At 34.8% G+C, this 144,179-nt stretch overlaps 6 protein-coding genes across 6 annotated transcripts in view; all 6 read left to right on the top strand.

Moving 5' to 3' along the window:
* The window catches only part of LOC111505871 (glyceraldehyde-3-phosphate dehydrogenase 2), a 31,547-nt gene extending 2,054 nt beyond the window's left edge, over positions 1-29,493 (top strand). The window contains exons 2-3 of the mRNA XM_023160760.2: positions 2,682-2,934; positions 29,001-29,493. Coding sequence (XP_023016528.2) covers positions 2,682-2,934; positions 29,001-29,407 — 660 coding nt within the window. The 3' untranslated portion in view covers positions 29,408-29,493. The remainder of the gene's footprint in view (positions 1-2,681; positions 2,935-29,000) is intronic.
* Positions 12,256-13,716, top strand: LOC141485965 (uncharacterized). Its single transcript, XM_074183728.1, has 2 exons — positions 12,256-12,777; positions 12,832-13,716. The coding sequence occupies exon 2, from the start codon at positions 12,833-12,835 to the stop codon at positions 13,637-13,639; it is 807 nt and encodes a 268-aa protein (XP_074039829.1). The 5' UTR covers positions 12,256-12,777; position 12,832; the 3' UTR covers positions 13,640-13,716.
* Positions 29,494-48,821: 19,328 nt separating the features above from the next.
* LOC111505870 (fatty acyl-CoA reductase wat) lies at positions 48,822-113,207 on the top strand. Its single transcript, XM_023160758.2, has 8 exons — positions 48,822-49,003; positions 78,555-78,934; positions 101,712-101,983; positions 103,758-103,867; positions 106,004-106,266; positions 106,665-106,858; positions 109,815-110,072; positions 112,957-113,207. The coding sequence occupies exons 2-8, from the start codon at positions 78,566-78,568 to the stop codon at positions 113,048-113,050; spliced, it is 1,560 nt and encodes a 519-aa protein (XP_023016526.2). The 5' UTR covers positions 48,822-49,003; positions 78,555-78,565; the 3' UTR covers positions 113,051-113,207.
* On the top strand, positions 96,342-98,146 carry LOC141485966 (uncharacterized). The gene is made up of 2 exons (XM_074183729.1): positions 96,342-96,482; positions 97,511-98,146. The coding sequence occupies exon 2, from the start codon at positions 97,544-97,546 to the stop codon at positions 98,054-98,056; it is 513 nt and encodes a 170-aa protein (XP_074039830.1). The 5' UTR covers positions 96,342-96,482; positions 97,511-97,543; the 3' UTR covers positions 98,057-98,146.
* Positions 113,208-117,025: 3,818 nt separating the features above from the next.
* LOC111505869 (uncharacterized) lies at positions 117,026-140,595 on the top strand. The gene is made up of 4 exons (XM_074183573.1): positions 117,026-117,230; positions 120,598-120,800; positions 126,290-126,406; positions 140,423-140,595. The coding sequence occupies exons 1-4, from the start codon at positions 117,117-117,119 to the stop codon at positions 140,589-140,591; spliced, it is 603 nt and encodes a 200-aa protein (XP_074039674.1). The 5' UTR covers positions 117,026-117,116; the 3' UTR covers positions 140,592-140,595.
* Positions 140,596-141,761: 1,166 nt separating this feature from the next.
* Positions 141,762-144,179, top strand: part of LOC111505868 (uncharacterized) — a 2,625-nt gene continuing 207 nt past the window's right edge. Inside the window, exons 1-3 of the mRNA XM_023160756.2 lie at positions 141,762-143,386; positions 143,446-143,670; positions 143,727-144,179. The exon at positions 143,727-144,179 is cut by the window's right edge and continues 207 nt beyond it. Coding sequence (XP_023016524.2) covers positions 143,216-143,386; positions 143,446-143,670; positions 143,727-144,179 — 849 coding nt within the window. The 5' untranslated portion in view covers positions 141,762-143,215. The remainder of the gene's footprint in view (positions 143,387-143,445; positions 143,671-143,726) is intronic.

Below are 144,179 nucleotides of genomic sequence, written 5' to 3'. Positions count from 1 at the left end.
GACTGCGTAATACATAAACAACTACTTGATAAACTTTATCAAATTGGAATTAGAGGAAAATCCCACGATTGGTTCAGTTCTTTTCTTGAAGGAAGAACCCAGAGAGTAAAAATTAGCCACACTAGTGCAAATAAAAAACTCACATATTTCTCATCTCCACAAGAAAATAATATTGGTGTACCTCAAGGCTCTGTCTTGGCTCCTATACTTTTTATCATCTATATAAATGAACTCCCAATAGTTTTACGGGAAGCGTTCACTTGCTTATATGCTGACGACGCTACTCTACTCCTCTCAGATAAATCAAAATTAGAACTCCAAAATAAAATATCTAACACCACTGATGTCCTACACGGTTGGTTAAGTAAAAACTCGCTATATCTCAATCCTTCCAAAACAAACTACATGACATTCCATACCAGTCAAAACCTCAATTTGCCTGCCTTGAACCTGAACCTATGCGGTATCTCTATCGAACCCTGTACCACTATTAAATTCTTGGGCATTTCTCTTGACAACGACCTTACTTTTAAAACACACTGCAAAAGTCTCACCGGCTCACTGAATTCTAGATGCTATCAAATCAGAATGTTAAAAAATGTATTGAACACTGAAGGTCTACTATTATTTTATTATGCTCAAATTCAATCCAGAATTAGTTATGCAATCAGTATCTGGGGTACATCTCCAGCCGCTAAAGATATATTTATTGCACAAAAACGAATAATTCGTTGCATAACAAATGCACCGAAGCTGCAGTCATGTCGAAATCTCTTCAAAAAATTCGGTATTCTTTCTTTTTACGGTCTCTATATTTTGGAAGTCTTAACATATATTCATAAAAAGAAAAACACGTTTCTCACAAGTACTGACTTTCATAGTTACAACACCAGGAGAAGAAACGAGCTCCGCCTACCAAAGTCACGTCTAAACCTCTGTCACAATCTACTTGATATAATGGGATTGAGACTATATAACGTCCTCCCCAATGAATTGAAGTTAATAAATCAGGCACACATTTTTAGGAAAAAAACTAAAGACTTCTTACTTCATATTACACCGTACGATCTGAATGAGTATTTTGAATATTGTCGCAATTGCTAGTGCTAACTTTTGTCATGTCTTTAAATATACTGTGCGGTCCGCTAGCATTTACATATTTTATTCACTTGTATACATATATTTATTTTATGCTAGTATTTAGTTTTCTTATGTCTTCAAATGTACTGTGCTGTCCGCTAGCATTTATTTATTTTATTTTATTCACTTATATGTGTATGTGTATGTATGTGTATATATGTGTGTGTATGTATGTATATATCTATATATATGTATGTATGTGTGTGTATATATGTATATATATATATATATATATATATATATATATATATATATATATATATATACCTATAATACTATATTTTACTACAATTTTGTATACCTTGACTTGCCCTATAGCTTCTTGTATGCTTATATTAAGGACCAATAAACGTATTATTATTATTATTATTGACGATAACTCCAGTCATTCGCATAGGACATGCCTGACAGTTTTATCTTTCTGTTCACACATCATGCAAAGAGGTGTGTACACTAGCCCCACATTATGGAGATATCTTCTTAGTTGACAATGACCAGTCAGAAATCCTACTGTTTAGCGTAGATTTTTCCTTCTAGTCATCGCCAGATATTCCTTTGGCGCCATCTTCCCAGGGTCGCCCAGGATGACCCTGGCAAGATTGCCTCCATTAATTTCATCCCATCTCTTCAGGGATTGGGCATGGGTGTAACGTCTGGTTTGTTTCGCAATTGTTGAAGTCATCAGACCATAGGTGCCACTCTTGTCGTGTCCTTCAATCCACCTCAGGATAATGTTATTATCTACCGAGTTTTCTGACATTAGACATGTTTCTGGATCGAAAAATATTGTGCTGACGCCTCATCAAGAATTTCGGACAGAACTCTACACAATTTCATATACCTTAGAACAGATCTGAAAGCGACAATAAGATCTTTTCCTTTCATCTGGATTTTGAAACTTGGTTTTCATTATCGAAAAAAAAACAGAGAAAGTTATGATTTTAAATGTTTTTGATATTCCAGCATACACTTCATCACCTATTAATTTGACTTGAATGTAAATACTTGGAAAATGATCTAGTTGATTCATGAAATTTTGAGTTGCCATCGATGATATCAATATTTCTATGTTGGTAATAATCTTCAAACAAAACGTTTGAAAAATAGTGGTAATTTCAATTATTAACCTACATGAATATTACTGAGGTTTTTTCGTAAAACCAAACCGTTATTTTAACACTTCGACACGTGTTTCGATCACCAAGTGATCATCTTTAAGAGGAAGATCAAACGCAATGTTTGAAGTTTGATCTTCCTCTTGAAGAAAATCACTTGGTGATCGAAACACGTGTCGAGGTGGTAAAAAACCGGTTTGGTGATGGGAAAAAAACTCCAGTAATATTCATTACTATACCAAAGGTTCCAAACAGTGCATCACAAGTACTAACTTACATGTGTAAATAAATCATGATTACGTTTTTCAAACATGGACTACAAATATTCCAAAACATAGTACTTGAGTGAGTTGAAGTTGGGTGATCTTACAGGCCGCTGAATGAAAAATATGTAATTTCCATCATTGATTCATTTCTGTTTTGAAGATTATCTCCATGGCGTCGTGCACAACCAATTGCTTGGCACCTTTAGCCAAAGTGGTTCATGAAAACTTTGGCATTTCCGAGGGTTTGATGACAACAGTGCATGCAGTTACTCTTAGCCAGAAACTTATTGACGGAACTGCCAAAAAAGCATGGAGAGATGGTAGGGGCGGTTTTCAGAACATTATACCATCATCGACCGGTGCCGCAAAAGCAGTAACCAAAGTAATTCCAGAATTACAAGGAAGACTCACAGGTATGTATTCTTAAGGTTCATTCAGGAGAGTAATACATATTCAGAGAAATGCATTCATGTTATCATCAAAACTATTATGAAATAAAGTAGGTATCTGCAGAGCTTGATGAATCTAAAGCAAGATACTTCAATTTGAAAACACTTCATATGTTCTCGAACAATTACGCATTTTTTATATTGAGCAAAGTGCATAGCAAAATACGTTGAAACTTGCACATAGTTGGATAATTCTCTGACATTTGACAGTATCAATTTGTTGAGATAGAACTTCAATACCCATTGAAGTCACTTCAAAGTGGAAAAAAAAAAGTTTTTACATCAAATTAGACCACATTCAGAGATATCTTCGAAATTATTTTTTTGAAGGAGATGCACAAGAACTATAGGAAAATTCTCAAAACGCTTCGATAATGGTACCTAACTCTACATTGTATTTTAAATTGTATTTGAAATGTGATAATGTAAATAATATTAATTCGCGAAAACTGTCTAGATTTCATCGCGAAAACGCCGTTCTTCAAATGAAAGATTTCTTGAAACGTGTAGTTCGAGTTCTGTTGAGTGGGATTTCGAACATATTTTGGGGCGTACTTCTGAATGAACTTAGGCGGGTTAAGCCGAACACTTTCTGACTATTTCTGGCTATCGAGGTTGCTCGCAGTGTTTGGGTCTTCAATTAGGCAGATGTCCCCTATATTTCATCACTATGTTTCTCCAAATATTTTTCAGCTTTAAATTTCAAGTTTCCAACTCGCAGCACTTTCCAAACATGCTCTTACCTCCTTGCATTTAAGGTCATTCAGTTCCAGACAATTGAATTACCCCATTATAACATCATAATGGTATTGAAACGACTTTCAGGGGGTCGCCTGGTGAATACATTCTATATTTTGAAAAACATTGTTTTTGTTTTGATCTTGAAAAATATTGGAGGTTATGTGTCTGAAGGGCGAGCCTAAGATAATATTGTATACATGAAATAAATTATGAGAAAAAAATACCTTCAAACTTGGGATTCAAACTTGGGAACATAAATATTCATGTACCATTGACCATGAGTACGAAATATTCATATACACAAATATATACGAGTGAAACCTCTATCGACAACTTCTTCAACTATGAAGCATGACGGCTCCGATTTGAGTACACCGCACACCTTGCTATCAAAGTGACGAAAGCAGCACATCTTTGCATCATTGACTCCTCGTTCTGACTAATCGGCTCCGTTAAGAAGCTGGGTTTGTTTGGTCGAGTATGAATAGGTGTGAGCCACAATAAACCCTTGCGGGTTGCGATGGAGTGTCGACCCACTCACTTCGGACCTAACCTAATCGCGTTCTGACTGAACGAATCTCGCTAATTATGGTAACCATAGCAGAATCTCTTGATTTCAAAATGACCTTCAGAGGATCATTGTGCATCATCTCACCGCTAGGTCTCACTTCGAGCTGAATGCTTTGATGAACTGAAACAATTACACACAATTCCTAATAAAAATCATATCCCCCTATACTGACTCGATGTCGAAGGCGAAGTCCAATTTCAAGGTCATTTGAAGTTCTCATAGGTCAAGGTCGTTCGGGGTCTTTAAGGTCATATGACGTACACATAGCTCAAAAGTAGTTGTTTACAGCTGATTCTCGGCCTCCCCCCACCACTATGACGTATTAATTGCTTTTTTTATTGGTTGTTGTTTGGTGAAGTTTTTTTGTTGTGCAGTGAAGTCAAGGCGTTGTGACCTTGAAGTGTCTGGTGCATGGATCGTTCAGATTTTTTTTTCATATGAGATTTTGTGTGTTTATGTGTGTGTGTGTGTGTGTGTGTGTGTAGGAGAATGCACGGTACAGGGTTTCATCATGTGCTTGTTTGTCTATGTACAAACATACGTCTGCATACTTCGAAGATCCTCCAAGTAATAAATGCTCCATCGGTGTTAGGGCACCAAGTTAGTAGTGGAGTGACGTCACAGCAATAACCGTTCAACGGCTAGAGAGCGACATGTTCACTCCACGACGTGTGGCAGAGTAATGCGTATTCATCGGTCTGCCCTCACCTCTCCCGAAGCGATGAAGGTTCGCTCTAGCCCGCTATCGATGGTGACACAACGGCAGCCGAGGACCGTTTGCCTAGCGTCTACCCTCTCCGAGACCGCAACGACCACTGCTTGCTCGTATATCGACATCTGTTATCGCATTCAGTTGGGAGGTAATCTTGGCGCATGTAGTTGAGAAGTGGGGTTGGCTATGACGTCTTGACGGGTCCTATCAGAGTGTATTTAAGAAGCGTACGAGTGTTGGCTATGTCAGTTTACATCAAGTGAGTTAGTGAGAACTATTATATAAAATGTATTCCTGTGACTGTGGTAAATCTTTCACTCATAGTGATAATCTTCGTCGGCATCAGCTCCAGAGTTGCCAAGGAGGGCCTGCAGTGAAACGGGTGAGAGTGGATAATGCAACACCTATGTATACGTGCAATTGTTGTAATGTGACAATTCCTATGACCCAAGTGAATTCTCACCGAAGAACCATGAGTCATAAAAATAATGCATGTGTTCAATTGTCTGACGGTGTTCAAATTATAACGAATGCATTCAATTGCCGCATTGCTACATACAGGGTGGAGAGTTCGATTGTAACCAGTGACTACATGTCATTTTTCAATGAGATTAGGCAGAAGGTCATTGAATTACTGGAATCAGCCATCAGGATCCATAAAAGCATCAAGGTGAATATGGAAGTTTTTGGGAATTATATTCTTCAGACTGATGATTCGAGGGACACGAAGTCATTTAATTCCCAAAATAAAATAGTGGACCAATCTTCAGATTTGAATGCTGTTTTTGATGGATTCCGTGATGTAATTGTGGCTCAAACGACTGAGTTCCAGGATCGTGACTCAGGTATTTATTTTTTAAAAATTTCAATAAGATTGAATAGTAATTTTTTTTTTAATAATTCAGGTTGGACTTGTGAAAAAATATTGTTTCTCGAGGTCAACATTAATAAATACAGTCCACTGGAAGGACGTTCATATGTGAAGCTGCCTCAATGTATTCAATGGAAGAAAGCTGTTGTGAATGTTCGTAATGAAGATCAATATTGTTTTGCTTGGGCTATAACATCAGCATTATATCCTGCAGATAGTCGAGTGTCCGAACTTACGTCATATCCACATTTTTCCACTGTTTTAGATGTCACAGGTATGGATTTTCCGGTTAAAGTTAATAATAAGAGTATCGAAATATTCGAAGATAGGAATGATATTTCAATTAATGTTTACGGTTTAGAGAGTACATTTGAGAAGGGTAAAATGAAGTATGAAGTGATTGGTCCATTGCGATACTCACAGAGAAGACTCCGGAGACATGTCAATTTGTTGTTTATAACTGATGACTCCGGTAATGGTCACTATTGTTGGATCAAAGATCTTTCAAGATTAGTTTCTAATCAACTATCAGCTCATAGACAGAAAAAATATTTTTGTGACGGATGTTTGATATATTTTTCTGATGAGAGATTGCTTTTACGTCATAATATGTATGATTGTAATCACATTAGTACCACAACACCAACTACTAATTTAAAGATCAATAAATATGGTAGAATGGTTGCGGAAAATAAACTAATGTTTGAAAACTTTGAGAGGCAAATGAGGGTGCCATTTGTAGTGTATGCTGATTTTGAATCAGTGCTTAAACCGATTCATGTGAATGAGCCAAATCCTGAAAGTTCATACACGATTAAAACATTCAAACATGCCCCATATTCATTTGCTTATTTGATAAAGTGTTCATATAATGATGATTTGTCAAAATTTGTTACATATAGGGGTGTAGATGCAGCTCAGAAATTTGTGAGTAGCATTGAAGATGATTTGAAAGAGATACATGAAAATCATCTCAGAAACCCTAAACCGATGGATACACAAACTGACGAAGAAGAAGAACAGTTTGCTGCAGCCAGAACTTGTGGTATATGTAATAAAGCATTTACTGATGGTGAAGTCAAAGTAAGAGATCATTGTCATGTCACAGGAAAGAAAAGATCACATGCCGCTCACTCGAAATGTAATTTAAATTTCAAAATACCAAACTTCATACCTATCATTTTTCATAATTTAAGTGGTTATGATTGTCATTTATTCATAAAAGAATTGTATAGGAATAAAGAGAAAATTGATGTTATCCCACAAACTAAAGAGAAATATATATCTTTCACGAAGCATCTCTTCACACACAGCTATACCGATAAAGATGGTGTGGTTAGGAAGAATTATCTCAAAATGAGATTTATCGATAGTTATAAATTTATGACTAATTCGTTGGAGAAGTTGGGTGCAAACTTGACCTCCGATCAATGTTTGGAGATGCACAAACATTTCCCACAAATTGAGAAATTCAATTTGATGAGACAGAAAGGTGTATTTCCATATAGTTTCGTTGATGACATTGACAAATTGAATTATCCATTACTTCCGACAAAAAATCAGTTTTATGACACACTCAATTGTGAACATATATCGGAAACTGATTATGATAGGGCTAGAAATGTTTGGAATTTATTCGAGTGTCAGAATTTGGGGGAATACTCTGATTTGTATTTGAAGTCGGATGTATTGCTACTATGTGATATTTTTGAAAACTTCCGCACCACAAGTTTAGAGATATATAACTTAGATCCGGCACAATATTATACTGCACCTGGATTATCATGGGATGCCATGTTGAAGTTCACTAATGTTGAATTGGAATTACTAACTGACATTGATATGATTCACTTTTTTCAAAAAGGTATACGAGGTGGAATTAGTCAATGTAGCGAGAGGAAACATATAGCAAATAATAGATTTTTACCCAATTATAATCCCAATGAACCTTCCACATTCATTACATATTTAGATGCAACAAATCTATACGGTCACAGTATGTCACAACCTCTACCAACAAGTGAATTTACATGGTTGACACCAAATGAAATTCTTAATCTTGATGTGATGGATGTGAGTACTGATAGTCCGTATGGGTATGTATTTGAAGTGGACATTCATTATCCACAAGAGTTGCATGATAAACATTCTGACCTTCCATTTTTAGTCGAAAAAATAATACCACCTCGTACACAATCGAAAATTCCCAAATTAATTCCAAATTTGAATGATAAAAGAAAATATATTGTTCATTATAGGAATCTACAGCAAGCTGTCAAAAATGGATTGATTGTAATGAATACACATAGAGTATTGAAATTCAAACAATCATGCTGGATGAAACCCTATATAGATCTTAATACTGAAATGCGTAATAGGTCTAACAACAAATCTGTTAAAGATTTCTATAAACTAATGAATAATGCGGTGTATGGAAAGACAATGGAAAATGTAGATAATCGAATTGATGTTAGACTCGTTACACATTGGGAAAATATAAAGAAAAATATAGGTGCCAGCACTCTCATAGCCAAACCAAATTTCAAAAATTGTTCAATTTTCACTGATAATTTCGTTGCCATTCAATTGGGTAGAGTGAAGGTTCATTACGATAAACCATTATATTTGGGATTTTCCATATTAGAATTATCTAAAACAGTCATGTATGACTTTTTCTATGGATGCATCAAACAACACTTTGATGAAAATGTCTCTTTACTTTACACAGATACCGACTCGCTCATTCTTAAAGTAAACACAGAAAATTTTTATGAATTCATAAAAACTAACATAAGTAGATTTGATACATCCAATTACAGTATAGTTAACCAATTCAATATTCCAGTAACAAGTTCAGTCTTGGGTAACTTCAAAGATGAATTTCCAAATGATCCAATCATGAGTTTTTATGGTACAGGTGCTAAAGCATATTATGTGAAATCTGTTGATGGTGAATTTAAGAAAGCCAAAGGGGTTAAACGATCGGTAATAAAGAATGAATTGACATGCGAAGATTATCAAAAAATCGTCGAACAAGGTGGTATGATATTCAGAAAGATGAATTCATTTAGAAGCGTGTTGCATGATATGTATACTGAATTGAAAAATAAAGTTGCATTATCATACCACGACGATAAACGATTTATCATTCCGAATACTACCCACACTCTTCCTTGGGGTCATAATGATATTGAATTTTATGAAAACGATCCAAATGAGAACATTCGTTGGATAAGTAATATTATTCAACAATCACAATCTCAGGAGACTCCATTGGATCAATTGATTAATTTATTATCTGCCGAGATCAATGATTGAAGTATCATTCAATATCTTCAAAACCGGAAAATTCAATATGACAGAAGTATTGTGATATTAATGTATTATGTATGTATGTATATGTATTACTGTAATGAATATAAAATGATTGAAATTTTATTTGTATTATTTCTATTTCCCTAATCGATTACTGCAATATATAGTATAATGTAAAAGAAAGGAATATCAGTTTGAAAAGAATCATCGTGGGTGCACAATGTCTAAAACAATCGATAAATTTGGCAGAAAAAAAAAATGGGGTGGTAATGTCATCCGAGGTCCACCCGGCAATGGATTTAAATTAACAAAAGATGGTCATTATGACATGCAAAGAAAAATATTGAAAAATACAAGCGAACCAATTGACAAGAGTGATTGTGTAACTGTATCATACCTTGAGGGGGAAATTAACGGAACAAAGGAGGTTATACTTTTAGCCCTACAAGCTGCAATACAATCCACAATAGGCAATATTGCTCGCGATGCCCGTCAAGCATTTGACGATAAAATTGCAGAGGCTCGGATAACTTTCACTCGTAAATTTGACAAACTTACAAATGATGTAGACATAAAAATGTCTGACATAACAGCGTCTACAAATAAAAAATTTGATGCTATGTCAAACATAACAGCGACTACAATGAAAAAGTATGATGTACTGGAAGAGAGAGTTGAAGTTTTGGAGAAAAGCAATAAAGTCAGGCCATCAGGTGGAGTGGGATATCCAGGACTGAACATTGATCCAAATATTAGAATAATAGAACCAAAACCAAAAGCAACAGATGACGTATTAATTGAACCAACATGGTGAATAGTGAAGTGGAATAGCCTGCCTGGGCAGGGCCTGATTAAGTTAGGTTAGGAAAAAAAATGTGTATTTGAAAAATTAATAATGAAAGTTATCAACAAGTATTATTATATATATTTCAATGTCCCTGAAGTGGCATTAGTGATGTACTCGAATTCTGACTTGACATGTTCCCAACTGTTAAAATTTGAAAAAAAAAAGCAAATTTGAAAAAAATTTTTTGAAATTTGAAAATAAATTTTAAAATTAAAACAAAAATATTTTTTCACAAACCTATACCCTCTTGCCTCCCCCCCCCCCCGCCTCCTTCTCATTATTTTTTCTAGTTTTTTTCTAGTTTTGTCATTGCCAAGTTTCGAACTTGAACTTGGATAGTCTGTGCGGTAGGATGATACCTTAACATCTACGCTGCCACAGGCCCACTTATACTAACAGTTTCAATTCTATTTAAATCACAAGGAATAATGGTGAGAAATAAAAAAAAAAATTTTTGGTCACACGGGGATTTGAACTCATGTCATACGTCTGCATAGGCTAGGGTCTTAACCATTACGCCACAGGCTTACATATTGGTGTTAATAACATTTATTATTCTATATAAGATATGAAAGCTTCATTTATATAAAAATTATTGATTTTTTTTATGGGTAATCCGGGATTTGAACCACTAATATCAATATTTTACTTTTTTATGAATTAATAAAGGTTAAAAAAAAAAAAAAAAATTGATCGTCGAGATTCGGAATCTTTCTCAAGATTACAACCCGTTCTTTTCTCGAAAAATATCGATCCTGCGAAAAAACCGGGATTTGAACCACTAATATCAATATTTTACTTTTTTTTATGAATTATTAAAGGTTTATAATTAAAAAAAAAATTTTGATCGTCAAGATTCGGAATCTTTCTCAAGATTACAACCCGTTCTTTTCTCGAAAAATATCGATCCTGCGAAAAAACCGGGATTTGAACCACTAATATCAATATTTTACTTTTTCTATGAATTATTAAAGGTTTATAATTAAAAAAAAATTTTGATCGTCAAGATTCGGAATTTTTCTCAAGATTACAACCCATTCTTTTCTCGAAAAATATCGATCCTGCGAAAAAATTAATGGAGACCAAATTTGTTGGAAATTGAATTCTCTACAACTTTTGTCATTACTATTTTTCGTGTAAAATTGAAAATAAGTGTAATAAATTCAATATTACATAATGAGATTACAACCCGTTCTTTTCTTGAAAAATATCAATCCTGCGAAAAAATTAATGAAGACCAAATTTGTTGGAAATTGAATTCTCTACAACTTTTGTCATTACTATTTTTCGTGTAAAATTGAAAATAAGTGTAATAAATTCAATATTACATAATGAGATTACAACCCGTTCTTTTCTTGAAAAATATCAATCCTGCGAAAAAATTAATAAAGACCAAATTTGTTGGAAATTGAATTCTCTACAACTTTTGTCATTACCATTTTTCGTGTAAAATTGAAAATAAGTGTAATAAATTTAATATTACATAATGAGATTACAACCCGTTCTTTTCTCGAAAAATATCAATCCTGCGAAAAAATTAATAGAGACCAAATTTGTTGGAAATTAAATTCTCTACAACTTTTGTCATTACTATTTTTCGTGTTAAATTGAAAATAAGTGTAATAAATTCAATATTACATAATGAGATTACAACCCGTTCTTTTCTTGAAAAATATCAATCCTGCGAAAAAATTAATGAAGACCAAATTTGTTGGAAATTGAATTCTCTACAACTTTTGTCATTACTATTTCTCGTGTTAAATTGAAAATAAGTGTAATAAATTCAATATTACATAATGAGATTACAACCCGTTCTTTTCTTGAAAAATATCAATCCTGCGAAAAAATTAATAAAGACCAAATTTGTTGGAAATTGAATTCTCTACAACTTTTGTCATTACCATTTTTCGTGTAAAACTGAAAATAAGTGTAATAAATTTAATATTACATAATGAGATTACAACCCGTTCTTTTCTCGAAAAATATCAATCCTGCGAAAAAATTAATGGAGACCAAATTTGTTGGAAATTAAATTCTCTACAACTTTTGTCATTACTATTTTTCGTGTTAAATTGAAAATAAGTGTAATAAATTCAATATTACATAATGAGATTACAACCCGTTCTTTTCTCGAAAAATATCAATCCTGCGAAAAAAATAATAGAGACCAAATTTGTTGGAAATTAAATTCTCTACAACTTTTGTCATTACTATTTTTCGTGTAAAATTGAAAATAAGTGTAATAAATTCAATATTATAATAATGAGATTCCACCACTCATTTCTCAAAAAATATCGATTCTACATACACACTGAACATTAAATACCCCCATTATTGATTTTAATAATATAGATTTACAAAAAATAAAGATTTTTTTCTCCAGTCACAATTCAAGTAGATGATCAATGCCGGTTCTATGACTGAGGATGACCAATGCCGGTTCTATGACTAAAAATTTTTAATTTTATGTTTCATTAAAAAAAAATTTAACAACACACTGTAGTCCCCGCCCACTCTCCTCCACTTTTAGCCCCGCCCCCTTCCCACCATTGCTCGCCTCACCCCACAATTGCGCATGCGCGCCCCCACCTCACTCCCACCACTCCCACTTCTGCCTACACCCTGAGGAGCACACTTCTCGGCATTCAGTACGACAAGTCTTCTCATCGAGTGCAGTCCAGCTACAGCAATCTACTACAACACCAGTCTAATACAGCAGTCTTCTACAGTCTACAACAAGCGAATTTTGAGTAAGTTATCAATGTTACTTTTTCATAACAACTAACTTTGTATTACATTTTCAGAATGGAAAACTACACGCAGGAAATCGACAACGCTGTGGCATCGATCATACCTGTGGATGTTGAGGTGGAGCGACCAGGCAGCCCTGACATGTTCGAGGGAGACGAGGTGGCGATGGTCCAAGAGGTGAAGGCTTCAACTTCGGGTGGTGTGCAGCGGCCACGCAGCCCTGTCTCATTTCAGGAAGACAGGGTTGTTAACAAAGCCAAGCGGCAATCTGCAGCTAAGGTTGGTCCTATTCAAAGGTATAGGAGTAAATGCAATAGGACTAACCCTTATGCAGGTAGTTGGTCGACCGCCAAAAGGAATCCTCCGAGACGTCCCACACCGCTCGCATTGACAGTGGAAAGACGGAGGGCATATAAGCCGGTGCCGAGGGTGCCATCTCCAGGTGAAATCCTCACCCAATTTGCATTATCAGCGATGTTGACACCCATGGAACTCACACCGGTGCCTGATCCTGCCATGGAGGTCGTGCCACCAGTGTCGAAGCCTGCCGGGGAGATCGCGCCACAAGTGCCACCAGTGCCGGAGCCTTTCGGAGAGGTTAACCCCCAGGAGATGGAAACTTTCCTACAGAGGTGTAGGGATGTTGCACTTGCTTCACGAAATAGTGAGGCCGCGTTGGCTAGCATTTCCCGGGAGGAGAATGAAATTGCTAGCCAACGGCGCGAGTTGTTAATGAGGATGGCCGAGCTAGATCGAAGGACTGCAGCTCTGAAGGAAAGGCGGAAGGCAGAGACCTCTTCGATAGAGCTCAATAATGAACTAAAAATATTTATAAAGAAATTTTTGAATAAAGGGAAATAGTTTTTAGGTCAACTAGGATAGTTTTAGGATAATTAGGTAGCATGGTAGTTTTAGGTTTGTAATTATAATTTTAGGAATAAAAAACAAAAAAAAAATGAAAAAAGAAGTGAAATAAAGGGTGTACATTGTTTTGGTTTGGTACACATTGAACAATGCGACGGTTGGAGCATTTTTCTTCACTTCGTCTTTTCATTATTTTTCTTTTTTTCCATTTTCAATTCCAAGTTCTTTCATCCCCACTCCTCCCCACTCCCTTTCAAAAGTATAAAAGTAGGAATTATCTGTTGGAATATTCAGTTGATCAGCCACCTTCAACATGGAACCTGATTCAACTACTGAGCCGTACAGTGACCCAGCGCATCAACATCCTTACTGGGCTTCTATCCATGAAGGATTCGTGGACTCCACAACGGCACCTCATGACATTCCCTTCGAATTCATGAATAATGACTACAGGGTGCAGGTTCAGCATGTCACTGGGAGTGATGAAGCTGACTTATCGGACGGGGATTATCCGGATCCCTACCAATGGGATGACGAATGGGGTGACCCACCGCCTGTAGACATCACAGATGAGGATGACGACGACGACGACGATGACGCTGGCGACATCAGACTTCCACCATCCCCAATCCTTATCGAGGACAGTCCTCCGCCATCTCCTATCCTAATTGATGACGATGATGTCCTAAATTCCGACGACGATATGTAATCGTTTCCCTGTTTCTCCCACCCTTTCCTTTCCTTTCCTTTCCTTTCCTTTCCTTCCACGAAGTACACACTTTTTTGGTTGGTGTACACGAGGCACTGCGAGGCTGGGGCAGTGTCTTCCTCCCTCTCTCTTATTAGTTTTTCATAATAATCACTTAGAATTTCTCATAATAATCGCTCAGAGTTTCATGAAGATCGTCATTTTTAATGTTTTCGAATCTCAAACACTGTTCTACATTTACACTTCACCCCCTCCGTTTTATTTCTTCCAATATAAATATAGTATCAATCCCAGTTCTACATCATTCTTCCACAATGTCGATTGCTGATTCCACCACCGAACCGATGAGTGTACCAGAGTCTTCTATGATGAGTACAGGACCCATCCAGGTACATGAAATAGATTCTACGTTTGATCATTTCAGTACAACCTTCGCAGAAATGCTGCAACGCATCTACGATCTTCCTGATGATTTCCCGGAACGTATGCAAGAGGAAGTAGATGAGTTAGACGATCTACAGGATAACGAGCTAGATGATCATGCGGACGACATAATTAGTATATCATCTGATTCAGATGAATCTGATGAATATGAGGACGACATCATCAGTATATCATCAGATACAGATGATTCAGATGATGACACCATCATGATTGTTTCTGATGATGAAGAGCGTTAGTCCATACCATTGTATGGATTAATAGGAAAAACAGCCCTTTTAAGGGCTACAATTAAAGACAATAAACAACTATTTTCAGAGCTATCATTATACTTTCAATCAGAAATAGGTTAACACTATAGTCAAAACTTATGTGAAAGTATCATCATCCAACTCTGTAGTACTCATCATTATATTCAATGATTGAGAAAATATCAACTTCGACTTTTCAGTCAAAGTAGTACTCATCATATACACAGATATTCGATGATAAACCAAATCCTAACTTCGACTTTTTAGTCAAAGTAGTCATTTATCACATAATCTGTGAATTCTACTACTACCGTTTGTGTGAATAATGTAGCCCTGAAAAGGGCTGTTGTTTTTTTTTTGACCAGTAGGTCCACGGTTATTGTGCCACAGGTTGGACATTATTACATATAATACATGTAGATACTCGGGTGAAGTTTGTTAGTGGCCTCTCGCAAGCTTCACACCAATTTTGTCCCATTTCCATAATTGAGACAGTGTTGTGGGTGTTGACATGGGCATACCACCCTCCATTATTGTTTCTATGCGAATAAAACCGAAAGCAGCACCAGCATAGTTTTTTGTTCTCTCCATCTATTGTGCTGATCAATACGTATGCATCCATTGCACAATACAAATCCAAGGGATCTTCCAATGTCTCACTGACATTGAGCGTTCGCATACCGATCCTCAAAGCACCATCGCCTTCAGTTGTGTCAGCTTCTATCCCTTCATCATCTCCTTCTTCATCCATGACCCTCTCAAACTCCATCACGTCATCATCTTCGTCGCTTTGGTTGGCCTCGTTTTCAACTTCGTCTATCTCATCTTCATCGACTCCAACATCTTCTGCTTCAACTATCACTTCCTCTAGCGGAACATTGACATCATCATCATCTGATTCGTCTATCCAATTGTTTTCATCAACAGCAGATATTCTATTTAATGCAGCATTTATTTTTGCAGAATTCATCTTGTTGTTGTTTGCTCACAGTTGTAGAGAGTGAATGAATGAACTTCAGGATCGCAAGTCGACTTATACGATTGAATAGGAAACGGAAGTGGTACGACTCCCACCTATCACTTGACTCGTTTTAAGTGGGAGAGAAGGATATGGCATCTCTAGTCGATGAAAGAGTGGGCTAGTTGACGAAAGAGCGCATGCGCTAGTTTATTTTCTTCTATAAAAGGTGAAGTATCAGTAACATCATCACCTTTCCTAACCACATTCTATTGCTATCACATATCATTCCTCCAAACCTAAATAATCATTATCATGAGCTCCATGCCACTATTGATTGCTGAAGATGGTTCACCACTTGTTGATATCGATCACACTAATTTTGAAAATATTCCAGTATTACATTTACAGTCTCAAGACTCGATAAGTGATTTTGATATTAGCGACTTCGTTAACTTCGCAGATGTGCCGGAACCAATTCAACAAATTATCGTTGAAACTCCAATCATTTCACAATCATCATCATCCAAACACCCTTCATCTACCCCCCCTCTTGGTGTTGATAAAAAATCCAGAACTATCAAAAGGAAGGTTAATAATGCATCTTCATCGATTGTCACTGAGTTGAAAGAAAAAAAACAATCGAAAAGTGGTTTGCAGGAGAAAAAGCCCACAACGAAAAGTGACAGATCGAAGAGGAAGACAAAATGTGAACCCAAAGAAATGAAGGGTGATTTGATGACTGAATCGCTATCTTCTTTCACTCCATTACTTCGGTTTGGAGATATGAAAAAGAAAGCGAAATGCCGTCTTGTAAAGGCGCAAAAGGCTATTGCTGAACATGAAAAGAGTGAGCAAGCTATTAGTGTCAATAAGGACACTCTTCAAGCATTAGATGCTAAGATTGCATTAGCGAAAATTGAATTGGCTAACATGAGCAAAGAAGCAGATGAACTACGTTCAAAAATCATGAAAGATGACAAATTCAATCAACGTTCGAGAATGCAAGCACAGGCAGAGCTTGAGGAGTCGACTCGACTTTATGAGACGGCATTATCAGTGAGAGATAATTGGCGAAAAGAGTTGGAGAAAGCATTTCAAAGTGACAGCGATTAGTTTTGGGAATGGTATTGTGTTCTCAATATTGTGAGTTGAAAAAAATTTTAAGCGGGAATGGAGTATACAATTAATTTGGTTTGGTATACACAGAACATTGCGAATGGTTGGGGCAATGTTTACCGCTGCAATATTTTTTCAATTCACTTACATATAATTGAAATGAAAACAATAATGAACTTTAACATTACTTTATTCATAAATACATTATTAGATACATTTAAAGCATATTTGATTCATCAATCCAAGAATCCTGTTCCCTAGGAAGTCCTAACCACTTTACATATACTTTATTTTTCCTTTTCTTCAGCACTTTCTCGATCAGATATACATCAGGATTTTCGGTTCGCAATAACTCTTCTTCGTAAAAACATCCTCTAATAGGTTGTTCATTCATATCTTCAAGATTATAGGTTGTGGGAAAAGTTTTATTGATTTTAACAATCTTGAAGAGTTCCGTGGTAAAGTTCGCAGTGTAAGACTTTTCAAAAATATTTTTGTATTTGCTTATTCGTACAATATCATTCAATCGGAATTTGGGTTTACTTTGTTTTTTTCCAACTCCATTGATACCTTTGAATATCAATCTTGTTGATGGATCAACATTAATGGGTGCCATACCTATTGTACGATGAACTTTATTGTTATATCTACTAGTTATAGTTGGAAGAATATCAAGCCATTTGTGGTGACCTCTCATCGAAAATTCCTTATAGAGCCACCCCTTTATTGTACGAATCACTCTTTCTGCTATAGCTGCCTTCTTTGTGCTAAATGTTGAATAATGATTGATATTATTTTCCCGCATGAGAGATGAGAAGCTTTTATTGAAAAATTCTTTCCCTTGATCGCTTTGTATGTGTTTGGGGGAGTATTTGGCTTCTTTCAGTACATGTTTCATTGCATTAGTTACTGTACTACCTGTTTTATCTTTAACTGCTACAGTCCACAGATATTTGGAGTAACAATCTATCACTACAAGTATATATCGGTATCCTTCATTACTTTTTGCATAAGTTTGCAGTTCAGCTAAATCTATTTGCCATAGATCTGCAAAACCTTTGATGGTGGTTATTCTTCTACGAAAATTACGTCTTGCAAATTTATGTAATTCATTAACAACTTGTCGTTTGACATCACTTATTTCATTAGTCATTCTATTTCAATATGATTAAAGAGAAAATGTGATAATGTTACTGCATTGAATGATGATGTGACAGTGATCATTACATGTGAATATGTTAATATATTATACCTTCTTCACGTAATTCTTCAATTATTGAAATTATTTCATTGTCATGTCCTGTATGACCAGCTGACTTTGAAGCTACCAATAATCGTAGGCGAGCAACTAACTCTTTCGGTGAATTCCAGTACACATAATTCACAGGTTTAGAATTATATATTTTCTCCATTTTCACTCGTTTGAGTGCTCCACCAATTTTACTTCTACTTCTTATTGGATATTGTCGTGAGTCTAATAGAGGTTTGATAACTTCACGAAATTTTTTAGAATTTGTATTTTTAAAACCATTCTTCTGATGATATTGTTTATATGGAGCATTCGTTATTTTCAATATTTTGGAATATACTTGACGAGTTTCTTTATTATCAACATCTCGTGGATTCTTCAAAAAGATCATATCATACAATTCTGGACTACCTGCGCATTCATATTTTTTCACTTTATTAGCATCCCAAAATGAAATGTTTCCATCTTTGAAATACACCACTAGACTTCCCATTTTCAGCTTTTGTGTAATAGGATCCATACGTACGCCAAATGTTCCATCATATGCTGGATTTCTAGATTTTACATTATTCAAATGTTTCATCAAAACATCTTCACCACTTTCATTCATATCAGGTGAGGTGTCAGGATCCGAGGAATCGATGTGGGACGATGATGGTGTTTCGAATAGAGTTGTTCTCATATCGTCTTGAAGTGTGCTCGTGTCACTATTCACAGATGATACACTAGCAAAAGATTGTTTTCTTCCTATTGGAGTACTCATGGGATAATTTGAAGTAGATTGAACAGTTCCATGATTTGGTGATAACACTGGTGATTTAGAAGTAGCGTTTGATGATAAAACATTCAATGGTTTCATTATGGGCTCATACAATCTTTCAAGTGTCGTACGATTTTCAATATTATCATTCTTGATAGAGTTGAATTTCTGCCTGACAGCTTCTGTTGTCTCTACTAGTTGACGTTTCAAATTCATTTCATTGTTTTTATTTTCAGAATCTTTTTTTGTATTCATAATGCCCTTTTTTAAATTATAGCCTAATTCGCTGATGAAGTGACCTCTACAATATTCAGTGATCGAATAAGTGTAAAAAACAAGATCATGGGTATATAAAACTATCGAATCCTTTGCGATATCTACCTTCATCTATTTTTCTATCCTTATCAATGACTAGAAATCCATATTGGTCCTCCCAGCATTTAACACACATCAATTGGAATTGTTTGAATGTTACATCGGGTGAAACATGATCTGAATAAATGTGATGTAAATTCGTCTCATCTTGTTTGAACATTAAAATGAAATTGGTATTGTCACGCACTAACTGTTTGGGTACCCGTGAATATGTCTGTGCTAGATAAAAACAATCAACATCCTTATGACGTCCCATACAGAAATATGATCTAATAATATCTTGCTTTTCACATATCACATCATCGAAAATGAAAACAGAATTAGGCTTAGCGTCGGAGGGTTCCACTATTTCTGCATTATTGCTGAATGTATAGAAACCTAATCCTTTTATAGGTTCCAAAACACTTCGCAAGTACTGATATTTAGGTTGATTGAGTGATTTCGAATAGAGATACACATTTCTAAATCTCAGTCCTTGTGGGTGTGTTAATAGTGATATCATTGCATTCGTCTTTCCACAATTTGAAGGTCCTATAATGAGTCCTCGAACTGATGATGGAAGTAGTGGACCATGTCTGAATACCTTTTGTCCATTCAATCCACACCCAAATTTCTCATCTAGATTATCTACAGCAAACTTTTCTTTTTGTTTTACAATGCGCATCGTGCCGTGGTTGGAGACTATATAAATGTTATTAGCTTATTCATTTCAATGTGTACCATCAAACGATACGGACGTATTGAAAGTGATCGTAAAATTAAAAGAGGTTGTGGTTTTGTTAATGATTTAATAAACAAACTTCCTTTCGAATTACATCTACCCGGAGGTTATCAATACTGTGGACCAGGTACAAAATTGAAACAACGTTTAGCTCGTAACGATCCTGGAATCAATAAATTAGATATTGAATGCAAAAAACACAATATTCAATATTCTAAGCATCCATCCGATCTTGCAGCAAGACATTTAGCCGACAAAGAACTTGAATACAGCGCTTGGGATAGGGTTAAATCGAAGGACGCGAGTATTGGGGAAAGAGCAGCTGCATTACTTGTCACCAACATTATGAAAGCGAAAAGACATATGGGCATGGGTTGTAGTACCAATAAGAAAAAATGTAAGAGGAAACAAACGAAGAAAAATAAAATTAAAAAAGCTGCATTTGGTGCTGGGATAGTCCATAAAGTGCGAAATGTATTGAAGAAAGCTGGTGGGAATCAATTTGTGACGAATAATAGCAAAAAAGCTATTACTGTGGCATTGCAGGCGGCACGTAAATACCTTAAAGCTGCCGGTGGAAAGAAGAAAATCCGCACACCACGCATAATTCCTGTTCCCAAGATCGGTGGACTTTTACCATTGATACCAATTTTTGCTGGACTATCCGCACTAGGAAGTTTGGCGGGAGCCGCTGCTGGTATTACCAAGGCCGTGAATTCGGCAAAAGCCAGCAGAGCGGCTTTAATGGAAGCCAATCGTCACAATAAAACCATGGAGGCTGTAGCATTAGGCAAACGCGGAAGTGGAATATATCTCAAACCATACCGTAAAGGTTTAGGACTATATTTAAAACCATACAAAGCCACAAACAAAACAAAAAACTAATTGAACCCCTACCTCAGAGGCCTCTTACTGATCACGATCTCAGTTATTATGCACAAAAAATGAAAATTCCACATTTTCGTGGTGTTTTTATGCGTGATAGATTACCATCTTCAGGTCCAAAACAAAACGAGACAGCTATTGTTAATTTAGATGGAATAAGTGGACCAGGAACACATTGGGTGGCATATAAAAAATGTGGGAAAGAAGTCACATATTTCGATAGTTTTGGAGATCTACCCCCACCATTGGAATTGACTGATTCTTTCGAAAATGTTCGAATGTAAAAATCAAATATAACTATGATCGACAACAGAAATTTAATACAGTTCTCTGTGGTCACTTGTGCTTGCAGTTTCTCTCTAAATAATTTTCCAAATAAAAATGGATTCAACACCAAAACTGGATCGGGAGGCTATCAAGGGAATGGGGTTTTCACTTAGAATGTTTTCAAAATATGGTACCTTGAAAAAAATGGATAAAGTGATGCTTGCAAATATGCCTAAGGAAGTGATACTTGCATGTGTTGCACATGAGATTGCATATGTTTGGGAAAAGTTGCCTAAGCATCTGCAAGATGACATCGATATAATGAAACATAGATATTGTTATGAGCACCACCACCACGATCAAAATTCAGAATCGGATGTTAATGACGGTCCTATACCTCGGAAATCTATGTGTTGTATTTGTAATATAGAGGATGTGAATATTGGTATCAATAAAAATGATACTTATTACAATACAACACCTTCCAAAAAGTGTAAATTGTCTCAAATGTGCTGTTGCTGTGTACAATAATAAATTGAAATGTGTTTCAAAATATTCATCAGTCATGTCACGAAAGTTCGAGCTACAAGCTGTCGGGACAAGTGTCTTGAGTGCGGATTTTTTTCCACCAATTGAATTGGATAGGAACAGTCGTTATGGATTAGGACTTTTGGGATTCTATGGGTGCAATACAATCAATAATATAACTGAAGCTAATAACTTAGTTAGTTTTAGAATCAGTAATGACAACTCATCGATACCCCAAAAGTTGACAATTGAAATTCCATGTGGTGCTTATGAAATAGAAGAGATCAATGCCGTCATACAGAAACATATCATGTTCAGATTGTTTCATGATAAAAAACCAAATGATGTCGTTGCAGATGATATTTTCTATCTACACGCCAATAATAATACATTCAAATGTGAAATGCGATCCAAATATGAAATTGATCTGACACATCCAAATTCAATAGCAGAAATGATGGGGTTCGCTCATGAAATATTTCCACCAAATCAGATACATGAATCATCATTACCAATAAACATTACAACTGTGAGACTTATCCGCTTAGATTGCAATATAATATCTGGTTCATATATAAATGGTGAAGAATCCCACATTCTTTTCTCATTCGATATTGATGTTGAACCTGGCTACAATCTTACTAAAGAACCACACAGTATTATATATATGCCTGTCAGTCCAGAAGGTCGTCAATTGATTCACAACATTACAGTGCGTATTTTGGATGAAAAAAATAACCTTATCGATTTTGGAAGTGAAGAAGAGATTTTCATTATTTTGGAATTGAAGAAAATCGAATAACTGTTGTTATGGGTTTCATTTATAATAGACAAAATCGCATTGAACAATCCCAAACGAGTTGCACTATCAAAAAGAAAGGTGTGCATAAAAAGAAGCTCATTCCACAAGTGTATGCTAAACAGTTAGCACATAACGCTCTGTCTGTGAGTGATCTTAAATTTTTGAAATCGATTGGATTGAAAGTGAGAAAATAACAATGGTGCTCGAAACAAACAATGAAAAGTTGAATATATTCAATGAACCAGTGCTCGATCATTCTCTCATAAGTTTACATGAGCACACATATAAGCCCTATGGATCACCGCTATTCAGGAATTCGGATGAAATCAGAATTGCAATCAATAATCAAGATGTTATACTAGATATTGCCGAGAGCTTCATTTACATAGAAGGTAAATTCACCCCAAAGATGTAGCGAAAACATGCTATCTCTCGAATAATGCAATTGCATTTCTCTTTGACGAAATTCGTTATGAAATGGGTGGTGAACAAGTGGCTGTTGTTAGAAAACCTGGGATAACATCTACAATGAAAACCATGATATCATTTGGACAATCTCATGCTAACACATTATTGACATCTGGTTGGGGACTTTCACAATTGAAGCAAGATATCTTGGATACAAACAGTCATGTTTTTCGTGGAAAACTACCACTGAAATATTTGATGGGTTTTGCTGAAGATTACAACAAAAGTATCTTGAATGCCAAACAGGAATCGATTTTGATTATCGCTCGATCATTCAAAAACTCATATATAGGTGAGGTTGATGCTGATTTGGAAATAAATAAAATCGAATGGAAAATAAGACATATTGTACCAGATGATAAACACAAGCTCAAACTTTTGAGTAGAATAAACAAAAGCGGTCTGAATGCCAAAATCAAGTTGGCGTATCGTATGTGGGACCTCTATGAACTACCATCATTACGTGGGACTTCTTCAGACATATGGGCCATCAAAACAACTAACGCATTGGAAACTCCTCGTTTTGTCATCATCGCATTCCAAAGTACTACCACATCTGAAGATAGAACACAGGATATTACAAAATTCACAACTGCTGATATCAATAGTATTCGAGTATACTTGAATTCTGAAGTTTATCCATATGAGCGTTGGAATTTGAATTTCGATAAAAAACTTGATGCTCCTGCTTATTATGCTTTTGAGAGTTTCCAGCGAAGTTATTATGATAAAGATATGAGTGAACCTCTGATGGACATTGGACAATTTAGAGAGAATCCACTATTCGTCATCGATTGTTCTCATCAACCGAATGCAACAAAATCATCAACTATTGATATAAAGATTGAGTTTGAGACGAGGAAGACCAAGTTTCCAGACAACACTAAAGTATATGCATTGATTTTGCATGATACAGTTTTAACATACAATGCATTGGATGGTTCAGTTCATAGCAGATATTGACACTTTTTTTTTTCACTCTATCATGTACTGTTTCATGATCTTTTTTTTTGATTTGTAACTGACTTATATCATGTATTGTATTTTATATCATATTTATTGTTTTGTAATCATTTTCTATTGTATTTCATGAGATTTAAATAAATAAAACATGAAAATAATACAAAGTTTTTTATTTGACATTATTTATGATTTACAGGAACATACAGACTATCTAAAATAACTTCTTCCTCATAATCATCATTTTCGCGACCATCTTCAATTTCCTCTCGATTTTCATCATTCAATTCAAAGTGATGAATAATCCATTCTGGCAAGTATGGTTGGAGGCTATACAGGAATCTTCTTAGGTTCAGTTCAATCATAACATCACAAAGTTGCCACAATTCCAATTCATTATCCAAAAATTTGTTACAAACTTCTGCACCACTCCAATAGTTCTCAGCATCACGAAGGCATAATTCGATTTGTTTTTCATCATAGCATACACTCATATCATAATTGCTTGCATGTTCGGCTCCATCACCCAACACCTTCAATTTAGACGACAAATGTTGAACCGATGATTTGAGATCTACAACATCGACCCAATCTTGACTTGCGTACTGCATCCACATCTTTAAATGGTGGAACTGAAATTGAATAAAAAAAACAATAAGCAACCTCCAATTTTTCAGTGATATAATACTCACATTCCCATTTTACTTGTAGTTACAAAGTGAGTGTATTCAACTAAGTTAGTAATGTTTATATTTCCATATAATTATTATCATCTAATATATGAATATTATAAAACAATAAGAAATTCATTATAATTACTATTATTATTCAATCATATTGAATTTGACTAGAGTTAGCGTTTTCACACCAAAAAAACTTCGTAAGCTATGACCTAAAGAAATTCACTATAAATTATTACTATTATTATTCAATTATATTGAATTTGACTAGAGATCGCGTTTTCATGCCAGCAAAACTTTGTTGGCTCTGTCCTAAATACATCATCGTATATTTACCACCTGATGAGTTGATACAAGATATATCGTCATCACTGAATTGCAACGAAATACGTTTTGGTAGCCATGTTTTAAATAATTTATCATTGCTCACATCTTGCAAAGTTAATAAAATTGATTTACCAAATCGTGTAGAATAAGTTGACATATTTTTAATTATGAACACTTCATCAATTGGCAATGATGATAAGGCCTTTTGCTCTACTATTTCAACCTCCTGTACAATCAAATTATTAATTTTATTCAAGTCTACTTTTGAAACGGACATGATGAAAATATATACGAAAATATAAACAATTTCCAACAGACAAATACACTCACCGTCTTCCTTCTATTACGAACTGAATAACACTCTACCAATTGCTAACTGCTGCAGATATATTCGTCTACTGATTTCATAGTGTGCCAGGCATTTCTTTTATATTAAACAGTGTGAGTCACCCCCACCATGAAACCGTGAAAGATTCACATTGCTAGTTGCTATCCACTAGAGATGCCTGACGTCACAGCCAAGCCCATCTCCCAACTTGATGCGATAACAGTTGCCGGTACGAGCAAGCAGTGGTCGTTGCGGTCTCGGAGAGGGTAGACGCTAGGCAAACGGTCCTCGGCTGCCGTTGTGTCACCATCGATAGCGGGGCTAGAGCGAACCTTCATCGCTTCGGGAGAGGTGAGGGCAGACCGATGAATACACATTACTCTGCCACACGTCGTGGAGTGAACATGTCGCTCTCTAGCCGTTGAACGGTTATTGCTGTGACGTCACTCCACTACTAACTTGGTGCCCTAACACCGATGGAGCATTTATTACTTGGAGGATCTTCGAAGTATGCAGACGTATGTTTGTACATAGACAAACAAGCACATGATGAAACCCTGTACCGTGCATTCTCCTACACACACACACACACACACACACACACACACACACACATAAACACACAAAATCTCATATGAAAAAAAATCTGAACGATCCATGCACCAGACACTTCAAAGTCACAACGCCTTGACTTCACTGCACAACAAAAAAACTTCACCAAACAACAACCAATAAAAAAAGCAATTAATACGTCATAGTGGTGGGGGGAGGCCGAGAATCAGCTGTAAACAACTACTCTCAAAGTCGTGTGACGTCATTCAAGGTCAAGGTCGAATGGTAAGAGGAGGTTCAGAAATGTCATTATCACCCTACGATTGCTACTTCACCCTATATACTATTTTTTGAATAGGCTGCAATTTCTCTCAGACGATTCAGTTCCATCATTCTTATAATCACCAATATCAATTTGAAAAATGGTGCAATAGTTATCACGTAAATATCTAAGATACTATTGTTTTTTTAATGATTTGTTTAGAACATTTCGAGAAAAAACAGATCTGAATTTCTTATATGAATATCATAGATATCAAAATGTTTCTGATTTCGAACACCCACATAAATTTCACAAACTACACCTAATGAGTTGATCTTCACAAACTTTATTTTCGAAAATACCACGACATGTTTCGCTATTATAGTAGTTTTTTTAGTGAATAATAATATGCTGAAAGTTCAGTAATGAATCCAGTTGGTCATTCAGTAAAATGTTTGAATTTTTAAGTTCAGTAATTTCCATTGATTCCAAAAAATTCAGCTTCAAACCTATGGAATTTTGAAATACCCGTTAGAGATATGATTTTCTTCTGAAAGATGATTTGAAAATGTTTATGCATAGCTCATATGATGTTCCTGAAAGCAATTCCTAAATATTCTGCCGGTTTGCCGCTTTCGCGTTGACTTTTTTGGAGAGTATTTTGTCTATTAATTCAGCATTGAATCCGTTTATGAGAATTATCTATTGATAGAGAAACATTGACCAATTTATGAATCATGCTATAATAAGATGCTATTTTGTGTTGATACGTTTAGGTAGAATCGTGATGAATAGTTATATCCATATGGGATGATTTGTGATAAATTGAAAAATCATGTTTGTTGTTCATTTTACTAATTGTCAGGTTCAAGAAATTGACTGAGTTTTTATTGTTGCTTCTACTTCAATAATGAATTTGATATTTTCATGAATTTTGTAAATATCACTATGAAAAATATCTAATGATCACTTAGTGTCTGTGAAACTTATCAAAATGTCATCTATACATCTATGTCAATACAAGAAATATTTAATCAAAGGATGCTTAAAAGTTGACTTCTCTAGGTTATCCATGAAAACTTCCGCAAGTAAGGGGTTCAACGGGTTTCCTATAAATAAATCTTGTGAAGAGGGATAAATATTGCTGTTGAATTGAAAATAATTCTGTTTCATAACATAATGACAGAAGGATCAATGTGGTGTAAATGCCGAAATGTTCTTTCGGAAAAATTCATATTTCTGTTTAGTATACAGTAATATTCTCTCAGTAATATCACCTGAATATCTTTAAGTCACAACTAAAATTTACTTGTACACACGATATTCACTTCATCGATTTCTTCACACTGAACTTGTCCCTACTCTCTGACCTTTCCTGATTTTTGCTCTTCATGACTGCAAGTATACTTGAAAGGAATCATTGTCCGCTTGTCGATCCAGACTTGCAAACCATCATGAATTATATAGTACATATAGCTACACAGAAGCAATGTCCATATTGGTAGAATGAACTAACTGAACTATTTTGGATGTTTTATGTTAAAAATAAGAACACCATTTCAATAGACTGTCTTTATTTCAGTTTCCAGTCGAAATACATAAAAACAACGAATAAATGTAATCATAAATGCATTCCAACAATAATGGTGCGATTACTTCGTCTATATCTGCCATATAAAACGATTGGAAATATAACATATACGTGACATACGTAACAGAGCTTTCGAGCTCGTACTTGTTACAGTACTCAAAAATGAACCGACGGACTTCTTATTGATTCAATTTAATTTCAGTAATAACTATGAACTAATATTTTGCCAATAATGTTATTGAGAATAAAATGAAGAACTGTAAGGCAACACTTCCAGGCCTATCTAGAATGCTTCAGAATTTGAAGCGATCATCAGTATTGTTACTGAAAGCAAAACAGGCGACCATCTTTCATATGTCACCCATCTTTGAAGAATATGCACCAGAGAAAATGGAAATGTACCAGATTGTCGATGGTTCTTTCTTGAATATCTGCTGCCAATGTTGATATTTTCAGTCACCCATCGATCTATTGAAAAATATCATAAATTCGATATATTGTTGCTCTCAGAAGTATACTTCTATTTTTATTTCCATTTTGTTGGGTGAACTTTGTTGGTGTCAAAATGGGTATCAATACATCTTCATACAATCTCGTTAAGGGAATAACAAAGGCAACCCCTCAAAAATTTGAAACACTATTTTGAACCAGAACATTGTACATGCCTCAGCAACTTCTAATGGCAATACAGCCAAATGAGACTTTCACAAAAAGCAGTCTGCCTGACATCGAAGGAAAAAAGGGTTTCGTCTTTTCAGTATAGATTCACTCACGATAATTTTCTGGGTTCAACACAATAAGCTTCGAACTATACTTTTTGAAGAACCTTCCATTTAGAGAACGGTGTTTTTGTAGAATTAATTTTCCGAGAGGTTCTCACAAATAAATATAATTAATACACATCGAGCTGAATCAGGTTAATCGCCATATTCACCTAGACAGATTCTCGAGGAGTTTCAAGGATTTTCCTATAATTCTTGGGCCTCCCAATAAAAAATAGATATAATGCAGCAGATATGCCATTGCTACTTAGATGATTCAGTATTTTGATGAGCATATTTACAATTGATGCTGTGATTCTTGTAAACTTTATGCGCATTAAATATTAAAATTTGTTTTGTACAGGCATGGCATTTCGTGTCCCGGTGGCATGTGGCTCTGTGGTAGACCTGACCGCCCGCATATGTAAATCTGCAGATATGGACACAATTAATCTAGCTATTCGAGAAGCCTCTGAAGGGTCACTCAGAGGAATCTTGGGATACACCGAAGAAGAAATAGTTTCATCTGATATTATAGGTACTCATTGTACCTCAGTCTACGATGCTAAAGCCGGAATAGCCCTGAATGACAATTTCGTTAAGTTAATTTCTTGGTACGACAATGAAACTGGTTACGCAACCAAATTGGTGGAGTTGCTCAAATACGTTCAGCGGAAAGACTGTGAAGCAGCTGAAAAAGAAAAACAGTTGAAGGAAAAGAAAAGTAAGGAAAAGGATTGCCAAAAGGGGGACAAACAAGAGAAAAAGTGAGATCAAGAAAATGATGTAATAAAAATAAGAAATTATACAATCTGTAAACATTTATTTAATAAAAGTGAAAATTCATTTTTTTTCTATTTAGGAGTCCCCATTCTTTTTCATGACATCCATTGCAGCAGTCTTGATCCCTGACCTAAGTTGTATAGATCGTATTCTTATAGACATTGCCAGGGATGTTCATGAACTGTTCACTTTTCATAAATTATGGCGAGCTATCCCTGTCTTTTTGTTGCATTGCCTGCAGCAAAGTTCTCCGTTTCACAGTTCTATTTTGTCCAAGTGTTCTTCCAATGGAAAGTGACCAGTGAGTAGCCCAATAAGTGTTCTGTGCAAGTTGAGGTGTATTTCAACTCAACTGTCAACACTTTTCAAGATGATTCTTCTAATCACCTCTATTTAGTTATTCTGAAACTCAACGATCCATAATTCCAATCGGTCTTTTCCTGTTTGGTATTCACGAAATATGATCGGTAAACAATTATATTACGTGAAAACCAAATGTAATCGTCACCAGAACAATTGAGGAAATTGGCAATAATGCATGGTAATTCTGCTCTATCTCAAATCAAACAGTATCTACGTTAGAAAGTGTGTTTGAACAATTATATGGCTAACTCCACATAAATGAGTTGATTTGGGCCCCAGATCAATTTGTTTCCCTACCAAATACCCAATATAAGTGCAATTTACCAAAAATGCTGATTACTAAAAGATTTGATGACACAATAGTACCGCTTAATAGAATTCAATAAAAAAAACATACTTGATATGAATGCAAGCACAATAAATAGGGGATGAATGCCCAAGAGTTACTACGGAAATTGAGGGATTTAATTAAACCAAGGTAAATCACAAAGAGGTGTTTTCTGATGTTTAATCGTATTCGAGCGTGTATTCAAAAACGATTCGTAGTGACGTCATTATCAATAAGTTTCGCCAGAATGGAATGATTCAATTTGTCAGATGTCGAATTCAATAATAAAAACGAACTTTTCCATTTTCTCTACCCTCAGTGAGAATCGGATTTGTGAAAAGTAGATATTCTAACAACTGACGTAACGTAACTTCAAATTTCGTTTCAAAATCAACCTCATGCTAGTTTTGACTCATCATGAATACGTTTCAAATCATAGTGTACGTGACGTCATCGTTTCAACGTCAGAATAAATGTATTTTTCATAGACGAATACGTTTTGAATACAGAAAACGCCTAAGGATAGTGAAACGGCTGCTTGAACTCAAGCGCAACCTATCGAGGTTAACTTGAACCATAGAAAAAAAAAGAGAAAAACATTGCCGCATATCATTCATATGGAATACGCGCAATTTCAACGGCAAAATAACGTTAGATCTTTCAACATGAGCGACAAAAAAACAATATACTACAATATGATGAGTACGCTCTAGTGAATGACCCCGTTAGTACTTTGAAATAATAGTGAAAGTGATGATCAGATTATAATAGGAAACATAACTTGCATGTATAACACTGTATACGCTATAAATTTAAAATTTTTTTTTGCGAACAAAACACAAGCACTACAGGTAGCAGTGTGAAGATAGCAGTGTAGAGATAAAATAAATTAAATACATTTCACGTCAATAACCTTCTGTATATCTACGGTCGTAAGTGAGAAGTGATAAGTAAAAAAACTTTGAATATAACTTGCATGAAAACCCTGTATACTGCACAATGAGAACACTCTGTAGATACTGAGATGATGTTCGGCTCCGATGGGTAGTCTTAACGTGATTACCTGAAAATATTTCCCCTGCTGACTCGATTCAGTGGATATCCTGTATCAACTCCTCTTTTTGAGTGATTCAAGCTGGATAGCTCCACCTAGATAGGATGGACCTAGATAGGGTGATCAGATGGTAGGAAGGTGTTTTGAGTAGTAAAAAACCCTGGCCGCAAGGAGTTTTTCACCGGATTGCCGATGGTAAATTTCCCATCCAAAGTAAACGAAATGTACATTACTTTACCTTTGTCTGCATTGGAATCTATGAGAAAGGAGAAATCAAAAACAGATGAAATGTTTTCAAACCCTTCTTCACAGTCGGAATTTATCAAATTTGATTCGAAAAAGTATTCCTGATAAAGGATGATTCAAGATCGCATAACTTCCCGAAATCAAACACACCAACGCTTCTCATCGACAGTTTTCTTCAGTCCCCAATTAAGAAATCAGCCCGTTTGAAAAACTATTGACCACACTATTGACCACACTGACCAATCACATTGACACCTGACAAACAGGTTCGCATCTATGTACACGGATGACGCTAATAATTATAACAAATATATAAATAAAAATTAGCATTATTCATAAATTATTTACAACACAGTGCATTTTACAAAACGATGACAACCAGTGGCGGCGCAAGACCTAAATTCAATGTGGTCAAGCTACTTTTCGCGAGGCCTTTTGATAGTGCAAGAAGTAGGGTTCATAAATAAAAAAATACACTTGAAATCAAACAAATTTTGTTCATCAAGAAATAGTCACCCAAATTTTTACTTATGAATTTTTTTGGAACACTGAATAACAAAATAAAAAAAGTTGCCTCGAAAGTAATAAAAAACAGCATTATTGGTCGCCGTATTGAAACCCTGCGGCTATTTACTCACTTTACTTTATTTAAAGAAATATTTCGATTCTCTTTGCTGCTCTCTTTTAGTGCCTCGATAAATCATGAAGAATAAAACAATATTGTATATCCGTAACTTGTAAAAAAATAATAACATTTATAGGTACTTGTTTCTTTCCTTCTACTAATGGGAAGTGGACTAATTCAGTTGGATTAAAATTGGATGAATGGAATATAGAACGCGTCTCACTTTTCATGGAAGCATCCCCGTAGCCTCCGTAATTATCAAGGTAGAATGATGAAACTTGCAGTATTGATGAAAATACTCAAAATGCACTTACCGGCAATATGGTGTTGGCCTAAGTGATATACACTGCTCCCTATTTGCGATGGAAGAACCCATTTTTATGGTAAATCATACTAGAGGGCAGAAAAGGCTGAAAATTCCTTCAGATTCGTGATCAGAACCACTAAATACTACAGGCACACCTTTCCCTTCACTGAATAATATATTTTTCATGAAATTACTGTGATTGCCTTGTACCCACAAGTAGTATTCTCTTTTTCTATCAACTCCTTCACTTGCTTCTTCTCCACAAAACAAACATAATTTTTTGAAATCAAAATTGTTCGTATAATATTTACGACAATTACTATAAACATTCACAAAAGTCACAGTATTCAGATATTCGAAATTATCACACTTCTAGCGACTACCATTTTTTAATATTTGTAGACCACGCCTAACTTCTAATACATCAACTTCCGATAAAAATTCATTGCATATTAAACATGTATCACTCATTATGAAAACTGTTCAAAATCATGAAACTACTTAAAATTATGTCTTTAATACTCCGGGGGAGGTCTTGGAACAATAAAATACGGAACATCTGCCAATGGACGACATTTTTCTAATAAATAGTAGATTTTACTAAGTTCCAAAACCTCTATAAGTATATTTTTCACAGAATGCACAAGTATCAGGTAGAAGTTTTCAAGACACTTAAAACATGCAACGATATCAATGTCGATTTTTTCACATCTTCATTACAACGCCGTCATAAAGGTGTATACAAAATTTCAGCTCACTAGGAATTTTTCCGCAAATTTGGGTTTAAAATGCCTAAAATGACTGGAATAATAATCACACATGTCTTTGAAAACTCTCCATGATGAGGACAGACTGTAGAAACGTATGTATAAATGAAAAATTATTGATAAAGAAAGGATTCAATTCACGACTTATATTTGGGTGCAATATTTTCTATTCCTTTCGAGTGAATTTCAATCAGAACTTCATATATTAGTGGTTTCTACTACTTCTATTGAGTTGATGGATGCTTCATGAATAAACCATTATGATATATGAGTATGTCGTAATTATGATTGCCAAACTGCTAGATAAAAATGAAACAGTCATAAAATGAATAATTTCCATCGCACTGAATTCATGTTACAAATTGATGAAACAATAAATTACTGGAATAATACATTTTTCACAAGTTGTGGAAATAATCGGAAACTTCAATGGATGGAAAATTTATGCTCACTTTTGAAATGTTTCCTGCACCATTAAAATATAATTAGTTTTATCGAAATGGAATTTTTCTTCGGCCAAAAGATGATCTGTTATGAAACAGATAACACCAAAATGAAACATTTTCAATTGAGTTATATTTCCATGTGGTATTCCTGTTTTGTAGTATTTTTTAAGTAGCAGCATTGAAAAGTAATTACAGACCGCAAGGACTTGCCTAATTTCTGGAGAATCATATTATTATGATACCTATTTTTCCGTTAACCAGCTGTCGCTCCCCTAAGAACGACTACTCTCAGGAGTCGAAACTTATGCCAGCTGAAGAGTAACGAGGACTCACGTTTCAAGATGTGATTTATAACACTGGTTGAACGATAACGAGTGAAAATCGATCGTCCGGCCTGCGGCTTGAACCACCGACTACACTGTGGTCGATTGAGTGAGTGGAGCGAAAACACACACGTAAACGCGACCGGCTACCGTTCTAACATGTCGAATTCATAAATTATGCTTACGAATTGGAAGATGAAATTGATCGTACATGAGTACCATTGCCGAGGCGGGAGACTGGGAACGGAAATATGATTCAAACTAAATATATTCTTGATTTTTCAGAAAGACGATGACTCAAAATTCATAGTTCTTGCATACGAACCAAAATACAACAAAGGATTGGTTAACATTTTTCAAAAATTCAATAAGGAAGTGACTTTTGGCTAACAAGTGTTGGGCAACTCTAAAAACAAGACGACGGAAAGAAAAAAGTCCGGGAGTCACGAAATCAACTGTGAGGATCGTTTTAGAATATATTGGTCAAACTAAGCGGACTATGAAGGTTCGCTACAAAGAACATGTTTCACGAATTCTAATTCAGTGTTGTTCATCATGCTATAGGAAAAGACCACAGTATAAGTGGGAACTAGAATTGTTTTGACCGGTACAATGAGTTTTTAGATGCCTTTGAAAGTTAACAAATGGAAAAATGTGTAATGGGATCTGTAAACGGTGATGGAGGTCCACATTCTAATGACCTATTATCATCAGGTATCAGTCAGGTAGTGAATAACAGTAGAACAATGACAAAATACTAGGAATTAATTCAATGATCCTCATTATGCAAGGTAATGATTCGTCTAGATGCATATACAAACAATAACATAGTTTATAAGAAGTAGTTTCAGTCATTTCCTGATGATGCTAACTTAGTTAGTGGAACGCATGTCAGAACACAGCATTTTTGTTCTGGCGAGAAAAAAGTGTTTCAATTTGATTTTCAGGACTGGTTTTATCTTTATTCACGAATTTGAAATGTTTTCACTCCCTCATACAAAAAGGAGTGCCCTGTTTCGTTTACGAAAAAATAGTTGTTGAAAAAGTATAGCTGAAGAATTCGTTTATTACGATTGAATTTCGTCAACAGGTCGTTTATGTGAATATATTCGAATGGAAAGGCTGGAACCTATGGACTCAACCAGCACCCTTCACAAGAATTGGTATCACTGCAACTCGCATCACACGCTCATACACAGTGCACAAGTTGAACATACTCGTAGAATCATGAGATAAACATACAATGTGTAAAAGCCAAATAGAATAGATTCAATAAATTGATGGATGTAGCCGTCACTACCACGTAGTGACACAGTAGCCGTGTAGTAGTAGTATAGTAGTAGTAGTGACATGGTAGCCGTCGTGGTAGTGACGGCTATGTTTTTCACCACTTTTATTTGTAACTAACGTTACTGCAGTTTCATCCCATACGGACATTCTCAAACTCATATAATAAATTCATTATTTCTGTTACTGTACATATTTACAAAAATTCCCGAAACACGTCGAATGTAAATTATAATTCGACATTCTTCAAATGGTAAGAATGGATTTATGATGTATTATTTGACAGGTCTCTTCATTCTCTATTCAAAAGTGTTATTGCTTTCAAGTTTATTCCAACAATTAAGATAAAATAAATCAAAATCATGTGGTTATCGAAATTCGATCAAGTACACTCAAAAACTAAAATGTAATGGAAAACGTAATGAAATGTAGAATACGAAAAACAACTATGCATGTTAATGAAACAGATGTTCAAAATGTTCATCGCGAACGTCTTGGCAACATCCTAATCTTAAATAAAACTGTCTTTTAACATTATTCAACATGTCAGGTGTGACCGACCTAATCGCAAGCGTTATTCGTTCTTTTAAGTCATTCAAATCTGAAGGTTTAGTTTTGTACACATTTCTCTTTACATATCATCATAGAAAGAAATCTAATGATGAAAGATCAGGTGATCGCGCTGGCCATTCCATTGATCCTCGCTTCCCCCTATCCACCGATCGGTAAATATTGTATCGAGGTATTGCCGGACATTAACTTGGTAATGTGGTGGTGCTCCATCCTGCTGAAACCATATCATATTCACTGGAACTTGAGGGTTTCCTGGATCAGGATATAAATTTGCTAAACTTGGAATGACATCATTTTGAAGTAGTGCCAAATAATTATCGCCATTCGAGTTGCCCTCAATGAAAAAGGGACCAATCCCTGCCCAAAAATTAACCTTTTGAGGGTATTGCGTGTGTTCTTCTCTCATTCAGTAAGGATTTTCCGTTGACCAGTAACGGCAATTTTGCCGATTAGCATGACCGTTAAGAGACAAAGTACACTCATTAGAAAAATTGGATGATATTGTTATCCAACATGTCCATCAAAAATGAGTTCTTTCATCAAAATCGTCGTCCATGTGCTCCTGAGCAGGTATCATTTATTAGCGATGCATTTTATTTTTTCTGAATATGTTTACTATCTATGTATGGCTAACATTGAATGTAGTGGATGCCGGCCTACTCCATGTTTGTGGATTTTCCTCACAATCAAACACCACATCTAATTTGAGTTCATTACTCATTGCATTGGCAGCTGCTTTTTTTATCTGCCACACATGACCAAGCTCGCGAAACTGCTTCTTTATTTTGCTTATTGTTCCTTGGGATATGAGCGGTAAATAAGAAAATTTCTCAATAGGCGAGCTACTTGTTGTGTTCTGGTTTTATCTCCGTAACCAATCATTTGTAAAATTGTTACTTTGTGCATTTCCGTTAATCTAACCATTTGTCAGACTTGAAGTTAACGAACTTTAAACTCAAATTAAAATACGAACAACTAATGTAACATACAAAACAAACTGACAAGGCGTTTCAAACTAACGTTGCCACGGAAATTATTTACAGTTTTTCAAAGGATATCATCTGAAAAAACCATTGGTTTTGAAACATAATCATCATCAGTACCTCAACATGAAATAAGTTATGGGTGTATTTTATCGAATTTAGGTAATCACATGATTTTAAATTATTTTATCTTAATAGTTGCAATAAATTCGAAAGCAATAACATTTCTGAATAGAGAATGAAGAGACCTTTCAAACGATATATCACAAGCATATGCGTCCCATTTAAGAAATTGGGAGTTTTCCCTGTCATTCGACGGGGGTTGAAGGTAGGAGTAGCATTTTTCCGTTGAAGTATGTCAAATTATAATTTAAATTGGACTTGTTTCGGGATTTTGTTAAAATATATAGGTACCGTAACCAAAATAATGAATTTACTCCATTTGGCTTCTACATACTGTATATTAAGAGATAAAATCCTCGTTTGCCGGCATGCGGTAAAATTTATGAGAAGTAATACTGACAAGTTGGATAAATCACAGTATGAAATTTATTCAGTGCGTGAAGAAATTGGGTAATAGATGAAAATTTGCGACGTATTCAAGTGACAATTCACTGTGAAATTTTCACTGGAGACTTTACAAAACTGTAACGTGTGTTTTCTGATCTTATAGCTTCCTCAATGTTTCATTCAGAAATTTGCTTTTTATATTTGATTCGATTTATTTTTTGATTTCATGGGATTGAAAAACAATAAATCTGTTCAATCTGTTTAAAAATCTGTTTTTCCGTTAACCAGCTGTCGCACCCCTACGAACGGCAACCCTTAGAAGTCGAAACTTGTGCGAGCAAAGGATTAACGAGGTCTTACCTTTCAACGTGTGATTCCTAACACGGGTTGGACGATAGCAAATGAAGATTGATCGTTCAGACTAGGGCTTGAACCACCGACCACCACGGCAGTCAATTCGAGTGAGTGAACAAAGAACCCGCACCGAACCGCTTGGCTACCGACCGAACTAATAAATGCCGGGAATAACTCGTGTGTCTCCCCATATAACATTCAGGTAATATTCATTCACTTAGTAACTAAATTTAAACCAGTCACAAACCCAGAAACAATTTCACACTTTTATATATGTGTTCGAAAAAGCAGTCAGCAACCTTTTTGTTGAATTGTTGTGATGAGTCACAAAATATTCTAAAAATGAAAGTAGAATGTGCCTACTCGTCCGATTGTTCGAACTGGGCATAACCGGATTACGAATGACTAATTCGAATGACTCTAAAACCTACGAAATCAAAGATATAACTTTATACTGTACATACAATTCACAAATTATTATAATAATAACAAACATCGAGAGCATTGATTTGGCACCAATCGTAATTCTCCTGATCAATAGATCATGCTATCGAATCCTGATATTCTTCTCGAAATTAATTTTCTAGTTGAGAGTAGGTTGATTTTGCTAAATTACATAACCGACGAGACTGCGAATGACAATGATCTTCCCTCGGTGCCTCGATGAGTTATTAACTAATTCTATCCAGAATTAGTTGATAACAAATGAACTTCGAGAATGAAATAATGAAGTTAATTAAAACACTTTTTTCAGACACCAGAACTAGTAAACTTTCTGCCGAAGCTCGTTTCGCAAACCAAGTTAGCATCAGCAGAAGATGCCTATATTCGTAATGATGATTGTTCTTGGTATGTTTTCAGCATTCACATTTTTTTACCAATCCTGAGAACTTTGGTATTATTTTTGATTTAAAAATCATATGAGATGTAACAAATACCGAATCAGGTGCAATCTATCGCTATAAATTATTAACGAGTCTATTCCTGTTATGAAATTTATATTTGGGAGATCCAACAATAAAATAGAAGCCAAGGAGTGATTTCAAAAATATTGCAAGTACTTGCATATGCCAACTGCTGAAGAAAATTGAAGGCCTATCCAGAGGTGATCGAAAAGTTCCAGTTTCAGACTTCAATTGTACAAAAATGGTTGACAAATCTGAAATTTCAATGAAGATGAATGAGTAAAATACTGAAATAAACAAAACAAAGATATTCCGACGAAATTCTTTGAAAAAGTGGGAATCTACTCAACAACTAATTAAATTTGGAATGTGAAAGTGTCAATTCGAACTTCCTTTTATTTCAAATGTCGTGTTCACCCTCATTTCATTCGGCGTATACATATTACCCGTATTATACATATTATATTGGCGTATTATACGTATTATACGTTACTTCCTATTTTATTCGGCGTATTATACACCTTTTCAATTAACCCCTTCTTTTACCACGGCACTTCTGACAACTTTCAATCATGTTTTTTTTGCCGACTTATTCTTCTTTTCAAGACTCTACTTGCTTTAAACACTTCTCTAATAATGTTCTTGTCTTTCATTCTAATGAAATTGGTTTTTCTATTCTCTCTCTGATTTTACTGTTAGTTTCTCTATATAGTCTGGGCTATAAGTTTGGATTCATGTTAAATGGACATACTCTTAGTAAAATTAAGTGGCTAGGCTCATTCGATCCGGAATATTGTCCAGATCATTGTGAAAAAATCAAATTAGTTCACAAAAAATTCTAAAAGTTATAAACAATTAAAGACCCCAGAAAGCAGTGTTCGGTTTTGTTGTTTATAGTTCGTAAACTATGAATATTTTTGAATTTCGAAAAAAAGATCCTTGAAGAGGAGGAAGTTTACTCAAAACGGTATCTCCATTATTTATAATTTTAATTTAACGCTGAAAATAGCCGTCCGCGCGCCATTTTTAGGTTACGCGCACGGCCTCTAAGCGAGAACGTAACTTGAAAATAATTTTTTTAAGGTACTGAAAGTAAATAGAAAAAAATTAAAAAATTTATGATATAATCTCAATACAATAGAGAACTGATTCCCGTAGGAATTTTTATTGAAGTTATTTTTTCATTAATCTAGACAACTGTTAATCAACAAAATTTTCTAAAACTTCCTTTATCGTTCAAAGTAAAATGAATATTTAAATAATTACCATAAAATTTTTTCGCTTCCTGGAGCCCTTCTTAGATACATACAAAAGGAGATTGCATGATAAAAGTTCTGAAAATTTCAATACTTTGTATATAATAATTTTAAACAAAAAAAGAAAAAAACACAATAATGTTGTAAATTTTTTTTTCATTCATCATTATTCTGGGCAATTGTTGATAAAAATTAACGATTTCCTCAGGTTTTTTCAACTTTTCAGGCTTACAGCTCAGTAAATAAAGCGAATTCGGATATTAAACTTCAGAGCTATTTTGTTGAACTATAAATATTGGGTATTATAATCACTGTGTTGATTCAGATGATAATTATATGGAAACAGGTACAGAAATTAACAAAAAATAATTCTGTTCCATCCTTTACATAAAAGAGGACGTATGCTTCTCCACTCACAAGCGACTTTGGTGAATTTGGTGACACGTGTGAATCGTTGTATTTGTGCCACGCGCCAGTATAAGGAATTCTGCAGAATGCTGTTTAATGTCCTCTATTATTAGTCCCACTGTGATTTAAAAGTGCATATAGGTTATAACAAGTAGCCACATTTTCTGCTGCAAAATTGTCCATATCCAATCCTTCTAGAGGAAATTCGATGACATCATTCAATTTGCCTCTACTTTCCGTTGGAGAGAATCTTTTTAAATGTATTACTAAAATATAGGGAAACTTGTGGATTGATAAGGACTTTGTGCATTTTCTCCTTTCCTTGCATTTCGAACAGGTCGGTTTTTCATTTCCATCCAAAGTTTCTTCTCTTGTAAACGAACACAAGCATTGCCCCTAACTCAATTGGTCGGTTCTTTGTGGTATGGAGAGAGACAAATCCCAGAAAGGATCAAATGTTACTGAAGAGTATCCACAGTGTGTGCATTTCTATAAATTATCTCACGGTTGCAGTTGGTTATTTGTTTATTTGTAAATTTTTTGCAACCTAAAAATGGCCCGCGGACGGCTATTTTCAACGTTAAATTGAAATTATAAATAATGGAGATACCGTTTCGGGAGTCGAAACTTTTTTTCAGAAAATGTATTCCCCTTCAAGAATCTTTCTTTTAAAATTCAAAAATATTTATATAGTTTACGCACTATAAACAACAAAATCGAACACTGCTTTTTGGGGTCTTTAATTGTTTATAACTTTTATAATTTTTCATGAACTAATTTGATTTATTTTCACAATGATCTAGACAATATTCCGGATCGAATGAGCCTAACCACTTAATTTTACTAAAAGTATGTCCATGCAACACGAATCTAAACTTATAGCCCAGGCTAATATATCTGTTTATAATTATTATGTCGACTGAAGTTTTATTTCTTATTCTCCTGCTAAATCTGATTTCTGTTCTCGGTAATTTCTTTCTTTGTTTTGGCTTCATATCTCATCTTGCAATTCGTGTTGAGAAAAATTTAAATAACTTCAATCAGTTATCAGTTGATTCTTAACCATCGGGGGTTTGTTATTACCTGAAACGTTAAAAAAAAAGGTTTTTCCAAGAGAAAATTGATTAAAATTGAAAAGAGAAGTTGCTGATTCTCTTATCAATTTTAATCAATTTTCTCTTGAAAAACTGAACCACGGATTTCATGCCTAGTTGGGAAGTAGGTTCTCTGTATAGTTGGTTCTGAGATTATAGAAACAGTTCCAAGCAAGAAATGAAACTTAAAAACAACAATTTTTGCCTTATTCATTCTCAATATATATAGTGAACGGCATATCTCCAAAAGTATTCAAGAATTCGAATAGTTATATTAAACGTTTTGGCAATAGAGAAATTGAATAATAATCATTTTCAACCTATGTAAATGCACCCATTAAAATTGTCCACACCTCATGACCTGCTGTAAATGTTAAATTTTTATTTAACGAAGTCAATAAACATCTATCTATCTATCTATCTATATATCTAGTAACCAACGATAATTTGTGGAATTGCATACTGAACAGTGAAAAAAAAATTAAATGTATGGTGTGGTATCAAACAGAACCCAATTTATATTTTCAACATATTGAAACCAGTTCATGATATTCTGTGTTTATAAAACAATTTTTGTTTGCCAGTTTGATTGGGAATTTTCACAAGTTCAATATAATTTGTATACTGAATGGATTGTAGGAAAAAATCATTTTGGAATTTCTTCTTCTTTGTGTTTCATGGATTGTTTGAAGCTGTTTAGAGACTATCAAAAAGCATCTACTCACTCACGTTTTTTTATTTTTCCATAATACAAATGCATTAGAGAGAAAATAAAATCATCACAGAGCATCGGTTTCCTAAAAGTGGAAATTGACTGTTGATAAAGCTGGTTTCGAAGTTATTCTGTTTGTAATCCTTAATTGGGCATTTTTCCGGAATCTTCTTTCCTTTCAGCTGTATTTGTCTATTATCCTGAAAATATAAAATCTATCTTAAATGTCAATCGCTTCAAAAAGAGTTGAAAGAGCATATGCTTCAAAGTCAGAGACTTGAACTTCTACGTCTACGTTATTCTCATACTTTAATATTTATCATATATTCATTTTTTCCTTTGGATCTCCTTTTCACCACATACAAGCAACATCTGATACTTCTATGGTTTCTACGATGTTTATTCAACTGTATGTATTACTTTAATAATTTTTTTCTGTGATTTGAATCTGAATAAACATAATTATTATTTTCATATTTTCTGTAACGCGTTCGTGGTCTCCTAATTTTCTTGATTTTTTGGAGGCATCGTGTCGAAAGTTGAATGTCACTTTCGGCTATTTGATTTAGCATTCATCTTATTGATATCACCTCAACTGTTTTCATTTTTTTACACTAACTTCTTCATATATTTCGATCCTACAGCATCATTTCCTGAAATTTTTGGTTCCCTAGAAGATCGAATATATACCACTAGATTCTTTCCACTTCACAAATATTTTGAATGAGTTTGTGACACTTCTGCATGAATTAATATCATCTGAATATTTGTTCTACTCTCTGTTATTATTACTACACTTGATTCACTGATTCTCATTCATTAGATATAAATCTGGGTTCATTTATTTCGATATCAGGGGATATAATCTTGCTATAAAATAATTTCCATGCATAAATTAGTTAGTATCGCGTGGTACATCGTTGCGAGGAAGTGATTTGAGAACTCATACTTTAAAGTTTATTTCAAGAGTGTAACACAATTCGTAAGCAAAAAATGCATTCCGCCCTGTCATTCATTGTTGAAAATTTAGCTGAAGGTAATTATCATATCTCATCGTCCACTTTTTGAAAGATTCTTATATTTATCAAAAAATTAATTGAGAAAACAGATATTTATGAAAATAGTGATATGTGTGCAATAATTCATTCCTATGAAACAATTGTTTCAAAAGTTCAAAAGCATCTGAATCTATGATAACTAAAATCTTAAATATTCTAAATCATTCAATGGCATACTCGTGAACACCGTTGTGTGTTCAATTGGATATCTTTCCTATGTAAAATATTTTGTCAAAAATACGTGACCCAGGTTATTGTTGATATTGTCGATAAAAATATATCCAATGCATTTCAGCATCCCATTCACAGAGGTGCAGACGCACACCAAGTAATATTACTTGACAATGTCAAAATTTCATTCAATGTTATTTGAAAGGAATTGATATGTGACAGACGTGAAGTAATAGGAATTGATAGAAAAAATAAAAACACAAAACACTTATAATAATCAATTGTCTGTACATTTTTTGTGAATACTCAAAAGTGGCGATTTTTACTCTTCTTCATCACTATCACTACATACATAGGCTGAAAAGTCCTTGGCCTAAAAAAGAATATGGGGTTTTTTGTTCAAAATTGGCTTTATTCATCAACACTCTTCATCAACAGCTCTAACACGTCAATACCACTTTTGCAAAACGATTTATCTTTTGCCTCAAAATATACCTCAGTAATAACCTCTTCATTCGAGCAAAATTTCTTACCGGTGAACATTTTTTTGAGATCTGCGAACAGCTATATTCGGATGAGGTGGAATCATCATCGGGTTGAATAACGATCGGATTTATGGAACTATGGACATAATATTTGTTCTCTTTTTTTATAACGTGGGCCATACAGTTCTTCCACACAACAGCATTTAAAGTCGGTGACTGATTACATTTCCACAAGCTTTCTTTCATTGTGGCCCAAACCATTTCAATTGGATTGATAACACAATAGTATGGAGGCACACGTAAGAGAATATGACCACGTGTTTCATACATCGAATCAATAATATATTCTTTTATGAAATTACGTTGTTTTATGGTCACCAGTAATACCTTTTTCGTTGGAATCTTCTCGTATATTTCCATGTCATGATTAGGCATGAAATCAACAATATCTGTTTTTTGTGTTATTATTTGGTATTTTAGTCAATAACCGAGAATGATACGATACTGAACCAGGTTTTGAATAAAGCAGTAGTCATATCTTCGTGGTAATCAGCAGACGAATCTTTTATATTTTTGACCGACAGAAGCAAAGCGTTAGGTACGAAACCACTTCCATTCCCGGCATGCAAAATTATAACACCTTCTTCACTTGAAGAAGGTGTGTTCAAAGCACAATACTTGGTTTCGTCTACCCAGATATATTTGACAACATCATGGGTGTCAAACCAAGTTTCATCGAGGTAGATTATATGTCTGCTGGATTCTCGGTAGCTTTTCATTCGCCTCAAATATTCTTGTCGGAGTTGAATAATGCGTGTCGATTCCATTATGACCATCCGATTGTTCAATGTATTATGTTTGAAAACACAAAAGACACCTCGTAGAGTTTCTAAAGATTTGTAATTGTAATCGGGATAGTCGAGTAATTTATACCAAATCATTTCCAAGGTTGGTACTTCATTATTTTGGTATATACCATAAATTGTTCGCCGAATCACATCTTCTGTAGCACCATTAACGTTTGCGAGTTTTTTATTCTTTTGTTTTCGTGTCATTGCATGGTCAATGACATCCCCTATTTTAATGACTCGACGTTTGTTCGCATATTGTATTCACAATAGTATTCTGTGAAGTGTGACAGTTTTCCTTCTTCAAGCATTCATGAATATTTGAAATTACTCGCTAAACTTGAACATGTAAGTCCTTATTTTCAAATTCCAGATCCCTGTCAATTGACACAGATTCCTCACACGTAAAGTTATCATTTGTTTCAAAAGGTCTCCAGAAAGCCATATTGATGAAAGTACCCAAAAACACTAAGATTTTCAGATAAATCGGTTGAAACGATGAGATTGGAACCTTTGGTGTAAAAGTAGAAAACTTTTTCTAGATATCAATTAACCTAACACCAAACTGATATTTTCGCACTCAACCTGCGTTTCGCTAACAAGGTTAGCATCTTCAGGAGAAGCAAATTAATACTGAATCTAAAGATAAAGGTTACCTGTTTATATACCTAAAGTTTTTTGGTCCGATGTGGACTTTGTTTGTTAAATGATGATTATCCTAATTGATTCTTCGGTAATCAACTAGTGGAACCACTACCTGCAAATCAATTTGTCAACAATATATTGAAAAGCGGACTTTGATGTGGACCATGTTTGTTAAATGATGATTATCCTAATTGATTTTTCGGTAAGTAACTAGTGGAACCACTACCTGCAAAATAATTTGTCCGCTTTTCAATCTATTGTTGACAAATTGATTTGCAGGTAGTGGTTCCACTAGTTGATTACCGAAGAATCAATTAAGATAATCATCATTTAACAAAGTCCACATCGGACCAAAAAACTTTAGGTATATAAACAGCTAACTCTTATCTTTAGATTCAGTATCAATTTGCTTCTCCTGAAGATGCTAGCCTTGTTAGCGAAACGGGCGTCGAGGGCAAATATATCAACTAAATCCGATTATTTTGAATCGGATGATAAGGATGATGATAAGGATATAGTTGACTTGAAGACGTTATGGCACTCAATGAGTCTGTTATTATTAGACATTGAGGTATATTATGGATATTGATGTGATGTAACGTTACGAAAATTTCTGTCAATTCTGCCATATACAGGGTGTTTCAAATTCGATCCTCATCATTGGGATCTCGGAAACTATGAGAGATACAAAGATGGTTGAATTGAGGCAAAGTTGCGCAAAGACCTGACTAAGAATATGCCGTTGGGAAAGTTCTGAAATTCCGAGTATATCCGGAGATATCCGAAAAAAACGGAGATTTAGAAAAATGGTTTAAATTTTTTTCTGGTTTTAGTTTTCTAAGTATTCTAAAATGAATTGCACTTCAACATTGCCACTTTTTTCCTGCTACATAATGGTGTTTTCAGATTTACTATCTGACATTTCGTCTTCCGGCCACCAACATCAACTTTATTTTTTCTAATGGGCGGTACATTGGATTATTTCTGTTTTGAATAAAACCAGGTTTTATCTTCTCAATGATGTACCTATCATTATAAGAATAGATACCTTTTTTGGGAAAGAAAGTTTTTGGCTTTCTACTACTCCATCTGATACAAAAAAAGGGATGAGAGAATCTTCCAAAGAAAGGAAGGAAGTAATCAATTTGAAACTCTATACATGAATGTGTAGATCATGCAAAGAAGTAACTTTCAGTCACAAACTGAAAGAAAGTCCTCCTGAAACAGCTACTTTCATCAGATGGAGTAGTAGAAAGCCAAAAACTTTCTTTCCCAAAAAATTAATCACTCCTAAAAATATAACCCCTTCAATTCAAGAATAGATACATTTTTTTCAATATCTACAATTTTTCTAAAAAGAATGATAACTTGGTGGCCGGAAGAAGAATTGTCGGATAGCAAATCTGAAAACACCATTATGTATCAGGGAAAAAGTGGCAATGTGGAAGTGCAATTCATTTTCGAATACTTTGAAAAATAAAGCCAGAAAAAAATAAAAACCATTTTCCAAAATTTCTGTTTTTTCCGGATATTTCCAGATATACTCGGAATTTCAGAACTTTCTCAACGGTATATTATACTATTAGCCACGTAAATGCTCAACTTTGTCCCAGTTTAACCATGTTCGTATCTCTCATAGTTTCCGAGATCCCAATGGTGAGGAACAAATTTGAAACACCTTGTATATTGAAGTAAACGACTTAATAATTTTTTATATCTTCTGAGGTCATTGATTTTCACTAGGTACTATTGGTAGTTTCAAAAGAGTTTGACAGTCTAGGAGAAAAAGGTTAGTCACATTTACCAGTTCTTCCAGATTCATAAACTCTACAAGTCCTTTTGAAAAATACCTACTTATAAAATTGTTTCATGTCGCCTTTTCAAGAATCATAAGAGGACTTCAATAACATCAGGCCAGGGAATAGCGCTTCAAACAATGATTCCTTGATCTCGCAAGAAGCTTCAATAAAAAAATAAAAAAATATTGAATTTTCTAGATGAAGTCTGTCAGATATCTACGTCTCCGATAATTCCTAATGGGATGAGGTGGAAAGGTAAATTTTCGTTATGTGGACACCCGGCGATTTTGAAAAAATTTTTGAGTGTACTTACGTATTTTGATGCGTAGATTACGAATCCGAAAGAAAAAAGCGGCGCTCTCCCTTATTCAAAAAGTTACGGCTCTTCAAAGTTCAGAAAAGGGCAACCTTTCAGCCTTCATTTTCACCAAATAAACTATTTAAAAACACAAGCATTTATTCACTAGGTCACCTTTACACCTTTTTCCTCCTTCTTTGACACTTTTCACTTCAATAATCAACATTTTTCTTATAAAAAACGAATGCTTCTCCTGGTGACACTCTGATATTTGTAGGTAGATACTAGTGACATTTCAGAAAAAAGCGGTTGGTATTTGTCGTCACCTACTATTTTAAATTCGTAGATTTGAATTTTTAGTTTGACGTGAAAGAAAAATACAAAATTAATTTGAACGAAATTCATAATTTAGTAGTAAGAAATAATATAATTCTATATTTGGTTCAAGTAGGAGTTTTTGCAGCAACAATACGTTGTACTAATTGCAATTAAGAGTGCAAATTAAATTATGACACTTTATGGTATAGATGCAATAGAAAGCGGATTATAAAAATACCGAAGAAAAAAGCTCAGTACATTTGTTGTAATTTTTAAGAAAAGTGCCTAAAACCAATTTACGAGCTAAAGAATGAAGGCAAAAAACATTTGAATTACTTTAGGAATATTGACTGCATCAGTCGTACTAATCATATCATTAACCTTAAAAACGTAAAATACAGTGATATGTAACCAAAAAGCAGCTCCGTACATTTTTTCACATTTTAATAAGAAAAATGTTGATTATTGAAGTGAAAAGTGTTAAAGAAGGATGAATAAGGTGTAAAGGTGACCTAGTGAATAAATGCTTGTGTTTTTAAATAGTTTATTTGGTGAAAAAGAAGGCTGAAAATTTTCCCTTTTCTGGAATTTGAAGGGCCGTAACTTTTTAAATAAGGGAGAGCGCCGCTTTTTTCTTTCGGATTCGTAATCTACGCATCAAAATACGTAAGTACAGTCAAAAATTTTTTCAAAATCGCCGGGTGTCCACATAACGAAAATTTACCAGAAAAAAATCCGAGCTCGTAGGCCGTCGTCGAAAGGAACTTGAAGTACCGAACCTTTCGTCTGCCACTGCGGCAGACACCTTCAGCTTCTACGACGTTGCTGAGACTTCGAAATACTGCCGTCTTCCACACAATCAACACCTTCACCACTGAAGATGTCTGCCTCAGTAGCAGACATACATTTTGATACAACAAATTTCTTTTGACCACGGCCAATCAGCCCGGATTTTATTCTTCCTAATTGTCAATGAACTTCTGAAAGGCTGCATTACAATCTTCTACACCTTGATGACATTACTTTGGTTTTTCGCAACATGCTTCAAGAATGAATCTTCATGAAGGATTGTAGTCTTTTGGGAAAACAATCTCGCAAAATCTGTTATATTATAATTACTCCATCACGATTAACCTAGGAAAATTTTGGTAAACGTTACACCTGATAAAATTTGTCACTCCGCGCCGGTCATTAACGTGTTTTGTGCTGGCTTGCAATAAAATTACCGAGCGCACTTTCATTTGTTTATTTACTGCTGAACGCTCGATAAGCGCGTGCGACTAGAATTTTGAACGTACGGTTCCATTTACAATTGTTAACACTTAAATTCAATTGGTGTTTGTGGACTTTTTGGAGCTCAAGTGCGTTTTTGTGATAAAGTCGCTGAGTGTTTTTGAAATCAAGTGAAATAGTTACCCGAGGTAGGCAATTATTTATAATATCTCATTTCAATTTTCAGTAAAATTCCTAGAAATTATTATTCAATTTTTTCAAATGATGCTCATTTTATGAATGAGTTATCTGTAGTACCAACATTGCCTCACTTATTGTCACAAAAAAAATACATTTAACATAATGCCACTCCAACTATCTTGTCGAATGAAACAGGAAAAAACACAAAAATCAATTGGATTACGGCAAATAGGATCTTGATAACGTTTCAACTTGGATAAAGTTAATCAAAATATTTTGGCTTTCCAAGTGGAATATTCAAGATGTTCAAACACGAAAATACTGAAATTCGATAAATCTTTCACTTCATTGATGAAAATTATGAGACTTTTTCATAAGCGAACTCCAATACAAATCATAATGATTTTCTAACTTGAATCTGAGTTGAAGATGTTCACTTTACTTACTTTTCCTGAAAAGTTCAAAACACGGAAAAAAAATTACCGGAATAAATAGTTTCTGGTAATAGAAAATACATAACCTACTGAATTGTTGTTGAATTTATAGAATTTTATTATGCTTTTCGAAGTGCTGAATAGTATGATTTGAATAAACGTATGAACTCATAAACTTAAATCACTGTTTCAAGAATGATGTACATTATATATTGGTTGAATCGTTATTACAATTGTGTACTGGAAATGACATATTCGAAAAAATATGTTATAACTCTTGAAATATTAGTTTCCCTTCAGGTGGGAGAAAGTGAAAAATAACAAAATTTTTTCATATATTGTTGTTCAAACGAAAACACTCGTACATACTCGTACTTCATGTTGGAAGATAATAACTCGCTAATTTTCAACTTTGGTTTTTACTTCTGAAAGTTGTTATTAATAAGAGAACAAAAACTAGTTAATGAAATGTTATTAAAAATGTTGCTGGTTGAACTATAGTGTATATAATATTGCTTGCATTTTTGGGAAAGCCAATACCCGTCATCACAATCGGAACAAATGGAAGTTGACTTCGATACTACATTGTAACATTTTCTACGAAAATTTTGAAAACACTATTATTTATATCTCTTCTAGATTTTTTAAATTGTTTGATCATTGATAAGTATCCATTTATTTTTCGAACATATATTGCTAGATTTAATATTACATTCAGAGAAAAAAATACCATAGAATAGAATATAATAGTTCATGTCTCCAGAAATTCCTCTAACGAGTAGAATGCCCTGGATTCTAAATACTTGTACAGGGAATTTTTGAAAATTCTCAGATAGGCAAGATCAATTTCGCTATTAAACAAATCTATAAATCTATTATAACAGAGAATACCTTTATATATGTGCGAGTTTTGCCCAATGGTTAATCTTGCGTATGGTTGATGTAGGTTTTTAAGAACGGAATTATCTTGTGTTTTGATATTCAGATTAATTTGAAATATATATAGTGAATACACTGTGAGAATACCTATCTTTGGAAAAATTGATTTACAAGATGTGTTAGGCTTGACTCCAATCATACTTCTGATGATTTTTTTTTGGATTATAAATATCTGATTTAGGTAGCTTGAGCTACCTCAAAACATTAGGCCATAACTGAGTGTTGATTGAACCAATGCATAGTATGCCAATTTCAGAGTTTCAGTTTCAGCTTGGTGGTTGTTTCGTTTATATGATTTTTCCATGTCATTTTATTATCAAATATAACTCCCAGAAAGCGAGCAACATCAATCTGCTCAATGCTACTATGATTTACTCTTATTGATAAATCAAAATTCCTATTCAGAGTTTTCGTTAGAAACTGCATGAAGCATGTTTTTTCCAAATTCACCACTAGACCATTGTAAGTACACCAGTCATAGAATCCATTCGCTACAGTATTGGCTCTAAGTACCATATCACATATTGATTTTTCTGATATAAGAAAATTGGTATCGTCGGCATACATCATTATATTTTGCGCACTTGGTCATGAGTTAATCATATCATTCATGAAAATGATGAATAGTACTGGGGCCATTACAGAAACCTGTGGAACACACATATTAATCGTTTTTTCTTTTGATTTATTAGTATTCAATACTGCAATCTGTTTTCTATCTTTCAAATATGCTGTAATCCAGTTATTCGCAACTACTCGAACTCCTATGCGATATAATTTGTCTATCAAAGTATCATGACTCACAGTATCAAATGCTCTGCTTAAGTCGAAGTATAGACCCATTGTGTTTTGTTTTTTGTTTGAATAGTTATAGATGTTTTCACAGAGTTCTGCGACTGCTGTTGATGTTGGTTTATTTCGCCTAAATCCGTGTTGATAGTTCAACACTAAATTATGATGTTCAAAAAATTTATTAAGGCGGCAAATTGAAAGCAAAGTCGAGAATTTTTGATAACTGACTTTGTAAGCAGATGTTTCTATAATTATTAACGTCATATTTGGATCCTTTATTATTATATATAGGTACTGATTTGGAGGTTTTCAAATTTGTTGGGTATTGACCTGTAACAAACGTTTCATTGATTAGGTGTGCTAGTGGTTCTTTTATATGTTCTCTGACATATCTCAACGGTTTTCCAGAAATGTCATCAATACCTTCAGCTGTTTTCTTGGTGGTTTTCATATAATCCTATAATCCTCAATTTCATACGCATCAGTAGGAAAGAGAAAGAATGTATGATGGAAATGAGATATTAGTTTGATTTTATCATTATCAACTGGGGGAAATTGCAAATCATTGAAGTAATTACTGAATATATTACAAATTTCCCTCAGATCTGTCACACATTCTCCATTATAATTGAGCTTTGATACTGATTGATTTTGACTATGATTTTTGAATTCGTTAATAATTTTCCAACTTTCTTTCATCCTGTTTGAGGCATTTTTTATTCTTTCATCATTTAATTATACTTTTCTTGCTTTAGTTTTCCTTTATATAGTTTTTTCAATGTATCAAATTTATTTTTAATGGTCATATTTGATGAACTTTCATTAATGTTTGTCTAATCACAGAGCATATTATGAAGTTCTTTCAGTTCTTTGGTATACCAAACTTTACAGCGTTTCTTTATGCGTTCTTTTAAATGGAAATGAGATATCGTAGTAGAATTTTATATGAAATAACAAACACACCAATATGAAATAAGATTCAGTATATTTCAAGGAAAACTACAATTCTGTTGTAGAATCTTCGAACGTTATGATTTTTGAGAACAGAAGTTGACAGAAATTTATAAAACTAATACTATGTTGCTGTATCTCTGCTGTTCCAATGTTTTGACAGAATCAGAATCAATGAACTTAGGCATGCGCAGCGTTATAAAACAGTGCTTCCAAAAAATTGTTCTACAGCGCTATCTGGTGGCGAGTTACAGAAAAATTGATAGCCTAAAAACCTTCTCTATGAAAAATTACTTATACATGTCAAGTTTCATTACGATTGGTTGAGCGATGTAGAAGTTTATCACTTACCAACCAACCAATCAACCAACCAACCAACTAACCAACCAACCAACCAACCAGTCAACCAACAAACATCCATTTTTATATATTAGATCAGATCCAAATTAATTTTCCATCAAAAGAAGTCATTGTTCGAAAATTCTGAATTTTCATTTCATGTCAGAATCGGATATCAGTTTGAATATTACATGCTTCTTTTTGTTACTCTTTCTTATAACTTAATAAAAAATATTTTTGTCAATGTTCGATTTATAACAATTCATTTGTTCAAATGATTGAATCGCGCAATAAAATTTTTAATGTATATTTCTATTTTTGTTTGTAATCAGTATTGAATCTTAGAAATACTGATCCATCTGATATGGTGGATCTCCAATTATTCAGCGATATAAAATCACATACTGAAGTGTTTTCAATATGGCAATTATCAACAAAAGTATATACAAAAATTCACAATCTTGGATGTATGTAATACATTGAATGTATGTATTTCATTCAAGATTGTGAATTATTGTACACTCCTATATATGTATAGTCGTCTGCCTCTGTCTGAACGTCATAAATTCAAAAACGTTTTCACCAAGTTACGAAGTGAATCAACACAAAGATTTCTTGATATAATTCATTGTTTTGTGCAAATTGGTTGGAATATACAAATTGGAAGTACAAATATAATTAGCGATATTCAATGCATTTAAACAAATAACAGAAAAAGCTGATAGCGAAAAAAAAGTATGGTATAAGGGGTGGGTTATGGACTATTCAGGTCATACTTGTCAAATTGATCTCAAGTTGTTAGCAGAATGAATTAACAACATCATTATGAGTCTAGTAGAATCATTCTTAGGCACGTGTACCTCAAGGCTCAATCGTTGGACCAGTACTCTTCGCCCTACGAAAAGGCACATTTAAACTCGCCCAAAGCTTCGAATCTAGGTAGTGCATGATAGCAAATTTGCTCAAAGAAGTCATTTAACTGCAAGGAATCTGTATATGTGAAACTAGAAAATAAGTCTATTACAATGTCTGATCACACTAAACTCTTAAGTGTCACGATGGATGCAACCTTCAGTTGGCAAATTCTTATAAACTTAATGAGTAACAGGTTGAGCTCCATTTGTGGTGTGATATGATATTTGAGATATTGAGTCTCTGTTTGTAGTCTGAGAACATATTACTATGGCCATGTACAGTCATTGATTTCATGTGGCATTATATTTTGAAGTTCTTCAGTATACTTACAAAAAATATTCATTAATTAAAAAAACAATTCTGAGATGTATCCTAAATCGAGATCGAAGAAGCTTTCGTAAGGAGTTCTTTTATAAACCTGACATTTTGACAGTGACGTCTTTGTACTTCTTTTGTCTTGTCTGCTTTTAAAAAAAAATATGCTAACCTTTTTCTCAGAAATAGTGGTCAATATTCAAATAATATGAATATCATCAATCATCAATACTAGGCATTGTAACGAACTGGCTATTCCCAACCAGTTCGTAAGGAGCCTACACTCAGGCAATAAGAGCATATAGTTTTCTACCGAAGGAACTCAAAAATGTCACAGTTTTTAAGAAGTTTAAAAGTCCAGTAATTTCTTACTCAGTACATAAACACTTCTATTCGTTAAACTGCTGGTTAAGTTGGAATTTGTCAATATTTTTTTTTATAAAAATATATATGTGAATGCTGTTTCTCATTAATTATAAAAAACTCATCTCTAAATAAATTGATGGATGCAGTCCTTACTACGTGGTAGGAGATCATCATGAAAAATGAGAAATAAAACTTTCTATGCTTTTTCACCACTACTTTTATTTGTAACCAATGTTACTGTAGTTTCGTCCTATGATGAGTTTATTGTATTAGTTTGAAAATGTCATCATAGAACGGAACTGCGGTGACATTAGTTATAAATATAAGTGGTAAGAAACCAAAAAAGTTTTATTTCTCGTTTTTCATAACTTTTTTCCACTTAATATAATTTTTAACTGTAACTTGTCGATGATGAAACATTAATTCATTTTAATTTGGAAATTCAACCATTGGTAGAATCAGTACTTTTTAGGGTGAATGAGAATTAACTTTTCAAAAGTTTTACTTTTGCTGTGTCAAATGTTGATCGTATCACGATGAAAATCATTATTCTTATTTTAAAGTTATCTCAGATGAAATGATGAATGTCACAACCACCATTCTGGATGTCAATAAACATTGATACCGTAACCTGGGTTCAACGTCTATAGAATAACCAATTATAACAAATTACATTTCTGTACAATATTTGTGAAGGAATTGACATAGAATCTATTCAAAAAATGAATTATTCGAATAGCTACTACTACTGAAACTACATTATTTCAAACGAGATTATTCGAATTAGTTTTTCTTGTTAAATTTATGGTTTTTTTATTCAACATGCAATCCCAAGGAAGATATAGTAACGATCACATATTAGTTAACTACTATTTGTTCACTCGAGAAAAAAGTAGTTTTTTCTATCAATAATATCAACTGATGGGGGAGTCCATAAGCGGGACAATTGAAATCAAAATTTCCTGCAAAATGGACCATTTTAAGGGGGTCAAGACCGGTCGTTACAAGTGAACCGATGAATAATGATGAAAGATTACGTTGCAGGTCAACATTTCAATTCAATTTGAATACTGAAACGGTTTGTATTGCGCAACTGTTTCATTCACTTTCACAATCGTTTCGATTGACTGAAGAATCCGCGGATAACAACATCTTGGAAGGTGCATGCCATTTAAATTATTTCGCCTGAGAAAATATAGATCAAAATGATGAGATGAAATTCTATTTATATTCCATGGTCAGCATGAATAAAAAAAGAAATATATTAAATCATTAATTTATTCAATCATTTATTTATCAGGAATGTATGAAAATGTATAAGATTTCAGAATTAAAGTCATATCCAGTCCAACAATGTTGGTAATGATTTTGAAAAAAAATCAGACAGATCGTTATTCTATTCTCACTATTGGTTTTTTCATGTCTGCATGCATACCAAAAATCCAATCTTTGTTATTTATATTACAGATGGCGATACCACTCCTCTCTTACATTGAGGTCGAATTTATCAACTATAACAGAGTCGTTGTAGAAATGATGTTATGAAAATAATTTGTCTGATACGATATTCTTATATATTTATTACAAAATAATTTTTCAAATAATGTTTCTATTCAAATGGATGGGAAAATAAATGAGGGGTGTTTGACAAAGATCAGAAAATAACTTCTTTCCATATCACGAACGAAGTTTGTGATATGTTTTTGAAAATTTTACTTATTTTCGACTGACTTGTGAGTAGATTGACAGAAAAGTTCCCAGTCAGTTTTGTCAAAAACAAACGATTTAAAGTGAAATACTTTGATATAATCAAGACGACAGATGAACCAGAAGTCTAAAAATGGATATATCAAATATTCAACGAAAGTCATTTTTGTGGAGGAAAATCAGTTTTTCATCGATATTTATTTGTGTATTTTCATCTTCCGCAATCTGAAAAATATGAAAATTATAATGGAGAACTTCATACAAGTGTAGAAAAGGCAAACATTTTAGTTTTTCCCGATAGAAAAATGTTCTATTTATCAGCAACTTGTCGTATTTAAAAATTTTGTCTGTCACAAAAAATTGCTAAGAAATAATACAATACTTATCCCAACATTTCGGAGGCCAAAATCTGCCTCCCTCTTCAGAAATGGACAAATTCAAAGATATTTGCAGTTATTCTTTCGCTGAAGGAAAATTTGGATAGTGGCGAAATGGCAACAGACTGATATCGGAGAGCACCTTGTATTACATCGAATGTTTCAGTTGTAAATCAAAAACATTGACATAATTTCACATATCACAACTTCTGTGATATCTGTCGAAGAAGTTGAGAAATAAATAATCAGTAAAGGAATAACTGCAAATATCTTTGAATTTTTTGTCCAATTTTGAAGACGGAGGCAGATTTTGGCCTCCGAAACGTTGAGATAGGTATTGTATCATTTCTTAGAAATTTTTTTGATAGGCAAAATTGTTAAACACGACAAGTCACTGAGAAATAGAACATTTTTCTTTGTGAAAAATACTTTGATTTTACGCAGTAACTTATCGGGTAAACTAAAAAGTTTGCCCTATCTGCCCTTGTATAAAGTTCTTCATTATAATTTTCATATTTTTCAGATTGTGGAAGGTATAAATACCCAAAAAGGGTTGATAAAAAAGAATATATTAACTTCAGATAAAACACTATTTTCTCTGAAAGTTGACGAAACAAGAACATCATAACTTTGAATTACACAATCGTTCTAAATATTATGATAAAATAGTTGTGCAAACCTCTTACAAAAACATTGAAAAAAGAGGCAATACTTTCTAGAGTTATAGGTTTTCAATATTTTGCACAAAGTGAAATGGATGCCACCAGAAAGTACCTTGTATGAGTTAAATTCGTTATGTCAGTTGCACTTGTCAACTTATACAAATCCTGTCATACTTTATCAAATTATTTTTCAAGTGAATATTGCATAAAAACCCTACACGCACGAAAGAGGAGAATAATAAACTTGCAATAAATCAACTCCCAATATTTAGTAATCCTCATTCGAAAACAAAAATTTAATCTAACTATTTCATGAAGATCATAAAGTGACTTATGGAGTCGTTGACCATGTTATATCAACTAACGTTCAAAAGTAAGTGTAGATTACAAGTTTGTGAAAATTTATTCGTCAAACTTATCAATGGTTTCGTGCTACGAATCGCACGTTGAAAGATAAGACGTCAATAATCCCCAATTCACACGTGTTACAACTTTTGAGAGTGGTCGTTTATAGAAAGTGACTGCTAGTTAACAAAAAAACCTAATTCAACCGAGAACAGATTGAACTTCATCTTACCTAATCGAAGACTGGTTTTATTACATACTTTGCATATGGAAATTTAATAAAATGTAATGTTTCCAAAAGATAGCCAATTTGAATATCTGTTTATACAGTTTTGATGATACCCATTTGTTTTATATGGATGATCTTAAACTTTATGCCTCTGGAGAGAAGGATCTCCATCTGACCTTGAGGGTGGTGGAAGAGTACACGCAAGCTATCGGTATGATATTTGGGATAGACAAATGTGCAATGTTCCATCTTAATAGAGGACGATGCGGGCAAGTATCAGCACAAATTTCGACAGATCTGGTCATCGGAACTATCGGGGAGGAACAAAGTTACTGCAACAAATATGATTGCCGTTCCAATCTTACTCTATTCGTTTGGAGTAGTGAAGTGGACTCGAGAGGAGCTGTATCAACTCGACGTAAAAACCCGAAAAATCTCTATAGGGGTTTGGAACCCAAATCGTCCGTTCCACGGTTGTACTTCCCCCGACAACAGGGAGGCTGTGGACTTTTGGGTTTGGAGTGTCGACATGACAGAATGGTACTGGATATAGCCTGTAAAGTCGTCAGGAGTTCGGATCCCCTTCTCTGCATGGTCCGTGACCATGAGAGAGCAGGAATTGGAGCATTTCTCTTCAGGGCAGCTGCGCGAGCAGCTGATGAACTCGGTTTAGTTTTCGACACTGAGCGAGGTGAACACAACTCTGTCAGCGAGTTGGAACCCTTTCAACAAAAAGCTCAAATGAAAGCCGCAGAGATCACCTCACTTCTGCGGAAACATAATGCATGGGGTCTTCTTCAATAACATTGAAGAACTTGGCTTATCAAAGCGCCTGACGTTCGCTTTCCTCAGGTCGAGTGGGCTAAAGTCGGAAACTGAGGGGTTCATTATGGCTTTCCAGGATGGTGTCTTCAACTACCGCAGTCGCGTGATGGGTATAGAGATTCCTGACACAAGGTGCTGGGCCTGCCGCGAGGCGCCCGAGACCCTAATGTACTTGCTATCAGCATGTCCAGCATATGGAGTCTAGGCCTATATCCATCGACATAACGCGGACCTAAGAGTGCTATATAACCATCTACGGCACTCTTACGGTATTGACGAGACACCGGTGTTGCCCTACGCTTCGGAGGATATTGAATATGTTGTGGGGAACGAGAAGTACCGAATTTATTGGAACTATTCGTTCCCCACCCTCAGGCTCATACAAGCTAATAAGCCTGATGTACTTAGTTCTTCTCGACCAACAGAGCAAGACGATATTTGTCGTGGAGTTCTCAGCTCCTGGCGAGACGAATATCGTCCGTAAAGAGGAGAAAAAACGTATGAAGTATCGAGATTTTCTTTTTGAACTCCGCAGACGCTATCCAGACCATGCTATCAAAATGATTGTTATTGGTGATTATTGGAGTCCTTGTTGGAATGATGTCCTCTTTACTTTCGAATGTTAAAATTATACCGGCTTGCCGCACTAAGGCAAGCCGGTGGTCATTGGTTGATAATGCTGGCGCGCCCTCCCGAATGTATCGGGGCTTCGGTATTATTATCAAATAGTATATGCGTATCATGAAAATGTGAAAATGCTCATTGATTGTACAATTATAAATCCATCAAGGTAGACTTTCTGATGAAAACTTCTGGAATTTCCGAAAAGCAATATTCGAGTTATCACAGAATCATTATTTGCTCCAACTATCATTTTTCAATTTTATATCAATTCTTATTATAGAATATTTGAGTAGCGGACTAATAAATTATTGTCAAGTAGTTGTACTATAGGTGTACATAACTGAATCGGTTATACAGTGAAAAATGTAGTATTCAATATAACAAATCTCAAAAGACCTAGTTGTATGTATACGGTGAGCAAGAAAAATATGGAACACTTCCAATAATAATGACCAGATTTTTTGTCAATCAAAAACCCAAAATTGTTTTTGATTTTAAATTTCGTTGGAATGCTTCAATACTTTCTATGAAAAGCACTTTTTAGCTTATCTGATTGACCTGGCGTACCTGAGATTTTTTCAATTTCTGCTGCAGAAGAGGATAACGTCATGCCCGAATGCTCATTAAATTCATTGTTTGCGATACAAACATATGGTGGACTCAGTGAAGTATTATTAACTTGGCTTTACCAGCTGTGACAAATCATAACGAAATCACAAAATTCTGTTTGAAATGAGCATTTATTACTTTTAATCATTAAAAAACAGTCGTTAGATGTGCTTGGGATCACGCATTCAGAAGATGATCTAACCATAGTTTATATTACACACATTTCATAAGTATTGCTCAGGATCAGTGTTATGCTTACGAATATGTATTAGTTTTGAATTAACAAATACTTTGAATATTAACATTCCCAACCACTGATATATTTGGAACGTCTTTCTCAAGTTGATCAGTCTCCATTGGCATCGAAACTTTTCATAGTGTATGCAGTGGCTCATAAAAACCATTTTTGTTGCAGTTTCATTTGTACACTAAAATAAACATTAGCAGTACAATATATGTGAGTTTTATTGCTAATAAAACATAGGCTCTATATTGTTTGATTTCTTCAATTGCTAATCTATTTCGCACTCTGGAGTGAAAGGAAAATGTTTCAGTAGCTTTCTCATTCAAATGTTAATATGTCAATGTGCCTACAAATAATTCAATTGAAAAAAAATGTTACAGTTCTGTTTCTCCGTCGTTTATCAATTCATGTTACAGTTACTGCTAAATCACTTCTATGAAAGAAAATCCAACTCAACTTTCACATTTCTTTTTCATTTCGAATTGAATATTCAGATCAAAACTTGATAGAGCCATGTCCTGAGACAATAAAATTAACACGATGAAAAGTTACTTCAATTGCAATTGAGTTCCGGGAACTGGAGCATCAATTGGACTTTATTGGTTGCTGATTCGAGAAACGAATAAAATGAATTTCAGTGAAATATTTTTGTAATTATATGATAGTGGATATATTTTCAATATTCCATTTGTAATGGAAGAATGACGCTCCAAATTGTGGAATTTAACCATCTTCTCAATGACAGAATCAAACAAATATCGAAGAAAGGTTGGAGATTTGTCTCCTTTCTACAGATACTTTCACAGGAAGTGTTCGAGTGACGCGACGGACTGTGGCTGCTCATCGTTTTGAGGTTCAACTCAGTACACTTCGAACTTCACTGTTTATGAACTCTCTAATTTGGAGAACTGCGAAAATTAGCACCTGTTTTTTATTGTCCTCATATTCTCAAAAAATATTTGATTTTTGCGACTTTTTGTAACATTATTCATAAAGACATTTTCATTCAGTAATCTTCGCCTTGGAATTATTCAGGAAACATGACTCGTACAACATCGGTCAAATCATTTTATCTATTTGAGTGCGGCGTTTTGTCACCTTTCATCAGTAAATCGACTTCAGAAATAATTCATCACACTGGTCATCAGTATCTTGACTTCTCACTTTTTTACACATAGGCATAGTTCAAGTAAACGATACCTACCTTCCAACAGCTCTCTTTTAATAATATAGTTAAGGAGGTAACTACCTAATATATATATATATATATATATATATATATATATATATATATATATATATATATATATATATATATATATATATATACATATACACATCAAAAGGGGGAACACTCAAGAAATATGTAGGCAAACCACGAACACGTGTTTCTGGCTATTGGCCTCATCAGCGCGGTGCAGCCAATTGCAAAGATGTACAACATTTTTGGTAACCAGTTGTTGTACATCTTTGCAATTGGCTGCACCGCGCTGATGAGGCCAATAGGCAGAAACACGTGTTCTGTCCACGACTTTCCCCCTTTTGATGTATATCATACACACTCGATAATAATCTATATCTATGTATATATATATATATGCTGAACTGGTTTTTCCGGGTATTTGATCCGTGTATGTGATATTATTTCTAATTTCACCGACGTTTCGACAAAATCTCATTTGTCATTATCAAAGTGTGCTGTTACGTGTTCAGAATTTTGTTGACCTTGCTCAACACACTTCTTACTATACTGGTAAAATGGTATTCGTTACGTGTTCAGAGATAGAGTAGTCCATAAACTCTCTACTACCTACTACTTACATGTTGTTGAGTTTTACCTGAGTTCTTCTTCTTAGTTGACCTCATCTCCCCGTTGAGGTATCGAATATGAAATCTGAAGTTTTCACGGATAGGAATATGCTGAACTGGTTTTTCCGGGTATTTGATCCGTGTATGTGATATTATTTCTAATTTCACCGACGTTTCGACAAAATCTCATTTTTCATTATCAAGGTGTGCTGTTACGTGTTCAGAGGTAGAGTAGTCCATAAACTCTCTACTACCTACTACTTACATGTTGTTGAGTTTTACCTGAGTTCTTCTTCTTAGTTGACCTCATCTCCCCGTTGAGGTATCGAATATGAAATCTGAAGTTTTCACGGATAGGAATATGCTGAACTGGTTTTTCCGGGTATTTGATCCGTGTATGTGATATTATTTCTAATTTCACCGACGTTTCGACAAAATCTCATTTGTCATTATCAAAGTGTGCTGTTACGTGTTCAGAAGTTTGTTGACCTTGCTCAACACACTTCTTACTATACTGGTAAAATGGTATTCGTTACGTGTTCAGAGATAGAGTAGTCCATAAACTCTCTACTACCTACTACTTACATGTTGTTGAGTTTTACCTGAGTTCTTCTTCTTAGTTGACCTCATCTCCCCGTTGAGGTATCGATTATGAAATCTGAAGTTTTCACGGATAGGAATATGCTGAACTGGTTTTTCCGGGTATTTGATCCGTGTATGTGATATTATTTCTAATTTCACCGACGTTTCGACAAAATCTCATTTTTCATTATCAAGGTGTGCTGTTACGTGTTCAGAGATAGAGTAGTCCATAAACTCTCTACTACCTACTACTTACATGTTGTTGAGTTTTACCTGAGTTCTTCTTCTTAGTTGACCTCATCTCCCCGTTGAGGTATCGAATATGAAATCTGAAGTTTTCACGGATAGGAATATGCTGAACTGGTTTTTCCGGGTATTTGATCCGTGTATGTGATATTATTTCTAATTTCACCGACGTTTCGACAAAATCTCATTTGTCATTATCAAAGTGTGCTGTTACGTGTTCAGAAGTTTGTTGACCTTGCTCAACACACTTCTTACTATACTGGTAAAATGGTATTCGTTACGTGTTCAGAGATAGAGTAGTCCATAAACTCTCTACTACCTACTACTTACATGTTGTTGAGTTTTACCTGAGTTCTTCTTCTTAGTTGACCTCATCTCCCCGTTGAGGTATCGAATATGAAATCTGAAGTTTTCACGGATAGGAATATGCTGAACTGGTTTTTCCGGGTATTTGATCCGTGTATGTGATATTATTTCTAATTTCACCGACGTTTCGACAAAATCTCATTTGTCATTATCAAGGTGTGCTGTTAAGTGTTCAGAAGTTTGTTGACCTTGCTCAACTCACTTCTTACTATACTGGTAAAATGGTATTCGTTACGTGTTCAGAGATAGAGTAGTCCATAAACTCTCTACTACCTACTTGAATTCATAAGTTTGGTTTTGACTATTTTACGTTCAGTAGGGAAAGGAATTTCGGTCAAATCTGATGTTGCTTGTAATCGTTTGTTTCCCTCAAAAATTTTTTGCCAAAAAAATTATCCTATCAAATTTGTCTATTTCTAGTCATGTGTGTCGAAATAACCAATGAAACCATCATTACACTGATAACTACCCATGGATAGTTTTCACGGGTAGTTATCACTTATGTCATGACATTGCTAAGCAACCAACACAATAAAGTTGTTTGACATTTCAGTAATTCAATTTATTTCGAAAATGTCACTTCCTCGCTTTGGTGTTCAAAATGATGCGGCAATTGACAAAATCATTGAAGAAAATACACCAAAAAATACTGTCAATAGTAAAAAATACACTTGAAAAATATTTATGGAGTTATATCATTATACGAATTGTTCTTTTAATAACTGTGTGTTCAATAAATAATTTTGTTCGAATTGCAAAAAATTTTTTCACCGAATATCCCTCGAACATTGATAAATAACTCATAATTTTATCACAACTTCCTCAAGCACGTTATTTTAGGTAACATCCCTCCGCCTTCGGCGTCGGGATGTTACCAAATAACGTGCTTTCGAAAACTGTCATAAAATTATTTCGTTAGTTATCAATGTCCTTGGGATATTATAGCTGAAAACAAACTTGAGATATAGATTCTTGAATACGTTGAAACTTACTCTCAGTGTTTCAATATTCAAATGCATCCGAATCTTATTCACTGGTATCTCTTTTTTGCATTGTTCACCATCGCTATTGGAATCACTACACAGGAAAAAGTTTGCGTTGTTATCACATTCGTTATTACTATCATTACTTGTCCAAGGATAGGTACCACATTTCAAATAGATAACAACGTCTTGAATTCATAAGGTTTGTTTTTGACTATTTTACGTTCAGTAGGGAAAGGAATTTCGGTCAAATCTGATGTTGCTTGTAATAGTTTGTTTCCCTCGAAAACAAACTTGAGATATAGCTTCTTGAATACGTTGAAACTTACTCTCTGTGTTTCGATATTCAAATGCATCCGAATCTTATTCACTGGTATCTCTTTTTCGCATTGTTCACCATCGCTATTGGAATCACTACACAGGAAAAAGTCTGCGTTGTTATCACATTCGTTATTACTATCATTACTTGTCCAAGGATAGGTACCACATTTCAAATAGATAACAAAAATTTTAAGTAATTATAACTGCACCAATATCGCATTTCAACACTCAAATCGCGATCAGTTCCTGAACTGAACATTGACAACATGACGGCTCGCATTCTATTCGTCTCCGTAACATGACTTCAAAATTTAATTTTATGACTCTTTAGCCAATCATAAAACTTGGTTAGTAAAAATTATTCAATACGAACCGCCAATTCTTCAGTCCACGTGGACTAGTTGGCAGCGACTTTATTTCTTTGTATTGGTTTTTTTGGCCTTTGAGGGTGCCGACCCTTTGAGTATGCACAATACCAGTTATTTCGACTATACCTGGCTCAGATGTGGTAGAGTTTCTAAATATGAAATCGTTTTGGAAAGTGATGGATAATTCAAATTTTTTGAATTGAAACCTGTACTATTCGTTGCACAGAATGATTGGATATCAAATATTCCAGAAATTAATGATTCCTTTACCGCGGCCGCTAATGCCGCAACCGCTATATCCATGCATTTTGAATTTGTAATATCTTCAAAAATATTCATACTGTAGAGGGCCTTATTGATGTATATTCAATGCACAACGTATTTAATGTACTTAATTGAATAACGATTAATGCTGTATTGCTTAAAATCGCTTCGTAAATACACCATTACTTCTTGAGGATAAAAATGGTTATTGTGGGTCATGTCTGAGAGGTAGACATATACTATCGCATTTGTAGACCTTTTAACCTTTATTTTTTATATGTCTCATAAGATACAGCCAGAATTCGTAATGCACAAAAAATATGTTTATCTACATCACATTAGAAATCTCTAAAATTATCAGTGTTTTTTTACTATATTATGCATGTTAATCACTCTATCTATCCAAAAAAAAAAAACGTGTGCGTCTTGGAACGCCCGACAGAAGTGGTAACTTAAACTAATCTAAGTTGAACTATTCATTATTGAAATTGTTCAACTTGAGAAAAGCTCAGTTTATCACATGAATTTTATGTATATTAGTATGATAATGTAATTATTATTGGAATATTTTATTATTTTGTGTATGTACATATATTATAGCCACCATAAGCCAATTGCTACTTTTGAAGGACTCGTACTGTCACCAGTATATGTCTAACGCACACTAAACACGAGCATTTCTTCGACGAGAGAGGAGAAGCCTGCCTCCCGCTCACGTTCAGACTAGCGCTGTAACGCGTTAGGTAATGAAGCGTTTCACCCTCCCATAAGAAGTTATCACTTCAAAAACCCGCATCAAAATCCTTTGAGTAGTTTTAAATATCTCAGCATACATAAGGGGGTTGCGGTGGAGGGTCGAATAGAATAGACTCACTTACTTTAGACCCAACCCTACATACGGACAGACAGCGGTAAGCGACTTTGTTTCATACTGCGTAGTGATGAAAATTTGAAACTCTCAACTCATGCAACATATTATAAGTTCATATGAAAGCAAACAGGACAAAACTGATATTATTGAATTGCGGAAAAATATTTTCACTTTAAAAATGTATATTTAGTTTCATAATCAAGAACAACTCAAAACATACATTTTAAATTCTGGCTAATTTTCCAATAAAAAAATTATCTATAGTTACGGAAAACTTCCAGTTGACTGTAGCATATCTAATGAACTTATGAGGTTGATTTCATTCGCAGACTAGTGATTGTTGGATAATAAGACTTTTCAGGGCGGATTACTTATAAGGTAGTTTTCAAACGGCTGACTTGTAATGCTTGGGGAATAATTTCTCTACTGCACCTGAATGAAATCTGGGTCACATGACATTTAAAAACTATGCGGAGAATGATTATTTCTTATGAAATGTCTCTCAACAAAATTCTTGCACTAGCAAAGAAATTCGTTTTGTTAACACTTTCCTGTTTTGAATAATTGTTGAATTATTTGAATGCAGACTTTCATTATCTAAAGATCTGAAGATTGAAAACATGGCCATGAAAAATTTCAAAAAAAGTGTATCAAATATTGATGAACTGCTTTTCAAAGAGTTAAAATTGAACTGATATTGAACAATTTGAATACATAATTAGAAGGGTAAATGAGAAGAAGAATAAAATGTTAATCGAATAAATTTCATTTCTCATGATGACGATGAATCACATATGAATGAAATAATGGAATAGTGTTTGGGTATTACTCTCGACATAACAATCCTTGCGCTCAGTATATCGACTGGGCGCTCCTGACTTTGTAGCAAAACAACTGACTCCTGCATGAAAGCTCATCGACGGAATTCATTTGTTTAGTCAATTACCAAAATTTGGATGATTTTGAATATTCACTTGAAAAGTTATCAAAGAAAAACATTTTTCATTTTGTAACTTCGAGGGCCCGTAACTTGGTTACGAAGACTTTTAGGAAAAAAAGTTATATGAAGTACTGGTGATATTTTGACCCCATCTATACATTCCCGAGAGGAAAAGAGGACGTCCAGGGACACCCTGTATATCCATGTGATATAACTTTAAATATATTACAAAATATCAATCGACACAATAGAAGAAAAAGTTCTTTCGAAACTATTTTTTGGCAATGAAAAAAATCAGAAAAAAAGTATCAAAAGAGTTTTTATTGAAAATAGAGATGTTGAATAGATTTACTTTTTGATATTGCTCTTGGGCGCGGCATATACCCTGACAATATTTCTGGAAGAACCCTGCTATTTATTGCGCTAGATATTCATTCACAATGCCTCTTATGCTTATGCGCTCTTAACTGATATTTTCATAAGAAATATTTATGCGATTTCAACGATTTTCTGCTATCGAAAAAAATTGATCGAAGAATTTTCATCAAATTTTGTGAAAATGGAATTGAGAGCTCAATGATACTTGAAATGCTGACAGTGGCATACGACGATTGTACTCTGAATTAGAAAAATGTTCACAAATGGTATAAGTATGACGACGCTCGCCCTGAACGCCCCAGCACATCAACAACCGATGAAAATGTTGGAAAAGTGAAGAAAATTGTTATAAAGTATAGTCGAATCACTGTTAGAGAAGTTGCTGAGGATGTCGGCACATCGAATGGTTTATACCATGCAATTTTTTCGTAAATTTTGGGTATGAAGCATGTGGCAGCGTAGTTCGTTCCAAAATTTCTGAATCGCATGAACTATTAAAGGTATTGGCAATTTTCAGTTCGTGATATTGGCTTTTGGATGTATTATTCTTCTATGGTGCGATTGTTTCTTCAATTTATTTCAGTTTGGATGTACATTTTAACCACTTTTCATGCCATCCAGCAAGTATTTTCTTCTTAGTGAATAACGTCACTCTATAGACTGTTGTTTCACCTTGTTAGGCATCATCAGTACCAGGTAGGCGATCCTCGATTGAAGACAAACTGTAAAATACCAAGACAAGTACTTGTGAAAATCACTGACCGGTACTGATGATGCCTAACAAGCTAGAATAGCTGTCTGCGGGTGGCTTCCAAATTAAAAGCAAATTTTGAATCATCGGAAAAGTACTCATTTATTTTTTTTATGGAATTATTCTCTAGTAGCTTGACTGCCTCAACCTTATTTGAATATATATCATTTCTAAAAAAAAGTTGCATCAAATGTCTAATTATGCCTAAAAATATTGCTAGACATTTTTTTCTGTGAGAAAGCTGAAAGGATTTTGTTTTCAAGGTTAACAACTTATGTATGTCCGGGTGTTGATTTGTCTATTCAAAAGTATCAAATGAAGCTCATATTGACTATTTTTTCGAGTGATTTACAGGCAGCACGATATTCCTATGCGATTCAATATTGACGTGGTGTTTTATTTGATTAGAGTTATTATGAGATCAATTAAATTTTTGTTGATCTAAATTATTTTGAGAATCCAAAGGAAAAGGTTTTTCAATATGTGTGATTGATGACTTGTTTATTTTGTGGTATTTCATGATCACTTTAAGGGAATTAATAAACACACTTTTGTCTAATTTCAACTAGTTAATTTTATTCATACGGCTATTAGTTTCATACTTGATAGTTAAATCGAAAACCGTTCGTATAAATAAAATTAACTAGTCATTAAACTGAGAATGCTTTTTACTCGGTCGGGAAGGTGTTGGAAATCTGAATAATATATTTTCTTTGTGTGTAGATTGGTTTTCATTGAATTCTACCATTATTATAGAGATATTGCTGTTTGACTCATCTGTATTGCTAAAAAATCTGCAACGGCCACTGCTAGCATTTTCAACGAGAATTGTCCAGGACATGTGAAGCATAAATATGTATTGGAAGTGAATAACGAAGGCATTATTTCGATAAACTTTTTTAGAATTCTCAGTAAACATTAAGTCCTCTCTCACAAAATATGTCATGAATTGAACGAAGATAATTTCTACAGAATTCATACTTATGAATGCGAAAGTCACTCACTTAACAATTATATCTATTATTTCTCCGTACTGGTGAGTCCTAGGAAGCTAAAATTTGATATATAGGGCGTTACAACGAAAAATTGACCCCCCTGTAAGTCAGAAATTGACGTGTAATCAAGAAATTCAAAAAACACGTGAATTTTTATTTCTAGGGGGACTGATACTGATATGGAAATCATACTCCTCTGCGGTCAGCAACTACCCCCCCCTAGTTTTTTCAATAGCATGGGGGGTCGATTGAAGGTCTTTCATCCCTCTATTGATTCTGTGATTTTTTTTTGAAATTTGTTCATTCATTATCGAGAAATTGCATGTTGCACGTTTTATTTAAAAAAAGCAGAAAATTCGCTGTCGCTCATTTTAATGAGAAAGTCAAAAAAAGTAATATCAATGGCAACAAAATCAACGGATAAACTGTTCAAACTCGCCTTCATCTAGTTCTACACAATAATACATTCTACTTTCGAAAGCGTTCCTTACAATTATTGAAGATGTCCGAAGTCAGAAATCGGCATTCCCGAACAATTCTATGTCGCAGCTCTTCTAGATTTGTATAATTTATTTAATCAGTAGTAAACGTTTTGAAATGGACGACACTATTAGTTTTTTTCTGAACTGGTAATTTTTGTTGAATCTAGTTGCCGCAGAACAAAAAGTAGATAGTTGGCCACTGTCACTTCTTCACGAATTATTATTCAGTCATCCTTGTTCACAGTGTTTCAACATGGTTCTTTCTACTGAAGAAATAATGGAAGTTGTTGCAACCTATTATCGAAATAATGAATGTGCTAAAGCTGCTGCAAGAATTTATAATACGAATCATCCAGACCATAACGTGAGCCATCAATACGTTAAACAGTTGATGGATAAGTTTCGAATTTTAGGTTCTGTTCACAACAGAAAATATGAAGTATCCCGTCCTGTCAGAAATGACAGTTTCAAGACATGTACAAATGGATAATCGACAATCTATCAGAGAAGTAGCTAGAACGTCCGGTGTATCTGCTACTAGTGTCTTTCGGATTTTGAAAGCCTACAAAGTCCCTCCTTTCAAAATAAGGCTAGTTCAGGAATTAAACGAATTCTGATCGTCGACTTCAGACGAAATTTCTTCAAAATTGAATGTTGAAAAGAATAGACATAATTGACGTTACTGGAGCGATGTGGTGACGGAACACATTCACAAACTCCACAAAAATTTAATGTCCGGGCTTGGTAATCATATTGTTGGACCACTCTTCATTGAAAGTAATCTCGATGGAGATATATACTTGAATATATCACAAGACTGTATAAATCCTATGATTACACAAATTTTCCAATGCGTTGGATCGGCAGAAGTTGTCCAGTGGAGTGGCCAGCTCGATCACCTCATCTCACACTAATGGACTTCTTTCTGTGGGGACACCTGAAGTCGAAAGTGTACTCCACTGAGCCTACAAATCTAGAAGACCTGCGACAGATAATTGTAAGGGAATGCCGATTGGTGACTCCGGACATCTTGAACAATGTACGGAACGCTTTCGAGAGAAGACCGTATTATTGTATAGAACTAAGTGGAGGTTATTTTGAACAATTTATCCGTTGATTTGATATCCACTGATATTATTTGTTGTTAATTCCCTCATTAAACTGACCAACAGTGAATTTTCTGTTTTTTCTCAATAAAACGTTCAACATTTAATTTCTCAATGACGAATGAACCAATTTCGAATTGATGTATCACTCGATTCGCCATGCCATTGAAAAAAAAGGGGGTAGTTATAGTACATTCATCCGGGAAATATGTGTCGAATAACAATGCTGGATCACGGTTGACGTGTTCAGTGAGGATCTTACAATATTAAATTACTAGCGATAAGGCCTGGCTCGACACAGATGCAATGCTGATATTAAATTAATATACTACAGAATATCTTAAATGAGTCGTTCACAGCTTTTTTGTCAGTGAAAATTCAAACATATATTCTTTGGAGGTTATTCTTGAAAGCGACATATAAAAGGCCCGGTACCACCGCAATCGCTATGTCCCTGCATTTCAAATCTGTAACATCTTCGAAAATATTTATTCAAATTACATGCTGTGAGAGGCCGTGTTGATCACATTATGAACCTATAAGATAAATATAATAGAGATAATTTTATAAACGAGCCTTTTTCCCCGCGGCTGGCGCCTCACTCAGAATATTTTAAATTCCTTTTTTATTGCACATTTGGACTACAAAATAAACCTACATACAAAATTTCAGCTTTCGAAAATATACTGGAATGGAGAAAGAGTGATCAAAAAATAATTTTGTGTTATGGATGCGCCTTGTTCCCCCGCGGTTGGCGCCCCAGTTGAACTATTTGAAAATCCTTTCTCATGGCACCTCTATAAAATGAAATGAACCCACATACAAAATTTCAACCTCTAAAAATACACTAATTTGGAGAAACAGTGATGAAAAGGTGAATTTATTTTATGAACGTGACTTTCTTCCCCGCGACAGGGGCCCAGTTGGAATATTTAAAAATCCTTTCTTATTGCACATCTATAATATGAAATGAAACTATATAGAAAATTTCAGCCTTCGAAAATATACCGGTAACTTTATTTAATGAACGCGCCTGTTACGCTCGCGGCAGGCGCTCACTTGACCCCCCCCTGTTATGCAGAATCGGACATGTGTGACATGAATGAGAATTTCGAAAAATCCTTAAATTTTTATTTCTAGGGGGACTAATTCTGATATGAGAATCATACCCGAATGGGTAAATAAGTTGTTGAAATTTCTCATATTAGAATGATTTGAATCATTCTTATCAGGAGCAATAATGGAGGATATTTTATTTTGCTGAATTATCAAGCTAAGCATTGATAACGCCATTCAGTTAGATCCTCTATTACACAGTGGGGTAGTTTTCAACAATCTAGGCCATCTTATCAATGTGTGTTACAAGTGAGACAGTTTATCGATAATAAATTCCCGGGTCGATGAATTTTGGGAAGACGTTCTACAAAATGGTCACCCAGAGCCCCTGATTTGACTTCACTGAACTTTTTTGTGGAAATAATAATATCCACAAAATGCAACCACAGATGCAACCAACTACAGTAAATAATTTACGGAAAGAAACTACCAGATGCTGCAGACTACCAACATCTGATATTCTCTAAAATGTATGGGAAGAAAAGGATGCTCGTTTATACCATTGTATGCAAGTTGATGGTGCTCAGTTCGAAATCATGGTGTTAGGAAATAAATATTTCGAAATATTAATCTCTTCCAACTACCTACACAGTAGTGTGTAGTATGTCGAATATAATTCAATATTCAGCATGGTATTAGCCGAGGAAATAGTTATTTTTCGGCAGACGTTTATCACACCCTACTGTGTAGATAGTTGGGAAAGTTAATATTTTGAAATATCAGTTTCCTTATGCGTATGTATCTCTCCTCGATAGTTTTCACTTTCAATTTCATAGTATTTCATTTTTTTCTGACATGACTTATCGTTGTAATGTATTGTTATTACTCGACTTTTATTTTCATTTGAAATTTTTTGATGGTTATTTTGTGGAGGGGTGTTTGCCAATGTGCCCCACTCACAACCAAAATTGACATGTGTTCGAGAAGAGCAATGGACTGTATTTGTTTAGGTACAAGTCGCTTCAAGAGGAAGAATTCCACTTACCTTTTTGGTATTGCTGTGGCACACATACACGCGTTTTTTCTGGTTGGTTTCTACCGATCGGATTCTTGAATTGTACTGATCCCTTTTTGCTTGGAATCCTCGCGTTTCGTCGAATTGGCACCAAAATACAGTGGCGTTACGACCTCTTGGAGATTAGGGGAACGCGAGGGATTATATTAATAACAGCGGATGAGGTTGCTACTAGTGAGTTGTGTATACAATACGTAACATACCGACCACCAAAAAATGAATGTTTTTTATAGACTACTTGTGAAAAAGGAAAAGAAAAATTATTATATATTCATAAATATAGTGAGAAAAGTTTAATCAAAATTAAAAATTTACCAACAAAAAAAATAAAAATTGGCTGAGAAGGGTTTAAAACTTTGGTAAAGGACACACCTTGCTCACAGGTCTTTTCAGGATTGACCCTTGAGAATTTCTTACTGATACTACTCTCGTAATACCGTCAGCACCCGGGTGCAATTGCGTAATGCGACCGCGAGTCCATTTCATGGGAGGATTATGATCCTCTTTCAAGAGAACTATTGTACCGAGTTCTATTGGGGTAGATGGCTCAAGCCATTTACTACGTTGCAGAAGAGTATGCAAATATTCCTTGTGCCATCTCTTCCAAAAATCTTGCTGAAGACGTTGCACCATTTGCCATCTTGAAAGACGCCCCAAATGAATATTACCAAGATTGGGTTCTGGTACTGAATTGAGAGGTGCTAATGTTAAAAAATGCCCTGGAGTAAGGACTGAATCATCGTTGGGATCAGAACTAAGACTGCAGAGGGGTCTCGAGTTCAACAAGGCTTCCACTTGCGTGACGACCGTAGACAACTCCTCAAACGTGAGAGTCTGATCTCCAATAATTCTGAAGAGGTGCGTTTTAAAGGATTTCACCCCAGCCTCCCATAGACCACCGAAATTGGGAGAGGAAGGGGGGTTGAAATGAAACCGTATTCCTTCTTGGCCGGAAACTTGTTGCATGATTTCAGATAATTGCCTTGCAGCTCCCTTAAAATTTGTTCCACAATCTGAGTAAATGTCCGAACAGAGTCCTCGCCGAGATACGAAACGTCGTAAAGCTCCGAGGAAGGCATCAGAGGAAAGATCTGAGGTAAGCTCTAAGTGAAGAGCCTTTGTTGACATGCAACAAAAAATGCAAATGTAAGATTTAGTTACCTTTGCACCACGCATCCTAGTAGAAGTAGTTCGAAACGGGCCACAGAAGTCTACTCCAACATGAGAAAAGGGTTTCAGTTCGGATATTCGGCATTTAGGAAGATTACCCATTGGTTGTTGAACCGGTTTCGGGTTGAGACGGAAGCATTTAAAACATTTTGAGATAATTCTTCGAATAGTCTTGCGTGGGGATATAATCCAGTAGCGTTGAGACAAAATAAAATGCAAGGTCTGAAGGCCGGGATGGCAGTACTTAGAGTGCGTGTACTTTATCACTAAAGTTGTGAAAATATGAGTACTGGGTAAAAGAATAGGGTGTTTCTGCTCATGTGTTATATCTGAATATTTTAGGCGCCCACCTACTCTTAGAATTCCTTTATCATCAATAAAGGGACTGAGTTTTCGAAAGGGTTTCGGTAAAGGTCTTTTCCGGTGGATTAAGGCTAATTCGGAGGAGAATGCTTGTTGCTGAGTGACTTTTATTAGAAGCTGAAGAGCGAATTCCATTTCAAAAAAAGAGATATGAGATGAATTGAGGGCAGATAGGTCTGCAGCAAATCGAGTCTGTTTTGTTCGAAAGTAAATGAAACGTAATACATAGCAAATAATGCGCTGAATCTTGGTGAGCGAAGAAAAATGTGATATTAAACCGTTAATGACATTTTCGTCTACAACTGAGATCAAAACAGATTTTCGTTGTTCTTCACATATATTAGATAATTCACCAGGTTGGACTGAACTTTCGGGCCACTTGTGGCGAGGAAGTGAGAGCCAAGATGGCCCCGACCACCATAAGGAATTGGTAACCAGTTCCACGGGGGACAATCCTCTGGAACCGGGATCGGCAGGATTTTCCGTTGTAGACACGTGCGCCCAGAGAGAAGGGGGGACCTTTTCTTGTATTTGGGTAATTCTATTTGCGACAAAAGTTGTCCATTTGTGGGGAGAACTGCGTAACCATGCAAGGACAACCATAGAGTCAGTGTAAGCATTAATTGAGGAGATTTTAAATATTTCACCATATGTTTTTAAAGTGAAATCCAGCAATTGGGAGAGAAGCAAGGCTGCGCAAAGTTCTAAGCGTGGTATAGATATCACCTTGAGTGGAGCAACCCTAGATTTAGCAATGAGGAGTCGAGTTTCAAAGGTATCATTCGAGAAGGTTCTAAGGTAAACCACAGCACAATAAGCCTTTTGAGAACTATCGCAGAAACCTATGATTTCTTGAGACAATGAATTTTGGGGTAGTATTCTACGAGGTATTTGAATAGAAGAAATTTGTGAAAGTTCATCTTTAAATTGATTCCACTGTGCCACGATGGATTCAGGAAGGGGATCGTCCCAATCTACACCAGAAGCCCATAAGATTTGCAAAATAACTTTTATAGACAATGTGACAGGAGTGAGGAAACCTAAAGGGTCATAAACTCTGGCTAAGTTTGAAAGAATCGTTCTTTTTGAGCAAGGTTTGTCAAGGGGTTCAACTTGGTATGAAAAGTAATCAAGCGTGGGATTCCATTGCAGACCTAAGATCTTTAATGTTGTATCTTTTTTCAGATCTAAGTGTAGAGCATCAAATTTCAACAATTCTGGAGCTAAGTGGGAAAGCAACTGTGGTGAATTACTGGCCCACTTACGAATTTCAAACCCAGATTCACCTAATATGTGAATTAAATCAGCTTGTAGATTCAACGCTTCAGAGACAGATGAGCTGCCAGTGACGATATCGTCAACAAAGACATCCGTTTTTAGAACTTCACAGGCCTTTGGATATTTAGATTGATATTGATTGGCAATTTCGTGGATTGTGCGAATGGCTAGGAACGGTGAACTTGAAACGCCAAAAATGACGGAATTGAGTCGGTAATCTTTAATATTTTCATCAGGAGAAAATCTCCACAAAATTCTTTGAAAATCTCTATGGGATTCTTTCATCAGAATTTGCAAAAACATGTGCTTGAGATCGGCTGTAAAGCAAACAGCGTGAGTACGGAATCGTGACAAGAGGACACAAATGTCGGGCTGGAGCTTGGGTCCAGTTAATAACGTATCGTTTAAGGACAAGTTATTAGAGCAACGGGATGAGGCATCAAAGACAACTCGAAGTTTGGTGGTAGTGCTCTCAGGCTTCAGAACGCAGTGATGGGGTATGTAATAATGAGAAGGGGAAGGAGTGATATCGGAAATGAGTTCCATGTGATTGAGAGATAGATATTCGCGCATAAAATCGGAATATTGGGAATAAGTATTAGGGTCATTGCGTAGTCTACGTTCAAGTGAGAGAAAACGCTTCAACGCAATATCTCTGGAGTTAGGGAAAATTGGCTCTACAATTTTAAATGGAAGAGCAACGCAAAAGCGACCAGAACTATCACGAGATACCGAGGATTTATAGAGCTCCTCTGCCTCCATATCTTCTTTTGTGAAAGAGGGTGCAGCAGGAACTTGTTCCAGTTCCCATAATGATTTAACCGAGTTTTCTAAGGAAGAGTCTATAAAGGTTGAAATTGAGATTACTGGGGAGGAAGAAGATACACCGAGCTTTCCCATAATAATCCATCCGAAAATGGTATCTAGGGCGACTGGTTTATCAGTATTTACGACGTGAGAAGAACCTTTCAGTATGTGAGCAAATATATCAGCTCCGAGCAACATATCTATAGGTTGTGAAACATTGAACGTTGGATCAGCTAATTCAAATTTAGATAAATCGAGAAAATCATTCCTATCAATGGTTTGTGAAGGAATATTAGAGCAGATTGAAGGTAACACAACAAAATCAAGATTAAATAAGGGTTGAGATTTATTACATGGTTTTATAGTACATGATACTCCTTGGGAAGCGTGAGTCGTTGTTCGTCCAACTCCTCGTATTTCTAGAGACAATTTGTGACGAGCTAGACCAAGTTTTGTGCTACATTTACTCGTAATAAAATGACTTTGGCTTGCGCTATCCAGGAGAACGCGAACCCTTTTATATTGACCTCGACTATCAGCTACATCTACGATGGCAGTGGACAAAAGAATGGTTCCTGGATTGCTAGTGGGTACGCTAGCCGTTAGAGTTTGAGACGACCTTTCATTTGAGCTTCCAGTAGAGATATTTGAATTTTGAGCAGAGTCATTGGAGTTTGAGTTAGTTTGAGAAGTCGTACTAGCGGTTTGAGATTCTTGTTTACTAGGCAAATGGAGAAGAGTGTGGTGTCTCCTTGGAGACGGGCAGAGGCGGCAAAAACCTTTAGATGTACAATTAGGAGACGAGTGTTTAGAACCTAAGCAATTTGAGCACCATTTATTTGTTTTTATTAAATTGTAACGTTCCTCTGGCGTTTTAGAGAGAAATTGTTGACAATTGTAAATTAAATGATCTTGATGACACATCTGACAGTTTTGTTTTTTATTAGAATTCACAAAAAATGAAGAACTGGATCGTTGTTTTGGAAGAGAAAATTTATTAGAAGCTTTCAGTTTAGAAGATTCGGGAGCGGCGGAGTTGACTGTATCAATCGCTGAGCAAATTTTGTTCAAAAATGATTCGAGAGTTTCATAATAATGATTTGGTAATAAAGAAGAATTTTCCAACTCAAATTTTGTAGCGGTAGTGGAATCTAAACGATCAAGCATCATGTTAAAGAGGATAAAGTCCCAATGCTTAGTTGGAAAGTTCAAATTCTCCAAAACTGCAATATTTTCATTAAATGTATCAATGAGTTGTCGTAAAGAATGAGAGTCTTCTGGATTAGTAACCTTTTTTGTGTTCACTATGGCTCGCCAATGGGACGTTGCAATAATTCGAGGGTTTTGATATCTTTTTATAAGAGCATTATAAGCTACCATATAATTTTGAGCTGTCAGAGGTGTACATTTAACTAATGCCAGAGGAGCGCCGTTGAGGCAATTAATGAGGTAAGTAAATTTTTCAACATTAGTTATGGTATCATTTGCGTGGACAACAGAATTAAACATATCAATGAATGTTTGCCAAGACCTGGCATCACCGTCAAACTTAGGTAATTCCATTTTGGGGAGCCTCACATTAGAATGGTGATTTATTAGAGCTGGTACTGCTTGTTTATTCTCAAATAACTTCATGTATACCGCTTGTATGTGATAAAAATCGTTTTCAAATTCTGTTACGACACTGTTATGTGACTCAAAATCAGCATTATCTTGAGCTGAGACCAAATTGACTATTGCGAGATGAAGTTTATCGAAATTATCGCGGATTGCATCGATATGTCTAAAGCGACATTTGAAATTGTCGTGAAGGTAAGAATCGGTGAGAGCAGCGTCCGCAACCTTTTTAAGTTCGGTAATTTTGATCACCTCTGTGCTTCGTTGGGCGATATAATTTTTTAGTTTTGCGGCACTTGCTGCCATTGTGTAGATGATTTAATGAAAACTATTAACAGCAGATAAATTTAGAGCGAGAAAATTTAGTGAGTGTAAGCGGTACGCACGAAATTACTGGAAAAACACTTAAATTGTAAATAAACAATGATTTTTGAATCAGCTGTTGCCTGGATGAATGCAAACGCACAATGAATTCGTGCTGCGTGACCACAATGCGCGTACGGTTCTAACCGCCGAGGTGCGAGAGTAGTACCAATTTTACGAATTATTATTTCTTTTATTGGTACCTGAGAAAAAATTTAATTTTGGCGGAGTAAAAAATTAGGGAGAGAGAAGCAACTTCACTAGTTAGCAAACTAATCCGTTGAGAAGGATCAAAAAATGTTCGAGAAGAGCAATGGACTGTATTTGTTTAGGTACAAGTCGCTTCAAGAGGAAGAATTCCACTTACCTTTTTGGTATTGCTGTGGCACACATACACGCGTTTTTTCTGGTTGGTTTCTACCGATCGGATTCTTGAATTGTACTGATCCCTTTTTGCTTGGAATCCTCGCGTTTCGTCGAATTGGCACCAAAATACAGTGGCGTTACGACCTCTTGGAGATTAGGGGAACGCGAGGGATTATATTAATAACAGCGGATGAGGTTGCTACTAGTGAGTTGTGTATACAATACGTAACAACATGTTTCACGATTTTCCTACAGCCTCAATATCAAGTCACTTATTCAGAGTGGCTCGTACCTACTGCACTGAATGTTCTATATTAGAATTTTTTTAGGTACCTTCAAAATGTATGAAATGGAACTTCAAGCCTGCAACAATAATATAGGAGAAAAAAACTTCGAACTGACTGAAATCCAAGAGTTCTACAATGATGCCAACATTTTCATCACAGGAAGCACTGGGTTTCTGGGAAAAATTCTTCTAGAAAAATTACTTCGTTCGTGTCCGCACATATCCACACTTTACCTTCTTGTCAGGAACAAGAAGGGAAATGATATGGATACAAGAGTCAACCAGATATTCGATGACAATATTTTCGATTTGATGAAGAAAGAACGTCCCAAATTCAGGCACAAAATTGTTGGAATTTCTGGTGACTGTTCTCTACCAGATTTGGGACTTTCTATGCAAGATCGAAAGCTGCTCATGGATGAGGTATGTTTTTAGAACATGTAAAGATGGGTGGAATCAGCTATGTTCCTACATTTCTATATTTTGAAATAAATTCAACAAAAATATATATAATCGGGCAAATTTCGGATATGCAGTTGGTTAGTATCTCGTCCACTAGATGGAGTGACATTTTTGTTGTTCGCTCCAACTTAAGACGAGGAATGAAATACTCTGAAAGAATTTCGATTTTCAATTATGTAATATCATTGACTTCAGGTCGATGATGGTCACTCTCTCGCACTGATGAGTGGCTAAGTAGCCCGAAACCGGTCTGCAAGTGTGCCCGTTCCAAAATTGAAGGTCTACTTTTTCAGTTGTATTGCCAATTGGATAGGCAGGAAATTTTCTGTTAAGATTCCTGCACTGACACCTGTCGGATACAATCCAACGCCCTTTGTGGTATTAGCCAGTGGAGTAGTTGTTTTCTGATAGGTGTCAGTCCATTAAACCTAATGTGTAGATATATACGAGACTGGCTTGAATATTTAAAGTTCATTTCTTGACTGTTTTGGAATGTTTCTTGACGACCTTGAATGTTCTGGGATATTCTAAAATATTTTGGAATCCTTTTGAATACTGTCGAATGCACAGGATTTATCTGCAATTCTGTAGAGAGTAAAACTTCCAGCCTCATATCTTCAAAAATACGCCCTCCACATAAAAATGATTTATGGAATCGAATCTGTTCGTATACCATTCAGTTGATTTGAAAGGGTTATATTTTTAGGAGTGATTAATTTTTTGGGAAAGAAAGTTTTTGGCTTTCTACTACTCCATTTGATACAAAAAATGGATGAGAGAATCTTCCAAAGAAAGGAAGGATTAATCAATTTGAAAATAAGTAACTCTATACATGGATGTGTAGATCATGCAAAGAAGTAACTTTCAGACACAAACTGAAAGAAAGTCCTCCTGAAACAGCTACTTTCATATAAACATTGAATTACACGAAAGAAAAAATTCTTTCGAAACAAATACTTCTATATGAACACTGAATTATACAGAAGATACTTTTCTCTATTCAGTTTGTATATCGAACATTCGTGGAGGAATAAGAATCAGATATCATTCACATGAGTTCTACTTTGAATGAATGGTAATAATGGAAGATTCTCTCATCCATTTTTCGTATCAAATGGAGTAGTAGAAAGCCAAAAACTTTCTTTCCCAAAAAACCATTCAGTTGTTCTGATTGGTCTGACAGTGACAGGGGTGTCACACTGTATATGAAGATAACACTTGTGACAAAACAGATATAGAAGTTATTTTCAGTACCTTTGTTTCACTTTCTCGGAATAATTAACCATAACCTTGAATATGTGAAAATATGATGTAGCTAATTATTGTTTTTTACTTCATTTGGATAGATACCAACTCTATCAGTTGGTGAAATTAAGATAATATTTTCTTCAAGGTTGAAAGTACGTAAATAGTAACAGCGGAAGTTACTATACAGTTACTATAGAAAGTTAATAAAAATAACTGCGTCCACGCAGTTATTTTTATTAAGTATTTTTCTTGGTTATTCACATTTTGTCTTCAATCGAAGATATATATATATATATATATATATATATATATATATATATATATATATATATATATATATATATATATATATATTCATTCCCTGGTTGAAGGATTTTTTCACCCCGTGGACAACCCGGATCAATTGGAAAGTCATATTCCGACCTAGCTGGTACCCGAATTGACTCTCGAGAGTACGATTCATCCTATCTTTCAAGCGAAAGTGTCTACTCAAGAGAATTTTATCGATGACCCAGTTCTGAAACAATTATTTGTTGAGGCCCTCCTCAATTTTCTCTATTTTTGGGGCAAAGTCCAGCCTCCGGAGAACAAAGACGTGTATTTTTTCCTACGGACGGGTATATGTGAGATGTATGAAATTCCGCATTGGCACACTTCATTGTGTTTACAATAGAGAAATGGCATTTGCGTGGACCAAGGTATGAACCAAGGTAGACTTCCCAGTGTATTTAACTGAGATGTCTTTCTCCAATTGTTTTTTCAAGTTCTGTATGAGGTTCCTATTCATCGGCATTGTTTCCTGAATAACAATTGGAGGAAGTCTTTTCGCTTTCGGTCTTCTTGACTTCCTCACATCAGCTGCTGATGACACTTGGGGGCCTGTCTTTTTTCCTGGGTGTTAATCCTGGGCGTTTCAGAAGTGCAGCAGCCTTCTTTGGCCTCTCGATTTCCGTTTGGTCTCCGGTACATATAAGTCGTGATAGTATTTTCTCAACACCTCCATCTGACTTTCCCTCATAATTGTTATAGTGAAGTCCTTGAGTCCATCTTGGCCTTCCAGTAAATACTGACTATACTGTTCACCTTGACCATAATTTCCCTCTTGATGCTTTTTATTTTTTGAATGTCATAGAAGGATTCAAAAGGGTTATCTGGGTTTGCTGGAGGGTCTGTCTTCTGTGGTGAGATATTCAGAGACTCAAAAGCCTTCTGGTTCTTCTTTTTTTCCTGTTTCTATGCATGGAATCCACCTTCTCTTTACTGAAGGATTTTGTATTTTTTCCTGCCTCAGGCTTTTTTTTAGGAGGGGGTTTTACTTTCTCAGTTTTTCTTTCTTCGTTCGAAAAATTGACGTTTTCTTTGAGGAGATCATTTTGACTAGGTCTTCAATATAGACACCTTCATTTTCACCAATTCTGGGCTTTCTCTCGTAACTAGGCTTATCTGTTGAGGCAGTTTCCTGCTGATTCATTTTTGGTGTTGTTTCATCAGGTAATAGTATCATTTTGTTCATCTCTCTTTGCTGCTGAATTGTAACATTCGAGAGAACAAACGGCGCTTCCTTATTGGTCACATCCGGGATATCGGTGACGTCCATTTCGATCTGCTGTGTTTCAGCTTCCTCCCGACCTAGAATTGGTGGTGATGTTGACGGTGGTAGTGAAGGTGCAGAGTGTATAGTAGCTTCCACAAGATTGGTGGTTGTGTTGTTATCAGATTGTCTGCACAGCCTGTGGTTGCTTTATCCATTCTGTAGGCTGCGATCCATCCCCACTATGTGGCTTCTTCACGCCCCCTACAGAATTGCTGTCGCTGTTCTCCAGGTCTGTGTCCATCCTTATATTGTCGTTTTGTCTTAGTCTTCTTTGGCTTGGTTACTTGCATAAACCCACATGTTTCGTCCCTCCTCCGTTTCATAACTAGAAACAAATTTGGGTGCAGAGTTATCTGTTTTTGATTCGAGTCCAAACTAATTGCTACCATTTTTTCACTTCTTTTTGTTCCAGACGCACCTTGAGAAAACCTTGGTTTGTCGAAGTGTTTGTGTAGCAACTGAATTTTTGGATAAATCTTTTTCTTCTTTTTTCCTTGTTCACTTAGCCCGTCTAGTGACGAAGTGTTACTCGTGGGTTTTTCCTTGTCACTTTCTGAGCTTTTGGTAGTAGCTGATTATCGCTCTGATATAACCGGGCGAGTAGAAGCTTTTTTACCTCTGTTCTTGGCATTGACAAAAGAATTATTGCCTAATTCTTTTTTCGGGGAGGCTCCAGGGCCCGACCCCGAGGTCGGCTTTCTCTGTCTTGTGGACAGGTATAGGAACCTAGATATAAGAACACAGGTACTTATCAGTATATGAACAGTTTGAACACATTTTCTGTAAAATTCCACACGGGCTAATCGACTGTATCGTTCAACTGCCAGCAGTAGACTTGGAAAATTTAACTCGAGACAAATCAATTGGTCTCTCCAGTAGTGTTTGAGAGGAAAATTGGCAGCATTACATGAACACTGAAAACTCCACTCCTCAGCTTCATACTATCTATAGCTAACTGTGTAACATTGAAGACGTCTATTCAATTTGATTTCTCACAATAGATAAAATATACTGTGGTCATATTCTTAATACAACTCGAAACATACAAAAATCAGAAATATCAGTCAGGTGGGACCAGTTTCTCAATACGAAACAGATATGTATCCATAAATGAAATGCGGAATAGCAAAAACTATTCATCAAAATCAGTTGGCATATTTTTCATTTCGTCAAAAAACTCTAATTTTCCAACAAACAACTTACGAATTCATCATGATATACAAAATTTGTTCATCAACCAAAGAGTTTCTCAACAAAATTAGATATATTTATTTCAATATAAGTGGACCACCTCGATACTGTTATCAACGAAGCCTCGATCATTATATTCAAACTACCCCAATTACCTTGGAAATAGTGTACATGGATTCATTCGAAATGTTCTGAATGTTAATGGTGTTATTATTGTGAACAATAAAGTTGATGACACTTTGTCATTCCTTTTTTGCATACTATGGATATATGACATAACAAACATCCAAAGCATAAACAATATTAAATTCTATGAAAAAAAAAATGTATTGGATATAAGATTGAGCATTCACATATTATCGAGTCAAAGAACTAGAGTGCCATCATGTTTTGCTTAGAATGGGCAACAAGCCAACAACCTCGAAGTCTGAATTCAACGTGGTGAAATTGCAATCTTATAATTCCACTTTCATTTATTCATTTCGACTGAATAGACATGCATATATTCATGAGATTTCATGATATTTGCAGTTGCTTTAGTGAGTTGTGGGGCTACTGGGATTATTTTGAATTTTTTAACCCCACGAAAAAAAAAGGACCATATCCTTTGATCTTTACATTTCAGAAAAAACCTATATCACGAATATCCATTTGGGTCTTCATGTGGCAGCAATTAGAATAGAAAATTGTTTTTGAAATTTCACCTCAAAAGTTGCAAAATACTGAAGAAAGTATTCAGTAACTTGTTTGAATTGGAAGCGCTATATTTTCAGATACTCATTTGTATAAAAATGAAAAAGTAGAAAGTTAAAACCTCTTTTTCCCAAAAATTAAACTCTCCTAAAATATACCCTTTTAATTTAAACAATGTTCCTATGGCTGTGATTGATTTCATTACCTACTGTCATCGATGACATTAGTGAATTCAACTCATTCGTGACATCACGTCGTAATTTTATGAATGAATTGGGTGCTTCATCTTGTAATATTATCTACATTGGTAAAGAAGAGGCAATAAGACAAATGTTTTATTCCAGAACATCAGATGTCCACTATTGAGGATGACAGTGTTCCGTGTAGATGAAATTTCACTTCTTTCATATACTATATTGTGTAGCATTCCTGTAGCAAGTCCATAATGAATGTTTGAAGTACAGACTGAATACAATGTTCATATAAAAATAGTTGTTTCGAAAGTATTTTTCTTTCCTGTAATTCGAAGTTTCTATGAAAGTAGTTGTTTCACAACAGCTTTTCTTTCGAGTTTTTGCCTGAAAGTTTTTTTTGTCATAAACTACACGTCTTGGTAGAGATTTGAAATTGATTGCTTTCTTTCTTCATTTGTGAGATTCCCACTTTTTTTTGTTCAAGGATGGAGAAGTAGAAAGTCAAAATCTAACTTTCAGAAACTTATTTTGAAAAATAAATGTTAGGTATGTTTTTATTGCTGCTCTCTTGAAAATATGTTCCATTCGAAAAGGCAAGCTTCACCAGATGTAGGCAATACCTACAATAAAAACTCTTTATGAAGATATGTGGATCATTCACAAAAGTTTATTTCCGATACAAACTGGAACGCGGTAAAGCAAAAATGTAATGTCATTTTCAGTTTTTCGAAAACATCTCAAAAACGATTCTTGTGATGCACCGTTTGGAACCTTTGGTGTAGTGATGAATATTACTGGAGTTTTTCCCAGCACCAAACCATTCTTCCAACACTTCGACACGTGTTTCGATCACCAAGTGTTTATCTTTAAGAGAAAGATTAAACTAAATATATTCACAATATTATCCTTATTTATACCATAGATACCTCTTCTAGGTACCTGCGATTTAATAAGTGTCTGAAATTAATATTTGCCAATATTGCCAATAATAGCAAATATTAATTGCCACATAGATGTGGCAATATTGCCAATATTGCCACATCTACTATTCTTATTAATTTTACAATGTGTCTTTATGTAATAGTCAGGTAAATATTACAATCAAAATATCATTTCAACAAGCTATATAGTATACTATACTAGGTATTGGTCAACCGTCATTATTCATATTATTATTACGTTTACTTATTTCTACACTCTCATAGGCATCTAGATGACTGTTGTTGTTAACTTGTCTAACAAATCTTAGTGAACTGAAGTCTATGGGATGGTTTTGTTGCAAAATATGATGGGCGACTTCTGATTTTTCTATGGGATGGGTTTGTTGCAAAATATGATGGGCGACTGCTGATTTGTCTATGGGATGGTTTTGTTGCAAAATATGATGGACTACTGCTTATTTTTCTGATCTTACATATTTTAGGTGTGTTGAATGTTCCTTATGTCTTAGTTACATACATCTTTTTGTCTGTTCATTATATTTTGTATCGCAGTCTTACATTTGATTTAGTAAAGGAACTAGGTATGAAGGTGGTTTTTAAAACAAGTCATACACTACAGAGCCTTTTAGGAAATCCAAAAGACAAGAATTCGGAAGAGTCTGGAATTTACGAAATTAAATGTAAGGACTGCGAAGCAAAATATTATGTACACACAAAAGGATCTATTAAAATGATATAAAAGGAACACTTAGCATACCTAAAATATGAAAGACCAGAAAAATCAGCAGTCGCCATTCATATTTTGCAACAAAACCATTCCATAGACTTTAGTTCATCGATATTAGTTATACAAGTTAACAACAACAGACATCTAGATACCTATGAGAGTGTAGAAATAAGTAAACATAATAATATTATGAATAACGATGATGGACCATACCTAATAGTATACTATATAGCTTGTTAAAATAATATTTCAATTATTACCTGACTATTACATAATGACACATTGTAAAATTACTTCAAGACTAGTAAATAAGGCAATATTGTCAAATGATTTTTGAACATTTAAGACGCAGGTACACAGTGGATGCATCTATGGTATGGATAAGGATAATATTTTAACTATATTTAGTTAAATCTTCCTCTTGAAGGTGATCACTCGGTGATCGAAACACGTGTCGAGGTGTTAAAATATTGGTTTGGTGTTGGGAAAAAACTCCAGTAATATTTAAAAATGGTTTATGATATTTTCAATCTGACAATAAATTGATGGATGGTTGCAAGTTAGATTTTGACAAAGGAATTTTATCTTCGCCCTAGACTCCCTAGAGTTTTCATTCAAATGCAAAAATGATATGTTAATTTCTTATGGGTTTAGACTTTGAAAACAACAAATACTGTAAATATTTCACTCATATACTATTCAAAAGCCTGAATTGACACAATTCGAACCACAGACCTCTAGATTACGTGCTATAACAAATGGGCTGAAAAGTCCTGGGCCTTATTCATTGACTTGATTCATCAACGTGATCTCCATCAAGAGCCAAATAACATAATCATTTCAGCACCGCTCTAACAATGTAATATCACTTTTGCTTCAAAATTGGCCTCAGTTTCAGCAATAACCTCTCCATTCGAGCAAATTTTTTTACAGGAGAACATATTTTTGAGGTCTGAGAACAGACAGTAGTCGCTGGGAGCCAACTCTGGCGAATACGGTGGATGTGGGATCAACTCGAAGTTCAATCCATGTTGTTTTGCCATTGTTTTGATTAACTTGTGACACTGTGCGTTGTCTTGATGAAACAAATTTTTTCTTTGCAATTTCGGCCATCAAACGTTCCAAAAACGCTATAGAATATTCACTGTTGACGGTATTTCCCTTCTCAAGATAGTCGATGAATATATGACACCACGCACATTACAAAATACCGAGGCCATGACCTTCCTAGCCGATTGTTGTGCTTTCGGGCGATTTGGACGAGGTTCATCAGTTGCTCTCCACCCAGATGACGATCGTGAATTGATGAATACATGTTTCATCCATTGTCATATATTGACGCAGAAATTCAGATGTTACGACGTTCTTGTTTTTAGTCAACAGTGAGCTCGCACGGCACCCACCTTGAATAGAGATTTCTCATAGTCAAATGCTCATGCAATATAAAGCCAACACGTTTTTTTGATATTTTTACAATGTCAGCTATCTCACGCAACTTCACTTTTCGATCACTCAAAAAGATTTTGTGGATTTTTTAAAAATGTTTTCTGGTGTTATTGCCTCATTTGGACATCCACTGCGTTCTGCATCATTGGTGTCTCTGCGACTACGTTTGAAGTCAGTAAACCAACGTTTAATTGTTGTTTATGATGAAGCGGAGTCCATATAACACTTTCCAATCCATTGCTCGGTTTGAACGGTATTTTTCATCGTGAAGAAGCGCTATAACATCAAAACACGAAATAGTTTTTCATCTATTGTTTTGAAAATAACAAAAATAGTGCCCTTCGTAGCACAATAACTCACAAAGTTATGAGCGAAATAACATGAAATTTCAACAGCTCTATTTTGAAGGTTGGTACAAACTCAAAAATAGGTGAATACAATAGGACTGGCGCCATCTATGTGTTAGGCCCGAGACTTTTCAGCCCATATAGTATTTCCTCTTAGGATTTGAATATGAGTTTGCTCTTGATGTAATATTTCAAGTCAATTATACTATAGTTGATTCGCTATCTCGCTATACAGTGCGGTCCATATGTATGGAATAAATTCATTTTTAGCGTTATTATGTACTATGTGAAAAAACCCTGAAACAGGTCGATGTTTATTCTCAAATTGACAATTTACAATATGAAAATGTTATCTCCTTCCAGCACCCCCTCTGAATTATAAGCACTCCTCAAAAATTTTAAATAGCAAAGGAGGTCGTGTGGCACCTTGTTGGAAAGGGATTTTAGTCTTCTGTTCAGCAATATGAAGTTTTTTAAGTTTGGTGCAATCATAACAGAGAAAATTAATTTTTACAATTGAATTAAGTGTTCAAAATGACCACCATTATTCACTTCTTGCCAATAACCTGATCTATTGAACAGACCATCCCTGTAAAACGCTCCTTGCTAATATTGAATCCTGGAAAAAATCTTTGAATATACTAAAATATTAGACAAAAAGCCAAATAAACAATTGATATGTTGTCATTTAGATTTAGGTATTTAAAGTTACTAAAAGACATCAGTATAATATTTGTGGGCATATTAAATTTAATTGTGGCTCATTTGTCCGAGACTCAAAGAATAGACATTTCAATTATGATTGGTTGAGGTAATAAAACAAGAACTTAAAAGGAGGTTTGTGTAATTTTTAATAATAAATACCCTGGTCAACAAGTATCGCAGTCTACAGTTAGCAAAATTGAAAAAAAGTTTCGTGAAACTGGACATGCAAAAAATATTGGAACACCAGGTAGAAATGTTCAATTTACTGATGAAAAAAAGTTAGATGCACTTCTAGAGATTGAGGAAAATCCGCATAAGACAACTCGAGAACTTGCCGCCGACAATGATTTAAGTAAATCATCTATTTTGAGAGTTTTGCATAAAGAAAAATACCACCCTCACAAAGTTCAATTGGTTCAGGAGTTGAATGAAGATGATCCTAATAGAAGGCAAGAATTCTGTGAATTGACGATGTACAGTATGAACGCAGATTTGCAGTTCATAAACAAAAGAGTGTTTTCTGAAGAAGCGACTTTTTTTTTCTGATTGATTTGGCCGTTACTTGATGAATATACCTAGTAATTTCACAAACTACACCTAAACGATTTGATCACCACAAACTTTATTGAAAAAATATATCACAACATGTTTCACTAAACATTAGCTTTTTCAAGTGATTAATCTTGATCGTTTAGGTGTAGTTTGTGAAAGAAGCGACAATATCCTAAAAAAGGTAACGTTTGGGCTGGTTTCATTAACAATAAAATTATTGGCCCTTATTTTTTGAGGGCACTGTTAATGGTGAGGTTTATCTAGTTTTTTTTATTAACTTTTTAGTGCCTACATTACAAATACATATTCCTAATGGTAATTATCCAAATGAGATCGAACTATTTACTACCAACAAGACGGAGCTCCACCGCATTTTGCACGTACAGTTAGAAATTATTTAAACGAGGTTTTTCCCAATAGGTGGATTGGAAGACGTGGAATGATCGAATGGCCGGCTAGATTCCCCGATTTGACTCCTCTCGATTACTTCTTATGGAGTTATTTAAAATCTAAAGTATATTTTAATAGACCAAACAATATTGCTGATTCAAAAGTTAGGATAACGAAAGAAGTAAACAAAATAACCCTCGAGGTCATACAAAATGTTGTACGAGAATTCCAAAGTTCCAAAATGGCCTCGGTTATTGTCAAGAAGTTAATGGTGGTCATTTTGATCCTTTAATTCAATTGTAAAGTACATTGAAAAATGCATTCTAAATATTATGTGGCATTATTATGTTTATTCTACGTAAAGTTTTGAGACATTAGAGACATTATCAAAATTTTACATCCTAAAAATCAATTTTCTCATTTATGATTGCACCAAACTTAAAAAACTTTAGATTGCTGAACAGAGGGCTAAAATCCCTTTCCACACGACCCCCTTTGCTGTTTAAAATTTTCGAGGGGTGCTTATAATTCAGAAGGGGTGTTGGAGGGGGATGATATTTTCACACTGTAAATTGTCAATTTAAGAATTAAAATCGACCTGTTTCAGGTTTTTTTCACATAGTACATAATAACGATAAAAATGAATTTATTCCATACATATGGACCGCACTGTATAATGATTTGTTATCAATATTTCAAGTCTGCATTTTTTATTTGTATCTCTGATGATGTAGGAACCGATAAAAATTTGAAGAAAGTATTCAGGAAATGTTGAAATGAAAAAAATACAATATTGACGTTAGTGTATTCAGAATCAAGAGTATGCTTTCGCGGTTATTTGGTTATTTGGTTTTAATGCATTTGGTGGATTGGCATAACGATTTGTATTACTCGTAATCTAGAGGTCTGTGGTTCAAATTGTGACAGCTTATTTTTCTTCTAACAGACGATTTGTCTGTAGGAATGAACTACGATGTCAATAGGGCCTCCTCACAAGTCACTGTCGTCTGAGTAATCATATGCAGAGACTCGGACTGTCGGCAAACAGTGTGTCGCCAATGTTTGAAGCCGCACTCTACCATCTGACCTGAAAGATGACTCACCAGACAAACTAATCGGCTTCGTTAGGAAGCTGGGTTTATTTGATCGAGTGTGAATAGGTGTGAGCCACAGTAAAACCTTGCAGGTTACGGTGGAGGGTCCAATAGACCCACTCACTTTAGACACAACCTAACCTAACCTATATAATAATAATATTTCAGTGAAATCTTCTCAGTATTTGTTGATACTTTAAAATCATATTCATAAAGGAGTGACTGTTTATTTTTTGTTTTTATTAGAAGTAGCGTGGTGATGAAATTTTTAGTGATTCAAAATCCAACCTGTAACTTAGCTCAGTCAACAATAATTGCGATACAACAGCACCCGAGCCACTGATACCACTATTGCTACCTCGGAAATGATAGGTCCTAGAAGAGTGGTTGAATGAAACGAAAGATGCAACAGATTGATATTCTTCGTTTTTGGGGGTTTCATCCAATTATCAAGTTTAACAACAAACTAGTTACTTGATAATGGGATGAAAACCCAAAACCCGTCGTTAAAATGAAAAAAACTAGTGGCAATAAGACAAAATGTGATGAACGTACAATAAATAAAAGGTCTGAATTGTAGAATTAGATTTCTTAACCGAGAAATCCTCGTGAAATCCCACTTAGCTGTCACCAGTGTAATAAATGATCCTTTCTGGTTTATGTATTCTTTTTAAATTGATTTTGGCAGTTGCTGTCATCAGATGCGGATTTCTCCACATCAAATTTTGTATGTTGGTCAATTCCGAAAGAGATTTGAATTCATCCTTCTGCACGAAGAGGAGGTCTTTTCGAAACCTGATTATTTGGTATACATACTTATAGTTCTCTCTCACTATATGGTTTCAGAACGATGCCGAATATGCTCTATCTGAATTTTAGTCTTAGTTAAAATACTTTTCACTTACTATTCTTTTCTCGATAGATAGACTATATTTAGACTAAGATAGACTATAGATAGACTAAGAAGTCTATCTTTACTCAACTTCCTTTTATTCTACGAGGATGGTATTTTTCTCAGTCGAAGAGAAAATGAAAGTCTGAGGTTTGAAATATAAAGTATAATGAGTAAATGAAAAACTCCATGGATAAATAGAAAAACAACGTGTAAAATCCTTTAAAAATTTTGAATTCTATAAAATGAAAAAAATATAACAAATAAAATGCCGCAGATTTGACTGTGCTATTAACTATTGATTTAACCTCTTAAACAACTATAAACGCACCAACTTAGTACAAAATACTTTCAGTTTTACTTTTACTTTAGGGAGAGTGGTGTATAACCTTAAATTTGCTTTTTTTTTAATGGTAATCTGAACTCAAGCTGAACAACTCACACTAGAAAGACAACAATCTATAACCTCTTCGCAAATAGGAAGTGAACCCAGACAAAATAATATGTGAACTCTCTTTCAATATCAACTGGTTAGTATATAAAAAAAACACTTAGGTACATAACGCCTCTTTGGTGATATAGAATACACTACCTTCAGTGTCCTTTCCACTCGTTCATTATGTTCAGAATAATATTTTCCTTAAATGAGTATATAGTCGATAAAGTTTACTGTTTCCTCACATGTTTGCAAAATCCTTTTCAATATTTTCTGGAATCCTTTCGGTGCGCAAGATATTTCGATCATAAGTCTTTTGTACCTGAAAAGGCCTTTATTGGTGATGAATGTTGTCATGTACCTGGATGTTTCGATATTTCCAGCTGGTAAAATGCATTCTTGATGTCTAGCCTGGTGAACAATGTTGCTTCTCGGAAATGTGGCAGTAAGGTATCCATTGTTGGTAGATAATGATTTTCTCGTAGGATGGCTTCATTTGCCCGCCTCCTATCTATACATATTCTAATTTCCCCATTTTCTTTGAGAATCGGGAACACTGGAGAAATCTATTTAGCCGGTTCATTTCTATGATGTCTGAATCTGTCAGTTCCTAGAGTTTCTCATCTTCTACTCTGGATTCTAAAGGAATCGGTATCCTTCGATATGGCTGACGTACTGGTTTCACTATATGAACAACATTTCTAAATGAATATTACCGGAGTTTTTTTCTACATACCAAATCGTTATTTCAACACCTCAACATGCGTTTCGATCACCAAGTGAACATCTTCAAGAGGAAGATCAAACTGTCCAAACTACACCAAAGGTTCTAAACAGTACATCACAAGTACAACATTTCAAAATTTTGAAAAGTGTCCAATAACGTTAACTTTCAAACCAATTTTAAGGATTCCAAGGGCCATAGCAGTTGATTTTCCGAGAAAGCACCTAGAACCGTTTTTTATTACGTAAAAAAGCCGCTGTCTCTCTGTTTGGCCTTATTGTAATTTTTGATGTGAAAGAACTCATTATTTCCATAGGTTATTTGCTTACGTAAGCAAAAAGCAATTTTTTTCTGGATTTCTCACTTGGTCCCAAACCTTAACTTTTTTTTCAGGTTAGCCCAAGTTTGATCCTCCAGTATATTACTCTTACTTCCAGAGTCAATCAGCATATCAATGGCAATTCCCCAATGTTACACGCCATAACACTATCGATTTCTTCCTCCTTCGCAGTATTTTTTGAAGAGTTGTCGGATATGTTTTTCCTGATTTTCGCTGGCCTACTGTGATCTGAGAAATTGTTATATTGGCATTTCTTTGGATTCGTTCGACAGTAATATTGATAATGCCCTTTGTAGCCGCATTTACAACATGATTTCAACCTAGCAGGACACTTTATAGAATCTAAAGGATGATTTTCGCCACAACGGGAACATCCTTTCGAGCGAGAAATGTGGATCACCTCCACCATCTTTGATTTGAGGTCAGCAAGACCTTCCAACTGCCTATTGACAGTTTCCAGAGCATTGGCTTCTGCAATTATTCCATTGAGATTTATTGCATCACCAGTGATAAGGATTTTTTTCCTGAGTTCTACCGATGTGCATTTTTCTAAAATTTGATCTATCATGTATTTATCCACATTATTAAATTAACACTTAGCTGCTTGGTTTCTAAGTCGAACCAAAAATGTTTCAAACTTTTCCCCTTGATCTTGCTTTGTCAGACGGAAAAATGACGTTCATAAATATTTGAATGCTTTGGATAGAAGTACTCGTTTAATTTATCAACTGCTAGAAACGAAATAACTGCCCTATTCAGGCCACTATCCTCAGCCTCGAAGGCTGAGGATAATGGCCTGAATAGGGCAGTTATATCTGACTATGCATCTTTTCAAAACACGCCGATGAATAGTGTTTACATAAACACTCTTGGTCTTACCATAATTTTACATTGTATGAGAGACAGATCCGACGTTTAAAAAGTTCTGGATTGAAGAAATCTGTCTCTTACCAAAGCTGGAATGTATATTACCATACATAGTTTTCGCTAGGTAGGTATTACAAAAAGTGTTTTCATTAATTTCTTTTGTTTCATGTATGTCATGATCTGATTGGATCAAATGTTCAATGCGGTGTTTCGTTCGTTGAAATCCATCAATATAATTTTTTAATACGGTCCTGTATATTTTTTCATGATTCAAAAAGTCTGCATTGATTGATGAATCACAACACAATGCGTTTCTCGACTTTTCTTGTCAAAAATACGTCATCAATATCGTCGCTTCAAAACCTTCTCGCCCCTGTGAATGAAGGAACTATAACTCAGAAACAATGTTTCATTCAAACATTCAGAGTCAATATATTGAGGAAAGTTAGTTCAGTTGTGAACTTTCAATACAAAAATCTACAACAATTGTATTTGCAATATGTATTACATAATCGATGTGAAATTAATAAAAACGAAATTATGAAATACATTCAGATACTGTCTCAATATCAATCAATAAGGTAACCATTCACGTTCAAGGTTGAGGTTAGAAAGTCAGTTTACCCAAGGAAAGCGAACGCGAACCGATGTATACTATAAATTCATTATACCATCCGCGACAACACAGACGTCAATTATTTTGAATCTAAGAGTAAATTTACTAATTGACAAAAATCAACCTTCAAAATCAGCTGTTACTTTATATCGTATATCGCAATGCAATGAAAATTAACATTTTATCGCTGCTGATGACACATTCACCAAACAAACAAACAATGCGGTATTCACTATTCGTATAAACGCTTCATTGCCACTTCATGTAGTTATAGCACGCATAACAAGGAGGAGTTAAAAAGTTCTTCGATAACATCGCAAGTCTAAAAGTACTACAATCCCTCAGTTACTTTTAAAATGAGCACCAGAGAATAATAAAAAATGAGAAGCCCGGAAAAAAAAATGTTCATCAGAGTTTGACCATCCATAAACAGTAACCATACTTCCCTAAGCCTAAGCCACACTTTCCTTGCAAGTATTAATAGAACTGAGGCAAGTCTATACAGGGCGTTCCAACGAAAACTTGACCTCCCCTGTAAGTCGGAAACGGACATGTAATCGAAAATTTCAAAGAACACGTCAATTTTTATTTCTATTTCTATTTCTGCTATGAAAATCGTACCCGAAACTTCACCCCCCTGCGGTCAGCAACTACCCCCCTATTGTTTTCAATGGCATGGGGGTTGACTGATACATCATTTGAAAGATATTTTGCCCACCTATTACCTCTGTAACTTATTTCATAATTGATTCATTCGTTATTGGGAAATTAAATGTTGAAATTTCCATTCAAGAAAAAACAGAAAATCCGCTGTCGTTCATTTTAATGAGGAAATCAACAAAAATAATATCGATCGATTGAGTGAGTAAACAAAGCACTCACTTAGAACCGACATGATACCGACCTCCCTCCATTCTTATTTCATTTATTCTTTTATGGATTGCGAAACATAGTAGGATCATATTAGTCCGAACTTATGAAATTACCCATTAAACAGTGTCAACTACTCCAAACAACGGTGACTATTGTCTATATTCACTTGAAACTTTTTGCATTGTTAGAAAGAACATTAACTATTTTAATCAATACGTTGCATTACGCCCTTCTGTTATCAATTATCAACGTTATTTTCTGAAATACTCAAATTATAAATGCATTGACAAAATGGTTCAAACTTTCACGGCTGAGGTTTTCAGTGTAACTGTTTTTCGAGTTTGAAAGCCGTAGATTTTTGGAATTTCTTCCTGACGTTTCACTAGCGCGAGTGGCTTGCCTCTGAAGAAGCTAGCCACTCGCGGCAGCGAAACGTCAGGAAGAAATTCCAAAAATCCACGGCTTTCAAACTCGAAAAACAGTGACATTATAAATGCATTGCCAACCCAGTTGGTATAAATACGTTTGGGAAAATGTCCTCTATCATTGCTGAGTTTCTGAACCTCCCAGAAGCAAAGGAATATACAGGTCACTATTTCAGAAAGTCTTCTGCTTCTTTGCTAGTAGAATCAGGAGCAAATATAACGGATATAAACAAGTACGTAGGATGGAAGTCTACAACAGTAGGTGAGGGTTACATCGATCAATCTGTTTCTTATAAAAAGGCTATTTCCAAAAGAATAATCTCAACAGCTAGCTCCAACTTTACAACATCGTCCTCTTCACTTCAAGAATTGAATATTAATGCCTATGAAATTGTCTACTCAGCTAGTTCAAATATATTACAAGGCACTTTAACATCGCAAGGTATCAATATCAGCACAGGTTTTAATTGTACTTTTCATATTAATATTCATATATATTTGTAACAGAATTCAATTGTACTTACATCTATTGTAAATGATAATACTTCCTTGAAAATTGAATAATTTTGTTTTGTTTATTGTTATTTCGTCGAGAAAAATCGTGTTAAAAATACTTCTAACCACTAGTGTTAAGGCACCCATTCATTTACAGGCCGCCTTAGGGCCAATTTTCACCACAGACACACCGTCCTATGACAGGTTCAGACCTGCAGGCGATCGAAACTCATTGAATTCGCATCGAGTGTGTTCATTTATCGTCAGTCCATGACTGAAGATCTGAACTTCAATTCAGTTTGAAATTTCTGCCTCATTCGCATTATTTCAATCAAAATGAGTGAAAAGGGATGCAACAAACCTGAATTTATTACAGGTTTCATCGATATTTATAGGAGTCATCCATGTTTATGGAAAATAAAATCAAAATTTTATTCAAACAGACAATTGCGCGATAAAGCATATGCGTCGTTGTTACAATATTATAAAAGTGTTGATAAAAATGCAACAATAGACACGGTGAAAAACAAAATCAATAATCTCAGAAGTTCTTTTAGAAAGGAATTGAAAGAGTTAATAAAAGTAAAAAATCCGGAAGTGGTACTGACGAAATATATGTACCTACACTTTGGTACTATAAACTATGCACCGATCAAGAAGAACCCATACAACCAATTTCAAATGACGAAGACGCCGAAACAGAAAACTCGGAGAATGAGGTGAGTTTATATATATCTAGTAAATAATACTTAATAGGAATGCTATTCCGATAGTTATTAAAACACGAATATATACGTTTAATGATATTTATTTATGGAACAATTTTGCAGTTGTTGTATACAAAATTGTACTATTTTATATGAACCTATCTTGCCAAGATACCTTTCCGTTGTTCATGAAATAGCTTTTGTAAGTGTCGCGAGTTTCCTTTGCTGCATTTGATGGATTGCGTCCATATCCATGTTGTAAGTTTCCTAATGTGTGATCACTTCTCCAGTCTCCCATTATTATGTCCCCTGTATCAAGTTCTTCAGTATCGATGCTATTTTTGGGCAAGTAAGAGTTTGATGAATGTCGTCGTGAAAAGTTATGCAAAGCACAAGATGCAAGAAGTATATAATTGATTTTTTCAGGTTTCATGTTGATTGACGTATGAAAAACTCTGAATCGGTTAGATAGAATTCCGAATGCATTTTCAACAGTACGCCGGGCTCGGCTCAATCTATAATTGAAAATCCGCTCTTCTGGTGTTAAGTTTTTTTGAGGAAAGGGTTTAACTATGTGTTCATGTAATGCGAAAGCATCATCTGCTACAAATACAAAAGTCATGTTTTCTTTCGTCGATTCCTTACTTGGCAGACCCAGTGTTCCCTGCATCAGTTTATCATAGAAAATTGTCGTCTCCAAAACACCTCCATCAGATACTCTTCCGTTACACCCAACACTGACATAAATGAATTCATAATCGGCATTAACAATTGCCATTAGGACGATGCTATTGTAGCCTTTGTAGTTATAAAAATACGATCCACTTTTAGCAGGTTGGACAATTCTGATATGCTTGCCATCAATAGATCCTCCGCAATTGGGAAAATTCCATCTACTCTCAAAGTTTCTCGCAATGACTTGCCAGTCTTCGGATGTACTTGGAAACTGAAATAATAATAATAAAATGAGTACTGTTAGCATGAAAAGTGTTTATTAAGTACGTGTACAAACTCAAAGTACCCTTTTTTAAACATTTCAGACAGACAATGAGAATATCAACAGTCCGGCATCAATGGTTCACGAAGAGCTTGAAGACTCGAATATCACGCCAGTTAATTCTTCAGAAACTCCAATCGAGACCGGGTGTAGTAGGACCCCTTCTCGAACATATACAACTTCCTCTAGAAAAGTGCCTGCTTCAAAAAGAAGGCTAACAGAGCAACGGGAAATTATTGACAAGATTTGCGGTACATTGACCGAGAAGGACAAGTCTGATGAATTTGATACAATAGGAGAAAACGTCGCCCACAAGTTTCGTCGACTAAATGAAGAACAGAGACTTTACTCGGAACATTTGATTAATAAAACCCTTTTTTACGCCATTCAAAATAGACTAACTAGTGAGTCTGATATTGTACTGAGCCAATCTGTTAACGAGACTGTTTATAATGTATCCTACTCATCGTATCTGAACAACCATCAGATACCAGTCCCAAATCAGCCATGCGTTTTCGAACGACAATATCAGCCACCCGTCCAAGATGTCCCGTCAGAGTTAACGGAGTTGATCAGTTTCAAGAAATGAAAAGAAATATGTGTACACTCCTATTCACATCAAACGTCTTTTATTTTTATGTTATAATTTGAGAAATAAATTTATTTTTCCCTACCTTCAAATATTCTCTTTTCAATACTTTGTAAATTATTTTGCAGGTTTCTGGAATAATGACTCCTAGTGCCTGTGGAGAAATGAGCGTTGAAAACTTTAAATCCTCTGCACTAATTGCTCTCCTCATTCTCGTGTTTCTCTTCGATATAAAAGGTTTCACTATTTTTAATAACCTTTGAAAAGTGACATCACCCATACGAAGATAATTCTTTAAATCATCTGTACTAGACATACGGAGTTTTTCAATTAGTTGCATGTGTGATAAATGTTCTCTTTCAAGAAGCCAATCCTTCACCCAAAATCGCTTTCTTTGTCGAGGTGGTCTCTCTAATAGTAATAACACTATTAATAAACACGCTATTTTTCTTCTTTTTTCGAAGTTAATCATATTTGATACTTTTTGGTATATTTTGTGTCGCCGTCTTCGCCTGCTTCGGATCAACTGGACTGACGTGTGTAGTGAAATATGAGGCCGCCTGCAGTCTGCGACCTGTCCGGCCGAAACCTGAAGGCTTCATCTCTCAGGCGGCTTGAGTAATGTGTGGCCTCAATAAGGTCGCCGACGGCCGACTTGATCGACAGTCCACGGCCTGAAGGCGGCCTGTAAATGAATGGGTGCCTTTAGAATAATTTTCAACACGCTACTTTGTAAACATCATCTTTTAATACTTTTGACAACCATTGAAAATGTCACTTTCAATGACAATTGTACAAAAATATTTTCAATACGCTGTTTCGTGAATATCATCTACTAATACTGTTGACAACCACCAAAAATGTCACTTTTAATGACAGTTGTACAGAAAATATTTTACAATTAGAATAGAATATACGACTATGAAAAAAACGATTGAAGAAACAAGTCTTTGCGTAAGAAAGTAGAAATACTTGGTCTGACTGCCATGAGTAATATCAGGCCGAGTCTATTAGAAAGGAAATACATGATTTAGCAAACTTGTATCTTGCTATGCAAAAAATTATTATGGTGGTGTGTATGATACTGGTCTATCTCCGATTTCACGGCAAAGCTTTCATGATAATTTTTTATTATTCTTCAGGTCCACTTATGAAAAGTAGTTGTGAATTGAAAACTGAATTGAATTATGACTGATTAAACTTGTATAAAACTGTGGAATTAGCCGAAATGAAAGCAATTTTTCTCAGCTATACTGTTTGGAATCCGAAATCTGTTTGAAATATGCTGTCAGCCCCTCCAAAGTCACAACTTGTACGAGCTAAATATTAACGAGGTCCTACCTTTGCCCTACCGTCCGGCCTCGCGGCTTCAACCACCATTTCACCTAATGGTGAAAGTTTTGTCGAATATGTAAAATGTTTTTGAAATTATCCTTCAACAAATTGATTCTCAAAAAAAAATCTTTGTGCAATAAGACATTTTTGATAACTGTGATGGAACTGTTCGGATAGTTCTTCCGCCTTTCAGAAACTAAATCATATTCCCATTTTAGAGAGTTGTGAGGCATGATGAAACCGTAGAATTTAATTCTTTACTTATCATTAGGAAAGTTTAGGAAATCAAGGTTTTCGGACGCATGAAGCTAGTTACAGAACTGGAGACAATTCAGTATGCATTCATAATAGTTACACTCAACTTTAATAAGGACATTTCGCGCTAAAATACTTCTTCTTTATATTTTCTGCTTCTCCACTCACCCTCTGAAACATATTTTTTATTTCTGATCACGTTTATTAGAAATCATTTGAAATGAAATGTAGTCAAACGACGGGGCCAGGGAAAAACGTTTATATCCATTATTTGAGTTAATGATGGCATTAAAACCAATTCGGACAGAACTTTAGATCATACATTGGTTTCAGGGGAGGAAACGTTAAGATCTGACCTGAATAAGACCTGAATAATGGTGATTGAAGTTTTTATGTCCAGAGGAAGGAACGTTTAGGTCCGGGAGGGCCTGGGAAAGAAACCTCAACGTCCACAATGCAACTCCTCAAATGGTACATAGTTTCGACCCGATGATTGGCGTGAAGTATTAATAAATAGCATAGTAACGGAATCACCTTTCACCATCGTAAACTGTGGAGAAGATGTACAGTTTCAGATGAGAACTATTAGAGTGGTCACAATTGTCAAAGACCAACCGAAGTTCATTTCGCACAAGAACTCATATTTCGGTGCGTTCATTGAGTCTTCTATTCAAGAAAACGTAAAAAAAACAAGAAATAGAAAGGCATCACTGTGACGACGACGTTGGTCCCTTCGTATTCTGACCCAATTGCAATTAAGCTGGATAAATAGAGATCTGCAACATCTAAAGCAGTTTTTGCAAAGGGCGAATTCAAGAAATTTCTACTCAAACTCACAAGCAGACATAGATGATCAGGATGGAAATGAGGATGAATACATATGACCCGCCAGTAGACGATGAAAAACCAAACGACTAGAAAAGATATGTTGTTGTCCATGGGATTTCTGGAAATTTCCTATTAATATAAACATTGTTTGTTTGAAAGTGATTGACAATGATTCATGTTTGATGATTAGTTCTGATGTTGTACAGAATGTGCTTCAGATCTGGAAACACTATCCGTAGCTGCCTCACGAAAACCAGGCCACCAAACGCGGACTACGGTTCCCAGAATTGCATTTATCGGATACCCTGTGAGTGCGGAAAATTCTATATATGTGAAACTAAGAGGCCATTGAATGTTCGCATTGCCCAGCTCAAGAAACACACCCATTAAGGGGAAACCAGCAAATCAGGAATAGAAGAGCGTGTTTGGACCCATCAACATAACATCGAATGAAATCATAAACATGGAGTAACATTGGTTTAGGACGAAATTCAAAGAAACCGCACATATGCTTTCCAATAAAATATTCAGCCAAGCTAGCGTAGAGACACGCAACATATGGAAACCCATAATCAAGCAAAAAATGGCCAACTCCCGTCAAGCGGTCATCTCCCACTGAACCGGTGAAGCGGAAAAAGGAAAGCGAAGATAACTGAAAGTACTCGGATGACCCATAAATAGTCATCTTGCGGAGGAATTAGTCCAGTCATCACCCGAAGATGATTTTGGATACTAAAAATCGATACGTCTTGAAGTAACTTGGCTTGGAATCTCCTAACTCTTTATTTTTAATTTTTGTTCAATTGTTCTATATGTACTTGTGTTTTATTTCATTGTTATTTCATTTCAGGTTTCTTTGATTGATATGATAGTAATTTTCAGCTATTCTTTATTAATTCTTCTTTCTTAATTAGCTCTTTCAGCGATTTCAAATCTTTTAATATAACATCAGACAATGGAAGTCCGATCTGATGAAATTCAATATAAACATTATTTTGTGAGAATTTCAATTTTTCACCAGTCTATGCGATAAACAGTTTTTGAACATGATTGTTATTTTTTTTAATTACAATCTAAATTTTACTAGTTTTTAGATAGTGAACTTTATTTTTCTGGACATTAACATTTTTCCCCTGGACCCGTCACACATTTTCAATGTATCCAATAGTTTTCTTACATTATAACCATTCTGTGCAGTATAGGTTATTTTTCAATTCAGTACACCAATTGATTACAGGTGAACATCATATTCCATGTTGCCGCCACAGTACGATTTGATGAAAAACTCAAAACTGCTGTTGCCATCAACGTTAGAGCATCTCAAGAAATGCTTCTTTTGGCCCACCAAATGCCAAAACTCAAGTCTTACATACATGTTTCAACAGCTTTTTCAAATTGTACGTCAAAGATAATAGAAGAAAAGTTTCAGCCCACGTCGATAGACTACAAGACTTTGATTATTATGTCGGAGACTTTATCCGATAAAATGATGGACAGTCTGACACCAATGTGAGTATGAATGTTGAGTTATTTATTGAATAGTATTTATTAAAGGATAAGTCCACTGTTACTATTGGATTTTGTCGGTATAATTTTTTACATCCTTTGAGATCGAAAAATTATAACAGAATTATTGCAGTTTTTAATCAGTCAATCCACATTCTGAGATCTGCCTTTTTTAAATTGGAAAAAATTACTGGTGAACACATATTTCTTTTCCTTGTTAAAAGTACCCATCATTGTCGTCAGGTGTGTTTACATTTCGATTGAAAATTCATTTCGAGGATTTTGAAACGTAACGTTATAATCTCATCTTCCTATCTGAAGTCTTTCAAGACTCTTCAAACTATAACTTAATAGTATTTGAAATACACACCTCAATGCGAGATTTCCACTTGAAAGTTTACAAAGCCGACACCCGTGTTTCGGACGTACTCTTACCATCTGACCTGAAAGACCACTCACCATACAAAATAATCGGCTTCGTCAATAAGCTGGATTCGATTGTGAATATATGTGAGCCACAATAAACCCTTGCGGGTTGCGGTGGAAAAAAATCTGTTCTGTTTAAAATCTGTTTTTCCGTTAACCAGCTGTCGCACCCCTACGAACGACAACCCTCAGAAGTCGAAACTTGTACGAGCTAAGGATTAACGAGGTCTTACCTTTCAACGTGTGATTTTTAACACGGGTTGGACGATAGCAAGTGAAGATCGATCGTTCAGACTAGGGCTTGAACCACCGACCAACACGGCAGTCGATTCGAGTGAGTGAATAAAGTACCCACGCCGAACCGCTTGGCTACCGACCGACCGGTCGAATAGACCCACTCACTTTGGACCTAACCTAACCTACTATAAAAATATTGTTCTTGGTTTTTACTTGAGTTCTTGATTGCTCTCTTCTTCCATTAAAGGTTTGAAATGTTAAACCTAAAGTTCTCACGGATAGGAATATCCTGAACTAGTTTCCAGATTTTGATCCGTGTACTGTGCTATTATTTTCAATATGGGTTTTTCACTTGGAAATTTACATAACCGTGACACTTCGCTATACACTAGCATCTTCGGGCGTAACAATAATGACGCCCGAAACATGTGTCACGGTTTTGTAAACTTCCATGTGGAAATCTCACATTGAGGTGTGTATTTTGAATACTATTAAGTTATAGTTTGAAGAGTCTTGAAATACTTCAGATAGGAAGATGAGATTATCACATTAAGTTTCAAAATCCTAAAAAACAATTTTCAATCGAAATGTAAACACACCTGACGACACTGATGGGTACTTTTAACAGGAACAGAAATATGTATTCACCAGTGATTTTTTTCAATTTGAAAAAGACAGATCTCAGAATGTAGATTGGCTAATTAAAAACTGCAATAATTCAGTCAAAAGTTTTCGATCTACATATATATATATATATATATATATATATATATATATATATATATATATATATATATATATATATATATATATATATACCCTTCATATGTTGTAGAATTAGAGAAATATCGGAATTTTTGTTGCTCTCGTCGACTTCGAGAACTAGAACTCTTCCCATTTTTCAAGTACAAAGTACATTGTTATATTCCATCCTACTCATTGAGGTTCTTCGAATAAATTCTCTTCAGTTGTCCTGTTTAATGGATGCTTATTGATTATCTTCTACCTTCAATTCTTTAGGATAATAGGACAAACTAAAAAAAACTAGAATAGACAGTTATCAAATGTGTGCAGTTTTGAAATAACTTTTTATTGAAACATTAAATTTTTTCAGCATACTTAACAAATACCCCAATACATATGCCTTCACAAAACAGATTGCAGAAGATGTTGTGAGGCAATGTGGAGCAGGTCTTCCAGTAGGCGTAACGCGACCTTCGATTGGTAAGACTTATTTCAAAATTTGTTTAGGTATAACAAGACTCCTTCACAGAGAATGAAATCATTGAGATTCGAAAAAAATCAATGAAACAAATTAAATTAAATAGAACCTTTGTTCTAATGGAATGAGATGTTTGTTGTTGAATGTTACATGTTTGAATTTACATTGTGAAAAAATGTACTGGGTTCGAAATGTTTGAATGAATCAGTCAAAAATGAAGATATAATATTCAATATATGAGAAAAATGAATAGTTGACATGAAATAAGACAGTAATGTATAAATAAAACGAACTATTATGTGATAAAATGAAAAAGAAGCATCGATATGGGTTATAGAAGTCGAATCCTATTGACAATAAGTGGAATAATAATAATTTTCAAACAAAATAGAAGAAAAAGATAGTTGAAAAACATATGAGGATTTTTTCACGGTGACGACAAATTGGTCTTTCCTTAGTTTTCTATTGACGTAGATACTTCAAACAGTAGACGTCCGAACCATTAACATTCAAAAGAAACTGTTATTCAGTGCAGCTAAGTACATAAGTTCTCTTCAAAAATCCCTACATCTTTCGATGCCAAAACTTTTTCCATACATTGATTGCCATCATTTCGGTATTTGTTTCTATGTTTTCCATAAATGTAATTCATTTCCTAATGAAACCTGAACTATAATATATCCATGATAGTAGGTACATTTTGTATCTCATTCAGATATCAGGCCAATGGCGAGATGGGCCATAGTATGGTGTTAATAGATTCATAATCTATGGAAGGAAAATGGAATAAAAAAATGAATATTGAACAGTGACTGCGGAATTCAAAAACATAATAAGAACCCTGGTTTGAGAAGAAAACAAATTGTAACTTCGAATGAGAATGACTGAATGTATTCTTTTTTATGAATCCAATATTTTATCCAATTTTCATTTTTACTTCCACAGATTTCAAATCTGTTAATGCATATCCTCACCTGTCACATTCACCAAGAAACATTGTCAACTACCATCAAAAATAAAAATATTCTTCTGTAATTCTTCAATAATACGTTACCTGAGCAAGCTCTCCCCGAGATACTTTATAAAAGTTAAAAAATGATTTACCTCATGAAGGTGGAATCTCATATTCATTTTCGAATTTTTATTTTTTATTCTGTATAATCTTGAATGAGAGCGTGATTATGGAAAAACTTTTACTCAAAGAGATCTGAAGAAAAAACTCCTGTATTCTGAAAATTTCCTAATTGTTTTTATCTAATATATAAAAATATTGTGTCATGGTTTTTGTTATAGCATTTCCTCGACATAGATTGACCGAATTTCATGATTTTTGTGTGTTATTTTGGTAGGTATGAGAATAAGTCGTAAAGCATATTTCACCAGCTGGGAGATTAGGATGTCTCTATGAAAAAATTACGTATTTTTGTATATTCATTTCATATGGTATCAAATTTGATACCCTATGGAAATAATTCATATGGTAGTACAACATTTACCAGCTCAGCTAGTAGTAAATGAAAGTCAAATCAAAAACATAATGCAATGTCTGAACACAATACCAGTTCACATGAAATTTGGGTTTTAATTGTCATGTTTTATTGAAAAACTTACTTCAAAAAAGTTGCCAATCATTCATATATATGGAAATCAGGCCACAATTTACGAGCAATCTAGAGATCTGAGCTTTGCTGTTCAGTTATGTAAGATTGACTCCCCTAAGTCTTCATAAGCATAAACAGTTTATGCTTGAGGAAGCTATTGTATAGCGAAACACGTGTCACGGTTTTTGTAAAACTATTCTATTGTGAAAATCATACAATAAACTGTATTGATTAGTTTTTTTATATGGTTATCAAGTATCGTCCAGTTCTATTCAATTATGATAATTTTCGCGATGAAGAATTTATTATCAATACGTGATTCACCACATAGTAGTTTCTTCAGTTGGACTGTGAAATTCAGTTGAACTAACAAGTCTAATTGTAGGAACTACTTATGCAGTGAATCGCGTATTGAAAATAAACTCTATATTGTGAAACTTTGTTATTATTATCATGAATAGTGTTATTGATGTAAGGTCAGTGAATTCAGAATTTAATAATAATTGTAAAATTGTTCAATGTACTATTTTTCCCCAGTTGTTTCTACCTACAAAGAACCCATCAGAGCATGGATCAACAACATGTATGGAGCAACAGGAGTCGTGACTGGCGCTGGTGTGGGACTTGTGAGAACTTTGCATTGTGATCCTGATAGTAATGCCAATATAATACCTGTAGATATGTGTGTCAATTCCATGATTTCTACGGCATGGGACGTTTGCAAACAGTTCCAAGAAGCCAAGCAACAAGGAAAAAATTTTGAAATACCCATTTACAATTACGAGTCCAGCTGTAGTAAGGTAAGTTTTTCATCCAAATTTATAAATCAGATGTAATCTTATGTAACGTCCATTTTATCCGTGTAGAATTGAAACCTCTGGCATGTTATGAATTCAACTAAATACTTATCTTATATATCAATAGACTGTGTAACTCTCACCAAGAAGAATATCATGATTCTGCTGTGTGATATGAGTATTCCTGTTGGAACCATTTTGACTGCCAGACATTTCTATACAGAAATAAATTGATTCTGCTTTCTTGAAATTGAAAAATGATTACGTCAAATCATTGAAAAATTACTATTGTGACTCAGTTATGTCCAGTAGAATTGAACAAAAATATTGCTATATAGTTCGTGTCAGCAATATCATCATTCATCACTATTCTTCGCATTCTCATAATTATTTTTTTGCAGCCAATTACCTGGAGATATTTCATGGATTCATCTATTCGATACGGAATGATTACCCCAACTGTTAAAGCAATTTGGTACTTCAGTTTAGGATTGCAGAAATATTACATTCCTTACCTTCTCAGTATATTCTTTCTTCATACGTTACCTGCTGCCTTCATAGATGGAATACTTTTACTCTTAGGAAAATCACCAAAGTATGTATATTTTCAAAAAACGCACTGGAAGAAATGAAACGGCTTTTAGGTAAAATGTCAAATGTTCGTTCTAATATTTTCTAAACTTAAATTGTGACACCATAAATGTGATTTCCATGATACACAGGCCTACAAGATTCTTTTTTCAACTTTAGTCTCACAAAAAAAACCCTTTTATCTTTCGAACGTGACATATTGGGGTCGAACAAATTCGCTCAAGAAGGTGTAACATTTGATACTTTTCCTCATAAAAAATATATGTGTTGAGTCACTCGTTAATTTTCCACAAATAGAAGAGAAAATCTTGTGACACTTTATTGGAAATTCAATTTTGTTCTATATCCTGGTTCATTTCAAAAATCTTTCGTTTTCAATAATATTCAAACGAACTATAAATATCATTATTTCAATAGGAACTCAATTCAAAACTCACCTCATTTTATTTCAATGAATATCCGAAAAGTATTTCTTTTTATCTAACAAAATGATGGTGTTTTGTTTGATGATGGGGAAGAAGTGAAATAGAATAGATAATAGGTGTGGATCTCGTTTGAATTTGCAAGTCTCTAGTTTTTTCTATATTTACTTATTACGATACGGTCTATGGCTCTTGTCTAATGGCAACATCTACGCAAAAAATCCAGAAAATCCAAAATTATTGTATCCGTTTCATCTATAGTATTCGTAAGCGTCAACCTATCAGTCATAAGCTACGAGAAGCCGGGTGGCTAAATAGGAAATCTCGCCGAAAACTTCACTGCTCCACCTTATATCATAAAATAATTACTACCCAAACTCCCTCCTACCTTTATAGATAGATTGTGTTCCGCATTGTCGTTCACAATCTTGATATTAGATCGAAGAGTACTATAAAACCACCAATCCACAAATCATCATTGTTTGAGAGAAGTTTTTCCTATAATATATCGACCATTTACATTGCCATTCCAAATGATTTTAAGAATATGAAACCCTCCTCCTTTCGAAAACATTTGTTTGAATTTATGAAATCCTCTGATATCTAGAAAGCGATTATTTGAATCAGCACATATATCTATAGTTTTACCCAATTTTGATTAGATATTTTGTTCTGCTTGTCCAAAAGTTGAGTGGAATATCATCTTTGTGCACTCCAGGTGCTCAAGATGAACTCCGCCTTTTCAGTTTGCATAGGAAATATTGTAGCGCTTTTGATAGATCTTATCCTTTTTCTGTGTTCTACTGAATGAAGAATATCAGTATTACTATTATTTCTCAGAAACGGGAATAATATTCTGAACTAGAAAGCTATCCATATCTCAGAATAAACTTTGCTCATTTGCTTCCAGTGTTAGCGTTATATGTCAAAAGTACGCAGCTTATTACAGCTTCACATTGTTCCGAATTTTAGATCAATACAACTTGAAATACATTTTCTTGAAATTTTGCGAAAAATATTTTTCTCAATTCCTAAAAATTACATAGATCCAAATCCAACGTAAGTTTTCTCTACCCATTGGTTCTTTGATGAACTCCGGTTGCATAACCAATGCACACTTTAATGTAAGCCCAGAAAAAATGTTCAAGAGTGGTTTTTCTAGAGACGTAGGGGACCGTAATGAAGGAATACTTCTGGTACGGATTCCAACTTCAACCCACTTGATATGAGAAAAACAAAGACCAGTTGCGGACTTCAATATTCTTGAAGACTCGTGCCCTCTTGAAGACCCTTAACCTCGTGTAGCCACAGCAGAGATTCATTCTGTGCGACTTTCATGTAGGCTTTTTACTGAACGTGTTCCAATTCGGGGATTTTGTTCAGTGTCGAAAACCAAATCGAGTTCATTGGTCGCTTGAGTAGTTGCCCCAAATATAAACGCTTCATATACTTACAAACTGCTACAGGTCCCAATCGAATAGTTTTGTTGAGTATGAATGAGGAATGAATAACCGAGAAAGGATGGTTCATATCAGCAACTTTGGTCTTCCTCGATGGTTTCAAAGACCAGTTCAGTCGTTTTTTGTGATATACAAGACGTGAAGAGAGTTTATGGTGCTGGCGATCTTCCACCACCAAGTTGGTGTATGTCTCTCGAAAATCCATTATGTGAGATATTTCTGTCTACTAGTTTCACATCACTGTATTCTCCCCAATAGTGAGAAATTGTAAAATTTCATACCGATAGCATGTGTGTGCTATCACACAGATAAAGTTTAAGATCACCCATGTGAAATGAACAATAAAATGAATAATAAACAACAAAAATTATTTTTGAGGGTCATCATACTCTATTTAGATAATGATCATATTTTTTTTCTGGATTTATTGATTCCACAATATTGTCAACTGAAATACCACCCTGTTCAGTGGAATCTGAGGGTGGAGTATTTGCTCCAGACAAATAACGAATATTCTGGCTGCTTACTGATCTGTGAATGGAAAATGTACATACATCAACTTTATTTTCCGCTGATATTTTTATCCGTTCAACAATGAGAGAGGAAATGAATTTTTACCATCTCAGTTTCCAAAGAACATTTCCAAAGAATAATCGTGGTTGATACCAGATTACTTCCAACTTTTATCGATAGATTTCAGCCTCTAAACGAAACGTTGTTACCTAGCATTACTATAGAAGCAACTGGCTCGATGTGTATTGCTCAAAAATAACAAAATTTGAGATTGAAAACTAAAAACAATTGAAGAAAAAAAAATCTCAGCTGAATGCATCGATATTAGAACATCAATTCTCAAATTTAATTAATTTCAATGAAGACACATGAATGATAATTTAATGGTTATCATTTTTATCGCTTTCAAGTTCATTGCTGTTCGGAAGAAGCGTTTCATCGTTGATACGGAGGAGTATCATTGATTTTTTCAATATTTTATCGCTTTGAAATAAATAAGCTCAATAGTAAACAAACATCCGATCCACTATTCACTTGCTGGCATTTCAATTGTTCTTCATTTCAGGATGTCTAAAGCTTATAGAAAAATCCACAAATTCACCAACGTAATATCCTACTTCGCTACGAGATCATGGACATTCAGATCTGAAAATGCCCAAAAACTCTGCGACAAAATGTCTCACAAAGATAAGGAATTATTTTTCAGTGATCTGAGGAAACTTGATTGGGATGATTTTTTCCAGTATTATCTGCAAGGTGTAAGAATCCACTTGCTGAATGATCCTATTGAAACTTTGGAACAAGCTCAAATCAAGTGGAGAAGGTAAATTATTTTGAATTATTTCGTAGTTTTTCTCCGATGAATTGTATGGTAGAACATAATTTTTCTAAAAAAAGCAATTCTTGAAAATATTCGGGAATATTCCTATTCCAAACCTAATGAGGTAGTTCTTAGGATGGCTGTGCTAACCAGGATATCCAACTGATATTTGGTCATTCTCTACTACGATTTGTTTCATTTTCTGAACAAAAAGTGGGAACCCAAAAAGCGCTTTTTTCCGAACATAAACGTATTCATAAAATAATATTACAATATTACTATACTTGCCATGATTAGTATAAAAATAGTTAAGTTAGGTTAGGTCCAAAGTGAGTGGGTCTATTTTAACCTCCACCGCAACTCGCAAGGTTTTATTGTGGCTCATATCCATTCACACTCGACAAAATGAACCCAGCTTCTTAACGAATCCGATTAGTTTGCATGATGAGTGGTCTTTTCAGGTTAGATGGTAAGAGTACGGCTCTGCCGAAATCTAAAAACCTGATTCGGTGCCCAGCGGGACAGGCCCAAGGTATATGCTCTGCTGTTTCATCGTTAATGAGGTAGTCGGATAGTCGAAGTGCAAGATTCCCACCTTGATACCCGCGACAACCTTTCCATATGAGGGTTTTTGCACGTCAGCTACACATGACGATGCCTTAGATTCAGCCGTGCAGGGCCTCTGGTTTTGGTAAATCCTCACTTGAGCGCAAACGTTTGCTAACCTGCTCATGCGGAATTTGTTCCTCTTCCTGAGACAGATTCTGCGTACGCCACTTAAGAATTTGGTGCAAGGCGGTTCCATAAGGTACCCCGCTCTTGAGGAAACGACTCAGTCGTTTCCTGGCTGCACCACCAAACCTTTTTTTTAGCGATTCTGTCATTCCCGTGTCCACCGGAGCTGCGTGGAAGCAGGCATCCGATGGCCGGTTTGCTTAACCCCCACATCCCAAGCCAATGCACACTCGCCAAAAACAGCATGCACAGTGGTTCAGGCAGTGAAAGATGAACAACGATAGCGCCAACCCGCCAAAATGGTATTACACATAGTAGAATTTCATCCATCCCAAATTATATCCACTAAAAAATCATTAATTTCAATAGTTTGTTGTTGAACTTCTTGGGTATTTTAATCATCCCCAGCCTAATGAAAAAAATTCAGAAGGAAAATTGATACAGGTCCAGGAATCCATCTCCTCCATCAGGTTGAAAAACCATATCAAAAATTCCTCTCTGCACTTACTAATACTAACTTACAACTAATCTTGATTGGAGTTAGTGCATTGATTGTTTTAGCATTTCCACATCTACATGAATTATTTCACCACATTTTTATACTTCAATGAAATACTTCAAATTCAACTCATACAGTTACTGCTCTAGATCACTTTCGTAGTCTTTCATTTCTCTCTCTCTATTTGTATGTTTCCGGTAAACTAATTGTTTTATGCTTCTGAGAGAGACCAAACATTCAGTAATTCAGAAGTTTGAGACGGAGGGGAGATGTTATATTTTTATCAAGGAGTGATGAGTAGAATCATGCTGTATCAAAGTTAGGTTTTCTCGACTAGAATATCACTCACCACATCTGAACTGAAGGCGAATAAAGACCCCTTTATCAAAATATCACAATAATATCATCTACCTAAAAACATCGAAATAACAAAAATGCATACCAGTAAAAAAACTTTTTTTGAAAGCGTCTCATCATAAGAGGCATACTAACTGAGACATGTCACTATATTTATTTTTTTGTTTTCAACAATGTCTTTCTCATCAATACTTCAATGGAACATCAACGAATGATACAACCTCATCATGATTCAAATCATGCTTCAAACTTTTATATCAGAACACAAGCCACCACAAGTCATCTGTCTACAGAAAACAATCCTCAATGACGAGCCTGAGGCGGCAGCGACGTTATTTTCAGAAATGGTACACTTCGAGTCGAAAAATCTCGCCAGAGACTGTTGCCGTCATTGTGCAATGGGAAGGGAAAATAAGTGCAACATATACCATTACCAGGAGAACCAATTGAGAAACTGGGCCTCATAATCTCAATAAAGCAAAATCAGTATCCTAGGTTTCTTACGGGAGATACTTATATAACGTACAACGGAGATCCCCTAAAGAAACACGAGTACCCAAAGCTTCTACAATACAGAACATTGAAATTGGTGACTTGATCTCACCCTGTAAGACGCAAGCCCAACAACTAAAGTATCATGGGATACATTCCACTATACATTTCAATAAAAATTTTCTCCAAAATGAGAAATGAATTAAGATTATTGTTATGTTATGTTGTTTGAAATGTTTTTTCCATTGACCAGCTATCGCACCCCTACTTACGACAACCTCAGAAGTCGAAACTTGAAAGGGCTAAGGAGTAACGAGGTCATATCTTTTAACGTCTGATTCCTAACACGGCCGATTGACTGGGTGAACAAAGCACCCACGTCGAACCGCCCGGCTACCGACCGACTTTTCAAAACCTATCTTGTAAAATATACCGGTGTTTTTGAAACACCTACCCCATACATCTGAATCACAAATTTCACAAAATTCGAAAGACAGCCAATGATTATTATAATTTTTAAATAGAAAAACCCAAAATGAAACCTATATAACAATATCATTGATTGATTTTATCAATGATATCACTGATACATCTCATTTCTAGTATTTTTTCCACATATGTATTCGGTATTTTTAAATTCTCATTTCAAAATCTAAAAACAGCGACACATTGAAACTAATATTCCAGTTGAATTAAAACATATTTGTAGGATGCAATATGATTAACATTTTTTCGTTACACAACATTATTTTTCACTTTTTCACTGAATTCACATAAATTAAAATATTCATATTTCAATTTCAGGCTTTATTGGCTACACCAATTCGTCAAAACCATAGTTGGACTCCTATTGATGGTTTTATTGTGGTTTATAGTATCCTACCTTTTTTCACAGTGATGTTTCGGAATGCCTTTTATACTGTGATTGGCACTCGCAAGATATTGTTCCAAAGTTTCCTTCTGGGAGTTATAACCGTGTTTATATAGTGATATACATATTGTATTTATTCCAGTTAAATATTTCATTTATTATAAGAATAAAATTGAAAAAATTATATTTGTCGTTCATTTTTGACTTTCGTGGCGCAAAGAATATTAACGATATACGTAAGAATATATATATATATATATATATATATATATATATATATATATATATATATATATATATATATATATATATATATATATATATATATATATATATTAGGTTAGGTTCGGACCAAAGTGAGTGGGTCTATTCGATCCTCCACCGTAACCCGCAAGGGTTTATTGTATCTCACAGTTATTCACACTTCTTAACGAAGTCGATGGTGAGTGGTCTTTCAGGTCAGATGGTAAGAGTACGGCTCTGCCGAACTCTAAAAACCTGATTCGGTCCCCAGCGGGGCAGGCACAAAGCATGTGCTCTGCGGTTTCATCATTTTCCAAACAGAGGCGAGACACACTGTCTTCCGACAGTCCGAGTCTCCGCATATGAAGATTCAAATGTCAGTGACCTGTAAGAAGGTTTGATATCAAGCTTCCAAGGGTGAATAAAAGCTTTGGAGTGAACCAATTCTGGAAGTCCATAGATCTTATTGCCATCCAGGTGTTCAATATTTGTTTGACAAAGCCTAAAGTGATGCCAATGATAGGTTCTGGTCTAATGAAGCTGCTTGCAGCACCCTCCTTTGCAAGGGAGTCAGCAGCCTCATCGCTTTCCAGGCCAGTATGGTCAGAAATCCATACCCCAGAGGCAATATGTTAAGTCTTATCATCGAGGAGAGTCGTTTTTGGCAATTTGCTACCAATTTAGACGTTGCCTAGTAAGAGCCAAGAATTTCAAATGTCGCTTGACTGTCCGAAAATATTTTTATTGATTTGTGTATGAGGTTGGATTCTTCCAATCTCTTCGCGTAAATTTCCGTTTGAAATACAATCGCATTCGTTCCTAGGCAGGTTGATATCTCTATCGTGGGTCTGCAACTGAACACACACCTGCACCAGAACTGGAAGATGTTTTTGATCCATCTGTGAACCAACAACTATCTGTTCTCAATATTTCCTTCTCCCGGAGGATACGGTCCTCCCTACTCGGGACACAGGCAGCTGACAGTTGAAGGCATAAAGTCAGCGATCATTTCCAGAATGCTGTGACTTCCAGAGTCAACCAACAGTCTGTTGCATTCTGCATTGAATTGATTTGTGCAATTGGCAATGTGCACAAGTCTTTATGCAGTCCATCTAGCCTCTCTCTCCAGAAAAATGTGGAGAAGAGGTAGATCTAGAAGGATCTTCATGGCCGCTGACGGTGTGATACTGATGGTCCCACTAATGGGGTTGTAAGAGCAAATGAAACAACTGTGGATCTGGTTGACTTTGCCAATTTATTCGAGTGGTCAAAGTTGTTTGTCAGATAAGATACCAACGAGAATACGAGAATTTGACAGACCTTAAAACTATATAAATTGTTAATATCCAGAAATACATTTTGGAAATGAAGTTGCATTCCCCATTGAATTACTCCCAAAGACATTCAAAATAACTTTAGGTGTTTCGAAATGTAATAATTCGAAAAGTGTCAATGGCAACGACTTGTTTTCCATTGCAAACCGAAGTTTTATTTCGCATAAAATAAACGATATTACAGAAAACGGTAGATAGTGTTTTTATATTATTTCCAGTGGAATGCTCCGGATCCACGTCAATCGTAGTTTTTTTGGTAATACTGGCCTTTTGGGTATGCAGCCAACAATATCACACGGACTGAATGCAAGTTGCCTATTGTGATAGCACAAAATAAAATATCGAATACAAAACAACAGTGGCGCTTTAACCGACAAAACGAAGACATTTATACCACAACAAATGATTCCTGTAAGTAAGAAAGACGTACAAGGAAAGGAGAATGGTTTTGTTACAGTTCCCACTGGCGATGAGGTAGTGAACAATTCAACAACCGGGTACCTCAAGAGAGTCATAGTAACGACCACACCGGGTGGTCTGGGGGGCCGGGTAGGCCCCTCAGGAAACTTCCTGACGTTGGATGCAGTCGGGTGTGGTGAGGTGGTTTTTCGGGAAATCCTTGTGAGTACCGCCCCTCGACCCACACCAACAGGATTTCGCAGGGCTTCCTCCCGCTCACCAAACCCGGAGTTGCTCGGATACTAGTAGCGTCGTCGATCTGGGTACGACACCTCGAACGTCTGCCTTGGTGCTTTCCAAGGCTAGACTCGAATATTAGTTTCCCAATAGATGGATCGCAAGCCTCGACACCTCGAACGCTATACAGAAGCAGGCGAGGATCACGGAACAGCATGAGCTGTCCAGTGCCTCAATAAGGGGCTGCAATGCACCCATGAATGGATTACCGCATCCCGTCCCGTTTACCCGCTAGTGGAGCCGCTGCTCCTCAGAGGCCAATGTCAATTGAAGATGAGGCTCGCTAGTCTCCAGCCGCGAACGAGCACTACATCTTTCCCCTAGAACTCATGTTACTTTAATGTTTTAACGTTTAATGAGTACCTAACCGTCGAGAACTCTTTCGAGCATCCTCTACCACATATCTTATGTCGAAGATGTCGCGCCCGTTGCCCGTGTAGGTGCGGTGTAGGGTAGTTGGCCAACAACTTTTGAGAGTACGCCGTGTGGTCTGCACCGTATACTCTTATGTTACCCCGAGCTACCTCTCCAACGTTGGATGAGTGACCGCAAGACACATCTCTCACACATCTAGCTTGAAACCGGCCCACGCCTATTGCCCGCAGATGCGGGATTGGGTAGTTGACCGGTGACTTCACTGGGTAAGTGCCGTGTGGTCTGCACCTGCCTCACTTCAACCAGTCGATACATTTGTTTGACGTAATTGGATATCAATGAGTCTTGATATAATTATGTTACTAGCAAAGCAAGTATTTCAAGTCACTACCGGGCTAGATACTTTGGTGCAACACTGCAAAGCACATGTGCCACTTAGTGCACATGATCAGATTGCTACACGGAACATGGGGTCGGGTAGTTCGGACAGAAATGACAGTTGTTCATGATTGTAATCGTGTAGTCTCATATAAATGTATTACATTTATTGCGAAATATCTTGTATATGTGTTTCTCGTGTCTTATTCAACTTAGCCGAGCCAATCTGGTGTATCAATCTGACTGTTCCTACACGACCAGTATTGTAAGCATCACATAAAATATATAGATCCGAATATTAGAGCAACTCCAATATTCTGCAATATCGAAGGAAGGTTAGGGACTCGTTTTTCTCTCAAAAATGCTTTCAAGAAAAGTGCCCGACCAAATTAGTCCCCCCGATTCGACAGAAAGCGACTTATTTCCGAAGTACGTGACAATTTATATGGATGCACTTGGTTTCGAGGTTCAACTCAATATCTATATTTCGAATTAAGTTTTTTTAAAACTCCTTTTGGAGAACGGCGTCGTTGTAAATTGAACTTGTCGGGATTTTTTTCCGAATAGATATAGTTCACCGTGATTTGAGTTCAGTGTGAATCGCATCTTCCACACAGATATTTTTCTAGGAAGTTTTTCTTCAATACTTGCGTAGGTCCGCAAAAATGTTCACATGTGAGATGGATAATTCTAGTTTGGATAAATAAATGAAAACATACAGCGATAAGTAGTTTTTGGTACCTACCTACCTACCTTCGATTATACAGATAGTATTAGTTTCGTAATAGTGTATCAGCAAGTTTTTGCATTGAAAATCATCATTTTGTTGGTTATTTTCTCAAAACAGATTAGGTATCGCTAGGGTTTCTTAGCGAAATAGTATCACACTGTATATAAATAAGCTACCGTGCTCTACAAATTGTAGATGTATCGATTAACAAGTATATGTTAATTGTTAGCCGAAACATTTGAATAACGTAAGGTGAATTCCACTAACGGCTCTTCGCTTATTTCAATTCCAATCTGAAGTAAAAATTGATGAACCGTTTGTTCAAGTGTCATTTATAATGATTCATAAAAAGTTTTTAGTTTTGATGAACATATTTTTCATTGTTACTGGTAGAAATGGACATCATTTGTCAAAGCGGTATCTTCTCTTCACGAGATCTACACAAGTACAGGTAATATAAAAATAAGTTACAGATTCAGTACCTAAGTAAATTTAGGAACCAGTCTGGCTATTTTCTGAAAGTTTTAGTCTAGGTACGGTACAGAAATATCAATTTTGTTTCAATTGAATATCATTCAAAGAATGTAAAAATACTACCAAACCTTTATTATCGATTATTAAATGTAACGAACAGCTATCACAGAACAATCAAAAGTAGAAAAATCATAAGTAAAGCACTTTATACTTATCACATTACTATTGAAAATATATAGGATCTTTCATTGGGCTGTAATAACTACGGTAGATCCTTTTCTGTCAACAGTGTGATAACGTACAAAAATTAAAAAGGTCTGTCACTAGTGAAATAATACATAACTGTCTATCTATCCTTGGTAACCCTCTGTATATTGCCGTGTTTGTTTTATATAAATTAAATTTGCCAGCTGCTGTCACCAGATGCAGATTTCTCCACATCAAAATTTGGATGTTGGGCATCGAAAAGGCTGTAGGGTTCGTGCGATCGCACGAAGGCCGGTTTTTTTGAAATCTGATCATTTGGTATAGCTTCTTATATTCTCTCTCATTATGTGGTTCCAGAACATAATTTTAATCTCAGTAAAAATGCTTTTCACTTACTATTCCCTCTATCAATATATTGACAAAAGGTCTCTAATTTGTTTTTGTTCTCTTAACTTCATCTCACTCTACGAGGATGGTATTTTTCTCTGTCCAAGAGAAAATGAAAGTCCAAGGTTTCAAATATAAAGTATAATCAGTGAAGCACCGACTCCATAGACAAAATTTAAAAATAAACGGATGAAATCTTATATAAAAAAATGTTGAATTCTATGAAAGAAAAGAAAATACAACAAATAATTCGCCGCCAATTTGGCCATGCTATTAACTATTAATTTAACCTATTGAACAACTACGAATGCACCAACTCAGTACAAAATACTTTTAGTTTCACTCTTACTTTAGGGAGAGTGGTGTATGACTTTAAATTTGTGCCCTTTTATGTAATTGTAATATGAACTCTAGCTAAACAACCCGCACTAACAACCCGACAATATATAACCTCTTTGCAAATAGGAAGTGGACTCAGACAAAATAATATGTGAACTCTCTCTCAATATCGACTGGTTAGTAAAAAAAATAACAAACACTCACATAACGCCTCTTTGGGTGGTTCATGGTCAACCATAGGTTTCGTTGACCCGGTTGACCTCATCTCAGCGTTTTTCAACCTTCCCAAGCGTATGATCATCGGCAGGATGTAATATATTCATTTGTTTAGTCTAGCCCATTGAACATTACCACAACAACGCTCGAAAGTCCGATAGTCATAAAGTAGTTCAAACGCTTTATCTGGGAAAATATCGACACCGAAGGATCAGGTGATCAAACTTGATCACTATGAATGAAATAATATTTTCCGTTAATCATCGCAATTGCAGTTACTACAAAGCGCTTCCTATTTTTAAACTTGAATGAAACAAATTATGTCTTAGATTTCGAAATTCCTTATTCATCTGAAAGACCTATTGATACCATTATGTGTGGAATATAACATCATTCATATGTCCGCCACGACTTCTCCTGGTGAAGCGCATCAATTGAAGAAAAAATGGAATATGCTGACTTCACTGATTTCACTTACTTTTGCTGACTTTCTAATTTGAAATATTTCAAAACTGGCAGACTCGAACAGGTTTAAAGTAAGTAAATCTTCCTTGTCTTTGAAGCGATCATGTGGGTAAGCATGAAAAATTTTTTGTTGATGCTCAGTAATGTTTCCTTATATTTTACTCTTCATGAGTAGAGAAAATCTTTCACTTCGTTTGGAAAAATATTATAATCTAAGAATTAATTTTCAGTATCAATTCTCTATTTGAAGTCAAATATCTCTAGACGCCCAAATATATTTTGGATATTTTTTAAGAATCTGATTTTCATACATACCGTCATGTTCCAACTATAATACCGAGGAAAATATAGAAAAAAATTAAAAAGTTCACTGACTTTAGACTTTGAGAATATCTGATTATATTGTTATGAAAATAATGTCAAATACTATACAGAGATCAAAATACTCCAGGTACGTTTTCGTTGACCTCAAGGAGATGAAAGTAAACTAATTCCCTTTTCTGTGAACTCGGCAAATTGAAAGGTATTTCATAGAACGAAAAATGGCAAAATCTTTCCTAACGTATCTTAAAAATCACTGAAAATCTGAAAAATAGGTGAATTTGCGGATATGAATGTGCTCAAACATTGTAAAAACAATAAAGTGGATGATATTAACATGAAAATTTCGTTCATTTTTTTTACCGTAATATTCCAATCATTGTAGAAAATCTGAATAACATCGCTATCCGGTATACTATCCGGTGAGAACGCACACGTTTTCTCTTATGAGGGTGGTCGTTCGTGGAGGGGCGTCAGTTGATTAACGAAAAATCAGATTTTAACGTATCTTTTCCTATCATTTCAGAAACTGTATGATGTAAAAGGCAAGTTTATGTTCATAAAACGCTCAAGATAACCAACTCAAAAATGGGTATGGTAAGATATCCGTAAAAAAATTCTGTAGACCTATAAGTAGTAAATTGTTTTGTTGTATCCCAAAGGAATGATGCACCGTTTTCGATGTGTAAATGTATAGATAACATCATCATATTACAACCAATTTACTGAAAACTTCAAATAATTATCTTGAATCACATCGTCCATTGGTAAAAACCGTGTAAAAAGCCGTTTTGTAATCAGCTGGTAAAACATTTCAACCCTTTCGGTCATAGTCAATTGACTACGTCAATTTTTTGAGAGATTTTTCATAAGATGCGGCGGAAATAATAGTATGTAGTGGGAACAAAGTATAAAAAATATTTCTCAAAGGTCGGACATAGAACCACATATGAGAATTATCAAATGCGGAGAAAAATTCAGTATACCATGAATAATGAGAGATCTTCTTGAAAAACTATAGATTGAAGAATTAAAAAATTCAACATTTCAATAAATGACCAAGTAAAGAATTGAATGATTTCACTCTTGGTAATTGAATGCACAGAAGTGATATATCTTTCATCAACACAATTATACACAATGATCATCTTCTTGAAGATGATCACATGTTGATTCAAACACGTGTCGATGTGTTCAAAATGACGGTTTGGTGTTGGGATACAATTCCAGCAATATTCATTAACACTTATATTATTCAAATAAGATCCCAAATATAACAGTTGAACTAGATAAGTACACTGCTACATAAAAAACGATTTTTTTTTTCAGCTGAAAAAGTTTTGTAGTTTTCTGATCTGATTTTGAAGAAATCCGGCAGTCAATTTTATGATACGTGCTTTAATTTTCAGTTCAGCGTGGGAATCTCATTTCCTTTAGTTTTACCGAGAAGATCCATCAATTTCAGTTTGGTGACACAAGCAACTTATTTATTGCCTTACAATATCTCAAACTTTCAACCAATAACAATATCAGCGAGAGATAGGGAGAAATCATCCGTCTTTGATATAAGCAGAAATAAATTCTATGAGTACATTATCGATTTTCTTGACAGGTGAGTATGCAGTGTGATATTCCATTACATATACTGAAGTCGAAGTAATGAGAAATCTTACGTCTCATTACCCTACCAAATTCTTTGATTTAACAATAAATTACATCATTGAATCGAACAACTTTGTAGCTGGTGTATCTCGGATGTTTTTCATACTAATACTACAGGAGTGGATCCAAAAATATCTAATGACGATCCCAAGGAAAAGCACAGGAGGTGGCTAAAGGAAGAAATATAGATAGATAGATAGATAAGGCGCTACGACAGTCCTCCTCTTCATTAAGAAGACCGTCCACATCAAAAACATGGACGCAACTGTCTCCAAAAAAGATATCGTCGATACTGTGTGGGAAAATAGGTTGGACGATGAGCATACTTGCAAACATGCAGAAACAAATTGTACAAAAATTCAGGTAATAACGACATGTTATAACGACACGGAGAGCCTAGAGGAAACGAATGACACGTACTACTACAACAAAGGTCATCAGCGATTTTAATGCCAAATCCCCAGAATTGTAAATGAATCTTGGTGATGCAAAAAGACATAAAATGATAGAGTGAATCGCAGCAAAAAACCCTATAGTTGGGAACCAGGATGGAAAAACAAACTTCGTACACCAGAAATATGGCTTCAATTTTGTATTGTTTCAACAGAGAACATCAGACCTCTCATCACTCTGTGGAAAAATGATCAATGCACCAAATGAAAACTGGAGTACAACCATTCCAGGAGAATTTTTCATGAAACTCAAGATTTGTCATGAGTTTATGCCTAGAAAACACCGGTATATTTGAAATAACGGAATCGCAGAACTTCGAAACCAGTGTCTTTGGTAGCGAAGACGGTACACAAGAAATGCATCAATAGCCGAAAACGAACGTATGAGGGAAGCTATTGAGAAGCTATACGAAACTATTGGGAAAAGATTGTACGTACACATGAAAGTACAAAGTAATAATAAAAGGCATACTAGGATTTCAACCTGACCAACCTCTTACCTTGGACGATATGGAAAAAGTGACTGATTATATCTTTCCTACTCAAGAAGAAGTATCATTTACCCTGAACAGAAGTTATGATTTCCATAGTTTCACACCCGAAGAAGTCAAAACCTTATCAATCGAATTCAAAAACAACACCGTCCCGGGTCCAAGTTATATGCATGAAAAAATAATGAAAGTAATAGCCTCAGAAAAACCGGACTACACCGTATCGGTTTATGATGACTGAGCGCAAAATGAAACGTACCCAACTGAGTGGAGAAAACCAATACTGGTATTTCTTTGGAAAGAAGATGAACCAATTGAAATTCACTGACCGTATAGACCAATTTGTTCACTTGATTTTGAAAGAACATCTACTCCTAAAGCATCTGGATGAATAATTAACGCAAACCAAAAATTTTGTCTCGCTGCAAAGTTCGAAATACTTTTTTAACCAAGAATAATATCGATATAACGTGATACAGGACACATGAGAAAAACTCCTGCTGCTAGAAGTATTAAAACAGCTTGATTATTCAACGAAAATGGCAAATATGTTCAAAAATTATTTTTTATATCCTACTCTCATTCACGAATTTACAAGCAGTAAAATCGACTTAGATTTGATATTTAAATGAAATTCATTCATTTAGTTCTATGAATGAATAAAGTTCATATGAGTTGACATTCTACAAGCAGTAGAATGTCAACTCATATCAAGTAATTTTCTCACCTGAGAGCACAGTTTAACAACAATTTTTGCATGTATAGGCCAATTATTTATACCTTTCATCCCATTATTTATGCCAACAGAGATTGGCAAAAATTGGTTAGTTAACAATTCAATAACTTTTAAAAAAATGGTGATAAAACTTTTTTTCTACAGGAGTCGATTCATTGAAGTGTTAAGAAGATACTAGATTTTTTAAAACATTCAAAATTACATTTTATGTCATAAAAAAATTATTTCTTTTGATAAACTCTCTTTAGCGGCAGCGCGCGCATGCCGTAACAGCCGCGCGGAACCCTATTTTCAACGTCAAATTGAAATTATAAATAATGGAGATAGAGTTTCAGGAGTCTAGACTTTTTTATCGAAAATTTTCTCCTCTTTAACGAATTTTTTTCAAAATTGCCTAATTATTATTATTTTTTGAGTTATTAACGAAAAACTAAATACCATTTTTTTCAATCGTATTTTGTTAATAACAACTGCAATTTTTTACCTGCACCAAAATCCTTCGAAAACAGTTTTCTAGAGGTGATTCCGAATCGAATGAGCTGTCACTCATATTTTTAGGACCTTTATCTCTATTTTTCATGTTTTTGAACTTGTTGATTAGACTAATAATAGGGGAGCCCAAGCGGTGATTTCGGGACTTACTGAAGCGTGGCAGATAATTATACAGAGGGCTATCTTGTACCCGGTTGAGTACCTCCACCAAATATCAGCCCCATATATAAGGTCGCCTGTGAGGGATAAAGGATTAGATTAGTAAAAAAATTGATCATCAGAAATTCTCGAGTGCGTTAGATTAAGGAAGGGTGAGTTATTTACTTGCTAAAAAGTATATATTTCAGTAATCTGACAATTTGAGAGTGACGTAAAGAAAGGGAGGGCAGCAAAGTTGTGAAAAAATAACGTAAATTCGACATTCTCGATCGTTGCAAATTTTTTTCTATTTTAAAGGAAATAATTTAAGGATAACGAAAAATATATAATCTGCCGAAATAACAAAAATTAGTCGATAAAGTTCAATGCGTACAGCTGTGTGATACCTATATTTCCCTCTCCGAGTTTCTATTCCTCTATTCTTAATTCATTTTTTCTCTATCTATTACTCTCTCACTCCGTCCCCACTCTGAATTCTGTTGCCATGACGTCATCACAGCTGATCACAGAGACTCGTTCATGATGAAAATGAAGATGATGATTAATTAATCAATTAATTGATGGATGTAGCGTTACTACGTGGTAGGAAATCTGAAGTGAAGAGAAATTAAACTCTATGTTTTTTACCACTTTCATTTGTAACTGACGTTACTGCAGTTTCATCCTATAAGGACATTTTCAAACTCATACAGTATATAAGGACATTTTCAAACTTATACAATATATATATTGAGTAAGAGACTATCCAGTCTCTTATTTTTGCTTAGACAGCTCAGGTACTGCCTCAATTCGAGCATGTTAAAAAATGTTTATTTTGGATTATTTCATTCTGTGATCAGCTTTGGTGCGATTCTGTGGGGTAATGCTGTTGATTCCTCAAAAATATTCAGGTTACAAAAACGCGCAATAAGATTATTAGCTGGGGCTAGGTATAGCCCACTGTTCAAAACAATGAGGATTCTACCACTCCGTTGTGTGTATATATACCAAAATTTACTAGAAATCCATTCAGAAAGGCAGAATATACAAAAAGTTTCTGGCCTGCATCATTACACTACCCGGGCTGCTACGGCTGATGATTTAGTATTGCCACGTTACAGGTTGTCCAAATCTGAGAAAAATTCATTAGATTTCAAACTATATAATAAATTGCCCTGCGAATTTAGATCCATGAACGAGAAATTGTTCAAAATTAATGTAAAAAATTATTTTCTCGAACATTGTTTTTATTCTAGAGACTAGTTTATTCAGACAAAAATTCAATTTTGACGTGTATTACCCAATTTATGTGATTGTGATATATTTTATATTGTATACCTGAAGGCTTTCAGATAATGTTATTATATATTCATTCAATATGATATATTAATTGTGATTGACTTGCTATAAACCATATCATGTATGAGTTACATAGTTAAATAAATATCTATCTATCTATCTATATCTATCTATCTATCTATATAAGTTTGAAAATGTCCTTATATACAATATATAAGTTTGAAAATGTCCTAATAGGACGAAACTGCAGTAACGTTAGTTACAAATAAAAGTGGTAAAAAACATAGATATTTTTCATTTCTCTTTTCTTCATTAATTAATCAATTGATTATGGAAAATTAAATTTTTTTGAGCATTTAAAAAAAAAAAAATTCCTATAAATACAAGTATTCTACTTGAAAAACATACACTTATTCATTTGCATGCTATTTCCTGAGCTTTTCAATTAATTAAGTTCAATGAATTAAAAAAAAAATAAAAAAAAATTGTTTCCGTCAGATTAAGCGAATAAAGATGAACTATATATATATATATCTCAATCAGACGCACTTGAGTATTTCAAAATGGCGAATTTTTTTGCACATCATAATAATGGCCGCGAGTTTGCGTCAGATCGAAATCATCAGATTATTGAATGGGAGCTTTTTTTGTTGCACTTAACACCCCCTTATTTAATTTTTTTTTCTTTTCACTTTTAAGCCATACGTACAACCACCCACATCATGCGAACGATCAGATTAACATACCAATATTATTAAAAATACGTAGGACATTGATGCTATCAATATCTGATGCGCTCGAGTATTTCCATGTAACAGTATTTTTTTACATATTGAAACATCTATAGCCGCTTCCCCCACTGGTGAAAAGAACTATATTATATAACATTTTTTTCTTCTTATCATTTGAGCTTTGCAATCTAATATGTCTCAATGACGCTCGAGTAAATCCTCATTTTGCATCGTAGGCTCACCTGCTATAAGCCAAGTTTCGACAACTACCTCCTATGAGATTCGTTCTCTCTCTTTCATTGCAAGGCAACTAGTTGAAAACATAATGCATTCATGATTCACCAGAATCAACCCTCCATAGGTGATGCTAGGCTGAACCGCACATACATTGCTTTGCTCAGCTGTCCTCAAAGAACAAGCCTGAGGAAGTGAGATCGATAACATCTCCCTTTACGGAGGCATCATCTATGTGATCGACAGGAAACTTTATCCTCAAACACCAAAGATAAACGAGGCTCTTCAAGGCAGTAAGTTGCAAAGCCAAACTTCGATATCAACCTCCGATGAAATTTGGCCACTGTCTTTCAGTGCAGCTTTCACTACAAGGCAACTAGTTGAAAACCATAGCAAAAAGACAGACACAATGCATTCATGATTCAACAGGAAACAGTGCTGTTTAAACCTGCCATTAGTCTCATTAGTGGTGCTGGGCTGAATCATGAATGCATTGCTGGACTGTGAAACACAGAGAACGAATCTCGTCGGCGCGACGCGACGACCTATGGCGGATTGAAACGGCACTGTCCGATGTTGAATCATCAATGTCTTGAGTTTTGGCTCTGGTATTCAACCAAAAATCTTGTTTCATAATGTAAACAATTAACGTAATATGGGAGCATAGATTTATTATTCATTTCAAACGGTGGAACAGGTTCAATGCATTCATTCAATCACTATTACGCTTTGTAATCGACGTGTAGCTTTCAACTATTCCTTATTTTTTCAATGAATCATCAGTTTTTCATCTCACAACCATTTTATTCTTGCAAGATTATCTTCAAAAAATATCTGAAAATCAAATTTGAAATTTCATATTTCAGCTTTGGGTTGGATGGCAAACAATGCCTTCTCAGATCGATATGCGAAATATCCGAAATTCCCATGAACATCAAAGACGAAGAAACTCTTCTTGAGAAAATAGTACATTTTGTTTTCACGTAAGTATCCAAGAAGTTATTTGAAAAAGTTATAGTAGAAAATTATATTTTACATTTAAGTGGCTGAGGAGTGGCTGGGGAGTGTTCCTCCTGACGAAAATCAAGTAGTTTTCATAAAAGAGCTCTAAAACAACGCATTTTTAAACTTATCATTACAACTTTTTTCTTTGAAAATTATTTAAATACTCAAAAAAAAGGAATGAAATAATGCATTCAACATTTAAAGGGATTCATTTCTATTTCACCATTTGGCTAATTGGTATAGCTAATAAAGGACAATGAATCTGTTACCTGTATGAGACAAACAAAGATGACATATTTCAGAGGCGTGCTGTTCAGTTTACTTATGTTCCGAGACATTCTGTGACATATGACATTTTGTGTACCTAACGTAATCTTCCTCTATATATAAATAAATAACAGAACAACTGTTGTTTTTTTGGGTTGTGGAGGTAGTATTGAACTATAATTTATATTTATTCTTGATTTATAAAGATAATTTTCCTTTTTAAGTGAAGTGAATTTGAAAAACTCATTAATTAAACTCAACTTTATTTTGATCAAACTTGCATTTGCAAGTTTGAACAAATTGAGGAACATTCCCCATTGTCTTGCTTCCTTAGATGAGTTTTATATTGCGAAGCACGAAATCGGTTCATACTGACATGGCCAGTGTTGCCTGGTCAACTTCGTATTTATCAATGGATTTTCATCAGAAAAACAGAAAATTAAAACAGTAACAAATATATTTCATAAATACATAGGTACCACATACGAGTATATGTGGTAAAATTGCTACATTCTAAACCGTAACAGATACGAAGACGATTAAATAGGAGAAAAGGTAACTGTCATCGGGAACAATGCAATGGTCGAAAAAAATTTACGGGGACTCTCGCCTTTCTCAAGTTATACGGGAAAAACCAAAAATGCAGTTTTTCGTTTTATTCGAATGGAATTGTTATTTCGGAGAATATCAAAAAATTAAAAATGAAAACGTTATTGTGTTCGAAGTGTACTATAATGATGTAATAATAAAACGTCGATAAAACGTCGGTCGATAAAACGTTTCGTGTCAACATGGCCACCATTAACTTTTTTTTTAATACGGACCAGTATTTTTTATTACAGATATTGATAAAGCGATACATTCAGAATCCAAGGGTGTATCTCATTTTATATTTTTATAGCGTTTAATTTGAAATACCAACCACCATCAGTCACAACAATCAAATAGAATAAAAATTATTTTATTATTATATGTATGTAGGATTTTGATATTATCTTTACTTATTTTATGTTTTGATTCTTGTAGATGTTCATACACTGTAGATTTTTTATCCAAACAGACGGGTTCATGGACCCTTGTGTCAAAATTTCCGTATAATATACTGCAGAACATTCACCACATTCTATTCTATGTACTCTATGTACTCTATGTATTCTATGTACAGTGGCAATGGCCGCACTGTATGAAATGGTTGTGATGTTTACTCCCAAATACAGTCGAAAAATACCTCAGTTACTTTGGCAATAAAGTTCAGCAATATTTCGTATTTTCTATTATCTTTCCCGAAACAGTGAAAAATGTATTTTGAAGGCATCATGAATATTTGAAATGACGGAAACTATAGAAAATAGTGAAAACTGAACGAAAAATCCGAGCAGGGGGCGGTATACTTCTGTCAACATTTTAATCAGACACCCTGCCACCTTCATATTTTGTTATAGTGTTAACAAAAGGAAACGAAGAAATATAGCAATGACGAAATCAAAAAACCGGTCGTCGGAGGCGGTACAAATTTACCAATATTTTTATTAGAGTCTCTGCCACTTTCATATTTCGTTATAGTGGTGACAACTGGAAATGAAAAAATATGTCAGCAGTGAAATCAAAAAACCGACCGTCGGGGGCGGTACAGATCGAGCAATATCTTTATTAGAGATTCTGCCTCCTTCATATTTTGGTATAGTGTTAAGAAATGGAAATAAAGAAATAAGTCAGAGGTGAAATAAAAAAACCGACCGTCGGGGGCGGTACAGATCCAGCAAAATCTTTATTAGAGATTCTGCCACCTTCATATTTTGGTAAAGTGTTAAGAAATGGAAATAAAGAAATATGTCAGAGGTGAAATCAAAAAACCGGCCGTCGGGGGCGGTACAGATCCAGCAATATTTTTATCAGAGACTCTGCCACCTTCATATTTTGGTATAGTGTTGAGAAATGGAAATGAAGAAATATGTCAGGTGTGAAATTAAAAAACCGGCCGTCGGAGGAGGTACAGATCCAACAATATTTTTATTAGAGACTCTGCCACCTTCATATTTTGGTAAAGTGCTAAGAAATGGAAATGAAGAAATATGTCAGGTGTGAAATCAAAAAACCGGCCGTCAGGGGCGGTACAGATCCAGCAATATTTTTATTAGAGACCCTGCCACCTTCATATTTTGGTATAGTGTTAAGAAATGGAAATGTAGAAATATGTCAGGTGTGAAATCAAAAAACCGGCCGTCTGGGGCGGTACAGATCCAGCAATATTTTTATTAGAAACTCTGCCACTTTCATATTTTGGTATAGTAATAAGAAATGGAAATAAAGAAATATGTCAGAGGTGAAATCAAAAAACCGGCCGTCAGGGGCGGTACAGATCCAGTAATATTTTTATTAGAGACCCTGCCACCTTCATATTTTGGTATAGTGTTAAGAAATGGAAATGAAGAAATATGTCAGGTGTGAAACCAAAAAACCAGCCGTCGGGGGCGGTACAGATCCAGCAATATTTTTATTAGAAACTCTGCCACTTTCATATTTTGGTATAGTGCTAAGAAATGGAAATGAAGAAATATGTCAGGTGTGAAATCAAAAAACCGGCCGTCGGGGGCGGTACAGATCGAGCAATATCTTTATTAGAAATTCTGCCTCCTTCATATTTTGGTATAGTGTTAAGAAATGGAAATAAAGAAATAAGTCAGAGGTGAAATGAAAAAACCGGCCGTCGGGGGCGGTACAGACCCAGCAATATTTTTATTAGAGACTCTGCCATTTTCATATTTTGGTATAGTACTAAGAAATGGAAATGAAGAAATATGTCAGGTGTGAAATCAAAAAACCGGCCGTCGGGGCGGTACAGATCCAGCAATATTTTTATTAGAGACTCTGCCACTTTCATATTTTGGTATAGTGTTAAGAAATGGAAATGAAGAAATATGTCAGGTGTGAAACCAAAAAACCGGCCGTCGGGGGCGATACAGATCCAGCAATATTTTTATTAGAGACTCTGCCACTTTCATATTTTGGTATAGTGCTAAGAAATGGAAATGAAGAAATATGTCAGGTGTGAAATCAAAAAACCGGCCGTCGGGGGCGGTACAGATCCAGCAATATTTTTATTAGAGACTCTGCCACCTTCATATTTTGGTATAGTGCTAAGAAATGGAAATGAAGAAATATGTCTGGTGTTAAAATAAAAAACCGGCCGTCGGGGGCGGTACAGATCCAGCAATATTTTTATTAGAGACTCTGCCACTTTCATATTCTGGTATAGTACTAAGAAATGGAAATGAAGAAATATGTCAGGTGTGAAATCAAAAAACCGGCCGTCGGGGGCGGTACAGATCCAGCAATATTTTTATTAGAGACTCTGCCACCTTCATATTTTGGTATAGAGTTAAGAAATGGAAATGAAGGAATATGTCAGATGTGAAATCAAAAAACCGGCCGTCGGGGGCGGTACAGATCCAGCAATATTTTTATTAGAGAACCTGCCACCTTCATATTTTGGAATGGTGTTAAGAAATGGAAATAAAGATATATGGCCAAGGTGAAATAAAAAAACCGGTCGTCGGGGGCGGTACAGATCCAGCAATATTTTTATTAGAGACTCTGCCACCTTCATATTTTGGTATAGTGTTAAGAAATGGAAATGAAGAAATATGTCAGGTGTGAAATCAAAAAACCGGTCGTCAGGGGCGGTACAGATCCAGCAATATTTTTATTAGAGACTCTGCCACCTTCATATTTTGGTATAGTGCTAAGAAATGGAAATGAAGAAATATGTCAGGTGTTAAAATAAAAAACCGGCCTTCGGGGGCGGTACAGATCCAGCAATATTTTTATTAGAGAGCCTTCCACTTTCATATTTTGGAATGGTGTAAAGAAATGAAAATGAAGATATATGGCCGAGGTGAAATAAAAAAACCGGCCGTCGGGGGTGGTACAGACCCAGCAATATTTTTATTAGAGACTCTGCCACCTTCATATTCTGGTATAGAGTTAAGAAATGGAAATGAAGAAATATGTCAGGTGTGAAATCAAAAAACCGGCCGTCGGGGGCGGTACAGATCCAGCAATATTTTTATTAGAGAACCTGCCACCTTCATATTTTGGTATGGTGTTAAGAAATGGAAATAAAGATATATGGCCGAGGTGAAATAAAAAAACCGGCCGTCGGGGGCGGTACAGGTCCAGCAATATTTTTATTAGAGACTCTGCCACCTTCATATTTTGGTATAGTGTTAAGAAATGGAAATGAAGAAATATGTCAGGTGTGAAATCAAAAAACCGGCCGTCGGGGGCGGTACAGATCCAGCAATATTTTTATTAGAGAACCTGCCACCTTCATATTTTGGTATGGTGTTAAGAAATGGAAATAAAGATATATGGCCGAGGTGAAATCAAAAAACCGGCCGTCGGGGGCGGTACAGGTCCAGCAATATTTTTATTAGAGATCCTGCCACCTCCATATTTTGGTATAGTAGTCACAGCTGCACATAAAGAAATATGACCGAGGTGAAATCAAAAAACCGTTCGTCGGCGGTGGTACAGATCCAGCAATACTTTTATTAGAGCCTAAATCACTTTCATATTTTGTTGTAGTTTATTGATTAAGTATAAAGAGAAATGGCAGATAGGAAATTAAAACCGGCACATGCGAAATAAATACAAAATTATAAACAATGAATGGCAATGCAAACTGAAATATATTACTTATTAAAATCTCAAAAAAAAAACAAAACATAAATCATATCCTAAAAAATGCAAATATATCATAAATCAAAGTCTCTAATAAAAATATTGCTGGATCTGTACCGCCCCCGACGGCCGGTTTTTTGATTTCACACCTGACATATTTCTTCATTTCCATTTCTTAGCACTATACCAAAATATGAAGGTGGCAGAGTCTCTAATAAAAATATTGCTGGATCTGTACCGCCCCCGACGGCCGGTTTTCTTATTTCACCATGGCCATATATTTTTATTTCCATTCCTTAACACCATTCCAAAATATGAAAGTGGAAGGCTCTCTAATAAAAATATTGCTGGATCTGTACCGCCTCCGATGGCCGGTTTTTTGATTTCACACCTGACATATTTCTTCATTTCCATTTCTTAACACTATACCAAAATATGAAGGTGGCAGGGTCTCTAATAAAAATATTGCTGGATCTGTACCGCCCTCGACAGCCGGTTTTTTGATTTCATATCTGACATATTTCTTCATTTCCATTTCTCAACACTATACCAAAATATGAAGGTGGCAGAGTCTCTAATAAAAATATTGCTGGATCTGTACCGCCCCCGACGGCCGGTTTTTTGATTTCACAACTGACATATTTCTTCATTTCCATTTCTTAGCACTATAACAAAATATGAAGGTGGCAGATTCTCTAATTAAAATATTGCTGGATCTGTACCACCCCCGACGGCCGATTTTTTGATTTCACCTTGGCCATATATCTTTATTTCCATTTCTTAGCACTATACCACAATATGAAGGTGACAGAGTCTCTAATAAAAATATTGCTGGATCTGTACCGCCCCCGACGGCCGGTTTTTTCATTTCACACCTGACATATTTCTTCATTTCCATTTCTCAACTCTATACCAAAATATGAAGGTGACAGAGTCTCTAATAAAAATATTGCTGGACCTGTACCGCCCCCGACGGCCGGTTTTTTGATTTCACCTCGGCCATATATCTTTATTTCCATTTCTTAACACTATACCAAAACATGAAGGTGGCAGAGTCTCTAAAAAAAATATTACTGGATCTGTACCGCCCCCGACGGCCGGTTTTTTGATTTCACCTCTAACATAGATCTTGATTTCTATTTCTTAACACTATACCAAAATATGAAGGTGGCAGAGTCTCTAATAAAAATATTGCTGGATCTGTACCGCCCCCGACGGCCGGTTTTTTTATTTCATTTCTGACATATTTTTTTATTTCCAGTTGTCACCACTATAACAAAATATGAAGGTGGCAGATTGTCTGATTAAAATCAGACAGACAGACAGTATACCGCCCCCTGCTCGGATTTTTCGTTTAGTTTTCACTATTTTCTATAGTTTCCGTCATTTCAAATATTCATGATGCCTTCAAATTACATTTTTCACTGTTTCGGGAAAGAGAATAGAAAATACGAAATATTGCTGAACTTTATTGCCAAAGTAACCGAGGTCGAAAAATTGTGAAATTGAGCGCGAGATGAATCTGGAAAAGTGCACCAAGTGAAAATACGGCTGCTGATATTGTCAGTAAGTTGAAGTTCCGTCACCAAATGTTGAATCACCTCCCAATTGTGAGAACTCCACCCAACAAATTGACCTTGACACCAAGTGAATCGTATTGTTGCCAAATTGTAACAGATAGCGAGAATTTTGAGAAACTTCACTTTATGATTTATAAACCAAATAATTATAGCTGCAACTATGAACGATTCCACAAATTTATCGGCAAAGCATCTCCAGTTATATAATTTACTACTGAAGGCGAATCAGGACCAAACCAATTAGATCAAAGACGAGTTTCAAAGAACAACTTGTAAATTGATACAAAAATTGAATGAGACTAATTTCGAAATCGAAATATTGAAACAAAAATGTGTTGAGATGGAAAAAAAAATGAAACGAAATAATATTGTTGTTTTTGGTATTGAGAAAGAGGAAAATGAAAATATTATCAACAAAGTTATTGATACTCTGAACAGAAATCTAGAGTCTAAAAGTAAATGAAGAGCATATAAACGACATATATAGACTGGGAAAAGGATCCAGATCTCCTATACTTGTTGAAGTTATTTCAGCCCTTCAGAAAAAAATCTTTATTCAGCAACAAGGAGAAACTCAAACAACTGGGGGAAAAGAATATTTCAATTGCAGATGATTTATCGGCAGCAGATAGAGAGACAATGGAGGTTTTGAAATATCATCAAAAAACCGCTCAATCGCAGCACCTAGATGCAAAAATAAGAGGCTTTGAACTTATCGTGAACGGAAAACCATACTCTATTGAAGAACTACAAAATAAATAAAAATTGGAAGACGAGAAAGAGGAAGGTTCTTCGATTGAAGATGGAATTGAGAGTGAGGAAGACACGTCCGTTGAAAAATCTGAAATGAAAAGAAAGAAGAGAAATCTCAAATATAATCTCGTAAATACCAGAAAAAATAAAAAATAAAGTAAATTAAATAAACTTCCAATTCATAATTAAATAATAAATTGTAAATCAAAAAGAAAAGATGGATACATACATTAGAGAATATGAAAACGAACCCATTTCTGCCAATATAATAGGAGACCTTGATTGCTTCAGGGACATCGTTGACCCCGGTGAGTTGAAAATTATACATATACGCAGTGTTGCAAAAAATATACATTCCTTCTTAGTCTTTCTTGATAAACTTTTAGTCGATACAGATGTAATAATACTTACAGAAACACACCAGCTCTCTGATCCCAACTTATACAGAATTCAAGGTTATCAATTGGTGTACAGTCATGGATCACTCAACAAAAATGATGGGACAATTATCTTTATGAAGAAGTCACTAAAAGTGACAACATGTTAACTACTGATTGGTGAAGTTGATGCACTAAAAATTCTGATTTCCACTTAAAAAAAAAGTTAATACTACTGCCATTTATCGTTCACCGAGCATTGATCCGAAAGTTTTTAACCAACATTTTCTGGAATATCTGAGAAATTTCCAAAAAACAGAAATTAATATAATTATAGGAGACATAAATATAAATTTGATTGGAGATTCTGATTATATAGAGGAGTATAAGAATATCCTCAGTTACTTTGGATTTGTTTCATATATAAATGAGTATACACGAAGCTGTTTAGATCATTTTTTTGTTAATAAAAACACAAACTGCAGGGAAATGCAAATGAAATATTTCATCTCCAGATATAACATTACAGATCATAATCCAATAGGACTTATTTTCCACAAGAAAGCAAACAAGTCAAATGTGAAACAGAATGACTTCAAATTATTCTTAATCACGACAAATTGAGGAATTCTTTGCGAAATGAAACCTGGAATGAACTTGAATTTCACTAGTTCGGACTTCCATTGTCTATAAAATGATTTGAAATCCCTGAAACAAGTAAAAAAGAATAATTAAAAAAGAATAGTTGAAAATAACAATTATATTAAGCAACAATAAACCTGAAATGAAATGATAGTAAAATAACCTACAAGTAAAAATATAATAATTGAATAAATAAAAATTAAAGGAATGCAAAAAAAAGAAAATAATAAAAATAAAAAAGTGTAGAGATTCCAAGTCACGTTAGTTCACGACGTTTCGATTGTTGGTATCTACAATCGTCTTCGGGTGATGACTGGACTGATTCCTCCGAGAGATCTATTTTATAGGTCGTTGAAATACTTTCACTTTCTCTACTTTCCATTTTCCGCTTCACTGATTCCGTGAGAGATGACCGATTTGGCGGGAGTTGGTCATTTCTCGTTTGATGATGGGTTTCCATATGTTTCGTATATCTACGCTGGCCTGGCTGAATACGTTGTTGGACAACATGTATGTTGTCCAACAACGTATTCAGCCAGGCCAGCGTAGATATACGAAACATATGGAAACCCATCATCAAACGAGAAATGACCAACTCCCGCCAAATCGGTCATCTCTCACGGAATCAGTGAAGCGGAAAATGGAAAGTAGAGAAAGTGAAAGTATTTCAACGACCTATAAAATAGTCATCTCTCGGAGGAATCAGTCCAGTCATCACCCGAAGACGATTGTAGATACCAACAATCGAAACGTCGTGAACTAACGTGACTTGGAATCTCTACACTTTTTTAATTTTATTATTTTCTTTTTTTTGCATTCCTTTAATTTTTATTTATTCAATTATTATATTTTTACTTGTAGGTTATTTTACTATCATTTCATTTCAGGTTTATTGTTGCTTAATATAATTGTTATTTTCAACTATTCTTTTTTAATTATTCTTTTTTACTTGTTTCAGGGATTTCAAATCATTTTATAGACAATGGAAGTCCGAACTAGTGAAATTCATCACGAAACATTGTCAATCACCTTCAAACAAACGTGGAATGAACTTCATCAAGAGAATAGTGTAGATAATATTTCTGCTAAATATATTGAGAAAATGAAAAATTACACAGAATTTCATACAAAAAAAGTTAAAATAAAAACTAAAATCAGGTTTATAAAAAAATGGATGACTTCATCTTTGCTGAATTCAATTAACGAAAAAAATGAACTTTACAAATTATCTCTAAAATATCCGCAAAATGAAGAATTGAAAGAAAGGTATAAAAATTACAAAACCAAGATCAAAAAATTAACTAAACAAGGAAAAAAAGATCATTTTTCTAAACAAATTGAAAAAATCAAAACACATCTAAAGCTTTATGGAAAACTGTAAATTATCTATGTGGAAAAGGTAAAACTAAAAGAAACATAGAGGCTTTGAATATACATTATAAATACTGTAATACATTCATAATAAGCCATGTGATTCCCTGCATTTATTGTCGAAAATTACAAAATATATTGTGAAAATTACAGTATTTATATTGTAAAATCACATGACTCAATATGTATGTTCACAAGGAGTTTTCACAGAATTCATTTGGTAATATGACGTTCACAGAAATTCCTGTGATATCACATTATTTTACGTTGGTTACAAAAAGGCCAACGTAGTATTATGTGATTTCACAAGAATAATTTTTGCAGTGATGGGAAAATGAGAATATGAACTAACATTGACCATCCTAAAACCTCACTGATTACATGTTTCCATTCCTCTTACAAAATTACCATTTTCTCTCTTATTAAGAAGGAATAACTTTCCTGACAACAAAATAAAAAATAAATTATTTATGTGAGAACAAAAGTCGAGTTTCTCTTAAACAATTTCGTTCATGTTTTGATGTAAAAACCAAAAAAGAATCTACTTCAATTATCGTTCATCGTTCTACCTCGAATATTACGGACTATACGGGGGTATTTCCATGAGAAGATAGAAACACTGTATTTGTTAACAAAATTTTACTTTATGTTAAAGATAATAAAATTCAACTCACCCCTCATGAAAATTCTTACAATACCAGAAGAGCTGATGCAATTTTCTTTCCCAGAAGTGAAAAATGTATAGGTCAACAAAGTGTAAATTACCTTGCTTCAAGAATATATAGTTTGTTACCAAATGAGCTAAAGAATATATCTGTTGATAAGTTATTAAAAGAAAACAAAAAAGTTGATAGTCAGTAGTAGACCAATTGTCAATACAATTTTCAAGCAAAGACTATAGAGAGAAAAAAAAATGAATTACACCTATTACAACCAATTACAAGTATCTGTGTCTATATGTCGTATTATCCAGTATTGAACGACGTTACCCCAAAAATGTAAAATCAACCGGATTGTGACTTGAATATACCTAACTGATTCGGGAAAAAACTTTAGAATTAGAATGTGATCAATAGTATCGTAGTTGTTTTGATACAACGATATGAAAATGTTAGATATTACATTTTTTTATCGATTATGTTAATTGTACTCTTATATTAAATTTATTTTGTTACTCCCTTCATATACACATATACAAGTAGCTTTTGCAGCTACTTCTGTGTTTTTTTCGTGTGTATTCACCACTTATCCTAATTTATTGAGTAACTGTATTTTCAAATGCTTTTTTTTAATGTATTTATATGTTGTTTACTGCGAATAAACCTTATTATTATTATTACTCGTATACCTGAACAGAATTCTGCTCAAATTATCATTACTTATCCAAATGCATTGAAATTGTTCTGAATTCGTATAAATTTCTTGAGGTTCATTGGCGGTAGATTCGGATACATTTCATTGAACTTTCTACATGTTCTGCTGATAATTTTGTCACACTGTCCAAAAATAATAAACAAATTCATAAGAACTTCGTTTGAATAGTTTTGTTCCATCGTTTTGAAGGTATTTGCAACTTCTGAAGTGACGAAAATGTCGATATTATTAGGAGAATGTCACAACGCTACTGTCAAATAGTAATCATGGCCTGTTTACCAAATACCGAATGGAAATACCATTCTGAAGGGACATTTTCACAAATAAATGTTCATAAGTCCGAAACTTGACTAGTTAGGTATGGGTATGATATACATAGAAAGAAAGCAAATTTCAGCAGCTTTCCGAATTTTCAATAATATACAGGGTGTTCCATTTAAAATAATCAAATGTCAGCAACTTTTTCAAGCAAACGAAAAAACTGTATTTTTTTACCACCCTGTATTGAAGTAACGGATATTAGGCTGACGTGTGGGAAGTGTCCAAGTATCACCTAACTCCAAACCAAATTTCGATATCATAGTACTTCTTAACTAAAAGATATCGGCATTTTTAGAAGTCATGATTTTCGAAGAAAAAAATTGAAATTAATTTTTATTTCGAAAACGGTAACAGATAGGTATAGGAAAATATCAAGAAAAGTTGTCGAGCAATTGTTGGAGATTCCAAAAATAATATTATATACAGAGTGTTCCTTTTGAAAAATCGAAGTTGCTACTGCTTTCTAATAGAAGCGGCAACACCGCATTGTTGAAAATATTTTAGTTGGCTAGAGAATGTCCGAATATGCCCTCCATTAAATTTTCAAAGTGATCCGTTGTCTGGTTCACCAGAAACGTCTAATGTGCCATCCACCGTGAATCAGCCTGTATTTACATGTATTGTATTTTCTGATATTTGAGTATAATTAACTTATAAGTGTTTTATAACTTTTATCGGATATTATCTTTTCTATTAGAAAAACTGTTACCTAATTGTTAACCGCAATTTGTTCAATTATCTTCAGTTCATCCTTGAAATTATTTTCAGGTAATGAGATTGCGAAAGCTCTGTGTATCATTGACCTGAAGGCGGATAATTTATGTGAAATTAGACTGAAAGAGTCAAAGGAAACTGTTCAGTCAGTGAAGGTGTTTTTCCGATATTGAATTGAAAACCATTAATAATTCTTAGATTTGACTATTTCAAGAGTTAATAATGGTTTTTAATATCTACCAGAGAAACACCTTCACAAACTGTATAATTCTCTTTCAGTCTGATCTCACATAAATTATCTACCTTCAGGTCAATGATACACATAGCTTTCCTTCACCTGAAAATAATTTAGAGGATGAACTGAAAATAATTAAACAAATTGCGGTAAACAACTAAATATCAGTTTCTCTAATAGAAAAGATGATATCAGATAGAAGTCATAAAACACTTATAAGTAAATCATACCGAAATATCAGATACCACAATGCATGTAAATATAGTACAAATAATTACTCAGATGAACTTTCAGAAAATATTCAAAATTACTTCTCTCAATACAAAATAACAACAGCTGTCATAAGTAATAATGATTCAGGCAGAATTCTGTTCAATACAAAACCCTAACGAAATAGAATGGAGAAATCAGGTGAATGCTCTGCAGTATATAAGGAAATTTAATTAATTACTACTACTACTAATTTCACTAAACTGACAATGTTTATATTAAATAAATATAGTGTAAAAAGGACAAACACGCTTTTATAGCATACAAAACTAAAAAATGAATAATAAATATAGTTTGAAAAACTAAAAAACACGCTTCCAAAGAACATCGAACTAAAAAATTAAAAATGATTTTTTAAAATAAGCTTAAAACAATAGGGAACGAAAAATACTAGTATTATTGTGAATAAAACGTGGGCGCTTTGTGCCATATTTTTTGTATATCAAGTGCCCGTCGCTTTTTCCACAATAATACTATTATTTTACATTCGATATTGTTTTAAGCTTATTTAAGAAAAAACTATTTTTAACTTTTCAGTTCGATGTTCTTTAAAAGCGTGTTTTTTAGTTTTTAAAACTATATTTATTCATAGACAAAATCAACGTATTACAAAAAAGGATTTTGAAAATAATTTTTGAAAAAAATATCAGATATTTTTCTGAAGGTATATATAATGAAACTCAAATAATGGATGCTCGTCAACTTTCCTGTCGAAAAATTCTAGTATTTTTAAAAAAAGGAAAAAATACTAAGCATACTCACAATACGAGAAGACATGATGCACTGTATTTTCCTCGAAGCGAAAAAACAATTGGGGAACACATATTATGTCGCACCCGGATCATGGACGTTGATACCAGAAGACCTGAAAAATATTTTAAACTTTCATTATCATAAAAGTGAGCTTAAATTATAGATATTGAAAAATGAGCTTAAATTTTTTAAAACTTATTGAAATGAATCAAACCGAAAGTGACAATATACCGAATATTACCCAAACACATGATTGTGACAATATACCGAATATGAAAATATACTTTCACTTACCAACTATGATGCCAAACACACTATTGTGACAAATTTTATTTTTAGTATTTTGAATATCACGCACGAGCAGCGAAATGACTGCTTCAGTGATCTGCACTTTTTAATTCACAAATCAGTTTTACTTTATTAAATACCTATTTTTATTATATACCTATCTATATGCTGTATTATTATCTATATGTTGTATTACTGTGTATTTGAGAAATTTATTTGTAAAAATTCTTGAATTAAACTTTTTATTATTTATTTATTATTGTAATAGGATAAAACCCGAAACCGGTCGTAGAAATGAAATAACTAGTGGAAATTAGACAAAAATGTTCTTAATCATTACATTAAATTTTTCTATTGAATTTTCAGGCCATCTTTGGAAACAACATGGAACGAAACTGAAAAAATTAAGAAGAAATTCTTTCAGAAACTACTGTTGGCAGAAAAAATTGGAAGAGAAGACGGGGACTGTTCAGATATTTATTCCGATTGTGTAGTATCACTAGTTGATCTATTCACAGCGAAATATACCATATAACAAATCAATAGAACTTAATTTAATTTTTCATTTCCAGAAATCGAACAATTATGGAGGTGAATGATTGAGTTCAAATTGAAGACGTTAAACATATATTAATGTCAACTCTGATAACGACCTACGAACAGAAAGGCTACCAGAGTTCAAAATGCACTTTGTTTACAAACTGGAAGTTTGTTGAAAGCGTAACATGCATTTGATTACAGCTTGTCAAATCTAGGAGTGACTTGAGAAACCTTTCTCTCTCTTCTCTCTTTCATTCTCAATGTCTTCTAACAAACGCAAATCTAGTGTGTGGGACCATAACGGAATTCAGAAAGCTCTTTCTACATTTGACAAGATGTACAGCTACCGGTGGGAGAAATCATATCTGCGTAAAGTTTGGGTCGTAAAATTGTATATGTTTATGCAATTTACTTTAGAATTCTGTCACTAACCGAATACGGTCCTGAATTTGGATGTTTACGGCTGGAATAATCTAACAGACCGATAACATATTTCTACAAATCTACTGCACAGCTTGAGGGAGGGGCTTCTGAGCGGCCATGACACAGTCCGGCAATGTACTTCTAAATGAATTCCGAAATATCAAGATAAATCTTATTGTGAATGAGAATTCAGAAGTGTAGATCTAAAGCTGTTCCAATCATCCAAATTTGCAAGAATAGTCAATTGCAAGATTTGACTTCAACTTACATACAAACATACACACATGCACCCACGCGCACATGCACACATGAACATTTAAACATACATACATAAATACAAATTCAAAAAATGTAAGCTTGTAGTGAGAACGCAATCAATTTACGCATAAACAGTAAAGCATCAAAATATTTTCTCAAATAAGGCTATTTTTTAACGGATCAAATTCAGTAATTGAAGTACCCTTTTTCTGATAACAGATAATAATAATAATAAATGGACTTTATTCATTGACATACATTGTTTATAAAGAAGAAGTAAATACAAAAATCAATGAAAGGGCGAAGTTCAGCCGAGGCTGTTTTACAAGTCAATCTGGGGGATAGCACGTTTTATATAGAAATATAAAAATAATTACCTAGCATACATTGGTAAGTGAATCTTTGTGAGACTGAGAAAAAACAAAGGTTATAAATTCCAAAGTGAATATTAAAAATTTATATAGCTTAAATGAGGTAAAATATAAAGTTAAACATACACAAAGGTGTTCTATCCAGAACACTTCAGATATGTTTTCAACTTTTTCTTGAAATTCACTGGGCAGAGCATTATATTGTTTGATAGAGTTGTAAATAAAACTACGAGAAAAGCAGGCTGTCGAGTGTTTTGGAATAATAAAAGTGTGACGGTTTCGTGTCCTCGAATTATTCTGTGATTTGAAAGTTCTATATATTTCATAAATATAATTTGGCTTCTTGTAAATGAGGACTGACGAGTAGGTGGAACTGCCAAGTTTTAGCAATCGGTAACCAACCTGACTCCTCGAAATTGGGGGATATATGGTTGAATTTTCTCACACCATAAGAAAGACGAATGCAATTGTTTTGTATTTTTTGTGAGCGATTCACATCAGTTTGTATCAAAGGAGGCCCGTAGATTATATAGCAATATGCTAATCTAGACAATATGAGGGTTTCGCAAAGTTTCAACTTCAATTTGGAAGTCATATCTCTACTATGATAGAGTTGACGTGAGATACTGTATGAGCTACGACAAAGTGAATTTATATGTTTGTGAAATCTCAGATCAACATCTAGCCATAAACCCAAGTTCTTGCTTTCTGTAATTGTTTGTAGTAAGTCTTGTCCACGTTGGATTTCAAATCTTCCTTCAATTTCCCGTCTTTCGTGTTTCAAGCCAAAAAGTATCAACTGAGATTTTTTAGAATTCAATTTCAGGTTATGGGCTATAGATAGATCTAGTAACTTTTGTAGATCGCTGTTAATTTTTTCCATTGCATTCCATTCCAGATCGATCTGTTATTTGGTACACACATCCAGTTTTGATGACAATACAATATGATGAATCGTGTATTACTGTAAATCTACGATGGCCCCAGCTGCGAAATGGCGGATCACATATTGTTTCAAAACTACCTCAATATGGGTATCAAATGACAGCTGCTTCGTGGGTTTTCTGTTCAAGATATAGAAAAAATCATAATGGCGTTGCCAAATAAAAATACCACTAACAAACCCGACTAGGTCAGCGGTGTGCACTAAATCGTGGGTGCATTCAATTTTTCTTGGCCAGATAAAAAACTGGAAAACTGCCCTGTTGGTGCGGGAATCCACTATCGTCAAAAAAGAGAATCTCAATTATGTTAATAATAAAGATAATTCATTCGGATTCCAAGGGCCTCTGGCCCGAGGGACAGCAATTGCCTGAGGTTATTAAGGCTCATTAATTCCCGTGGTACATAGATAATTTTATTTCTGACCGATTTCAATAAAATTTTGTTCATTTTTGAAACGGAAAAATGTACCAATTCATTACCTTCCCGGTATATTTGAATCAGGTACCGTTGATTATAGTAGAGTTTTCTTGTTGCTAGGTTGTTGCTATGATACTTGTTTATAAACAGAACTTTGTTATCAAGCTGTGTTTGCGGTGAAAACGTGTTTTCTACCCCAAATATAATGGAGGATATTTTGAAAAAAGCTGAACAAGCAAGAGAATCATTAATTCCATCGAAAAGTGAAGCCGTATTCCAAAAAGAATACAAGATATATCTGGACTGGCTGACACGGAAAAATGTTATGCCAAAAGATGTCACTGAAACTGTATTTCTGGCATATTTTCAAGAACTGGTAAGGAATTTTCTATGTTTTTCGGTAGATTTGGTAGTAATTGTGTTTATTCGTTTCAGTCAGAAACGTATAATAGTCCGAATTCTTTATGGACTAAATGGTCAATGCTAAAATCGATGGTGACTATACATGAGAAACGAGATATCACCAAGTTCAATGAACTACAGGCTTTTTTGAAACGGAAGAGTAAGAGTTATAAGCCGAAAAAGTCTGCTGTTTTATCTCCTAAAGATGTTATCAGATTCCTGAAGGACGCTCCTAATGATATTCATTTATTGCATATGGTATTTTTTTTCTTATTTTCCTTTTTGTGTGTATTTATTTCCTTTTTTTGTTATAGGTTGTTTTGATTATGGGTTATTTTGGAGGATGCAGAAGTCAGGAACTTTTGAATATGAAGATATCGGATATAGAGGACCGGGATTCCGTTATGGTAGTGAACGTACCGGAAAGTAAAACTGGTGTATCGAAGAAATTTACAGTTGTGGATGAAAAAGAGTTTTCCGCTTTGCCTTTATTAAGACTTTATATGTCTTTGCGTCCTAAAGGTATTGAACGATTTTTTTTGAGCTTCCGACAAAATAAATGTACATCTCAGCCAATTGGAAAAAACATGTTTGGGAAAATCCCCAGCAAAATCGCAATGTATTTAGGATTGCCAAACTCATCTTCCTATACTGGACATTGCCTTTGTCGCACTTCTGCTACTGCTCTAGCCAATGCAGGAGCAACTATGACTAACTTGAAAAGACACGAAGGTTGGAAAAGTTCCACGGTGGCGGAGGGGTATTTG

The sequence above is a fragment of the Leptinotarsa decemlineata genome, unplaced genomic scaffold, assembly GCF_025532065.1.
Source record: "Leptinotarsa decemlineata unplaced genomic scaffold, Ldec_3_MD MMD2_tig00026340_RagTag_RagTag, whole genome shotgun sequence".
Taxonomy (NCBI): domain Eukaryota; kingdom Metazoa; phylum Arthropoda; class Insecta; order Coleoptera; family Chrysomelidae; genus Leptinotarsa; species Leptinotarsa decemlineata.
This window is presented reverse-complemented; position numbering and strand designations above follow the sequence as displayed.

Bases quoted from the DNA above. Each gene is read 5' to 3' on its own strand.
- LOC141485965 (XM_074183728.1), top strand. From the start codon at position 12,833: ATGGAAAACTACACGCAGGAAATCGACAACGCTGTGGCATCGATCATA.
- LOC111505870 (XM_023160758.2), top strand. From the start codon at position 78,566: ATGTATGAAATGGAACTTCAAGCCTGCAACAATAATATAGGAGAAAAA. The intron at 78,935-101,711 runs GTATGTTTTTAG...AATTGATTACAG, and splicing joins GAAAGCTGCTCATGGATGAG to GTGAACATCATATTCCATGT. The intron at 106,859-109,814 runs GTATGTATATTT...TCTTCATTTCAG, and splicing joins CTCTTAGGAAAATCACCAAA to GATGTCTAAAGCTTATAGAA.
- LOC141485966 (XM_074183729.1), top strand. From the start codon at position 97,544: ATGGTTCACGAAGAGCTTGAAGACTCGAATATCACGCCAGTTAATTCT.
- LOC111505869 (XM_074183573.1), top strand. From the start codon at position 117,117: ATGATTCATAAAAAGTTTTTAGTTTTGATGAACATATTTTTCATTGTT. The intron at 117,231-120,597 runs GTAATATAAAAA...TTTAATTTTCAG, and splicing joins CGAGATCTACACAAGTACAG to TTCAGCGTGGGAATCTCATT. The intron at 120,801-126,289 runs GTGAGTATGCAG...TTCATATTTCAG, and splicing joins ATTATCGATTTTCTTGACAG to CTTTGGGTTGGATGGCAAAC.